At 43.7% G+C, this 144,179-nt stretch overlaps 1 protein-coding gene across 4 annotated transcripts; it reads right to left on the bottom strand.

Moving 5' to 3' along the window:
* Positions 1 to 66,180: 66,180 nt before the first annotated feature.
* HIC2 (HIC ZBTB transcriptional repressor 2) lies at positions 66,181 to 141,959 on the bottom strand. Of its 4 annotated transcripts, XM_055706219.1 has the most exons (5): positions 141,551 to 141,959; positions 100,387 to 100,456; positions 75,135 to 75,278; positions 73,573 to 73,705; positions 66,181 to 68,911 (listed from the first exon to the last, which is right to left on the bottom strand). In XM_055706219.1, the coding sequence occupies exon 5, from the start codon at positions 68,873 to 68,875 to the stop codon at positions 67,163 to 67,165; it is 1,713 nt and encodes a 570-aa protein (XP_055562194.1). In that variant the 5' UTR covers positions 68,876 to 68,911; positions 73,573 to 73,705; positions 75,135 to 75,278; positions 100,387 to 100,456; positions 141,551 to 141,959; the 3' UTR covers positions 66,181 to 67,162. The 4 variants fall into 4 exon arrangements, with proteins under 4 accessions (XP_055562194.1, XP_055562187.1, XP_055562199.1 ...); XM_055706212.1 differs by lacking the exon at positions 73,573 to 73,705 and having other exon boundaries at positions 141,551 to 141,958; XM_055706224.1 differs by lacking the exons at positions 73,573 to 73,705; positions 75,135 to 75,278.
* Positions 141,960 to 144,179: the final 2,220 nt, after the last annotated feature.

The raw sequence follows: 144,179 nt of genomic DNA, 5'->3' as shown, positions 1-144,179 counted from the left end.
CCTCCCACAGATTAATGTTATCAGACATGAAATGAAACAAAAAGGTGGGGGGAATGGAGGAAATAACCTCTGCTAATTACTAATAGGCAAAATGAGTAATGAGATGAAGAAATAATGTGCTATCAGATGCAATCCTGGGGTTTTTAAAACGAATTATTTCATCTTCAGTTGCATTGCTGCTATTTCCCAGGGAATAATATACAATTCCCACAAGGATATGAGGGTATAATTCAGTGGCAGCTCTGGTGAAGTTACATTCAGTTTAATGAACGTCGGTGGGAAGCTAAGATTGAATTATTGCCTGAGTGCTCTGTCAGGTTGCCTCATGTTGTTATGCAGGGTATAAAGAAAATTATTATTGACAATACTAAGGAGATTCATTTTGTCTGAGTGAAGGAGGCAAAGGAGGTGTATTGAATATGTGACGTAGTGGGAGAAGGTTAATCATGATTGTAATGTGGGATGGGGAGATCGATCATGCGTGGGTCACAGGGATGGATATTTAATGTGTGTGTGACACAGCAGGGGAAGTTTTACTGGCTAGGATGCGTGGAAGGGACAGAGTTTGAGGCAATAACAATGACTTACTGTGTGCCTAGTAAATAACAGCGTGGGGAGGATGGTATTCAGGGACCCGTGTGCCCACTAGAAGGTGCAACAGTGGGGGAGAGTGAACAGGATTTCTGGCAGTTAAGCTAAATTCAAGGCATCTCTACGTCTGCAAAGAACACCCAGGCCTCTGCAAGCTCGCAAATGGCTGTCGGCGATTTACCCAGGTGCTGCTCGTCCCCTCTTGCCATTAGGTGGCAGCATCTTGATGCGCAAAACCTGCTCCTGGAGCATTTACAGAGTCCTTTCACCCGCGGAGTCCCAGAAGCATCTCCAGAGGTTCTCTGGAGTTAGGCCTCGCATCACCTATTCACATCAAGAAATACTGTGCCCAGGTTCCCGATGGGGGTCTGGAGTGCAGAGCAGTTACAGCACGGTTATGGCCTCAAGTTGCACCAGGGGAGGTTTACGCTGGATATTAGGAAAAATTAACTTTACTGAAAGTGTCAAACGTTGGAACAGGCTGCCCAGGGAAGTGGTTGAGTCGCTGTCCCTGGAGCTATTTAAAAGACGTGTAGATGTGGCGCTTAGGCATGTGGTTTAGTGGTGGACTTGGCAGTGCTGGGTTAACAGCTGGACTTGTTGATCTTAAAGGTCTTTTCCAACCTAAATGATGCTATAGTCCTGCAAGTGAGGTGTGGCGGAACTGGAACCTAAACTTAGTTTCTTTAGGTTGCAAGTTGTGTCTTTCCTTTCTCCACGTGTTACACCTGGAGACTCCAATCACATTCTCTGGGGGGTTTGCTCACAGCTTACTGGGAGACCAGCTCAGAGCCTGGGGAGAGTGGCATTGGGACACAGTGACACATCAGCTGAAGGATGACAAAGATTCTTTGGGTATCCCTGTACTGTACAGACAGATGAACTTTGGAAGCTTTTGATATAAAGCTGGAGGGCAATGAAGAGGTTGATGGATAGTTTTCTGAACTGGCCTTGCACTGACTTTGGGCTCCATGTTCCACACTGGAATAGGCTTGCTGGCCCACAGCTGTGGTTGCACATAGCGTGAGGGAGTATTCTTGTTAATTTATCTCTCCAGTAATGAACAAACGATGCTTAGACTCATATAATGTCTCTCATTTTCTAGTCTTCTGCCTGCTGGTTCTTCTTTAAATGCCTTTACTGTTCTATTTCTTTCTTTCTTCCCTTTCTTTTTCCTAGCACACTCTGCTGCTGGACAAATTGAGCTGAAAGGGTTCTTGAAAGAGAATCAGAATTATTCTTCTGACTCAGGGCAGGCTCAGCTTTTCTGGTGCCACTCCTGGACGTGTCCAGTCTGTTCTCAGAGTTCTCCAGGGGCAGAGCTTCTGCAGCCTCCCAGACAGCCCAGTCCTATTGCTTCATTGTTCCTTACCATAAGAAATGGCTTCTTGGTGTCTTACCTGGACTGTCCGTGGTTTATCTTACATCCATTTTTCTTATGTCCACCACGGGCTTGGAGAATAGATTGCCTCCTCCCATTTACATTTCTGTGCTTGAGTACTTCTGTCCTATTTTTCTGTAGGGTGTCCGTATTCTTCAAGAGTACAAACTGAACAACTTCAATTCCTTTACTTTTTGCTTAAGCTCTCATCATTCTCACTACTGTCCTCTGGGGTCATTAGTAGAGGAGGATGAACATCAAAGTTTTGGTTAGTTAAGCTGCATTTGCATAAGAACTTGAGTAGACTCCCTGGCTCAACAGAGTAGTAGACTGACAGTCTCATCAGTCCTAGGTATTATCATCGGCAGTCTTGACTTGAATCAGAAAAGAGAGATGTGTAAAAAAATGCAGAGTAATTATGTGCAAAACTGTGCAGAATTAGCAAAACCAGTTTTTGGTAAAACCATATTTGATTATCTTTGAGATCTTCATATCTGTCAAGTTTAGTTGACATTGGCAGATGAGTTATAACTTATAAACAATATGTAGTATATGCTATTGTAGTAAATATTAATAAATCACACAATTATTAATGGAGAAACTTGCACAAACATGTACTTACATGTAGAGCAGGATTGTGTAAGACTTGTTTTCTCAGGAAAACATCCAGTAAGTAATGGATGGTTTGGAAAGAAAGATCTGAACATTTTCAAACTTCCAAGAAATGTTTGCTTAAAAATAGACATTAGAAATGCTTTAATTTTTTTTTTCTTAAATATCTTTCTTATCTTGCCTATTTCTACACAGGAAATTAATGATTTATTTTTCAGGATTGTAGGTCACAGAATTCTAATCAAGATCTCATTACACTCAGATGGTAGAGGTCATTGATTTGAGGGGTTTGTTTAATTCATCAAACTTTCCATATTGAAAAATGTAGCCTCCAATTTTGAGTACCATTAAAGGGATGTTTGCTTCTTGAGCACTGGACGAGGCGCATCTTCAGTATGGAATGGAGTCGGCACCTATTAGAAGGAAATGAATGTGTTGAAATCTAGTGCAAACTATTATAAGCAAAGCAGCTGGTGGTCTTGTTTCAGCAAATTCCATCAGCTTGCAAAATAGAAGATCTGTCCAAAAATCCTTTTTACATTTTTTCTTGCCGTTCACAAGCAACTTCAAAAGCGGATTAAATTCAGTCTCCTTGGACCTGTCCACCACATTTCACTTTCATATTTTCTTGGGAAAAAAATCCTACAGCAAAATATAGGGATGATTGTTTCATTTTCCTAGCCTGTCACTCACAGCATTTGATCTGCCTGTTCAAAGCGCAGTCAGTTGCAGCCAGCATGTTTCCATTGCAGGCAGGAGGAGTGGCCCAGTCCAGACCATCTAGAACTCTTCCAGTAGTGGGATTCAGAGGAACATAGAACACTTTGTTTCCATCTGTTGAGATGAGAAGACTGATAGGCAGAAAATAAATAAATAGGTGGAAATAAATTCTCTAATGGCCAGATCAGAAGATATTATCATAAATCATAGAATATTTTGAGTTAGAGGAAACCACTGAAGGTCATCATGTCCAATCTTCTGCTCAAATTCCTCATCAGACATATTTGAATTTTGATATCCTAGACCTCATTGTTACATTCCTGCACTGTTGGTTTTTTAAAAAAGATTTGCCAAAGTCCCATGGGTAGCTTTCTTCTGAGTGCAGTTCTGCTTAGAGCATCTTACATTCTTGATATTTCTTTTTATTGTAAATAGCAAAAGAAGAGACAGCCCTCAGCTGCAAAATTTCATCTACACTCAAGGGTCATAATCGCAGGAAAAGTCTGTGGTGAAATGTAGCTTAAGTTGAGACTATGTATCAGTAATTTAAGAGTAAAACATTGCAATATGTGTCAATCCAGAAGTGTGCTTTAAGGACTTAGGGAATTCAGGATTGAGATAAAACTTTAAAGGAATCCAGATAAATCCAGGCATGGAAAACCATCCAAAAATACCTGACTCTACCTTGTAGAGATGCAGAGTTGTTACTGTCATAGAGATGTCATAATGCTTGTGGTCAAAATTAAAGATATTAAGGCACACTATATTTTATGCATTAGAACTTTCATTTTTTTTACTAGGATCATTTGGAACATGCTGATGATAAAAGACAGGTATCACTTTTCTTAACACATCTCAATCTTAATGTTATCCCTGTCTCCAGCTGGTCTTGCAGATCTGCTCAGCCTGGAGAAAAGGCTCCTGGGAGACCTTATAGCAGCTTTTCAGTACATAAAGCAGGCTAATAAGAAAGATGAGGACAGACTTTTTAGTAGGGCCTATTGTGATAGGACAAGGGGTAATGGTTTTAAACTAAAAGAGGGTAGATTTAGATTAGGTATTAGGAAGAAATTCTTTACCGTGAAGGTGGCAAGGCACTGGCACAGGTTGCCCAGAGCAGCTGTGGGTGCCCCATCGGTGGTGGTGCTCAAGGCCAGGCTGGATGGGACTTTGAGCAGCCTGCGCTAGTGGAACTAGATGGTCTTTAAGGTCCCTTCCAGCCCAAACCATTTTATGATTCTGTGTTTACATCCTATCAAACTCAATAGGAAGGTTGTTCCTGAAAGCAGGCTTTTGCTTTTTCCTTTGTTTTGGAGGGGGGAGAAGAGGAGGAGATCTGCAGAGATGCTGCATTCAAGCTTTGTGGCATAGAAAACTGTTGCTGCATCACACCAGATACCATTTTGACTACTGCAAGGAAAGGGTGCTTGCTGAAATCTGTTACTGCCTGCTGGAGGCCATATAAATGCTAGCAAAGACAGATAAATTAGAAATATGACAACTGCATTCCTTGGCAAAAGGCTACTGTAGTTAAATGTGCAGAAGCAGTGGGCTTGGGGACTGAAAAGGGGAACCATAATGGGAAGATACAGCCTGAGAAGGTCCATTACCTTTCCTTCTAGCATCAGGCTGGCAGTGAATGAGACTTCAGTTCTCCCATGGCTGCTGCAGGGTGCTTGTTCTTTGGCTGCATTATCCCATTGCTGTGCCTAATACAGAAGGTGCTTCCTGACAGGATGCAGCACTCGTTCCCTGTTTTGCCAGAGTATCAATGAAGGCAGACTCTGTATCTCAAACTCACCTGCCCTAATTCTTATGCTTGGCACCCAAGTCTTTTTTTGTGAGAGGGAAGTACCCGCTTTGGCCTGGTGGAAAATGAAGCAGGTTAGTACAGCTTTATCTTAGGTACTGAAGGATCGAGAGAGAATCAGATGCTGTGAAGCTGCAGGAGAATTCCTTCAGCCAGAGCCCTCTGAGCAGCAGCGCACAAGACTGGCATTGGCACCATTTGATCCAAGCTTGCAGCAGGGAGTCTGTGTAAAGCCTAGAGGCAGGTGTCTCTGCTATTGCCTTGGGCTTGGCAGTCACCTCATTTCCTTGTTCAGGGGCCCAAATTTGCTAAGGGATTGGTATGGATGGGGAGTTGTGGTCATCAAAATTACTCAGGAGGTCTGCTTCCCAGCTTCTGCTTACAGCTCCCTGCCAGGGACTCCAGCTGAGCTGCTGGTGGCAGGGAATGATAAGCTGGAAGCCCAAGGTTTCCCAAGGCTCCTGCCCAGTAACTATTGTGGCAAATGAAGCCTTGTCACTGAAATCCAGTTCCAGCCTCATGTCTGGAAAGATGGCAAGGCCCTTTTGCTATGTGTGGATATCTCTCTCTCTTGTATTATCTAGTCAGCGTATTTGAGGGCTCTGTGCTTTGAATAGATTTATGTGTTTAATAATTATTAGTTTCAAAGATTTACAGTGCCCTGCTGCTGTTTCTGTGACTCTGTCTCCCCAGGGGGTTAAGAAAGTGAAAATCCTTCATCAAGGGAAAAAATTAGAAACTTTAAATCTTCCATCATGTGGAAAATAGGTTGTGGAGAGAATAAAAACGCGTTCTCTGAGTGTTGCTGTGCTAGGTGAGTGCATGGGTATGTCTTGGGGTTGCACATTACACATGTGTTTAGGGAACATGCAAAGGTCTGGGTATGTTTAAAGAGACATTTAGGCAAGTTACGAAGCCTTACAACTGTTCTGCCACTGTTCTGTTGTGCAGTGATGATTTCATAGAAGAAGCAACCCTTATCAAGAAGAAAAGGAGTGGGATTTCCAAATAAGAAGACACAGCTTCTTCTAATACAGCCTCAGTGTTTTATGTCATCTTCAAAGCTGTCTCTTGGTCTGTGCTCGTATCATCTCTGAAGCTGGCTCATGCCAGAGCAAGTCCCATTGTGTGAGCTGGCCATTTTAGTCTCCTTTTCATGTAGAGTGATTATAGTCACTATGAAAGCAAAAGGGAACACAAAAGGGGAATTTAAGAACTGAAATGCTTGTATGTGAGGCTTATTAACATACTCCTATCTGGATTTGGTGCAAAACCAATGCAGATTCATTAGATAATAATACTGGAGGCATGATGAGTTTGGAATGCAACTTACAGAAATGGAATTTAAATGACCCATTTTGAAATGAGAGGTGGATTTCAAAAGAAAAAGAAAACCACTTCGGTGAACATAGTTATTTATAATAGTGAAAAGTATTAATGAGTTTTGTGCTAATCCTGATTACCTACAAAAATTAGATGTTGTACAATAGAACTTAAGGAGAAGTTAGCATGAAACTGGAAAGTGTGTGATATTTCTGGGAAGAGAAAGTTTAGGAAAAATATATATTGTGAAAGATGAGAATTATACAGTGAAGAATTACGTTTCCAGAGTTTCCTGAGGCCCTGGCATTTCCAGGGTCCCAGAAGGATAACAGAGGTGTAGGAAGCAGCAAAGTTCCTGCCATAAAACAAGACCCAGAGTCACAGAAATAACATGGTTGCAAGGAAAATGTAAGTGAAAACACAAGGGCCTCTCTCTCTTCTGTCAAAGGGAGGTCCTCATTATGCAGAACACAAAAAAATGCTCTATAATTTGGAACGTTAATGAGTGTCAAGGACAAGAACAGCATGGTGAAATGGCAGAGCTCTGAGAGGCAAGCTAGCTTTATGTCATTTGAACATTGAACTCTGGGCACCTACTTACCCCAGATCCACAGCCTTCATCAGTTCATGAGAAGTCTGTCTTCTTCCTACCCCTGACCTGAGCAGTTCCAGTGGCCTTGGTAGGAAGAACTGAGCTGTCTGACCTGGTTTGCACACCCAGGTGTGCAGACCGCAGTCTTGCTACCAGGCTCTTACTGACATTAAGGGGTCTGTGTAACAGAAGTTTATCTTGAAATTTGGCAGCACAGAGAGGTAGATCATATTTGAGTGAAGTTGTGAAGAGTTTGCCAAAACACCCTCAGGCCCTTAGCAAATTGCAGCTTTTGAAGGACTAAGCTGCATTTTTTGCTTGTGATTTAATTTTAAGAAACCATGTAGAAAAATCCCTTTGTAATTGGCTTTGCAACCTTAGGTTGCTAATTCAGAACTGATAAGCACGGTCAAGGCAGACTCCCGGACTTTGGTTCATGGACAGCTTCCTGGAGGAGCAGATAACAAACGGCCTGCAAAACAGACCCTTTCTATGCAGGGGATCAAATATAGCATGCTTCAAAAGAACAAGTGTCAGTAACGTAGCATCTCTGCCACCTTTTTCCTGCGGTAGCAGCTTCTGGTCTGGCATGGACAAGTGCAAGGAGTGGCCAGTGTCTGGGCTGTGGTTGGCAGCTGCAGGGGCTGGGCTGGCCCACCCTGAGCACCAACAGGAAAAGAAATCCAATCCCTGCTCCTGGTGGAGATGAATCCCCCTTCCTTCTTGGACACTACAATGTGATGAGTTTACTGTGTTGAAGGTGTTTAGCAGGCTATGTACAAAGGTTTCATGTGATGCAAGTGGTTTGCAGGGTTCGGGGCTCTGTATGCTCTAGTTATAGAAGAAAGCTGCTCTTAAGTCTGATAGATGAAGAATCTGGAGGGCTGTTGCTGAACCTGGAGTAACCTGTAATCTGACTTTGGCGAGTTTGCTTTTCTACTGAAGTCGTAGCAATGGAGTCTTGCACTCAGATGATAAACTCAAAGCAAGTTGGTGCTACTGTACTGCTTAGTACCTGACATATTCTGTGCATAATTACAGAGTGACAAGCTTTCCCACACTACCAGCCTCTTGTTTCTAACTGCAGGGATATGCAGTACTGGAAAGCCCCTTTTTTTTCTTCACCAGCGTTTGCAAGTGTCAGTGCCCTATTCCCATGTGAGCTGAACCCCTTCTTAAAGGTGTTAAAATGTAACACATGCAAGGAGTGAAACATCACACCGTAGGGGTGCTTTGGCCTCAAATGGCCATTTGCTAAACTGTGTTTGTAATCCCAAGAAGAACAGGAGAAAAGGACAAATGGAGAAGAGAGGGTTTTCTATCAATGGTGGGGTGGTACATGTGTGTGGCAGTGAGAGGCGTGTGCACACAAACATGCTTTAAGGACTTCATAGTATCTGTTTGAATATTTGTATTTAGTATGTTGGAGCTAAATGTTTGTTTTCTCCTGCTGCTGTTAGCTCTACTTGCTTTTTGTGCGTATTTCATGACATTAAACATGCTTGTTGATATAAGTAGTACATAGATATTTTTATGTGCCTACCGCCTTCAAGGGACGTATGAGGACATGGGAATTTTCAGTATCCTACATAAAAATACTTGCTTCACTCTTCTTGTTTGTTTTTTTTTCTTTTCCCCTTCCTCTAAGAAGAAATAGTTTGATTTATTTTTATAAATATATATATATATATATTTATTATTCCCCCACCCCCAGTTAGTGCTTATTGGCCAGAGGTGTCTCAACCCTCTGTGGCTGTAATCTGTCCTACTTATAGTGGACATGTTCAGGAGAGCGGAGGGGCAGATGAATCGTTGTCTCACCATCCTTGCAGCCTGAGTGCTGCAGTCTGTGTCCCTGTCCTGGCTCCCAAATGAGTAGTGAACAGACTGATTTTGATTTCCAAAAGCTCCCTGTCCTTCAAAATGCTGGGAGCAGAAGAGAGGAGATAGTTCCTGACACAGTATTACTTAGGAAAAGCAGATTTTTGAGTCAGCTCCTCCTCTTTTATTTTCATACCCTTTTTGACTTTGGTCCAGAGGTGCTATATTTGTGCCAGGCACTCAGTTCGTTGGTAACCCAAGGGTGGCTTGGATCAGCCCCTCTCAGTGACAGTCTCCTGAGTGCCTGTCTTCTCATACCTTTAAAACAGAAGGCAGGAATCACATTTCTTCAGATGTGGCTGGAGGGTGATCAGGATTGTCTGTAGCTCTGGCTCAATCCTGTGTGACATGTGCAGGATGCAATCGCAGTAAGACCTGGATTGAAAAATTGGCCCTGTTGAAGTTGGTGGGATTGTTTCATTTGAGTTACTTCATTATTTAAACCTGTCTCTGGCAAATGCTGAAGATTTATAGTTGTCTTTTCAGCATATTCTTAATGCACTTGCAACACACTTGTAATAGGACTACTGTTTTGTTACCATCCTTCTATAGTCAGTAAAATTGTTCTACTTCTAAGATCACAAAAATCTATGATTTAATATTTTAGATGGATTGTATTAAAATTGGAAAGTTGCATTAAATGCATGTGGCTGCATTTATACGTTTCTGCAGGTGAAATGCAGCTTCATTCACTCAGTCCCAAATATGAACATGTAAGGAATATAAGGACAAACAATAATGTCTCCTCATAAGAATGGAGCTCTGTAGTATGTTTTTCAGCAGGCTGTGCTGACTTCAGAACAAGACAGTTGCTGTTTATGCAGAAAGTTCATTCATAGAAATGTAAAGGCACAATGAATAGCAGAGGGGAGCTGTGATAAACTATCTGTGCCACTTAGGTGCCGTTGAATGAGTTTCTGCATCTTCAGCTTGTATGAGAACCTGGGATCTCTGGCACTTGCCATTTACAGCGCCATCTTTTATGGTGACCTGGTGACTCCATGTTGGAAAAGAGCATTCAGAGGATTAAAAAGGTCTTTCTTGGCTGCTTCTACCTTTCTTTGATAGCTTTGCATAGAAAAATGTAGCTATACCTGAAGAGGATTAGCCTGCTATGTATCTGCATGGGTTATTATTCTGTCGCTCTAGATAGAGAATTGCATGCCAGCAGTTTACTGAATTCTTCTGTCAGGCAGTTGTGACTGTTAAAAAAGTAGGTCATTTGAATGTATTGCTGATAACAGTAATGGATTCACACATCAGCTGGCTGCTCCATACACATGTAACCCCTGCCCAATGTCACCTCCAGAGTGGTTCACTCCCATGCAGTGGAATATGCAGTTTTGCTAATGCACATCTGCATACTTTGCATTTCAAACTAAGGAGAGCTGAGAGCTTAGAAAACACTAGTAATAGCTATTCTCTGCAAAAAAAGGTCTCAAGCCTGGGCTCTGGTCACCAGCCATTCGGGAGGGCTGCATGGCTGGGATATGTGAAGTGGTATTAGAATTAGAACTTGCTTAAAAAGTTACGTGTTGTAGGGACGCTGTTTAAAGCAAAACCAACCAAACAAAAAACCCAACAACCCCTCTTGCCATCTTTCTGAAGTACACACAACAGAGGATACATGTTGAATAATGTCTGTGGGCTGCTCAGTCTCTGCAGCATCCGTTGGAGCATCCTTTCTGCTTTGCCAGCAGTGCTGCAGTGTGTGCTGGTGAGACGGGGTGTGTGGCTGCCACTGACACAGCTCCATGGTCAGTGTGCACCGAAGTGACTGGGATGCTCAGTGCCTATGGGGTGCAGACCCTGTAATCAACAACTTTCTAGCACTTTGTATGAGAAGCTGTTGCTTCCTACTTTCAGGATAGCTTGAAATTAACTTCTGAAGGTTGAAATCTTAAATACTATGTATTCATTCTCTGCTGTCCCCCAAACGGCCTAAAGTGATGGCAACAACCAAGAGCAGCCAGGAGCGGTGGTTACATTTGCATGTCCTCTGCAGCTGTAGTTGGGCCACAGGAAGCAGCAATAAGCCTCTGCCCTCTCCAGGCCAGCTCCTCAATAAGCAGCATTTAATTAGGGAGCAACTGCTTATGTGGTTATGCTAGCAGATCAGAAGGGCAGTGGCAGAGTTTGGGCTAGGGAATTAGCATCATCATTTGGCTGCTGCATGCAGAACAAGAGGTGTGACCAGAGACTAAGAGAGACATTTCTAGCTGCTGTAACCATCCTCTGATGAAGCAGGCTTTAGTTCCTATGGAGAGGATAGCTCCCTTGTGAAGCAAAATCCATAACCTCTACTTATCTCACCTAAGAGAGCCACAATAATTTTGTGTGCCACCCAAAATGAAATAAACTATGGAAATATTGCAGAAATCATTTGCTTTCAAACTGGAAGAAGCAAAACAAAGCAAAAGCAAGTCTTCCTAGAACCCACTTGTTCATGTAAAACACCAGGGCTGGGGTAGGTGTACTTTGAAATGCAAGTTAGGAAAGCCCAAGAGGTGAGCTAAAAACCTGCCAAAATATGGTAAAGGCACAAAACACTGAGTTAACTATCTGCTAATTGACAGTGCCATGAAAGGAAGAGAGCATTACTCAGACTGTAGAGTGTCTTTCAATTAGGGCTGGACAATACAAAATCTTGCTTGATAGTTAAAAGTAGCCTGGTTAAGGTCACACACAGCTTTTGCCTTCCCCTCCAGTTCTGCTACGATCAAGAATTATGTGTGTCTGTTAGCTACTTGAAAATATTTTATTGTTGGATTCACTTTCTTGTATAAAGATTCAGGAGTTGTTGATGGGACCAAAACCTGCCACTTTAGAGAGAATGTATCTGAAGAGTCATCAGCGATATGCTACAGCAGGCTGTTTCTGTGCATGCCTGTGATAGGAGGTTAGCTTTTCTAGTGCAGCGTAACGCAGCAAGTTGATGGAAAGCTGAGTGTGATGCAGGCTTGGCTAATTGGAGCACTCCTGGGAGGATGTGAATTGCACAGTTTCCATAATGAGTAGAGAGAAAAGATAGTTTACATCCCCTAATGTAACAGCATCAGGACAAGATTAATAGCAGAACCACAGCAGCAGTGTCTATCAGACACTTCATTATTAAAGGGACTGAGTTTTGCTAATGGTTTTTTGTTGGTGACGGGTGCTGTGAGTCAGTAGGCAAAATCCCTTCCCTGGGTCCCCCTCAACTTTTTCACCAAAGCCCAAGCTTATAATGGACACGGCACAGATTTTTTTCTGTTATGAGATGCAATTAAATTGTGGTTCATCTTCCAAACTGCACTGGAAATGGAGTCACCTGAATGCAAGATTGTCCATTGATCTTTTCATTCTGCTGTTGCTTTATACAGGGTTATCTCAGGAAAGTTAATGAAGAGTCATTAATTTGAGGTTAAGGAGATGGACTGGATTTGTGTAAACATGCCATTTTCCTTATGTTTTGATCATGCTATATACTGGCCATATCTCAGCCTAGAGAATGCTTGTGCATACAACTTGGGCAGCACAGATTTGGAAAACAGTCAGCTTTGCTGGCAGTTGTTGCCCTGGAATGGGATGGCAGAGTGTTACAAATCAACACACACACATCAGACTTGACTGGGAGGCCTTTGCTTTGAGAAATGTTGTAGGGGTAGAAACCAAAAGAGGTTATTTTGCTGTCATTTCAGATATTTATTAAGAGTACAAGCTGTGGTGGTGTTTGCAGCCAGAGAGGGAAAATACCTTTGAATCCCCACTGCTCTAGGTAAAATTGTAGAAAGTCTTGAGTTGGAACGGACTCATAAAGATCACCGAGTCCAACTCCCTGCTCTTCACAGGACTATGTAACACTAAACCAAACACCAGCACACTCCCTGCTGTCCTCAGGCTCAGGTGCTTTGGGCTACAGCTGCCAATTTGTACTGGGATGTGGCCAGGGGTTCCAGTTTGTATTGGGTTAGGGCCCAGACTGTACTGGGAGAGGGCCAAAGGGGTTCCAGTTTGTACTGAGACAGGGCCCAGTCTGTATTGAGACGAGGCCAGAAGATCCAGTTTGTACTGGGACATGGCCAGGGATCCAGTTTGTACTGGGCCTAGGCCTGTACTGTATTGGGAGGGGGTCAGGGGATCTGGTTTGTACTGGCATGGGACCCAGCCTGAACTGAAAAATGCATGCCTTTTTGCTGCTGGTTTTGGGGAATATCATGATCAGCGATGTCTTATGATCTGTGTGGGCAAAAAGGCTGTGCATTTTTCAGATAATCCTGTTTGTGGGAGGTGCCTTTTTCACACAGATACTATTCAGGTTAGCGCTAGGTTAAGTGCCTCTAATCCCAGTATGTGATAGGTAAAATCTAATCCCATACTGATGAAGTGAAAGTTTTAGTGCAAATTTAGATCAGTTTTGTATGTAAATCTGTGTCCCCTTCCTGGACAGATTTGTGTCTCTGTTGGCATGTGCACCCTCAGCTCTTGCAAGATACGGTGCCATCTGCCAAGACTGAAGACCCTCGTTGGTGCCAGAACTCTACTGTTCCCAGTGTTTGATACTGTGGTAGCACTGATGAACTTGGAAGACCCATTTTGCTCAGTCTTGTCCTCTTGTAGAGGCTTGATGTGCTTCAGTCTTGGCTTGGAATGAAGCAGGTGAATCTAAAGTACAGTAACAGTTTCTGAACAAATCCCTGTTAATACTTTTTTATTACTCAGAGAGAGTGCAATGGCAGTTCTGTGTTCTGTCTAGTTACTGAGAGGGGAAGCCTTTGAAGCCAGAATTACAAAAACCCCTGAGTCTGTCATAAACAATGTACATGCAGTCATCTGAAGAATTTTTCTCTGCAGTTATGATGCTTACACACGTATGGAGCAAAGAAAATGAGAACCTGGTGGTGCTCTGGGCATGCAGACTTATTTCCGTGTGGCAGTCCATGTGTGTATCCAAAGATGATCACTTAACCACCTGCCTGGCCTGCTCATCTGACTTTTATTTGTTTCTTACTGCAATTGCCCGGGTCATCTTAGAGTGCTTGTAAGCAGAGCACATAGCCTTCCCTTTTTTTTTTTTTTTTTTTTTTAAAAATGGAGTTAACCACAAGTCAATATTTGTATCCTTCAAGCTCAATTAAAAGCACGCAGAAAAAAGTTCATGAATAGTCTGCTTCTAATGAAGAGGCATACTTTCATAACAGACGATGTTCAAAGATACTTTTAACAACGAGACCGAAGGATTTATGAGGTAAGTATTTTAGTCATTAGAAAATTGGAATTGTTTCTTTGGAGAAAACAAACAGGCTTTGGGCTCTTCCTAAGAGCAGTATGAACTCAGCGGCTGGCAGCTAGTTAGGCCCCCTGCAGTATGAATTAATGATAAAACTGCTTTCGTTCAGAGGGGAATTTTATTGGGCAGGATGCCGGGTACCAACACAATGAGGTCTCCAGGCGCCCCTCCCTCTAGGGGTCTTCAATTACACTTCGTAATGAGCACTGTTTCATTAGTGAGGAAAGCAAAAGTCGGCACTAATTAAAATTAAATTAGGACACACTCAAGTTGTGTCACACAGTGTGCTGAGATATTAATAAAAAAGAAGCTGCCTCGAACAAGCATGGACCAAAGGGTCAAGTGATAACAATTAAAAGATTGGATGTGATGTCAATGCTGAATTTTTAACACTCCAGTTTTGGCTTTGTGTATGGAAAGATGATGTCTGGACTGGTTTCTGTAAGTTGGAAGAGGCATTGCATCTACATCTGTCAACATAATGTCTGACAGAACATTTTCCTAAAGCTTGCATACTTGCCAGAGTATTTCACAAGAACACATGCATGTACACATGTGCCTGCAATCTGGTATTCATGCGTGCTGTTGAACTGATGTGTGAAAATAAGATGTACATTTCACGTGAAAACCCTGCATAAACTCCTGCTGACATGCAAAAGGTGTCTTTCTTGAGCACTCATATAGCAAAGCAGTGTATCTGTGCTGTTACATATGTGTACCATGAGATTTGTATATATTTTTCTATGTATATATTTCACATGAAGGCAGTATCTTCTAAAAACAACTGATTTCCAGTCCCAGCTCTTGGATTCCTTCCTGGGTGCACTAGTACTTCATTCACCTTAATACCTGTGTGATGCTCTGAACAGTGAGTCTCAGACATTTTGTAGATGAGCTGCCCTTAGGTTTAGAGCATTGCTGAGCTTCCTCACTGATTCACTTTTTAAATTTTCCAGCTTTTACTTCTTTTGCTGTGCTCTGCCTCGGTGCCTTCTGCTGTTGCTCCTTGTCACCAATTGTGTAGCAATCTGCCAGGAATGCAGCGCAGGCACCCACGCTGATCTCGCTCAGAGCCAGCACAGGTCTGGCAGAGCACAGTAAGCCCAGCTCCAGTTCTCCAGCTGCATCGGTCTAAGCCTGTAGCTAATTGTTCGGACTAGTTGTTGTAAGCATTTTTGAGGAAAACTTACTGCCCTATTTAACAGTAGTGTTTAATTAAGTCGGTTCCAAAGGCATTTGCCAAAATATTAAAATATATTTGACCTTCAAAATGGATTAAATAGACATGATGTTCAGTGAGGCAAATTACAGTGAACATCTGTACATTTTGTGTTAAATATACATACGTGAAGCTTGCTGGGTTGGTGAATGGATATGGAATATTCAGCACATACAGATTGTAATCTGGAAAAGAATTTGTTCTTCTCAGTGATTTTTTTTGCATATGAGTAAATTCGTGGCCAAAGCACTTCACGCAATCTGCATCTGTTTGCCTGTGTAATAATTATTAATGCTTGCTATGGTACAGCAGTAGATCGTGCATGAGACTTGGGTGGAAAACTGAACAGAAATAGCATCCTGGTGTTACATAAGAATCCTTGGAGGTTCAGGCACCCAACCACCAGCCCACCCAAATGCCCACATCTGTATAAATGTATTTCAAAGAATGGAGTAGGCCTCATCTCTGGAACATCCATCTTTTTGTGTGTAAGTTCTCTTTCCTAAGTGTTAAGACAGTTGGTTCCTTTAAGCTTGCTGCTTGCTTAAATACATGCTGTCTTTTCTGGATGTTTCCTATTGTGGCAACTACAAAGAAAGCTCTCCATCCTGTGAGACTGTTGCTGTTTATCTGGGGTAAAATTGGCAAATATTTAAGGGCCAGCACTGAAAACTGACTGCTTGCATTTCCGTAATATGTATTTACAAGGCAGATCATGAAACCTGTAAATATGTGTTATAATAAAAACATCCCTAATGTGTAACTGAATGCTCTGCCATAACCATTCCATGCGGGCTGTTACTCGCTGAAAGGGCAATAACCTGCATTGCAATAATTTCCTAATGTCTGGCTTAACAAAGACCCTGATTTCACTAGGTCATTTATTTACAATTCCATAAATGCTGTACCTTTTCAGTACAGTCAAAACATGCATTTGTTGATCTTGTGGGCTTTTTGTTTCTTTTCTGCTTGTATTTGATTTTAATGACATACATTTATATTGTGCTTTCCATCCAGGAGGCAGAGATGTAGCTCAGATAAAATGTGTGTGACTTCACCACTTAACACAGAAGTCGCTCGGAGGTGGAGCACAGCATTCGGTGAATACTGCACACAGACCAATTTCAAGAGTTTTAAGAGGTGCTTAAAATCCCATGTCCTGCCCAGAAAATCTGAACTAACAACCCAGAGTTATTGAAAGTGAGTGTTAAATCTGCTAAGCAGAGCATTGATCATCCAGGGGAAGATGCAAAGGTAAAAGGAATCAAACAGATCACCAGAAAACATTCCTTAGCACCTTAGCTATCCTAGATTCCTCCAGTCACATGAGACCTAATTCTCACTAGCTTTGAGGCAGGACAGCCTGTGAGGCTAATGATTTTGCTGAGCTTCAAACCATATAGAAAGTTTAGCTCTTTGTAAAATTTGTACGTGATTAGAGTCAGGAACCAGCCTCAGTGCTACTCTGCTGAGTCCCAGGCTGCAGACAATGAGCATTATAAAGTAAAGATCAACAATCCTAAGCTAAAGTAGGTAGCAATAAGAAGCCACAGACCTCAGTGTGGTTGGTCACCTTAAAGGAAGTGAACTTGGAAGGTCTCAGCCTTCCAGATCCCAAAACCTGTGGAGAGACCAGGCTGGGATTGGCAATCTCGGGAGATACCAGCCAGAGAGGAGCCCAGCACTCCCAGGCAGATCATCCCATGAAGATGGCAGCATGTGGCCAAAACGGGCTGCTCGTGTTACGTGTTACATGCAGGGGATGGTCGAGATTTCAGTCTCTAGAGCAAACAGTCGGGCACTGAAGCTATAAAAAAAATAAAAGGGGGGGGGCGTGGGGTGGCGCGGGGAGGGGAGAAGAGAGCACTCTTCCCAAATACTTTTCTAGTCAGTGTTACTCTTTGTCCTTTTAGTCTGCACTCAGGAAAGGTACAAGCACGCTCACTGCGGATGAGTAAGTATGCAGTACACCAACATGCACACGCAGCACTATTATACTGGCATGCCTTATACAGGCATTTTCTTGCTAGTTCCTCTTGCCTTTCACTTAACTTGCTGGGGATTGCAAAGGAACACGCTTCTGTGTTTGCTTATATTGAATCACTGGATGATACAGATCTTTGCTCTGTTACCTAAGACTGCCTGGTCCCATTCAGGAGCAGAGCTGTTTCTTTTTGTTGTAGAGGTACTTGCTTTTGCCTGCTGCAGCCCTTTCTTAATGGTGAATGGAGAGTGAGCGTGCGTGTGTGTGTGTGTGTGTGTGTGTGTGTGTTGTGTGTGTGTGTGTGAGAGAGAGAGAGAGCTTTACAAATCCCCTTATACACACCCCTTTGGCAACCTCTTTTATGAAATTTTTATTAGTATGTTCAGCAATGTGCATGTCCTCAGGAATAACAAACAGCACAGAGAATATATAGCCACTCAAATGGTCCAGGGGCTTCAGAAGGGAGGTGAACAATGCTACTTTAAATATTGCAGGATGGTTTACAACCCTGAGGGAGGAGGTGTGGGGGAGGAGAGGGGAAGAGCAGATGGGCACAGTGTCCATTTAAGGTGGTCTGGCACAATTATTGGTCAGCAACAATGTGATTTATATTTGGAGGCTCCTTCCAGCCCCTGTTTTTCTCTTGCATTTGCATATGTGTCTGTCTTTGAAAATGTTACCTTGGATTTCAGGGCGTTCTCCAGCTAAGCTGTGCCACAGTGAGGTTTAAAGATTGACAGAACATTTTACTGATCATTTTCTTTAGACCAGATGGATGCCTGATGGCTGATGTGCCCTGTGTTGAGGGGCAGATATAGCAGGTAATGCTGCCCATCTTAGCTGCAGCAAGCCAGTCTCAAATCACAAGATGAGTGCCTGTCATGGGATCTGCTGAGCTCAAAACCTCTGGCAGGACTTGCAAAACATTCAGAAACATCACTGGCCATTGTCCCAGGCACCATATTGGCTGCAGGATGTGCTACACGGGGAATGAAAAAAGTGTGTTATTCTGGGTTTGTGGCTCCAGGAACTTTAGAACCACACAAGATTCTTGCATTGAGCAAAGGCCTCAGTGTTAGGGGGTAATCCTTACAAAGAACCTCATAATGCAAAGTTCTTAGTACGTGTGGTTTCCACCCTGGTCAGTGGGAGTTGAGGGTGCTCTTGCATCAGGGTCAGAGCTGAGGAAGTTATGCTGATTCTGATAGCCTTGGCTTGGAAAGAAATCACCAAACTGTACTGTTTGTATATCCCCAAATCATATTTGTGTGTCCCTTGCTCCTTTTAGAGTGCAGGAGCTCTGAGGCTGGTAGGCACAGACCTGTTGGTTTCCTTGGCAGAAAAGGGACCTGGCGTCTACAGCAGTATAGGTATCTGTCTACAATTAGGGCCCATTTTATCTGCTAGTTAAATTTAGCTGAATAGGACTGTATTTATGTTTGCCAATTCTCCTCCCCAAGTGACCAATTAAATCACATTAATCCCTCTACTCCTGTCTGTTCTTCCGCTAAAATCCATGTCTTCCTGTAACTTGCTTCTCATAATCAGCCTATATGCCTGTGCTCCCATCTGAGATAGAGGACATTGAGCCTGGTGGACAGCAAATAGAGTGTATAGACTAGTGACAGGTACGTCTTCTTGGTTTCAGTTTCACTCACTCTGTGATCCCTTGAGAGGCCTCTGACTTTTTACCTCAGTTTCCCCATCTACAAAATTGTTGACTGCATTGCAAGGCTTAATGCAGTAAGGTCATTGAGGGAGCTGATTTATATAAAGGCTAATGAAGAGCATTTAAACTCACATGAACCTGGATATTGATAACAAAATTAGCCTTGTTCCCCTGGTTTACTACCAACAGTGGTATCAAACTCCATAGTAAACTAAAACTGCCTGTGTGAGAGTTCTAGTTTATCTGTTCACACTAGAATTCTTCTATTGTCATAGCAGCATGGTGCAATATCACAGAAGAGCATTAGAGATGAGCTGTTTTCTTTACTTCTGGGTCTTCAGGCATGTGTTTTGTGTATGGAGAGACAGGCAATGATCCCTTAGTGGCATGTGGAAGGACCAGTATTTGTATTTCCTTGAGTGCGAGATGTTAATACATTATTAACTGTTCAGCTTTTCATGATGCTACAAGAATAATACAAAAGGAACGTTGTATCATGCTGAACAGATACTATGAACTCTTTAGGGCAGGAACCATCGCTTTTTGTAATGTATGCACTGTCTCTAGCATGATAAGCAGTGTGTCCCTGAGATTATTAAACATTCCATCAGGAAATGTCATTATTGTCACCACAGACTTGTCTGTGTGATGAGATTTGCAAAGAACGGTCTGATATTTTAGGGATATACATGCAAAATATTCAACAGTTGGCTGTCTGCTGCTTGGAAACCCAATTTCGTCCTTTACGTCTTGACTTGCTTCAGCTGTTCGGGGGTCCTGAGGTCTGTGACAAGAAGGGCTGTATGACAACCTTACTCATTTTTCTGATGTCTGGAGTGTACAGACACAATTAATCCAATGGAGCTTAAGGATATGGCCAGGCATGTACAGTATCCAGCCACTAGAGTAGTCAAAAATGGGTGTGACCCAACAGGAGGCTGGAAAACCGCCTGACACACTTGGCAAGTGATGTAATGCTCCATTCTCAGGAGGAAACTCTTTACTGAACCCCTCTAGCAATGAACTTTTGGCCTGAAGCTGGAGTTTGGATTGCACAAGCTCAATAAATGTGTAATTATAAATACCAGAGACACACCAAGCCCCCCCCCCGCCCCCCCCCCCCCCCCCCCCCCCCCCCCCACAAGTAGGACCTGTTTCAGGAGCCAGGAAGGAGCAAATATCTAGGCAGTGAACCCACTGCAGGAGCCAGCTGCTCTGAAGGAGAGCAGCCTCTGCTCAGGGTGTGGGGCCCTGCAGGAGATGGCTCCTGCCCAAGAAAGTGTCATCGGTCATCCTGGGCATCATGGCAGCCAATCAAGCCAGAAAAGCCATCAAACTTTCAGTCTCCTCCTCAGGTCTTGCTGCTTTGAATTGGCTGCTTGACAAGTGTGTGGTAATTCTGCTTTTACCTGAAGTCATTGCCTAATTTAGAGTTTGTTTGCAGCTTTGCCATTTAGGAGCCAGAACTGGATGGGAAGCCCACGGCTATTGGGCTTTCTCTGATGTGGGAGATGGTATCATGCAGAGGGGGAGAATCTCAACTTTCATAAAACATCAGTCTCCAATCTTTTTTTTTTTTTTTCCTTCCTCTCTCCTTAAATTAGAGTGACTACAATGTAATGCAGAGATATCAGAACCACTTTGATGGTAGAAATCTACCTGCAGCAGCTTGAAGCTCAGCATTGGTAGACCTACCCTGCTCCTCTCGCTCCAAAGGAAAATGTGGAGTTCGTGGTCCAATGACACTTCCACACCTGTAATACAGTGCTTTGAATGGCAGCAGCAAGCAATAGGAGGGTCACTCAGGCATGAATGCTTACTAGGCAATTTCAGGGCAAACAGTGTTTATGGTAAGTGTAAGCTAAGTGTGTATGTGCCCACCAGTTCCAAAAATTTCTTATGACTTGAACTATCAGTGTTTCACAGACATCTGTGCTGAGTGGGGTGAGGCTGGGATGGATGAAAATTGTTTTCATCTTCATTTCAGCTATGACAGTGTGAGGTGGTAGAGGAAGAGTCATCACTGCTCTTGAGAAGTTGGAGATGTTGGTGTTGTGGGGTTAACCAAAACCATGTTAACTGTTGTTCTGCCTGCATGTAAGATTTCTGCACAAACCTCGGCTAGGTTGCATGATGGCTTGCTGAGCCTTTCATGTGTAGGGTGGATCCAGTACTGAAATAAGCAGATGAAAAGGCAGTTGAACAAGGGGTTAGGATGGGAACCAAGAGGTGGCATATTCAGTCTTTTCTATAGGCCAGGAGGACCTGTCCAGCCTGCTCATTGCAATTATTTTATTACTCAACACCATTTTTAAAAGTGTGCAGTACATCTAACAAAACATTAAAATTAACCGTCACTGAACAAAATCAGGCAGGGGCAAAAGCCAAAGAATTGTTACTCTTAACACTGAGTTGGAGAGTGGAAAAAAGTATCCTCATCCTAAAGCCTTTGGAGCAATCACCCCAAAGCCATGGTGCACTGTGCAGCAACACTGCATTTGGAAGGCAGCATGGTCAAGTAGAAGGTGTGTGCACAAGTGTGTTTGTGCACACACACATACATTTCAGCGTTAGCAAATGGAAGTGTTTTCATTTCTACTTGAATATGGATTTATCTTCCTGCTTTAACATACCTACCACATAACTGTTTCAAAGCTATACAACCCATCACAGTTACGAAGCACTGTTAGTAACAACTGCCAGCCAGGGCACCTTAAAGATGATCTTAGGTGGGCAGCTTTATCATGACTCTGTAAAGTTTCTTGCCATATTTCTTGAAGCTCCAAAGGACACTGGAAGAGGTTGTGGAATAGTCTGAACTTTCCTCCACAGGACATGGCAGATCATAGTACAGCTACGATGCTTCATGCTATTACAGTAGGAACAGCAGTGTAGTTCTATTTTAGAGCTTCACTTAAGTGTGTTCTTCAGATGTATACATATTAAACAAATCATTTGTAACCAAATAATTTGTCACTGCACGTGTGCAGTTTGCTTATTTTGCTAATCCTATAAGGGAAAATCAAACTTTTTTGTGACCACTTTACCATGTTGTTTTATAACCTTCCCAACATTCTTTTCCTTCAGATTCTGTAAAGTGCTTCCCTTTGCCAGGCTTTTCCCTTTTTCTCTTTGAAGACTGCTGGTTGTATAACCTTCTGTTCCCTTTTGTTCTGCATGTGGACTTCAATTTGTTTTGGCACTTTCTGCAATTGTGAAACTTGAAATTAAGCTAAGATTTTTATATATGCTAAATTAGTTGCATTAGTTCAGCATAATATTTGTTTTAGCTGTAATCATAGTACAGTATTACAATATCAAGGTAATTATAGTTTATTACGGGTATTATTGCAGTTAGTAAACAATGCTATCCGGTGTAATTGTTTTATCAATATGACTGTTTCAAGGATCTACCAGTGTTTGTACTAGAAAACTAGATTTCAAGGGTTTATAATTCGTTCATTATATATTGCCTGAAGGGAGAACTTAACATAGTATGTACCAATATTGGGGAAATCCCTGTTCTCTTTGTATTATCCACTGGATTGAGGCCTATCATGCTTGGAGGAAGATCTAACCTGCTAGAGCTACAGCTGTGGAGGCTTATCTTTATGGTTAGGAATCCATGCCAATCCTTACAACTGAAGGTAGATACTTACTTTCTTTAGCTTCTAATAAACACACCTTCTTTTTCTTCTTGATCTGCTATCCAGTTCATTCATTTTACACTTTCAGAGGAAGGGAGTGACGGAGAAAGAGGGAAATATTTATAAGGGAGAAATTTGTTTCCCAGTCAGCAAAGAGATGAGGGTAAGAAATTCCTGGAGATGAAGTTCCAGTCCCAAACTGCTAGCTGCTCCCTAACACTCAGTGTTTATTCCTTATTTTCCAGAGGGAGGGAGGTTTGATGCACTAGAATTAGTCATACTCCCGTCTCCCTAACCCTAGGGTGTGTTCTGGGGAGCCTTCTCCTGCCTTAACCCTGAGGAATCTAAATGGTGTGTCTGTAGGAGATTTCTTTAGTTTTCTTTTCAAAGATTGTCCCCTAGAAGACTATCGTTTTCTCCTTCTTTGTAGACCCTGTTCTCATTTTAGTTAAGCGTGAGGCTATCTATATTAACATCAATCTTTGCCCCTTGATAAGGGACCCCAAACCCCACTGTTCCTTTCTTGATGCCTGTCAGCATCATGATATCAGATACAGGTTTGGAGTATTTGAGTAATGGATGCATATGTGTATTTATTTATTACTGATTAAATCCTTACAAAGAACCAAATGCAAACATGAGAATAGATGGTGAGTCATAGAGAACACATAGAGGAAGAGCAATGATATTCCTGATGCAAGGTGCTGATGTTGGTGTTGTGAATGCCCTGATTCAGAGGCAGCATGCTGCATGCACGGAGCAGCTCTGTGCTGGAAGTTCCCATTGGTCTAGGGAGGTAGTGTGTCCAAGTGGCTGCTATGATGCATTTGTACAGATGCACCAGAGGTGAGGTTTGAGATCCACTGGATCTGTGAATTAGCAGTGGTATGTCCTGCAGACATTTAAGATAGTAATAATAATGTTGATACTTAGCAGAGTTCAAAGTGGAAGAATTTCAGGGAGATCTGCTATAAATTGCCTATGCTATGTATTGTGTATGTGCGTTCACATGCAGGTATAGGTAAGCCTGACAGTGCAAATCCAGGCACAAACACTAGAGCCATACCTTTTGCTGTACTCTAAAGAGGAGCACAAGAACGAGCTTCCAGAATGGGAGCAAAACAAATGAACTTTCTGGCCCGTGGTGGACCCTGGGAGAAGCAAGCTCTGCAACTCCTTGCAAGTGTGGGAGTCATGAGGGCCGTATGCGTAGGGGTGAGTTGAAACCAACTCTTCCCGGGTTGATTCAGGGGAATCTTCTCATGACTCTCACCCATCCTCCCTTCCCACAGGTTCCATGTGGGGGGTGAAACGCAGTTTTGCAATCAGAACATTGTCAAATTAGTAGTAATTGGCAATTCAATAAAAAATCTGCAATAATAGGAACAAGTGCTAGGGGGAGCAGAAGAGCTGTTGGTAGGACACCCATCATTTAAACAGTAGGTGTTGCTGGTGGCTTGCTGCAGTGGTTACTAAAAGTCTTTGAATCTATAAAACATAGAACTAGATGCATTTAAAAGAGAGATGAATGTGTTTTAAAGCTTCCTGGGTGATTGACCTTATCTCCTAGAATTCTACCTAATCAGTTGTACTTACCTTCAATTATAATAGACTCTGCTCTTGTGTAGCCCTGGTCTCTCTGTAGGAAGCAACACAGTGTAACGGATTAACTTGGAGAGTTATTCACTCTCTAGTCTAATGCAGCTGCCTCTTGGGTGAAATACAAAAGTTAGTTAACCAACAAGACTTCACAGCAGAGTTTGGGAGGGACACGAAATGCTGAGATTTTACATCAGCTGCCACAGTGAAATCTGGAATAATTCTGTCAGCTGTCAATGGAATTGTTTGATTTATATCCATATACAAAATCTAGCCTTAAAAATGTCTCCAGTAGAAACTGCTTCAAAATGTTAGCAATAATTTGGCCAGAAAATGGGGTCTAAGGCAATTTCTGCTGGAAATGCAGTTCACAGATGTATTTAAGCCAGCTGCATCCACTGGCTTGGGTTCCCATATGTATCTCTGGGTTGCACTCGCAGGAGAGAAGACAGTATGCATATAAGCAATATTACTACACTGAAAAGCATTATGGAACTCAAAAGCTGACAGGACAAAGCCTTCCTGTCTCATCCCAACATCATGTGAGACTTGCATGTACTCACCCAAGAGGCATTCTCCTTTGCTGGTCTGGCTGGTTTTACCACAATACGGTTATGATACTTGCAATTTGATTATGGTGCAAGTGGGAGATTATTAAGGATTTAAGTTTCCTGTGGTATAATTTTATGATTCCATGTGCAGAACTACTCTGATATTACTAGAACTGTCTACAGAAAAGACATTTTAATATAAAAATTTTGGTGGCACTTGGTTTTTCTTCTTTAGGGAAGGTTCTTTCTACTGCAGTCCACCATCAGTTTGTTGCCTAGGGCCTTGCGGAAGAGCAGTACCAGGTCTGTGCATTTGTCTGGAAGTTAATTCTTCTTCATTCTGCCAGGTGCCTTTTCTCTTTCAAACTGCTCTCAGTATCATCTACCTTTTTCTTCTCTTGCCTTCTGTGTGCTAATATCTACCTGTTGCTTCAATAGTCACTGCCATGTTGATAGTACTTTGTAGATTTGTCTTCATGTGAGTATTTATTGTGTTGCAAAGTGCTCTGCATAGCAATAGAGCATTCATTCATTAGTGGATGTATAAGGTACCTCTTTGGTGACATGCTAAAAGGACAGTGCTGATCTGTAAGCAAAGCCGCTCCACTCAAACGTTGAAGCTGGACAAATGCAGACCAATGTATGGCAAAAATAAAACCCATTAGATAAATCTTCCCTCAATAAGAAGTTTACTCTGGCAAAGTGAAGACTGAGATAAATTCTATAAGTAAACCAGCACAGGAGGAAAAGGGGAGGTAAATGCCAGGGAGAGAGAACAACTGCCTAAACTAAAGGCAACAGTGGCATAGAACACATGGTATAATCTAGCCAGAAGTAACTTTAGGCCAGTAATTAGAAGGTTCCTAACCATCAGGGGAGAGAGATTCTGGAGCAGACTCCCAGCAAAAAGTGATGCTTTTTGCTGTTTTGGTTTGTGTTTGTTGGTTGTTTTTTCCCCTCCTTGCTGTGAGCTGAGTTTAAGACAGAACTCAATAAGCTGGTGTGAGGAGTTATATCATCTGATATACTGGCAGTGTTTGCACATGTCCTTCCTCCTGTGTGCCCCTGTAGCTCTCAGCGAGCAGAAGGGATGGGGGAAGAGAACAGCATGTAAGTAAACGTCAGCATCTACACAGTGTGAGTTCATCTAGAGTATTTTCATCCTTCCCATGCTTGGGATGATGGGAAAGGAAATAGTAGCCAAGGGCTCTCTTGCGTCCTTGTGGCAGAATCAGTCAGTCCCAGAACAGTGTTTCCTGATGTAAAGGCCTGAAGATAGAAGGCAGGAAAACTCACCCTGGGGAGTCTGTCCCCCCTACAAAGGATTGCAGAGTGGTCCTCCCTAGCACTGGAGAAGACAGGCCTGGACCAGAACATCAGATCTAAACAGATCTTGCAGCCTGTCAACTCCAAATCTGAGGTCTGTAGCATGAGCCTATCTCCAATGAAATCTCATTGAATCTGACTCCCTTCTGCTGCTAATGTACAAGCAGATGCGTATTCTCACACCCACTGCTCACCTGTGATTCTGTTTTTCTCTTTAGTAATTGTGCAAGTCACCTGATAATTCAGCTGAAAGCCCTTACGAGACATTACATAATGTCCTTGGAGAAACCCTGTCTGCTTTAACATTGGATAGATTATTATGTAAAACTTTCTCTTTTTCTCAGTTGTTTGTTTTTGGGTGTGGAGTCAGGCTGGATTTCCACTTGGCTGAATCTAAAAGGTTTCGAGTTTACGCTGGATTGCTCCACTATTTTATTAATCTCTGGAGACTGTGCTGGAATTGGGCTTAGCATCACAAGTGAAATGAGTTTGGCAGGGCTCTCTGGAGTCTAGGCAGCACACCTGGCCATGATCTGAAGTGTGATTCAGCTGAAGTGGTAACACTTACTCAAGAAAGCCCCCAGCTCTAATGTGATGATTTAATTAGCATCACTGGACCAGCTCCATGGGATAAAACCTTCTCCCAATACTCCCTCAGGACTGCAGAGCTTTCTATATGTACAAGTAATGCTGGAGGAATCATGCATTGCTTGCAGACAAGGGCAGGAGAGCTGTGGGCAGGCCTCTGTTGAGCAGGATGAGTACAAAGAGGCAGATCCCAGCTTCTACTGAAACCTTTGCCTGTGGCTTCTCTTCCTTAGGTGGCTGTTGAAGGCTTGAACAGAAGGACTGGCTTGCTTGCTCTTGCCTTTTTTTGCTCAAGACCCTGAGGCTCTGCCTGCTCTGATGCATTGGCCTGTGGGTGACATCGCTCCCATGGAGGTCTGAAGGAAGGTTAGAAGTTAAAGAGAGCAGCGAGGTACCCAGCTGTCCCTCAGCATCCTGCTTCTGTCTGTGTCTCGAAAAATCTCCATCCCTGGCTGCTAGGGTGGAGGGGAGCAAGGAGACCTCTGCTAGCAGTCTGCCCCGCTGAAGCAGTAGCAGACAAGTGACCAGGTGTTAACAGCCATTGTCACCACCACATCATTGTGTGAGTGCTGGAGGAGCTGATTGATTTCAACAGATCTCTAGCCCTCATCTGCATTCTCGTACCAGCATCCTGTCCACTGTCCTGCCTGGCATCTGCTGCAGCATAGTTCATCATCTGCTCCAGCAGAGAGATGAGGAGCTTCTCAGGGCTTTGGTTTAGGTACCATTTTCTTAAGGGAGTGGATAGGAGAGTGGGAGTGAGAGCCTTGAGGTGTTCCTGGGCAGAAGACATGCTGAGGGACTCTGCTCCCTGAGTACCCCCCGGCAGGTTGCCCCATGCAGGGGAAGGGGAAACTGTGCACCACAGCTCAGGTCAATAGATCTCATCGAGAACTGGTTTCCTTTCTGTCCAGAAGTTCTGAATGGAAATATATTCTCTGAAACAATACTTTTGGCCGGATATTTCAAAGCAGAATGAAAAATTTTGTTTCAGATCAAAGTGTTCTCTTTGAACTGAGATTTTGAGAGAACTTTTTCTCCTTGAAAACTGAGATTAAAGAAAGTCATCAACTGCAGAGGAATTTCGGTTGAGGAATCTATCAAAAAGTGCAAAATACTAGTTAAAAAAATTCCTGTATTGAAAAGGAGAAAAACCCCAATGATTTTTAACAGCTATGTTTTTCAAAGGGAAATTTTTCCATTCAGAAAAATATCAAACAGCTCTATCAAAATGATGTTTCCTTCTGCTTCTTTACTTCTCTTTTTTTCCCCCCTTATTTGGGGCATCCTGGAAAAACTGGGAATCCAGAAAGTCTTTTTTTCCCCAAAGGTTTGCAAACCTCCTTGATGAACAAGTTTCAGGCTTGTCATGAAACCTGAACCCAAGGAAGGTTTCCTGGCTTCAGCTTTCAGTCTGATGTTGCACATGGCTCTGGCTCAGAGGTTTGCTTTAGTATTGGAGTAGGGATGGGAAATCCACTTGTGCAGAGGAAAAAAGGATGGAAAGTGTATGGGCTGCAGTGTGGAAAATCCAGCTGCAGGGCAGCCTCTCTGTCCCTGCTCCTAAACCCCAGACTGGTGTTATGCTGCAGTTCTCACCAGCTTTGGCAGCTGAGCTGGATTGCTGTGGACCACCTTAAATGTTTTCCATGCCAGCTGAGCACAGAAAGCTGCTGAAATGGGTCTCTGCTGTGTAGTGCGCACTCTCTCTTAGCAATGCCCTCATGGTGACTCAGTCCCATTCCCCGCTTCTTTTAACCCACAGCAGGTCAAGAGTTTAACAAAGTGACTGGGGCTGGGAGCCAAGTCCCCAGAGTTGCAATCTGCAGCCAGCATGCCAGCATCTGGAAAGCGTTTGTGACCAATAAAAAATGAATGTGCAGACTCCGCCAAAGCAGCAATCATTTGGCATCTCAAGCCCAGATCTTTACAAGATGATTCTTCTGAGGCTTGGAAAGGCTTGCCTTAGTGTTTTCTAATAAAAACAGTTCTGGGCTGGGCCAATAGTCGGGTGAATAGTGCTATGCGTCGCCACATGGGAGACAGCCAGCCGGGAATGGGAAGACGTTGCTGGAGTCTAACCTCTTAGGCTGGCTGGGGCTAGATGCCTCATGTCAGTAATGCTCTGGCTCAGGCTAGGGGCAGAGCACTGTGGGTGCTACAACAGCTGCCATTCAGAACACACTCTGACCTTGGGCCATTTTATCTGGTGCCACAGGACTCCTGGGGAAGGGCACATGGAGCAGTGGAGGGTAGAGAATACCCTACTATTAGGGCAAGAAGGTCTTGGTCAGTTTGACAAGAGTTTCCTTACACTAAATGGATATCCCCATAGATAAAGCAGTTTCCAGTATTCAGCAGTCACTTTTCCAGCTGGTGCCGTTTAAACACGCCAGGCTGTCTCTGCAGGGTACAGTACCATTCCCCTTTTTGTCAGTTCCTGACTGCAAGAGATCAGTGGGATTGTAGGGAGCTGCTCCTGGGCCTTCTCATGTACAGGTGTAACAGCATAGGTCCATGTCCAGCCTTGAAATAGACCAAAGAGAAGAGGTTTGATGTATGTATGGGCTTGGTACCTTAGAGTGGTACAGGCCTGCTAGGGGCATTCAAAACAGAGGAAAGAGAAGCATAACATGTGAATGCTACCATTGATAGTCCTTGCCAGCAGCTAGCTCATATTGCCATTGTCGAGCGCATTCAAAAGTCCTTCCTGTTGCTTCCAAGCTCTGTCCCCAAGGACATGTTGAACTCGGGCACCCTGCTCCTCCTTGCAATGCTTGCTGGGATGGGTTTGTCCATATGCATGTTCCTTCCCTCAGCTGGATTCCTTCCTTTCCATTGCTTTATCTCTCTTCTCAGGAGTGACCATGACTGGCAGTCATGCAAAAGCCTCTAGGGCTGTTTGGACTCCACCACCACATACCCTGAATTCCACTGTGAGGAAACAAACACAAATGAGTGAAATCTTAGTAATTGTCTTGCAAGTTGCCAGAATATTTTTTACTGGAGCTAGATGGATGTTGTTCCTATGGTGTCACCCTTCTGACCGCAGAATCAGCACAGTGCCATGGCTAAAGCACTGCAGCTGGGGCACAAGAAACCCCACAGCTAAACTCCTGTCTTAACTCTGAAGACAGTGGAAAGAAACTCACAGTTGGTTGTTCCCCTGATTCTGAGCGTGATTTGCAGAGGGACTGCCACCACAGAAGAGGAAACTGGCATCTAAACAGTGGGATTAAAGCACAGATCCAATCCAGATGTGCCAGCTTCCTGCATTTGATCTTGCCTTTGAAGGGCATCAAAACTGATGATTGGGAGGATGTGAGGAGGATGAGGAATCCTGTAAGTGAAGGAATCTTATTTTATTCGTTTACATTTCAAACTGTGGATATTTGAAGTGAGGTCCTCTGGGACTGCCAGAGCTGTGCATAACTGCCATTTTATTAAATCTGGTTTTGACTGAGCACCATTTGTTCTCAACTTGGTCCTGCTTGCAGTAGGAAAATGAGACTCGAGTTAGACAGTGTCAGCTACTGCACGTCACTGTGCTTTTCCATGTGTTCACAAAGGGTAGGTTAGGGTGGCTGCGCCAGGGTAGGTAAAAACAGCATCATTTGAAATGTTACTGCTTTGGGTCAACCTACAGTACTGCTAAAATCCCCCCTTGTGTTGCTAGTCTTGGCAGGATTAATAAAACAAAACCAACCTTACCCCCCCAACATCTTTTGCTTTGAGTTTGTGTCACACATGCAAAATGCCTTCAAAGAAAACTGCCAAATCTACTTTATTTGCCCTGGTTTGGAAACTTGAGGTTGGGCAAAGTTGGCTTTAAAAGTTGAGTGACTCTTGGCCAAAACCAGCCTGAGTTCAGATCTTAGAACAAAGAGAAATCCAGATACATATTTAGTTTTGCTTCAGGACATTTCTTGGAACCATAAAGTTACTGTCACTTACTCCTGTAGTCAGTTTAAAATCAGTCCTTGGGATATGGCTGGTTCATATCAGCTGTGTTCTCCAGAAATGCCAATTCTTTTTCCTTTTGTTACTTTTAATGCTTCTTTTTTTTTTTTTTTGGGGGGGGGGGGGGGGGAGGGTGAGAGGTGCCTTATTAGCCTTAATAAAAGGTGTTTTAGAGCTTGCAAAATACATCTTATTACTACTCAGCACTTTCCATGCATCCCTGAACACTGCTTCTTTTTCCTCTTGATGGAGACGGCCCAGTCTCTTTGCTTCTCTCGTCCATGCAGCAGTTTCCTCACAGCATTAAAAATGTTCCACTTCTTACAGATGCTTAAATATGCTGTACTGGGCTTGATTAACCCTAAGGGTACTTCTGCACTGACAGGGCCTGTTGAACCTCCCAATGATAAGAAGTTGCTTTGTAAACCCTGCCACTGGAAGGCAGTGGGTTGCTAGGCAGGCAGATCCATAACAAAAGAGCAAGGAGTGGCATGTCCTGGGCACCTGAAAAGTGCAGCTACCCTTGGTTTGGATGCTGCATCTGTAGGATGGCAGCTGGAAGGCTGGAGATTAAGACAGGTCACAGTCTAGAAAGTGGGATGCAGGATAGCTGTGTGGTAATGCAGAACATACATCTCCGGAGGTAGGTACTGTGCATTCTGGTGAGCAACAAGCAGATAGTGTGCATACATCACAAGGTGCCAGTGAGATGTGAATGAGGCAGCTCTTGTGACGATCTTGGGGCTGTTCTGATTTCTGGTGGCTTAAGATCATTAACTCTTTTGGACACAGCAGGCTGCTGTCTGAGTGATCACAGAATACTGCTGTTTATCCTTCAACGTGTTCAAATACTGTTGCATTTTATCTAAGCATTCTCCATGGCTGTTGGAGTTTTCTTCTTCCCTGCCTCTGACAGTGAAGGGTTAAATCCCATTTTGCCCATGTGCCTGACGATGAACTGTGAATATGCAGCTAGGACCTGTTTTCACGCATATGTCCTTTTGTATAATCCAATCTTCTTCTCCACTGTGGCACAGACCTGGAGGCTCTTCTGCAGCCTAGTATGGTAGGTCTGCTGCCATCGGATAAGAAGCAGTAGGTTGATTTACATAATCACATATGCAAATAAGCCAAATCGGGGGTCCTTTCATTCAGCTTTGGTTTTAAGGGGACTCTGTCCATGGGATGAGAGTGAAAGGATTTGAAAGGGTGGTTTTCTTCTGTTGAGCTCTTGTGAAACAGAGCGCACCCTCAGAAAAGTGCCGCTGTTACCAGACATGTACAGCCCAATGGGCATAAATGATTAATTGTGCAAAAACACCTGATAACCCATCCCATGCAAATGCACCCTTACCCTCTAGGCCAGTATCATCTGTTCCTTCTACTAGAAGTGTGGACTGCATCCTTATGCAGGAAATGAAAGAAACTCCATCTCCGAGGAACAAAGGGAATTCATCTCTTCATCTGGTGGAACATTTAAAAGATGTTAAGAGCAGCAACAGTCTCACACCTGTGGCATAACAGATGAGTGCTGGTAGAGACACGTGGGGAGGTCATTTCAATGTGTGCCCTTAAAAAAACTACAGAGAATAAATCAGAGCACGGCAGTGTCTGTCAGCACTCTGAACGAGGAAGGACTCCAAACATTTGTGCTTCTGCTTGCTTCAGTTTCTTATAGTCCTATGTATTACCCCCATCCTGCAGGGATGCTGGCCAGCCTGGTGCAGGCTTCTGGAAAGCTCCCAAAGCACCACAAGAGAATGGTATGAGCCATCCATGAAAAACTCATGGACCGGTTCAGTGGTCTTGTTTCCAGCAGTGACACTTGTAGGGGTTCCCAAGGAAAACTCCAAAATGAATGAGGCTAACGAGGTACCTGTTAAGGCAGTACCTGTTCTTGACTGGTGAGGATGGGACAGGTACCAGCAGCATCACACATTTTAGCCTGGCTAATGGAGCGCTCTAAAGATCTAATGAATAAATGATCGAAAGATGCTATCTTTAATCAAATTCCTTTAATCCTTTTAAAAAACACCCAAATTAGTAAGCTATTCAGCTCTCTCTTGCAACAGCGGGACTACAGGTAAATTGGATGTGTTAATTAAACATTGAATAAAAAATAATGATCTTTTGTCAATTTTAAGTGCTTTGCCTTTAGAATTCCACTGACTTTAAAGGAATGTGTATCTTGCTGGGCTGTTCTCCCTGAATGATCAACTCTTCCCTGGACATACATGGAACTTTCCAATTTGCTTTAAAGCTTTAGATGAGAGAAAATATAGTCAGGTGCCCTAGCTAAATGCCACAGATTAAGGAAAAAAAGCAAACCCAAGAGATGCAGTATCTGGGTGCTTGTGACTCTTTTGTCCATTGCAAATTCTGATGGCATGAAGCATAACAGTGGGCATTCAGAGGTTGGTAAAGCCGTGGCTTTAGCTTTAGGCAGTCTCCTCAGTGAGGGAAAAATATTTTGATCTAAGTCTGCTAAGCAGCTTCATTATCCTGGACTTTACAGCTGAAGCCTTGAGGCAGCTCTCTGGGTACACTGCAGTGGCCCTTGTCATACCCTCCCACCCAGAGGCTGGCAGAGCTCTGTCAATAGCTCCGGCCACAATCGACTATGCCAAGGGCAGGCAGAGGGAACGAAAAAATGCTGGGTGGATTGCTTTGGTGGTATTAGGAGATTCCCTCTGACATCTAGTTAAGTCATCTCTGCAGTCTCTTTACCCCTGGAGCAACACAAAGTTGCCATAGATAGGATCAGAGCTGGCTCATTAGGAGTCTGTTCCTGCCCAATGCTGCCATCCTTGCTCACTCCATTGCGCCCCACAGGTCTGGCAGTTCTTCTAAAACTGTATCTACTGCAGAGGACCACCAGCATCATCTACACTAGCAGGACATTTCAAAAGAGCAAAGAGCCAAAGATCTTGTGGCTCTTCTAAGAATTAACAGTACTGAAGAGGCATACACCTTCTCTGCATTCCTTAGAACACTGTTGGCACAGATACTAATGAAGCTGTGTCACTGTGATGCTCGTACAGCAACAGTGTTGAGGGTTTCCTGTGTTCTCTGAGGCTTACTCCCAAAATGAAGCTGAGCACAGTGTTACTTCTAGGAAGCAGTGCTACTCTTAGCACTTGATGTGAGTTCAGGCTCTGATGCCCAAGAGATTGGTCCTTACTACTAAAATGTGTTGAATTTGTATAGCATTTTCCAGCACCAGTGCATGCTGGGTAGAACCAGTTAAGTCAGCCAGTGCTCTGCTTGAATTGGTGCAGCACGGAGAAGAAACTAGTACGATCTCTTCTTGACTACAAGTGGATAAACTCAGGTAGTAGCTACTGCAGCCACAGCCTTTCTTCAGTGAGCCTGTTAGCAGCCAGGGCAGGAAGAGTAGGGGATTAAGGGAGTAGTGGTGGCTTTTTTCCTAGAAAGGTGAGCTTTTGAAAGTTAAGCTGAGTTTGCATGTGAGGCAGAAACTGGGTATGCCTGACACAGCCTCTCCTGTGGTCTCATGGAGAGCCTGGGTCTGGAAAGCTGGGGCTGCAGCAGCTTTTAAAAGTGCTCATCCATGTAATTTGATTCTGGTTTTTGCTTCTACAGTCAGTAAGGACGTCTTTGCCATCTCTTGATCCTTATCCCAATGATAAGCCTGAGCTGGACCGCAGGTGTCACTCAGCATCCAGTTTCTCAGTTCTGACTGACTCCACGTTGGGTGGGATGGGAGGCACATTGACCAGCTCTGCTTTTACATGCAGAAGTGTTTGCCATAGCAGAGAATCTTGCAAGTGTGAGTGTGTGTATTTATAGGGAGGCAGATGTAAACCACATTTGTCCTGTGTTTCTGGCAAAGAGAGAGCGTGAAATATTTGTGACCCGAGTCATTGGCTTTCCTGCCATTTGTATAAAAATTTCCAGATGTGATTGTTGATGCTTCACCTGGGACCAATTAAAGAAAGAAGGAATATCCAGAACCAACTGTGCTTATGTGGATATTGACTTGTTTGTGTGTGTGCGTGCATGTGCGCATCTCTGTTGCAATGTGTATGTTTTAAAGTAAAACAGAATTTCAGTTCAAAGAACTTGTGTTCTCTCCTTCTGAGGTCTTCCCTTTGTCTGTGCTGTCCTCCCCTTCTCAGATTATCCCTGTCCCACAAACCAGGATCAGTTTGGATTTTTTAGACACTTTCTCTCCTCGTATTCGTCCTCACACTATTTCTGTTATACCTCCCAAGAGCTGCTTGTGGCTCACCTTGATCATGGTGCTCTTTGATGCAGGCACAGTGAGTTTCCTGGGGAAGGTTCCTGGATGCTATAAACTTCTAGAAAGACAGTGTGAAATCCCTAGTTAACACAACAGCGACTAACCAAAACAGGGTCCAGCACAACATTTGAACTGCTCATCACCAAGTGAGCCCAGTTCTCTGGTCTGTCTCCTGCCCCTGCTTTTCTCACCTATTACACCAGCTGTCAGTCTGCTGGGTCCGTATTGGACTGTGCCTGGAGATTAAACTCCCGGGTCTCCCTTTCCAAGCTGTGTCCACAAAAACTTTCTCCTGATCACCCATTTTGTCTCCCATTTTCTTCACTTTGTTAATGACCAGAAACTTCTATCCCTCTTCCTTTTCTGTGGAGTTGCTCTGTACATTTTTTTGTCCCTCCCCATAGTTCTCCCTGTGTGTATTTAGCAAGCTGCCTTAGTCATACTCAGCTGGAAACCAAATCTGAAGTAATCCAATCTTCTTTCCTTCTTTTATTGTTGTTTTTGCAAGGGGAGTTCAAACAAACAAACACCCCCCCAACATCTGGTGCCTTTCAGGAGCCTTAAACTCATGGCCAGAATGAGTATGTGGAAGGAAGGACAGGATGGGAATCCAGCTAGCTTGCAAAAACTAGGCATGGACCCAAAGACAGACTTATTCTAATTTAAAGTAACCAAGAACAAAATTTGTACGTTTCTGCTTATCAGCCATCCCTTTAGCCACGATCAAAACCATTTTCTGTACTTCTCTCCATCCCTGCTGAAGTCACTTACTTTGCTGTGTGGGCACAAGGCCCTCCCTGTGCAGGCATTTATTCTGAAAGGGGAAGAATGCAGGATCCTGTCTGCAGCATGATTCTTTGGACAAAAGGTCTGGAACCAGAACTGTTGCTGGGGGCTGTTCCTGTGCAACTTCAAACCTGGTGTGGCAAATACCAGGTCCAAAGTGAACTTTGCTTTCTTCTGTCTCATTTTTTAGCATTCCCCAAGTGGATTTGGATGTGTTTATGCTTCTTTTCAACACAGAGGATAATTAAAATACAATTATGAATATATTGTATGTTTTACACAGTTACTTGTTCATTAACAAGATGCTTCCAGGGTAGTTCTGGTTTAACACTAGACCTTCAGCTAGGATTTTATTCCTCTAGCAACAGATATTCATAGCTGGACTAGAATTGACAGTCTTATTAGGTGACATGTTAAAACAGGACTGCAACTCCTGTAGATTTATCTTTTCTGTTTCTGTTGGGTAGAGAGATACACATGCTCTAACCATCTGATTACAGTCTTTGTAAAATGGTTATTTTTGTTTCCATGGAATTTAGTGAAGGGAAATTATTCAGCATACTGTTATGCCCTGGAAAACTTCTTTAACAGTTAAAATTGTTCTGCTTAATTTTTTATGATTTCAAAAGGCACAAACATGTTCAGAAAATAAGGACATGGCTGTTATTTGCACAGTGAAGCTTTTAGGTGTCCATATGTATATGAAATGGTATTGTTCTCTTCTCAGAGTTCTAGCCTGACATGGGTGTAAACCTCTCAGATCACCCATAGCTTTATGTTGGTATCACCAACCCTTGACACAGAGAACCTTCGGCAGTATGGATAGGTGTATTTTAACTCCATTGCAACATTGCGGGTGTCGGGTGGGCCAGCTGCCTCTTATTGAGTTCTCACTCTCCTTCTGTGTTGCAAGCAAGTAAGAAAATAAATGCAGTGCCATAATATTGCCCTATCTGCTCTGTTTCCTTGCAAACATACCACACTGCGCTATGGAGTGTGCTACACACAGCTAGTCCCAGAAAGGAAGGGTAAAGATAAACTGAAGCAGTGAGTTTAGCAATGCATCAGCCAGGTTACCTCAGCTTCCTGCATAGTGCCAAAATGTCCCCGAGTTGGCCCTTTGATGCATGGCCTCTTTGTCTTTAACCCTAGGAAGACCAGAGCGGTGGTTTTCACCCTTCCACATGCTATGAGCCATAGCTTCTCAAAGGAGGGGGTGGGCCAGCAGTGCCCAAAGGGCAAGTGTGGGAGGAATGAGGGTGGGCAGCTGGAAGCCAGGGGGATGGGACACCAGCTGCTCTCGGTGCAGAGAGTACTGTGATGGCCCCAGGGCAGCGCAGGAAGACTGGGGTTAGAGGAAAGCTGTCTAAAAAGATCAAATGGAAGATAGAAGTGGATGCAGAAGATTCATGGCTATATTAGAGCAGAAGAGCAGAGTACTAATATACTGGTGGCATGATCAGGTATCTGGCAGCGTTTGTTTGCAGCAAGGCCAAGCTGTATATTCTGCTGCAGAAATGATTCCTTGCTTTGCAGGGGAATTTCTGCCAAATCCCTTCCTCTTCTGGCTCCCAGGTCTGGGTGTCTTGCTCAATTCGTGGGGCTTCCAACCAGTTTCCTGGCCGCTGCAGACTAAGGTGGTGCCAGTACTTCTAAAAACAGCCTGTGCTTTCTCCTCCTCCTCTTCACTTTGGTGAATTCTTGCCTCCTCCCTTTCAAGCAATGCTTATTCAGCTTTCCTTGCTAGATTCTTGCCTGCTTTGGAGCATACTGAGCTCTGACCTGAGGAGTGGAATAGGTAATGCAGGAGGGGCAATTTTAGGAAATATTCAGCCTTCCCTGCTATTACAAGACAGGTCTGACTACTTTGAGCTGCTTTCTGCCTTCAGCACTTGCTTGTGTGTCCCAGCAATGCTTAAATGAACTCTTAAAGCTTTGTTTGGTTTTTTTTTTCTTCTATCAGAAGGGAACCTTGTATTGTTAGATCAGGCCCAGTTACTTTAATGAACACTGGGCTATGCTTTAAACTGTAAGGACTAGGGGACAAGGGCTGCCCCGTGATGGGTGCTAGTATGGAGGGTGTTGGGGAAAGGGAACCTCAGTCGTGGCTGCAAGCGGGGAGGGACTCCTGCCCCACTACAGCAGGGCCACGGGCTGCCTCTCCCCCTGCATGAGCAGAGAAGGTCGTGGGGGCCTTCCAGGCTGGTGGGAGGACGGGGGCTCACTTCACCCTCCCAGGGGCTGGCCGGACTGTGGGCTACTGCACGCCTGACCAGAGGCGGGTGACAGCCAGCAGCTGAGCTGAGGGGCAGGCTGCCATAGGAGGCAGGGATGGTGCAGTGGGGCTGGCATGAGCTCTGCCAGCAAGGCAGCGCTCTGTGGGTCGGGGGGAGGCCTGTGGGTGAGGCAGAGAGGCGGGGGGTGGGTGGGGGTGGGGATGGGGGGGGGGGTGGGGATGGGGGGGGGGGGTGTGCCTAAGGCAAGTGGCTGTCTGCGTTGTCTTGCATGTCAGACTTGATTAGATTTGGCTGGCGTTGGGGTGAAGGCCTCCACGCTGCGAGGGGTGGGGTCTGGCTGGAGGGGCAGAGCCAGGCCCTCCTTCTTTTATGCGCTGCTGAAAAGTGGCCTTTGTTGTGGGGTTTGCAGGCTTTGTCCCCTCCTGGAAGCAGTGCCCCTCTCTCTGGGCTTCAGCCCCCAAGAGAGGTGAGCAACCCTGTTTTTTTGTGTCAGATCTGAGCTCTGCCTTGTGCCTGTGCTTGGGTGTTGCACTGATCCCCCGGGGGTCGAGAGAAGCATTTTTTCCTGCTAGTTTGGAATTGTTAATTTGAAACTGCATTTGGCAAGGATCCAGCAAGGTGTTAAGCTACTTTCAGTCGGGACTTCCCCCCAGGTCCCTCCCCTGTTTCTTCAACCCTTTGTGAAAGGTTTAGAAGAACAACTGGAGATAGAAACTCAAATAAAATCTGCTGTTCCAGGCCTTTCTGCAAACATGTCCCCCTCAGCCTGGGTGATCATCAGTCAGCAATTTCTTATAGGGGTTTCCATCTTAAGGTTTTGTTGTGATAGTATTGATTTTGAGCAACATAACAGACTGGGAGTAAGCAGCCCTTAGTTGACTTTATGGACCCCTGAGTTCAAGGCTGGATTATTGTCTAGCCCCTACAAACTGCATACCAAAATCTTCCTGTGTCAGAGAGCTGCGAGATGTATACCCCACAAACTAGAGAGCTCAGCAGATGGGAAGGCAAAAGGTGAGTGTTCCAGGAAGAATTTTTATACCATGGACCCCAGGGGTCTTGCCTCTCTGCTATGGGATAGAGCTAGACTGAAGGTGCAGCTGTGTCTGAGGGCAGTGCAGTGGTATTGCTGCACTGCTTCCCAACACTGAGGGCTTGGGTTGTCCAGCAGTCCCTGTACCACCATGGCTCCCTTGCTGTAGGTCATCTGAACTACATGTGAACTGCTTTTGAGGTACATGCTGCTCAGCATAAGTTCATCTGCTTATGCTCCATTGTGAAGTAGGTACTTTATTTTCAAAGCTGTGTAAAAGATACACCCTGTCAGGTCACTTTCTGAACATAACCTGCATGGTGGCTAACCAAGCACTGGGTTGCAAGGCTGAAGCAGGGAATGCTTCCTAAGGCTCCTGATGCTGCCCATCTGCACTTCCCAGGGCAGTGTCAGAGGAGCTGCTGCAGCCTCTGCAGAGGAGTGGGTAGGTTGCTGTCTTCTTGTGTGTTGCACCTGCAACACGTTGGTCCCTATGCTGTGCTCTTCAAAGGCTTTTCATTTTAGCTTGTTCAAGGCCAGGCCGCAGAAGGGCAGTGACAGTTGGTTTTATGATATTTACTACATGTTTTCATTGCTTTGGTTAAAATAATTGTCAGAGTACAGTAGCTGAAGTGCTGGCTATCTGTCTTTAGGCAATGGATCTTTAATATGACCTGTCCCTCCTATGATGCTTTTGGGAATGTGGGAATGATGATTGACCTAGTGATTTCTTCTCAGCAAACTAATGCTCTCATTGCCCTGGGCATGCATAAAGGTTTGGCACTGCAGGGGTTAAATAGCTTGAGAAGGGTGGAGGATTCTTCAGCCAAACCCAAACTGATTGCACCTGGTTTGCTCAACCTGTGTGTAAATGACACCATGGTCTTCCCACCCCCACCCCAGCAAATGCCACAGGGGCTGCCAAGGTATACGTGCAGGTAGGGCTGTGGGAGCAGGTGTGGGGCCTGCAGCGGTAGGAGGCTTCTTGCCCTGGCCAGGGGAGCAGCTGTGCCAGTCACATGCGCACAGGAGCCTTGTAAGCTGTAATCACCATAAGCCACTGAAATGACAGGGAGCCGAAGTAAAAAAGTCCCCTTTGTTAAAATTTGCAGCCTCCTGTTAAACGTACATGTCAGGTACTGACAGGGCATAGTAGGGCCTGTTCCTCTTGAGCAGGAAAAGTGCAGATTTCAGTAAGCTTGGGTCAGGCAGCCTGCTCAGCCGTGGGTGGTTCTGACTGCTCTGTCTTTGTGCACTGCACATGGCTTGAAGTTCCCAGCCAGGCTGGTCTATAGCAAGACCCACTCCTGTCTTTGCTTATTGTCTCCTGGGGACAGTGCTGGCTGAACTTGTAGAAGATTTGGAAGCGAAGAGGTTGCTCACGCATGTGAGCATTGGTTTGATGCCCTTGGGGAGCATGAAGGGTTTGGGGCTGTAGGCTCAGGACTTGGAATTTAGTCTTTGGGAATTTAGAGGAATTTAATCTTAGGGAATTGCTAAGGAGTCAATGAGTCCCTTATAGGAAACTGGTCTGGAAGCGTGTTCTGGGAAACTATGCTTCTTTTAGTGTTGCTGCCTTGTGCAGCTCTGAAAATGATTACTATTATGCAGTAGAGAGGGTGAAATTACTCACATTTATTCTCTTTTCCCCCACCCTGACTCCAGGCTGGGCCAGTCCTTACTTTTCCAGTCCACACACATAAAGACAATTGTCACTGGGTCATCCTGCTCTGCAGTAGCCCATGCTTTTTTACACATCAGCCAAGATATTGTTCGTTTCTCGCTTCTGTGTCCACCATTAATACCTAGCATAAATCTGTGGGTGTAAACGATGCCACTCTGCTGATTTCAGTAAAGTTCTACCCACCTCCAGTGCAGGGAGTTTGGCCCAGAGCTCCTGAAGGCTGACCTGCATATGGGTTTTCTTTGGCATTGTATAAAGGCTCTGAGGTGAGTGGTTAGGGCTGGGGAGATTCCATGTTGTGGCCCAGCTGGCGTGTGCAGCCACAAATAATAATTAATTGGCTCTTTAAGAAGTCTTGCAAACTTTTTTTTGTCTGTCTGTCTTAAGCTCCTTTTAATTAACTTCAGTCATGTCCCAACACATCATCTTGGCTGAATCATAGACCTCACTGTGCCAGTTTTTCACATTCCTGAAATACACAGGCCGCCAGTGTTGTGAATGCAGCTTGGAGGCAGCAGCTCAGAGGAAGTTGGGCAGCTCTCCTGGAACTCTGAAATTTTCAGGAACTGATGTGACATCGAGAGGCTAAGCAGACCAGACTTTTTGCTTCAGACTCCTGTGCTGTCCAATTCCCAACAGTGTTGCTGTCTTGCACTTTACCAACTGACTCAAGGAGCAGCAATTGTAGCAGGCACCTGTGTACAAGCATCTTTGTTCCTTCAGAAAGCACCTTTATTCGGGTTACAGTGCTTGGGGCATACAGCCTTTTTTTTTCCCCATTCAAGAGCTTGTTTCTTTGTCAGGCTTCTTATTGCAAAGGGTCAGCTTTCAAGATCCTAGGGCATGTTAACAAGATACTCAGGCATACTTAGTCACCAAACAAAGTCTGTGTGGCAACAGGACAGACTTTAGTGTCTCTTCACTAGAAAGCTTCAAGCCTTCTGAAGACCATTTCCTTCTTTAGAGGAATTTGGGGTTCAGCAGTGTCTCTATTGCATTATAACCTGGCTGTGCTCTCACCAGTGCTGGTGGAAGTAATCCAAATGTTTCTATTGACTCAAAGGTATATCAACACTTGTTGTCCCATGGTCTATGTGTTTTGACAGTGACTGGTGACTTCTGCATTTGGTAACTCAGAATCAATTTTAGCACCCCATTTAACAATATGTTTAATTTACTGAAAAAAAGGAAGGTCTTACTGTAATCTCTTGGTACTTGTTCAAGAGTGCAGCTTTGATAATGGACTTGTCCAACTATGGGGAAAAAAAAAAGAAGTGTTCAGCAGTAAAAAGCTGAAGCTCAGTAAGTTTAGGTGGGAAAGAGGGTGCAGCATTATAATCGTGAGGATCTTAACCATTTGAATAACCTACCATTGTATTCTTCATTACTAACAGTTTTGAAAATCAAGTTTGGAAGTAATCTCCAAAAGAAATTAGATATATATTTTTTAAGGAATTTATTCAGGATACTTCTGTGCTCCATGCTGAGGAATAAAGGATTGCAATTTACCTTCTGCCCTTAATGAGACAGGAAACGGGCATGGTGATAGCAGCTTCAGGTGTTGTGCCCCCAGGCTGCAGGTGAAGAGCCATGAGCTGCCCAGAAAACTTTTTGGGTAATGCTCCTGTTTCCATAGCAGCTTCAGGATTGACCACTCCAGAGATTGCTGCTGTGACACAGACAGTAGTGGCATGTTGGATTGTTATGGTGGTGAATTTTGAATAGGTGCGAGGAAAACATGTGGGATAGCTGAGAAAAAGCAAAAAGTGCCTCAGCCTTTTGGGAAAAGGATAGGTAAAACAGGCAAGGTAATTACAAGCAAGCACCAGGTTGGAGCATGGGAGCAATGCCTGGATTGCTGGGGGCTGTACAGAAGCGCTAAAGTCATAGGCACATTGCAAATGGGTAAGAAGCAGGAGCAGCATTTGATAATGAGCAAGAGACTAAAACAAAACCACCACTCACAAAGAATGCCTCATCGTTCACATGGAACTCAAGCTAATTCCTTCTGCATCTGATACAGGACTGACACTTGCTGTGTGTACAGGATCTGACCTTGCTGCACCAGTCACTGATGTGGTGTAGAAGAGAAAACTTGAAGAAGTCAAATAGCAAAATATACTGACAGTGAAACAGAGAGAGAAAACTTCATGAACTGTTAGGGGGGACACTCAACTCTATTGCCTGTTCAGGAATTAGGCGTCTGCTGAGACACAAAGGATTTGGGTCTTTGTAGTTCCAGCCTTAAGGAAAGACCAGGTATGCTACAGTGGGTAAGTTATGGGATATATTTCCTCTGACATACTTTAGTTCTACATATCTTTAAGGAGCATGTTAATCACTGCTTCCCAGTGTCCCAGGGAGAACACTGCCATGGATCTGGTTGTTTTCAGACGACGTTCACTCCAGGTGCACAGAAAACTGCAACCTAGAGTGGGCTGGACCCCAAAAGGGGCATTTCAGAAGGCTGGCATGCCAAAATTGCATGGCTGTAACAAAAGTGATTAAAAAAACCCCAACCTGTCATGGATGTTATGATGGCATATTTCCTGAAATTCTTCCTCTTGTGAATAGTAAACACTGGTTTCTAAAGCACTTACTGGGCACCTGTCCTGGAAGAAGTGCTTGAACAGCAAAATTGAAGTGTGGTGTCATAGTGAGAAGGCCAGACTTGGCCTTGAGCCACTGACAGCTTGTTTAATTCGCTGAGTGAGGTGCAGGAGGGGAAAAGGAAAACTGAGTCACTGGTTGTTAGAAATGAAGCAAACAACTCTCAGGACCTGCTCAGAAACATCCATTGGTAGGTAGCATGCCTTTTCTCTGAGTACAGGCAAGGCTTCAGAAGATCACCGAGGAGTGTGCTTAAAACAAATTATACGGTGATGTAACATTTTCATCAATTAATTTCTTTCAACAGACCACTTTTACCTAGAAAAACTATGATTCTTCATGTGTTGATAGTAAGACTGTTTGTGCTGAGGATCTGGTGTCATACATATGTTTATAAGCGAAAATATATGCATGTTTGTAGCAGATTTTACACTAACTCATCACTGCTTTTTCTAAGTGGTGCTGCCTTTTGCAAGTGAAGGAGTTAATATAGCTCTCTCTCACACCAGATGAACACCCCATGACTCTCACTGATGCAGGAAGAGAAAAAGATCCTTGTATAAAAGTTTGGGATTACATAATGTGAAAAGTAGTGGTAGGGAAAAAAGAAATCATCTCAGATAGCAGCACTCAAAACTGTGGTCTGCTGACTAGCCACTAGTTTGCTGTCAGAGAGCTGACAGGGCAGCTACAGGCTCGCTGACCTCTTCCAGCAAACCACTTCCATAAAATAGTTATTAGCTTTGCTTCCCTGTGTTCCCCATGGCTGTAGCTCCCATAGGGATTCCCCAGCACTGTGTGTATATGATGTGACTCACAGCACAGAAAAGGCTGGAAAGCTCTGCTTTCCAGTGTTATGCTGTCTGCTTCCATCTCGGAAGGGTGGTTCTCATATGCTCTGCATGGTTGTGTACCAGGTGTTTTCAGCCTACGTTTCCAGTTCCAATGGACTTCAAAAGAGGAAGATACTCCCATTAATGTTTTGCATGATAACGAGTTAGGCAAGCATCATTTTTGGATGCAGTTGATGGAAGACTGGTTACTGCCAGTGCCAAGTGGGCGTCTTAGTTGAGACTATCAAATGATGTCTGTTGTATTAAATGCTTTGTTGGATTTCCTGCTTGGAAAGTGATGCATGTGCCAGGCAGACAGTTTTCTATTTTGGCATTAAAGCAATCTTGGCACCCAGTGCAAACTGTTTACTTTAAAAACTTAATTTTAAATATAGTTTTGGAACACATTTGGAAATGTCTGCAAATCAACAGTAACAGGAGACTAGAGCATCATTTCCTTAAGTCCTGTGTCCTTTTGAAATACCTTAATCTGCGTTGCTTTATGTGAGCCACTTCTGATTTGTGCATGATTTATTCAGGCATTGTCTCTTGCTGAATTGGAAGGTAGCTGGAAGACAGGTAGGAACTGAGACGACAAAAGAACATAAAGCACAGTAACATTTAAAGTCCTTTTAGTAGTGTTTAACCGTTTCTTGTGATATGCCACTGGTGGAAGGGGAACATATTCCATATTGTTGAGTAGTCAACAGAAATAGCCTGTCTTAGGATCTCGAAGGGCATTCTCCAGTCTACTGCAAAGCCAGTGGACATGCTGACATGCAGTGCCATTAATTTCCACCTAGCAGAAAGTGCCAAGCATGACGCCAGAATACAAAACACTTCATTCATCAAAGCTGTAAGTAAGAAACTCTGTGTTTTTGGTTTTAGAAGTAACTTTTGTACATTTATGACTTTTTCCACATTAAACATCATTTATGGTTTGGAAATTGTTCAGGCAAGAGGTATGTGGTTTCTGCTCCCGAATATCAGCAGCAGTTTTGCTAGGTTCAGTCTCTATTTTATGTTGACATTTTTTTGGCTTTTCATTTATCTTTTGGGTGGACTTGTTTGTAGCAAGCTGCCTCAAGGAGAACCCATAACCTGCTTCCTTGATGAAGACTAAATGATCCACTTAAGGTGAAGAAGATGACATTGGTATAGTGAATTTGGGTTCAGAGTCAGACTTTTGCAAAGTACCTGGTGAAGAAATACCTCTTCTGGGATGTTCCCTCATCAGAGCAATTGCTGGAACAAACTGAGAAATGGGAATTTCACACCTGGACTCTGAGACATGAGTTGATAGGTTTTTCCATAGGCAGTGTGAGAAATTATGGAGTAGCTGTTGAATTTTAAGTTAATTCTATTTGTCCTGAATAAATGGTAAAGGGCTGATGCAAGATCTTGGTTTATGATCTAGGAAATCAATTTTTAAAATTTTACTGAGATTTCAAGGGCCTGCTTTTGCAGGCCTTTCTATGCATTAAGTGCCACATTTCAAGTGAGAGTGGATGGAATTACATAAGTATGTTCTCTGTATGTATTGAAGCACAGGAAACTGTTAGGGGTTGGATATGCTTTTATTCCGGCAGCATTTTGGATTCTAGTGCTAATTCTTTAGCTGAGCAGGCAGGACAGGATTTAGAAACGAGTGCCAGTTTTTGCCTTTCTATATTCGGTGCTTTGTCTAAGAAGAGCAATGTTTCTTTCCCCTGGCTAAACACTCTGTGAGGGCCCAGTTCTACTCCATGCTAAGTCCAGTTACTCCACTGACTTGCTCATGATAAATGCTGTGGGGTGTCTGAATGCAGTGACAGGTACTGCAGTACACAAACTTTGGAGGTGCTAAAAGCACTGAGTCAATGCCTTTGTGTTTCTGGGGTTTGTTAGAATGTAAAAATTGCCACACTGGGCAACATCAGTTGGCTGGCTCTACCAGCTAAGGGTTTTGTCTCTGGCAGTGGTATCAGGAGATACTATTTAGAGGCAGCTTTCAAGCCTGGCCGCTGTTGGGACTACATTCACCTTAGACTCCCCAGATGCTGACTCTCATTTGTCCTGAGGAGTGCCTGTTGTCCTCTCCCCAGAATCTCTGCTCTGGAGCTCTGTGCTCCACTTGCCCCTGAGGACTAGAGACCCCTTTTCTGCAAGGAGACCAGTGCCGTTCTGTGGGATTCATTCTGTGAAACCGGCAGTGCAGAAGGAATCCCTGCCATCTTTCCTGAGGTGTGCTACCAAGAAAAATAGCACTGAATAGAGGTCTTACTTTATTTCCCTGCTCCTGCCTGAATAAGGAATTAATAAAGACATGTCCCGTGATGTGTTAGGGGAGTTTCTTTCACTCTTTGGCCCTTTGCTTCATGGCCCAGCCTCTTTTTGTGCTGAGTGCCTCTATCTATCTCTTCTCTCATGCAGTGATCTTTGAGACTGAAGTTTGCAAAAGTTCCCTCCAGTGATATCCCATGTAAAGTTGTCTGGAGCATGGCAAACGATGCCTAGCACCTCTGGAGTTTGGGATAGAAACCTGCTTGGAGGGGAATGGTGGTGTTGCTGTCATTTTACATTTCTTTCCCCTTTAATGTTTGGTTATATGCCTCCATTATCTGACCCTGTTTATCCCATTTGTCTGTGTTGGGCGAACAGCAAGCACTAAATTTCAAGGACAGAATAAAATTTTTTTTAATTTTGTTTCTGTCACTTGCCTGAACTTTTTGTGTGTGTCTACTTTGTATCCCAGCTGCTTCTTGCAAGTCAAACCTGCCTCTGTTTCTAAATCCAGGTTCTCCTTCCTGGTGTCCTGTATTAGGGGCCTGGAGCATTTATCTTTCACCTCCCATAGCAGAACAGCCGGTAACAGCAGGGTTTCATTCCCATCTTCCCCGGGTCAGGACCACAAACCTACGCCTGGTGGTGCAAGCTCTCCTAGCTCAGTCTGCAGCTTGATTTGTGACGGTTTCCCAATAATGGGAAGAGATGATGAAAGCAAAGAAAGACATGCAGATGGGGAAAGATATCTCAGGGCTGCCAGGGCAGCTGTTCGAGATCTCTGAATCAGATGGAGACAGAACTCCACCACCCTCAGCTTCCCCACCCTCAAACAAGCCATCTCCCATGTGCAAAGCAAAACCAGCCCCACCCCTGCCGTGCCACTTTAGCTAATGGCCTAGTTAATAGATGGCAAATTCCAGGGGTAATCCTGTCAAAGCCTTCCTGACATCCCCATTGATAATACTAACCACAAAGTGCCCTCCTGCTCATCTGATTAATACCAGAAGAATTCTACTTGGTTAGATCATTACTGAGGGGAAACATAGGAAAGACAAATATTCCAGGGAAAAATCAGACTTTAGACAAGGGGGAAAGTCGCAAGTGTCCACGGTTTGTAAATTTTTTCACCTGTAGGAGAGGGAAAGGTTTGTAATGATCTTCTGTTCCCCAGCAGGCCTTGCAAGAGTATGCATGTCCCAGCCTTTCTTCTTTGCCTGTAACTCATTCATACCATGTTGATATGAGCAGCTATAAGCCAAGCAAGTGCATACATCTTTGAAGGGTTGGAGACTTTGAATGTAAAGTCCCAAGGGCAGAGACCCATGTAATTGTTTCCTCGAAAAGTCTGGCAGGGTGAAATTAGCGCAATTTGGGATCTTGACACACCACTGAGAGGGGAGGGAGGAGCAGCGTTTCTTTATCTCCACCCTACTGTACTCCTTCGCTGGAAAAGCCAGGATAGTAGTTCAGAGGCTGAGTAAGAAATCCAGTGTTTTGGGAAAGATACTGGGCTGATGCTCTCTTATCCTTTCCTACCCTTTCCAGAGCTGTGGTTCTTAGCTATCTGATGTTGAGATAAGTGACAGCTATTCGTGCTTTTCAGGCTGCCTGCAGATTCAGGGAAGCATCACAAGATTCCTTAAACGTGGGCTTTCAAGTATTTATCACCCTTCAGGCTTCTAGACATGGTGGTGGTGGCTTTTTTAATGAATGTCAAGATTGCAATACAGAAGATGAGTAGAGCAGTTCTTCATCCCTGTCTTCTGATACTGACTTTGATACCTATGCTGCCTGCATCCTTGTTTCTTCGACATTGTGAAGTACAAGGTTTGGTCATGTAAATATGATCATAACAGGAGGAAACACACACTTGGACGTGCCTGAGTGGTTGTTAGCTGTGTGTGTCACCCTGGCAGCTCCCTAAAACTCGAATCTGCTTTATTGACCAGAGGAAGTATTAACAGGGAAAAGACATGTGGAGGAGAGAAAAAAGCAGGGTTTTGGAGTTGGATATGATTAGCTGATGTGTGTAAATACTTGATGGGAGGGAATAAAGAGGACAGAGCCAGACTCTTCTTAATGATTTCTACTGTAAGGGTGTTTGAATGTAGGAACAGGTTGCACAGAGAGGCTGTGGAGACCCCATCCTCAGAGATAATTCAAACCCCAATGGACATGTCCTGGGCAACCTGCTCTAGTTGACTCTGCCTTGAGCAAGGCGGTTGGACTAGATGATCTCTAGAGGTGGCTCCAACCTCAGTGATCCTGTGATTCTGTAACTACACTTGCAAAATACCTGTTAGAGGGTAGTTGTGATAAGGAGGCTAGGGAGGTGAAACTAGGTTCAGAAGTTCTCACAGATCCCTGGAAATATCCCAGTTAAAAACAGCTCTCCATATTTTGTTTTAAAGTTGTTTTTTTCCAGGCTGTGCTGGAACATAGCCTGCAAACTATTGATAATCACAACTGGGGGAAGGGACGAACTGTAATACCACAGCAACACCAGTGGAAAGAAGAAATTTTTAAGCTGGCTAAATGATTTGAGACAGCCTGGCATGTAGCTACGCTTCAGTCCCTGACCCTAAAGTGTGAGGCTATGCCATTCTCTGCTAAAATAGCAAGCTTGGCATTTGCCCTAAGGTATGAAAAGAGGATCTAGGAAGTCTAGAAGAAGAGCCTGAGGCTCTTAAACGAGAAGAATGAAGGACAAATGCGATAACATCATGATGAAGTAAAGGGCTAGAGGGCCAATACAAGTAATATAAGGAAAATGGGTATAATTTGTTCTCCATATCCAGGGCATATAGGACAAAATGTCAAGGTTTTTAACTACAGCAGGACATAAGGAAAAAACCTTTATAGCAGTAAAGCTAATGAAGCCCTGGAATAAAGTGCAAAGGTGGCTGTGGGGTCTGTGAAGGAAATATTTAAAACTCAGTATAAAAAATTCAGTCAAGGGTGGCAGGCTGAGCTAACACGCCTTGGAGCAAGTAGGTGGATGGACCAGAGGGCCCCTTTCTGTCCTCAGTTTCTGTGATACCCTGGACAGTGGGAGCTAATTGCAGCTGAGAGTTTGCCTGTAGGAAAAGGCTCCTCTTACTTGCCCTCACTTAGATTCTAACTCACAGGGGAAAGCAACAGAGGTGCATTTTACCCCATGATTTTCTGATGCTTGGACCTCCTCAGAACATGAGATGCACCATGTTGTGTGGCTTTTCACATTTGATGATGTCACCAAGTTCAGAGTTAGTCCTGGGTCCAGCTCCCCTCTGCAGAGAAGCTCAGTACCAGAATTGGCCTTTTTGTTGTGCTGAATGCTGGCTGTTCTCCGCTGTTCTCCCTCCCAGTCAATAGCCTTTCTAGGAGACCTGTGCACTGAGTAGTTTAAAGCCCAGCAATCATATAACTTGCTGCCAGTGTCAGCATGTGTAAAAACATTGTTTACACTATGGTGGCTCCTAACATGGAGTAATTCCTTAGGAGGAAGAGTGTGGTTGAAAGGCAAGCGATCCACCTGGAGTGAGAGAAGCAACCACTGCCTGTTAACTGATCTTGTGGGAGGAGGGGAAATAAGTTGATAAAAATAATAAGATTGTAACACAGAATAATTTGGGCAACAATTCCTGTACAAGAAACATCTCTAATCCAGTGAAGGGCTTTCAATCCTGATCTGACACATCTACAGGGAATTCTCCACCAAATATATCTTATTCCCCTCCTATTTGTGCCCTCCCACACCCTGCTCCAGACCACAGATAACATTTTTATGCATGCTCTGAGTAAGCATGAGAGACTGGATCCCACTGGTAAAGCAGGCAGTTGGGGGGACGAAGTTACTTGCTTTGAAATGTCTTCTCCAGAACCTTCCTGGCTTCAGAATCAGCACTGGGAATTCACTGGCAGCTGAGCAGGGATTTTCAGGCTTTCACTAGGTTCTAAGTGGGGAAGCTGAAATCCCTGAGGAAAAGAAGTGTCCAAGTCCCTCTAAGGCTCCAGGTCATAGTACCTTTTCAGACCATCTCCCATTTGTCCCTTCAGTGGAAGGTACTGGCCTCAGCCATCTTCTGCTTTTTGCAGTCTGTGCTTTAGAGGGGGCTTCTCAAGCATGGGTTAGCATCACGCTGCCCTGAAGAGTCAAAACCCTGTAACGTGCTGAAAGAACAGACTCTCCAGTCCTGGCATTTCTTTCTTTATATTCCAGCCCACAACCATTCCCTTTCTGAGAAACCTAACCACTTTGTCTCCTTTGTTCCCTCCCTCTCAGCTCCCTGGACACGTCTACTGCCATGAGATGTCTCAGCCAAGGATTTTGAGCCAAGATATGAGGGAAATGGTTTAACCAGATGTGTGCCCATGCCTGCGACACTGAACTTTGAGATGCTGATATTTAAAAAGCTTGCCATCTCCCCTGTCTCCCAACAGCAAGGTGAGTAATGGGTGGGACAGCAGCATATCCAGAAAAACACCTCTTTTTCAAGAGGAAGGAGACGAGGTTATAATTCGACTGTAAAAATTTGCTCCAGGCTGAAAACTTGGCAAACAAAAGCTTAGCTTAGGAGTGATTTAAAAGGAAACAACAAAAAAGCATAAAATAAATCAGGGCAGTCATTTTGGGTGGAGATGAGGGTCCCGAGCTTGAAGATCATTCTTTAGTGGGGGAGGAGAAGGAACAGCTCAAGGCAGAATTGCATTTGGCTCTTAGCCCTGCTATAACTAAGCCTTTCAAAGCCAGGAGAATAAACTGAGTACATGTCCAGTCCCTGGCCTCTCCCTTACCCATTTGTCAGACGAAAGCAAGGCCCTATGTACTCTTTAAACCAGAGTGGATGCAGATGTGGTGGCATTAGCTGAATTTCTCCTATTGCCACTTTCTAAATACAGATTTCCCTGTACCTTAAATTGTAAAAGCACATGAAGTCATTGAGGCTCAGCTTGCCTAAGAGACAAAGAGGGACATCTGTAGCTTTCAGCATTAGGGATCTCCTCAGGCCCTCTCTTCCTCGGTGCCATAGCACTCCTGCTGCTCAGGTTCTGTGCCCTGCTTCTGCCTTCAGCAATGTGCAGTGCCACTTCTTAACAAGCTGAAGAGATGAACAAGAAGATGGCCGTTCCTTGCAGCCCTTACATGGGCTGAGTCCTCCGCAGTCCCAGGCTCACAAAGCTGAGGAAGAGGAAGGAGAGCTGGCTGGCTGCGTAGCAGCAAAGAGCACAAACACAGGACGTGCCTCTAGAGGGAATTCTTTTTCAGACCATTACCTAATGTGCATGGCACATGTGGTTGGCAGTACAGTTGGCACATGCCTTGGGTAACAAAAACAAGGCCCAGCCAGTTACAATGTCTTTTGTCATCTCTGGACCCCCTCGCCACTCCAGCCCGTATGCCCATGCATAAATACGTTGCAGTCTCCCTTTGTAGTGCTGTCACTGTGTGATTTTCCTGATGGCCTGGAGCCTCCACACGTCAAGTTAAGAAGGAAAGTATAATGCTGGCATTTTAGACAAACGCCTCAGCCTACTGAATTACCTATCCAATTGGATATATGGAAAAAGATTTCACAGTGAGAGTGGGCTAAGCACTGGAACAGGTGCTCCAGCAAGTGTATGAAAGCTCCATCTTTGGAGATTGTCAGAACTCAGTTGGATAAGGCCTAGAGCAACCTGACATAGTTTTGCTAACTCTCTTTATTCCTATGCACACTTCTAAAACAGCCATCCCCTCAGGTGGATAATGGAGGGCTTTGGCTGTAGCAGGTACCAAGGAACAAAAGGCTAAATGAATGATCAAAGGCTTGTAGATGTAAAGGACCCTTTCAGAAATGTTCCCTCTCACTGCATGATTAATACATGTTCAGTTCCATCAGCTTAAGTGACAGGGACAGTTGTGGTTTAGATGGGATGTTGCCTAATTCTGCTCAGAACAGGCCTCCTTTGAAGAGCAGCACAGCTTAAACCTTTCTGGCTTTTGTAACAGGCTTCATACTTTACTCGCACATATTTTTGTATGTGTTCACAGATCCTCCCTTCAAGCACCTCAAGGCGCTCTGAAGTACTAGTGCTCTCCAGCAGCAGACAGTGCCAGGCTTTGCTTCATATGAAAGAAATGCACTTTAATTCTATCCTTTCTCCAGGATTAATGAGGCAGGTAGAACCAGCCAATACAGAAATTTTTGGGACTAGGTCTATTTGTTAAGAAGGCTTGAAGAAGCTTTGCTTTGTCTGGCACTGTTGTTCTTGCAGTGTTAAGAGATCTCTTACCTATATTGATATACTGCATAATTTGAGATCAGGTGGTCAAAAGCATCACCTTTCTGAATATCTCAGTGGGGTCAACCCTACTGAGGTATTGAGGAAGATAGTTTAAGAGATCTTTTAAAGGGAAAGAATCCTTGACTTTTAGTCTGCTCTTAGATTTCAGTGCTGACGCTTTCACGTATTGTCATTTCTAGGGAAGACTGAAGCCACTGAGCATTGAATCCAGCTCATCTTCTAGCTCCCCAAGTGCAGCAAAACTAATTAGCAAGGACTAATCTTCTACAGCTCCTCTCAAGCATTGGAATTTCCAGGTGTATATGTTCTCAGGGCACTAGGAGCTCCAGGAAAGCTGCTTTTTAAAAGGTATGTCATCTCTTGTTTAGACTAAAAAAACTGAAAAGGGAAAAAAGAAATGAAAAAAAAATTACCTTTGGTATCAAAACAAAGGAAGTCTTTTTTTTCCACTATGCTTCTTTAACTGTGCCTTGTGCAAAAGAAAATGAAACTGCAAAGATGACTTAACAAAATAGGTATGAAGGTAACGACAAGGTACTGGCATTGGAGATAAGGTTAAATCAGAGCCCAGCAGAAAGAACATGGCAGTGGAAGAGGTTTAACAAGTTCATTTTATGTGCCACTGTGTCATGCTTCCCTTTGTTGCTTAAGAATGTTGCTTCACTGGTTCCTAGGGTGTGAAAGGGCCATGCTGCTGGGAGGATGTGCCCCACAGACCATGCATGAGCTGCTGTTGGGCTACCTGACACTGACAGAAAGGGTGATCAGCCTGAAAATTGTTGTTTTACTTGTATTACAGTTTTGCTATGGACCAGGAACTGGTCTGGACTTTGTGGACAGAGGTCTTCTGTAGTTTGATAGTTTGCAGAAAAGTACTGTGCAGGGCAAACGTGTAATGAGAGTAGGCAGGCACTTCAATCAAATCAAGGGAAGTAGTATATATATGTATATAATAATGGAAGTATATATATGTAGAGAGTATTCGCAGTGGTCAGGAGGTCTGGAAGATACCCACTTTGCAAGGAGTTCAGTAGATTAAGCTAAACGCTCTCTAAGATAATGGAGATCCCACTCACATTTGCTGCCTTCAAAGGAAAGAGGCAGGACAAAGTGCTCACAGACTGTACTGTGTGTTCACATATAAAACGAAGCACAAGAGGAGCTTGACAGACCTTATCAGGAAGGGTAGAGTGCACTGTGAGTGAGTGGCAAAAGCCCTGGCACATATACAGCTCACTGCTGTGATCAGAGGCTTGAAGCCAGGGTAGGTCAGAGTTTACACCAAGGACTGACATCTCTCCCTCTTGCCAGTGTTTGTACACATCTTAAACTGCTATTGCACACCTTGGTGTGAGTGACACGCTCTGTGTGGAAGAGACCTGAGACTGGAAGAGCAGGCTACATCTGTCTGTTGGGCAGGACCACAATGCATTGCTAGAGACATCCAAGCCTGCTTGCTTTCCTTCCACTCTTCCAGTTCCCACCTGCACCCTCAGCCCTGAAACAAAGATTTGCACTAAAACCAAAGAAGTAGTTATAGCAGAAGATTCCCTAGTTGCTGCCTCCATGTCAACTGCTGCTGCTGCAGACTGTGGCTTGTGTGATGACAGCAATGATTCAATTAAGTGATTTTTGAATCCTTCTTATGTCAGTAAGTCTTTTGTGTGGACACTCTTAAACCAGTTAGAGTGGTCAGGAACTGATCAAGTGTGAATTTGTAAAAGAAAATAATGTGAAAGTCTGCTTCCCTTCTCTTTTTCTGTCTGTTGCCTCTACCTAGATATACAGGCAGGCAGTTTGATAATGGGTGCCCAGCTAGTTTTTAGCTCTGCTGCTCTGGGAAAAAAAAGAGAAAAAGTGATCAGTGCCTCTGCCATTTGTTCTGCCCTTGGTGATCTCAAAGCCAGCTGCTGAGCACATCTTTGTGAGCTCCAGGGTTGTTCATCGTAACTGCCCCTTCTACCCATTCCAGCCTTAAAGACACTTTATAGGCCTCTGCTGTAAAGGACCGCGCTTCACATGTAAAGGACTCAGACAAGCCAAGGTATGACTGCTGTAAGAGCTGTAACTCAGACCTTTTTGCACACATATTATTTTTAGTTAATATAGATGGTGTTAACATTAATGCCTTAACCCTTGAGGAAGCTAGCTAATTTCCAGGTCGAAATGACCAGGGAGCTGGCTAATTTCCAATGTTTTGGGGAGAGAGCCAAGAAGCGTAATGACAGGGTATTTCTGGCTGCTGGTGTTCTTGAGTGGAGCATATCCAGGTCTGTGCTTCATCCTGGGCTTCCACCCACTGTCTGCCACCCTACCATCCTCTGCTTGTGCCGTAGGCTAAGTGTCTTTAATGGCAAGGCTACAAGTTACCAAGCCACAGCTGCGTGTTGTGATACTGTCAACCAAAACATCTAGAAGAGGACAAGCTGGCAGCTTATTAACCTAGCCATACAAGGCTGGTGGCTTAAGAAGAGACAGACACCTTGGTCTAGCAATTTTGCGTGATGTAGCAAAAAAGTGGTACCATGACCCATGCAGTCACTGTTGTTACTGAAATGTGGATCTAACCAGGAAAAGGCTGTGGCAATCAGGCAAAAGAGGAAAAGAGAGGGGAGGGATTTCAAACACTAAGGCCCAGAGAATGAAAACCCTGCGTTCGTGCTTGCGTCAGTAGCCTGTCTGTGTGCTGACCCCAGGCTCACCTGAGCCTTGGCAAAGCTCCCTTTTGTTCTGTGTTGGCGTTCAGAATCCAGAATTATCCCACAGCCACTTTGTGACCTGTTCCACCCAGACAGCCTGCCCATGATTGCTTCATAAAGCAAGACCCAGGAATCAAAAACAGGGCATGTTTCCTGAGCAGAGATGGAAAACAGCTGTGCTGGAAAACAGGAGGGGTTTGCTGGCTGAGTAGTGGAAAATACAGATCAAGGCCTGGTTGTGCAATCTTCCCTGGCTGGCCTTTGGCTGCTATTGTGGCAAGGGGACCAGCTGGAGTTGGCAGGAGGCTGCTGCTGGGCAATGGAGGTGGGAAGAGCCTCTGGTGACAAGGCTAGAAACCCAGAGCTTAGTTCTGCATGTTTTGCAGATGCCTGGGAGGCTGATAAGTGACATCTGGTGATGCTGCCCTCTCCACTGTCCTGTGGTCAGATCTGTCCAGCCAGTCCCAGATGGCATTTGAATGGCCAGGCCCGTTGCTGTAAAGGCACACAGATTTGTAGGGCTACAGAGAAGTAGCATCTGCCCAGGTGTGGAGCTTGATTCCTGCCTAGTGCTCATAAAGTGCTAACTGTGCGGCCACAGCCAGGGGATGTGGTTATGTAGTCTGGCCAGGTTCCTGCGTCTGAATCCTCAGCGTCCGTACCAGGGGATAGGTGCGCACCAAACAACCAGACAGTGCACACACATGCTGTGCAGGGAGCCTGACCAAAAATTCTTAGAGCTAGCTTCTGCTCTGCCGCTACTGTCCTACAAAATCAAGGGAAGGCTATGTCATGTTTTTACTAGCCTTAAGTGCTGCCTGCTTCAAGTCAGGCTTCTGGAAGTGTTGTTGATTTTTATCAAATTCAAAATCTGTAACCAAAAGTAAACGAACCTGCTGAGTCTGAATCCAGAGGCAAGGGATGCAGGATTCTGTCTGTTTTTAAAAAAATCTGATTATTATGTACAAGGAGAGGATGGACAAGATCAAAGAGGGAGAATTAGGCCTTTGCTTCAGAGTCAGATTATCCAAAAAATTACCCTTTCCTGCTGCAAGAGCCCCACAACATCTGTCCTCTCCCAGTGCTCTCTGTAACTAAGCAAGAAACTAAGGTAAGGGGCAAAATGGTGAGAGGGCAGAAAGCATGAAAGTAGGCAGGACCATCAGTCATGTCCTAGGCTGATACATACCAGCTACACTGGCCTCTCTTCTGAGCACCTGCAACAGCAGAAGACAGTATGATGAATGTTTTTCACGCTATAGTATTGGAGCTATGGATGCACTGTAATTGCAGGAAGATTGTGCTTCTTTACAACGGGCTCAACCTACCGAGCTGAAACATATGGATTCAGACCTTGCTCTGCAGCAGTTTCCAATAGTGTTCATCACTAAGACAGCACAACTGCCGAGAAAAAAAGCCAACCCAAAACCAATCACTGCTACAGAGCCCATGGAGGGAAAGAAGGAGGATGTGGTGTGGTGACCTGTAGGAGGGAGGAAACAGCAGAACTGAGGCAAGAGCTGTGCCTAGGGTAGTTGTAGAGGAAAGCAATTTTGGTCCAAATAGTAAACTTCAGAGTATTTTTGGCTCTTTATGCAAGGTCTTGTAATCCAGGTACCTCGAGGTGAGGGGTAGGATGGGTGTTGGCTTCAGATGCTGGAAGAACACAGCCTTAATGAAATTAACACCAAGAAACAGTAGTGTTACCAGAAGCACACTGTGACCAGAGGTAAACAGTAATGTGCGGTGGTAGATGAAAGCAGCATTACATTTGCAGTCCAAGGGCTAGGCTCCCAACTGGATGCAACTATTGCATTATTTGTGGTTTAGGTAGTTTGCTTCCTGCCATAAAGAATCCCATTGTCCTGAGTTGGGAGCTAAGACTGTATATATACAACATGAAAGGAGCAAAAGATTTAATGACTCTGCTGATAGCAGCCAGCCTTTCCTGTGGGAACCCCTTCAGTTGGATTATCAAGGTGCAGCTTACAGGGGGCTGCAGGAGGTGGCTCTCACTGTGCAAGAAAAGAACAAGACAGTGAGTTTTGCTAAGGCAAATGCACTAGCTTTAGCTGTTAGTGATTTAAGCCAGGTCACACTAAACTTGGTTCATAGCAGGCTTTGCACAAGTGTATTCAAAATCAATTTGTTTAAACCTGGGCAACTTTGTAGTGCATCCAGACAAACAACACCCAGAGGGATACACAAAATTAATAGTTGGTAACAGTTTCAGCGTTCTTAGAGCTGTTGAAAATTTACCATGACTTGCAGATAAAACCTCCAGCGCTTCAAAGTTTATTTCCAATACAGAACAGGATGAATGCATATTTTAGAAATAATTTGAAAAGTGAAGTGCTAGTCTTTTGGCTTTTACTGACCTGAAATTATTCTTTTTCTTAAAAAAATGTCCTTTTAACTTCTGAATGTGATACTAGTCATCAGAGATCTTATGAAACAAACAAACATTCTGCATCTGCATCTACTCAGCAGGTTCCAAATGGGACCTCAACAGTGGCTGAAACAAAATTTCATTTAAAAAATAATTGTAAGTTTTGTTCCCATAGAAAAGTTCCAATTTTGATGACATTATATTTCCTGCAGAAAAGCAAAAACCAAACCTGTCATTCGAAGGTTTGACCCGATGTCTGTTTGCTCTTCAAGAGGGAGAAGGGTAGTGGAGAGAAAGCAAGTGTGGGTTTGGGAGAAAAGGCCTACCAATAAATGGGGGCAGTGAAAGCAGAGGGAAGAAAGTACAAATTCCCAGGCATTCCAGACATATCTGGTATCCTTTACATCCTGCGCTCTGCACTTCAGTTGTACATATTTCAGTGTTCCACCACAGAGGCAGCTGCATTTCAGTTGTGAGTTATTATATGAAGAGTTTTGTATAGTTGTCACGGGATCTTATGAGATTAAAAGGAGCTGACCACGGCAAAGAAAGTAAAATAGAACATGCAATCTATTAACTATGCTGGAAACCACTTATGCCACAGAGAAATTGGTGCCAGGAAGCAACAACTTCCCGAAAAAATTAGAAATGAAGAGAAAAAAAGGAAAAGTCAAGTCCCTGGTAGCTGGGAGAAGAATACAGGCTCATTACCACATCTGAGCTGTTGAAAAACAGCCTCTGGTTTTCTGTAGCTCTTCATCTGTTTTTCTGTTCATTTTTGTCCTTCTCTTTAACCTTGCTGGGTAAAACACATCTCCAAGGACAAATAAAAATGATTTTCTTACCAGTGCTGCTGACTTTGCAACCTGTCAGAAAACTGACTAAACTTGAAGCTTGTTCAGTCAGTCACTTTAAAATATAGTCAGCATTGTGTTTAAAAAAAAAAGGGGGGGGGGGGGGGAGAAGAAAAAAAATGTATATTAATTCAATGCCGGGGTTACTCTGCTGCATATTAAGGCATTCAGACAGGCTCTGGAAGAAATGGCAAAAGTGAGGTGATGAGTAGTGTGACAAAGTGTTGCAAAATACTAGCCTTGGCTCTTGCATTATGGTGAAGATGCTTGATTTGTCTGCATTAAATAGGTATCCTTATTGAGGGATCGTTAGAGCCAAAAGCTGGCCTAGGAACCAGAAAACATCGTTAAGAACTCAGGCCAAAGAAATGCTAATTAATTTTACTAGGGTCACACTTAACCTGCCCAAGGAAATATGTCTGGATCGTGAAATTTGAGAGGTTGAAATCTGTGGTGGGTGCTTTTGTCATTACTTACAGACATCTTCCCTGGAAGCATTTCTCCTTTCTACCTGCACCACAGGTGGATGGAGAACCATAAATTCTTTTAGGAAACTTCTGCCTCAGCTGCTTCTCCACTCCTCAGAGATGTGCCCGGGGAGTTAGACTTAGAGCCCAAATAGACTGAAGGGATTTTCAGATCAGCAGGTCCATCTACCATCTACTGTCTGTGACAAACACTGTTTTCAAAGTGTGGTTGGGACAAAGCAGGGGTAACTTTTCAAAAACAGCCTCAACTTGCTCAGGGTCACAACAAAAAAGGTGAAATTACGATTCCTCCTTTCTGCATTGCCTGCACATTTTCTGTATGCCAGCCTGGCCCATGCGATTACTCCTTTCTTATGTTCTCAGTGTCATATTTTTGGCTTATGAGCAAAGTGCATAGGTGCATACAATGAGAAGCTGTGTGTGGCTCTTTGGACTACGTATGTGTGTGGCTCTGCTTTGTGAAGTAGCTGGTTTGGATCCCTGGGCAAGGATTAATAAGGGAGGAGAGAACATGGAGAGAGTGAGCTATAGGGACTGGGTGAATTCTAGAGCAAAAGATGTAATTTTTCAATCAAGCTTTTAATGAAAAGATCATAAAATAACAGTTTTTCATCACTGTACATTAAGACTGCAAATTTCTGAATGCTGAGATCATATTATAATTTCTGTATCTTTTTATATGACACTTGAGTTGAAGCCACAACTATATGTGGCTCTGACCTGAATTCAAGCTCTTGAAGGAAATGAACAGAACATTGCAGCAGGAATGTCGGCCTTTCCCTTGCCTTTCCCTCCTCTCCCCCTCCCCAGGAAACATCCAGGGCTCCTAGACTGACTGATAGTTAAGGCTTAAAACTAAAAAAATAAAAATAAAAATAAAGGACAGAGATGCAACATCCCTTTTTCAGTTGTAATTAAAATATAAAATAAAATAGGGGGAAACAGCCAGCCAGCCAGAACAAGGTCCTCTCCTCATAGAAAAGTAATCCCCAGCTGGTCAAAACTCCAGTGGAAGTTAGAGCAATAGTTGTGCTAGGTGCTTCAATTGATAACTTTTGAATGAGAAAGTTTAAAAAACATCCCACTCCTTAGGGAGAGCAAGCCTATGAAGTGTATCCCCTAACTGCCAACAAGTATAGCGTGAAGTATTTCGATTTAGACCTTCCCTACTGCATCCTGCAGGGCCTGCTCTGTTCAGAAAACACTGATCCACTAATACCTGTGTTCAACAGTGGGCTTCAAAAGGCTTAGGAAAATGGGAGAAGAAGGGGAAGAGGAGGATGGTGATAGGAGACAACTGAATTGAAAAAACTAGCTCTAAACTTATGTTCCGGTAGTTTTGAGTCCAGTTAGTTAAAATAAATAGCAATTCTGTTGTGGCACAGAGATGAACCACGGCTGAAACAAAGAAGCTTTCCTGACTAGGAGGTCCAGCTAGGAGCCTTACAGCAGAGCTGGAACTGCCTCGCAAGGGATCCCAAATCTTTTCTTTTTATAGGAAAGCAGCACATTTAGTGAGTCTAATGGGAAATCATCAAAGGTGAAATTTCTAACCCTACTCTGAAAAAAAATGCAAAATACGAGTGGAAAGGGACTGAGAATCAGCTACTGCTTGCTTCCTACACTAAAATCAGGGCAGTAAAGTACCATGGGACTTAAACATTGCAACAAGCTACTTTGAGCTACTGAAAGCAAACCCCAATTTTTATTTTTTAAAGAATATGGCCAGTTCTGGAGTGCAAGAGTAAGCTTATGAAAAGAAAAGGTTTTACAATAAATAGAGAGACTTTGCTGATGTTGAGCAAATCCTTAAGTTTAAACAAAAACTAAGAAAAAAATGCTAGAACTCTTATTTAATTATTCCAGAATTACAGTTCAGAGCTAATTTAGATTTTAAACTCTTGCTCAAACAGATGTTTATTCAAACATGCCATCTCAGTGATGAGTATTTCCACTTTCTGGCAGAGCTAGACATTTGCTATCAACCCATTTAAAGTGTAGGGAGGTTTTGTCTCTCTGTTTTTCATTTGCTTTTCCCTTAACTCCACCACAGCTGATTGGAAAAGTTTCTGAATTTGGCAAATATCCAGAAATCAACAAACATCCTTCATGATAATTTTTAAGGGTGGAGCAGATCCATAACTACTGATTCCACCAATAGTGGGACCAAGAGGCTTTGTGAAGTACGGCTTTTCCTGGGGACTCTTAACCATCTTACGCTATAGGGAATCCGATGCTTCAGTATAGTTTGCGAGGCCCATAACAAGATGGCACAGAGGCTGTTGGGTTTGGCACGAAGCTTCCTCTAGCTGTCTTAGGCATCGACTCCCCACTTTTGAGATCCTTATTACTATCACAGTAAACAGCAAGTGAGGGATGGGGGGGGGGCTTCAGTAAAGGAGCTTGTCTCAGTCACAAGCCACAATTGGAAGCACACAGCCTTTCCTCAGATGACTTTTACCTTCTCCAGATTTTGCCAGCAGTCATCTCAGAATTCATTTTGTTTCACTGAGTGCACTGGATGTTTCCCTGGTCAAGACCCATACTCCTGCTTTTCAGAACTGAAGTGACACGGTAAAATACTGCTAACCCAGACTTTGAACCTGCACTGCTTGAAAACAATGCTTTCCACACACACGAGAGAGGAAAAAAAACAAAAACCAAAACAGGAATCTTAAAAGAGTGACACTGTAAATGGAAACATTTAAATACAGCAAAACATAAATTCCTCTTCTATGCAAAGCTACAAAAGTCCAGTCTTTGTATTGTCTTCACAGGTTATGGTTTATGGCTATGCTGAGAGTCTCTGAGATTCTTTTTTTTTTAATATATTTTTTTCATTTTTTTGAAATCCTGTAGAGAAGACCCTGCGGACACATCTTTGTGTTTGCAACTTTCTGAATTACATTGCAAAACTGTGCATACAGAATCTGAGAAATAAATACATTCATTACTGCACATACATATTGATACAAAAACAACACTGTCAAATAGTGTTTGCACCATCTTTGTTAGATATTAAGACCAGGCAAAATTAATATTTCATTTTCCATCAGCCCCCCCTCAAATGTTTGAGGTGGCTTTGGTGTAGAAGGTAAAAGCTACAAAGGATCAAGACTAATGATGGGGAGCTTTTTTTAAAAACTTTTTTTTTTTTTTTTTTTGGCTTCAGCAGTATTTCAGCAAACCATGATCATTGGTCACTTTTAAACTGTTTAACATGCAAATCAAGCTTAGGTTTCCACCTAAAAAACCTTAGGAGTTTTGGTTGGGCTCTTTGCGCCTGACTGTAAGGTCTGGAGTGAATCAATCCAGCTGTTTAATTAAAAGGTGGCTCAGATGGTCCGAACAGGCAGCTCAGGCCCCAGCACGACTCTGAGCAGGAAGCAGCTGGGTGCCCGAGCTCTCGTCCTCGTGCCAGACCATTAAAGCTACCCAAGTCACCGCAGGGAGATCAGCCACCTCTGCCACAGCCCCTGCCCAGCACAGAGGGGCGGTTCAGAGTTGTGCGTACTCTTCCACGTCAGCAGCCTCAAAGCCTCACAGAAGCTGCATGTCAATAGCTCTTTGGTGTCTTCTGTGATCTTTGTGGCTTCTGCCAACTCCCCCAAATGCACAGAGCTGGGTTTTTGGGTTTTTTGCCAGAAATTTGTTTTTGGAGGTTTTGCAGTAAAGGATTGGAAAACAGCTCAGCCCAGCTCCCCATGGCTAACATTAAGGAGATGTGCTGGGTACAGCAGCTCCCACCATCTTATGACAACATCCTTCTCTATCTCTAGAGCTTCTTGCATCTCTCTTTACCCTCTTGGTACCCTCAGACTCCTCTGAGGAAGAGGTAGGCTGGAATGCCTCCACAATAGTGCCTGGGTCTCACTCCCAGCAACATCTCTCATGAGTTGAAGACAAAAAAAAAAAATACCTACGAGCCATATTTCTAATTGCCCTCCCTCTCCTCGCCCTCCCCGAGCAGTGCTGGAATGCAGGCTGGGACACAGACCTCCCCTTGCAAGCTGGGGAACACTGTGCAGCCTTCAGAGACAAACCAATGGAAAAAGCAAAGATTAATTTTGACTGGCCCCTAGATCTGTTGAGGTCTGAAACTGTAAAAGTTTATGTAAACAATGAGATAAATATATTAGTACTTTTCTGAGCCAAGTGAGGTTCCATACTCATTCAAATGTGCTTTGGTTTAAAAAATAGTTTTGTGAATTTGGGTATGAGCTTCTTTATTCTTTTATACAACTTTTGCTATTTTATCTTTTTTCTCCTGTTATTCCGAAAACATTCTGGAACTAAGTGACTAAAGCATATACTTAAGCTGCCTGGCCTCTTTTTTTTTTCTTTTTGTTTTTTTGTTTGTTTTTAAATTGTTTTATTCCTCTTGAGGCTCTTTGTGTATTTAAAAAAAAATTAAAATAAAATAAAAAAAACAAAAATGCAGCTCCCTCCCCCCCACCCTAAAACTCTTAAAATCTTAAATATGAAACTAGTGTTTTGCTTTCTCATTAAAATACAGAAAAATGTTTGATACAATACTATGTCGTACAAATGCAGTTGAGTGTTTAGGCCCCAAGCAGGCCTGAAACAGTCCCTGAAGTTTTGAGTATTATTAGTTATTCATTATTACTGTCACAATTTGGAAAATGTTGTTTATACTCAATCTATGGAACACAACTTTACACAGCTACTTGAAAAAAGAACAAAATTTTCTTTTGTACAATACTCTTGCTGTACACAGACTTTATGTCGTATTGTTTAAGTGCTGGGGAGGGGATAAAGTAAAAAAAAAAAGATGCTCCAAAAAATTTTTTTTTAAAATAGCATTGGGTTGTGAAACTTGAATATGATTCCCAAGGCTTAAGAAACAAATGAAGAGGGGGCCTGGGGAGGGCAGAGGCTACATCACCCACACACATGCTTGTAAAGATGGAGTTAAGTGAGGGGGAACAGGTTATCTGCCTTTGGCTGCTCTGTGGCTTGGCTCGGTAGGTCACAGCTCGAGCTGCTGTCCCAAGGGGTGGGTGCTGCAGGGACACCCGCCTGCCACCCCTGTCACTGGCCATGTGCCGCAACGGTGGCAGACCCCTCTAGGCAAACTGCAGGGCCACAAGTGAATTGGGGAAAACCCACACCGGGGGACAGGGCTCATCCCTGGCCATGCCCTTCTCACTAAGGGAGATAAAAATTGTTTTGAAAATCTGGACGTGATGGGTTCTTAGCCAGCCGGCAGCAAGGGGAGCCTGCTCTGGCCTCAGCCTAAGCCAGCATGGGATTCAGCTCAGCTTCAGGATGGCTGGAGGGAAGATAAAGGCAGGGTGAAAGTACCTGGGAACCAATCTTGCACAGCTGTCCCTGGGCCCTGCTGAGACTTGCTCTGAGAAAAAAAGTAGATGGCAAGGCCTTCCCTGTCCTCCCCAAAGACTATTTTGGGGATGTTCTTGGGGGGTTTGGCAAGGAATCAAGGAGAGAAGAATTCAAAATATATTCAAAATGTGGAAGTGCTAAAGATACTAAAACCCCACCTAACCCCCAAAAGAAAACAGCGCATCTCAGCACAATGAGAAAAAAATGAAAATCCATGCTCTCCTCTCAAGCTCCACAGCATCCGGGAGCAAGCAGACAATGGCACTGGGAGAAGCGCGCAGGAGCGCGGTGGGCGAGAGGGGCGAGCGTGTTCCCTGTACATGACACCAGGCCAAGGCTCAGCGCCTTTGGGTTGTCTATTGCTTGGAGCCTGGATTCCAGTTTCCTCAGTTCATTCAATTGACCCAAAAACTTCTCATGGACTAGTCTACCTAAACAAAAACAAACAAAAAATAAAAACCACAAAAAAACAACAAAACCCAAACAAAACAAACAAAAAAACCCCAATAGAAAATGAAGCTTATATTTCTTTGTTTTAGTCAAACATGCTCACTTTCTTCTTTTTTTTTTTTTTCTTTTTTCTTTTTGGTCAAAACTTTAAAAAATTGGTTTTGTTTTTTTAAAAAAGACAAAACGTGAGGTTTGGTAAACCTTACGCATCAAGACTATACTGGTTTGAGTGGAAAAAACAAAACAAACAAACAAAAAAAAATTAAAAAACACAAGTGTAAACCTTACTCAATTCAGAAGGGATGATTCTACTGGCTGTGAATTTTTACCACCACAGTCACGGGAGGCTTGAAATAAGCCATAGCTTTCCACAAGGTCACGCCAACAAAGTCAAGGGGGCCAAGAATTGGTGGGCTAAGTTCTCTGTCTTCTCTCCTAAACCAATAGCAGCTGTTGGCTGTGATGTCTTATGCAGATGTTGCAAGAACATTTTGTTTCTTTTTCTTTTCATTTTTCTTTTTTTTTTTTTGTGTGCGTGTGTTAAATTGTCTAAAAGGGAGGATATGAAACACTTTGGTTTTCTTTTTCCTCCTCTCCCCCACCTTATTGCACTCTGGATTCTAGTAAATTATAGGCTGCTATGCCCTCACCCTCTGTCCTGCCAGGTGTTTACAGACTGACCCAGATGTGCTGGGGGAGCGGAAGATGAGGGGGACATTTTCCCCTCCCCATAGTATCCAGATTTAATAAACAAAGCTGGAAAGGGCCCAAAAAGCTCAGAGACGTTTTCTTCTTTTATCTAAAAGTGACTACAAACAGCCAAGAGACTGCGAATGAGCCAGTCCAAGCTGCCAGCACAGCCTCTGGCTCAGTGTATTTTTTGCTTTGTCTTTGGCCAAGCTTTGCTTTAACATTTCTCTAGCTGACTTTTAATGGAAGGACGGGGTGGTAAAAATCCCTTAACTTTAATTTAGCTTCTACTTTTATACATTTAATTACTTACAATAAGAGAAAAAGAATGCCTAATCTTTCACTAACCATCTTATTGTTCTCATGAATTCAAGAGGTAGCAAAGGTAACAAGTCTGTCCACACAGACTCACTCTTTAGTGAGGGAGGAAAGCTAAAAACATACACACACACAAAAAATAAAATAAAAAATAATAAAAAAGTACCTAAGGAACTTGTAGCAAGTCCAGCCTACATCAAACCCCCTCCCCACCCACCCACCCTAGAATTAACCTCAGACCTTCCAGTTCAAACATTCACATAAACGTTACAATGGTTTTTCCTTTAATAAAACAAGTACCTCTAAGCAAAGAATATTCATACGAAACTACTAGAAAAGTAAAGACGACCCCCTGCTCACTGAAAGAAATTCCCAGGGCATCCAGTCCCTGTTCAGTCATGGGTAAGGCAGAAGAGGTTTGTGTGTTTTGTGGAAAAGGTGGCTTGTGGTTACGTGTGCCAAGGATAAAGATCAAAACCAAAACAGGGAGGGATGGTGAGGAAGGCATCGCCATTCCTTTAAGTGAAGTACTCGGGCTGGTGCACACCAGGTAGACTGCTATCCCCACCATCGCCAGCCCAGGGGAGGGTGATGGGTTCCACCACTGCTATGGCTTTCCCACAGTATCTGAGGGGGCTGCCAACCCTGTGACATGGTCCACAGACAGAGCTTCTGGCTTGTGAATGTAATGCTATGTTATTTCACAGCTACTCAGGCCACTGAAAAGGTGTACTTTATTTTCTTTTTAATGGCAAGAAATGCCCCTACTAATCTGGTTTCAAGAGAGGAGACAAGTAGCATGATAGTAACACAAAAGAAAGAGGCAGGGAGGGAGGAGCCAGCAGGGGCTGAAAGTTCCCCACAGTCCCCCTACCTGCTCCAGATAATCAATATGGCAATGACATCAATGTGCACAAAAAGAGGTGGCATTTCTTGCCAGATCACCAAGATTTGGAGGGAAAGTTGGACTAAATGCATCAGCTTGGCTGTGGACCTTTCTTTTTAAAAAAAAAGGGAAAAAAGGAACTTTTTTTTTTTAAAATGTTAAAGCTACATTTGTTTAGGCCTCCCATGACTGAACAGAGTATGGGGAGTTGCCCCCTTTTTTGTTTGTTTTTTTCTTTTTTCTTTTTTTTTTTTTTAAGCAGCAAGTCTACAGAAAGGTAAATCACTGCGGATGGGCTCGAAGCTCATTCTGGAGTCTTTGGCTTATGTGGGAGAGGTATGCATTCGCAGGTGGCTGATCAGATTGCGCTGCTGGGTGAATTTCCCACCACACAGTTGACATTCGTAAGGTTTTTCTCCTGAGTGGACACGCATATGCTCTGTCAGTCGGTACTGCCGGGTAAAGCGCATCCCGCATTCCTCGCAAGCAAAGGGCTTGAGCCCCAAGTGGCTGCGCATGTGCCGTGTCATGGTGCCCCGCTGCGTGAACATCTTGCCACAGATGTTGCAAGGGAAGGGCCGCGTCAGCCAATGAGTCTTCTCATGCTGCCGCAGCGTGGCTGGATCCTTGTAGCTCTTCTCACACACCGAACACTTGAAGGGCCGGGACTCCGTGCCGTAGGACTGGTTGGGGTTGGATAAATCCTCGGCTTCATCCTTGCCGCCATATGTGCCTTCCTCCTTGATGTAAAGGTCTTCCTCAGTGTGCGTCTCCACATGGGCATTGAGCTGCTCAGAGCTGGGGAAACCTTTGCCACAGGGGATACAGACATACAGGTTGTCACCATAGGCCACTGGCTCAAATCCCTCCTGCCGGTAGACATAGTTGGCACTAGTGTGCCCGCCGCTCTCGCTCTCACTCTGGCCGCTGTCATCGCTGTTCTCCTTACCATTTTCCACCTCCTCCTTACACGGGTAGGGTAGGTCTGCGCCATAGGCCCCGGCCAGACTCCGCTCCACAGACTTGGACAAGGGCCCCAGCAGGATACCATTGGGCAGCCCTTCACCCTCGTCCCTGTCTTTGCCCCCCTCCTTTCGGTCAAAGGCATTGTCTTTCTTGATCCACTCCTTCTTGCGGGACGAGTGGCGGAGGCCCTTGCGCTGGCTGCTCTCTGTCAGTGAGTGGTGGCACTCTTCGCTCAGATCCATCTCCATGGGGTCACTGCTGTCTGCCATGCTGTGGGGGGCTCCGACTCCAGACTCGTCGAACGATGAGGCACTGTTGGCTGCGGGGGCTGAGGCAGATTGGGGAGAGCCATGCTGGCTTTCGCTGTGCTGCGTGTCATCGTGGGAGGCTGCAACAGGGAGCGACGGGCTTTTTTTGGACAGGTCGAGGCCTAGCTCCTGGTCGCCGGTGCTCCCATTTGCACTGCTGCCCCCACCGCCGTTCTTACTGGCTCCCCTGCTTAAGGAGTGACAGTTCTCTTGGTTGGAGCTGCTGATGAAGACCTCGTCATCAGAGAGCTTTCCCTTTGATAGCTCCTTTGAATGTGAGCCCTTCAACCCCTCGTTTGACCCTGAATAGCGAGCTTGGATGACCGAAGCAGTGGAAAGTCTCTGACTCCTGGCAGATCTCCCAACACCAAGGCCACCGGCCTTGCCAGCAAAGGACTTGCCATTCCGCTTCAGCTTCTTTCTACAGAGAGCTGCCAGGTCGTGCAGTTGGAGGTAGCTTGCTGCGGTGAGGAGAGCATTAAAGTTCTGTTCACCGGGCTGGTCAGTCGTTAAGAGCTTACCAGTATAAATAAAGTCCAAGATCTGCCGGAACACGGTGGGGTTCACCATGTCCGTGTCTAAGTTAATCAGGTTGTCATGCAGGACAAGGGATTTGAAATACATGCTGCTGGCTGCCAGGATGTTCTTATGGGCACGAAACAGGGCATTTTCTACCACGATGATAACATCACAGAGGAAACCTTTGGCTCGTTGCTGGTTCAGCTGCAGTAGCAGTTGTTTGGCATGATTTGGCAGTTCCATCTCCACCTTCTCTTCCTTTCACCTTCACCTTACCACCTGCAAAACAGGAGGACGAGAGGTGTGAACCTGCTGTTTCCACTTGAACAAGTCTATATTTAATAGACTGGCTGTACACAGTGCAGTCTGTATTAGGCTTGACGCTGACTAAGGAGCTCTGCGTACATTCAACCCTGCAAGCTGTGATCCTGCTTGGAATACAGTCTTCTAGAAGTATTCCTCATGCTAAGATTTGATTCCAGCCTTTCAAAAATCAGATTTGTAAGTATCTTTTTATAAAAGCAATCATAGTTTGCCTGGAAATACTATTCAGAAGTTACCAGCAGGAAAAAAATAGTTAGGCACAGGGGAAAGCTGTTTCCCTCTCCTGACATAAGTCTGAAAAGGAGGATGAAGAGCAAGAAAAAAAAAAAAGGAAGAATAAAGAAGCATCTACTTCACTTCCATTTGCATATCTGAGCATGTAAAATAATTAGCATAAGCTGCATCTTCCCTGCTTTAACATGTAGTTTTGTTTCTTGGCTCTTACATGTTGAAATGTTATAACACCCAGCTGCTCTGGGGTTGAGAAAATTACACGTAGCAACTAAATCCATTGAAATTGAATTGATCACACTGAGGTGTGAACGGGAAATCTCCTTAAGAGTAGGAAAGGCTGCTTTACAAACCACCCCCTTGGCAATGTCGCTGTCCCAATCCATTGACATGAAGGGCTAGAATCAACCCTGAACTGGCTGAAAGTCAGGATGTTGAGCTAGCTAAATGCCACCAAATGTCTTCACCAATCTGAAACTGTTTTCTTAAATTAATTCTTTAGTTTTGAAGGAATTTTTTTAAAACTAATAGACTCAGGTAATCTGTCTCAAGTCACTGTCTCTCTACCCTGAAGTACTAGGAAGAAAGGAAGATTGTGGTTACCTCTTTGTAGTTCATGTATTTCAAAACCAGTATTCATGACTTATTTTAGTTTAGATATTTATATTGGCTTTCCGGTAGCATGGATTGTAGGAAATACCTAGTTTGAGGCATATCAGAACTAATTGCAATTGAAAGTTTGGTAGATGCAATACATAAAGACCAGAATTTAAATCTGGGGCTACATTCAGGAATACAAGATCAACTTTTAAACTTTTTTTCTTGAGTTTTTTGTTTGAAAGTGCCAACTATTACTTGTAATGGGCATTTATCTGTTGAAGTTGGTTTAAAATAGTTTCTAATGTTCAAATTTGAAATTACATACCAAACATGTAACAGTCACCTTTAGCCCTTCCACTTCCTTACTTCCTTTCCCACTTCATCGTATTATTGAGAGATTTCTCTTTTTGAAGAAGGAGCAGGCCATAAGGTCATAGAAATGAAGAGCTTAAGTTTTCTCTTAAAATCATCATCAGTTAACGTTTTTATTGCTTGTGAGTCCCATTACAACGTTCTGTCCCATCAAATTTCTGATGATGAAGCATTAGACTGCATTATCTTCCCTCTGTGTCAAGTATGTGTACACAAGAAAAAGAAATAAGGAGTGATACTGTCAATATTAAAAATAGCCTCCCTCAGACCTGATTCTCACTAATTGGTGATAAATAGATTAAATTTGGCAGAAAGGTAGTGAACTTACATCATCCATTTCTGCGCAACAAAAAGATTTTGCTTTATGAAAAAAGCTATCAAGAAGCAAATGAATGCAATTTTTCTTGCAATTTTGCTGCCTGACTAGCCTCATACATAATACTTCTACCAACAGATCTGCCAGGCAAGTGCCTCCCTTCTTCTACAGGACACATTTCTTCACTTGGTTAGCTAGTCAGCATGGTACTTTGTTATGCATTTGGTAGAATTTTGTGACCCCCATTCAGTGCTCCAACACCTAATTAAGCATCCACACAGATCTCAGTGGCTCGTCACCTTGACCCACAGCTAAAATGGCTGCTCTGATTTTTCTGTTCTGTATTGTTTCAGCAATGGATGGGAACCCAAGATGACAGTGGTTTCACCACTGTGCCTTTGTGCACATGAGTATTGTTCCCAGAGGTGACTGGCTTTAGAAAGGGTGGCAACCAGAAGGAGGGAATACAGGTTTGCCATGGTGCTAGCCAGTTATTTCTTCTCGATCTATAGTCTTTCTGTCATAGAAACTCACCCTTCAGCATCACAAAAACATGGTAAGAGACAGGGATTACCACCACTGAACAGTGTTGAGCACTTTAAAAACAAGTTTTGCTGTAATTAGTTACATCAGAGTTGCAGCACACAGGCAATGTGTCTGGTTCTAGTGGCTTGCTTCCAGAATTGCTGATTAAGAGGAAGAAGCAACAGCACAGAGGCACCAAATACCCACTTTTATCTAGCCAGGCCAGTAAAAGCACTTACTTCTGGGTCACCGAGATATATTGATAGGAGAGGACAAAAACATGGCTTGCAACATAACACAGCATCTATATATATAATACATCCTGCTCAAGAATAGCAAGAAGCAGACTACTACTACACTATTTTCACTACAAACATAATGGTGCTTTTCCATGCATAACCTGCAAAATCTCTGGATATGTTTTTAAGTGTTCCATAAAGGACAAATATGGGAAAGGAAAGGAAACAGCACAGCCAATATTTTTTTTGCCTAAACAGACTAAAAAAGTATGTTACTAAAGTAAAAGCAAGCTTATTTCCCATTCATGTGGCACTTGAGGCAGAGGTCTAGAAATCTCTGTATATGTGTTTGTCTAAGCCTTTGCAAAGAGTCAAGGTTTGCAGCAGCTATCAATAGGAAATATTTTTAGATTTTTACTTTTTTGTTTTGTTTTTACTTTTTTTTTTTTTCTTCTTTCTACCTTAAGTGATATTGAAACCAGGTAATGAGCCTGCAGGGAAAGCCCTGGAAACAGAGGTAGAATTATAGTTTTGCTTTTTACTGGCATTCATGAGGAAGATAATGTTGTTATTAAAACCTCAGTATGTTCTGCAGCATAAAAATTAGCATAGTACAAGTTATTTGAATTACCTCTATTTATCTCATATGTCAAATTTTACAGAAGTATTCACATTCAATAGGATTTAAGTATGAGGTGTAGGTTATTACCTTTAGTAGAATTTAAAAGCAGTGGTCAGGTTTAAGCACTATAACGCTGCCTATCAAATTTGAATTTGTTAGCTGAAGTCTTAACATGGATTTAGCAACCCCAACAAAATGTAGGCAGCAAAACTTTCAGCCAGGTTTAGAGCCCCATGTTTAAAATTCTGCCAGAACTGCCCACAGAGGGCTTTTACCAGGACAGCACCATGGGTCAGAGAACACACCTTTGACTGACGTACCTTTGTTGACAAAAGCTTTATAGCATCAACCTGGTTTGTTTATCTTGTGCAGTCCTGAACAAAAATAAATCCATTGCAGGTATTATCCAGAGCTGACCAGTTACAAACCCTTCTTTAGCAGTGATGCATTTCAGAGGTGAGGGAAGAGGGGAGTGTTGGAAATCTTGTTAGCAAAAGAGAAGCAGGCATTATTCCTTAATCTATAACATTCCTAAGATCTCATTTCTAGCTGAAAGCATGGGACCAAAGACGAACTATGAGATTAAGTCCAGTATAAAAGTTAGCACATCTTCCCAAACAAATGGTAGATGCTGCCTTACAAGGCTTTGCTATCCTTTAGTTTGCAGAGGCTGGCTCTAACAAACCCTAAACATTTGGATAGCATCATGAGCAGCAATAACAACAACAAAAGCCCCCAAAAGCTCTGAAAAATCACAGTGGTTTATATTTCTTGTATCTCAGTATAATTTGTAAGAACCCTTCATTTTCTGTTTTCTGCAAAAAGAGAAGAAACATATTCCCAGTTCAGAGGAGCCCTGGCTCAGAAAAGGCTCAGATGCATTTCTAATTAAAAAAAAAACAAACACAAACAACAACAAACCCCAGACCTCAAGAATATGTAGATGTCTCAATAGGGTCACAGTCTTTTATCATTGAATTTGGTGTGCAAAATTTAACTCCTTTGCATTTAAAACAGAATAACAGAAGGGCTTGGACAAATAGCATTAGTCTTTTTTCAGATTCAGTTACTTCCTAGTCATTCAAGACATAGTTTTTAGAGCAGTGAACCTGCTTAAACATTCCTGTGCAAGCAGAGAATGAAGCAAGACTGAAGCTCTCTGCTACCTCCACCATATCCATGACACCAAGACACAGCGCATGCAAAGACATGAAAAATACAGGGCACAAATCACAGAATACAGTGATGCTGCAAGCAGATGCCACACATCAAACAAAGCTTTGCAAGCTAAAAGCCAATAGCATCTTCATAAGCAGTATTGCCCAAGGAGCTGGCTAACAGTTAGCTGCTGTGCCAGCCTGGGGCACACTGTGAAGATTGTGCAGAACACACAGACTGCTGCAGGAGCTGTGCTACTCTCACTACAAAGCAGAAAAAATGAAGTTTTTTCTCAATTTCCACAAAGACTCTGGATATCACAGAAAATTAGATTGCCAAAGTACAGGAGAAGAGGAATCCCTTCACCCCTTTTAAATAGTATAAAATCTACATATTCACTAAAAAGAATCAGTTCTGTAATGTCACTAAATCTCTTCATCAACATAATTGCTGAATGAATTCTACTAAATGTGCTATCTTAGCAACCTCTGGCAGGAGATGCTATTTGATTTCATCTCTGAGTTATAGATTGCAGCATATGAATATTGTTTACCTTTTAAGAAGCAACACCAGTGAAGCAAAGAATCAATCAAAAACAGATCTAAGGAATCACTCATTTCACGTAGAGGATTTGTGGATGGATGAGAAGGCTAGACACCGAGCACCTGAACAGTGAACTAACAGTACTGCAGATAAAAACCAACAAACAGATTAGATGTGATGTATCAAATTAGATGCTGTTAAAGTGTTAGCCTAACATGTTTTAATACACCTAGGAAAAGATAGTGGCCTGCTTTACTTATTTCTCCACCTTCCCAAGCAGTTGAGCTGCACCAAGCAGACACTGCAGCAGTGAGCGTAAGGAAGAACAAGACAAAATTATTTAGTTTCCTACATTGCTCTTCCCCACCAATTTACTTCTGACATTAAAAATGCTGTGTCCAGCTGCTACTGGTTCTGGGTGAAACTGACACAGATGACTTCTGCACCCCTCAGTTTCAGATAAACTAACTTTTTTAGAGCACTTGACAACCTCACCGGGAAGAGAGCTTTCCTGTTGCTCACTGGCTCATCTGATCTTCCTCTCCTTGCATCCCAACAGAACCTATTTCCAGGACTTTCCCAAAGCATCAGTGAAGTGGGCTTTCATGGCCACTAACCTTCCCCCCAGGAGCTGCAGTTGGCAGGTCATTAGCCCGTGCCTTTTAAAGGTATTCAAATTCCAGAGTAGCAGAGGCATAGGGAGGAATGCAGGAACTGCTTTAGCCCAAGTGGTGCCCCAGCCCCTGTGAGCAGGCAGACAGCAGAACTCAGAAGAGGCAAGTACATGCGTTTTCATCATTGGCAGTGGAGCAGTAAAAGCTCTGTGAGGTGGGCTCAAGTAGAAAACAGGATGCATCGCCCTTGTTTTTCTCACAGGAATATCTCTCACTTCAAAATAGGTAAGACCAACATGTCAGGTTACTTGGGGAGAGGTCTGCAGAGCTGGGGAAGGGAGAGAAAGCAACATGCAGGACAGAGCAGGATGTGCAGCTGATGTTGCAGGTGTGGACATGGAAAGGAGGTGGATGGAGGATCATTTCGCAGAGGCTACCACATCAGCAAACTTAAAGTGGCCCTTGTTTAGTTTGTTACATTCCAATTAGTGCCAGGCAGAACTGCCCTCCCAGCTCCCTGAAGCAGCTCTTGCAGGACTCCCGCAGAAACAGCATAGCTTTGCTTATGGACACAAGCACCTGTTCGGTACCTCTGTGCGGCAACGTTTGGATATTAGGTACATGGGCAATACATGCTCAACTGCTTACCAGCTCCTGGCCCAAAAAGGAGAGAAGAAAAAGAATGAGATGATTTCCCAATCCCTTCTCCTTCCTGTTCTAGAATAACAAGGAGGGCCTGACATAGCTAGGTCCTTCTCTACTGCATGGCAAACTGCCCAGGGAAGGGGAATCTTCATGGGTGAAAAGGGTAGGGGCCCTGGGTGCCTGAAAGCACTAACATCAGGAGAGCAAAGTGATTTCCAGGTAGTGCAAGGCTGCAGCAAAGCAGGAACACCTTGCTATACAAGCTGAGACTATGAGCAGTAGAATGCAGATTAACCACTTGGTTGCCGCTTACCATGCCAGGTACATTGGGCTAAAGGCACCTCCATCCAGTGCTGCCCGACGTGCCAGGTACATCCCATGATGTTCCATTGAAATCACAACAGGCCATCAATAGAACGTGGCTGCACAGATGCAGAATGGAGAACCAGCAGGGACGCTGTTAAATGCAATTAAAAAACTGCAATCAAAATTGAAACGTACATTTTAAAACGGCCACCTGCCTTAAATATGTAACTACTAGAACAACCTCCCCTCCACCCATCTCCCCGGAGCTGCTGAACTGCGACGGAAACAGAGCAGAAGGCCTCTGCAAGTTTCTTGATGATTCTCTCTGACCACCTCCATTCAGGACTCCAACAGCACTGAGGTTCGAACCAGTCCATACATATCCAAGAACAGCAGATCCCAGGATGACTGCACCAGCTTCCTTCGGCCCAGAAATTCAGGCAACTAAATATCACCATTTGGAAATGCCTCTATGAGGAGAAAAGCCTGGCGCCAGAGCTTCATGATCTCATTCCCCACACAGCACAGGCAATAGAAGAAACACTTAAATGCTAATCCTCTGTCCCCCTTCCCAAGCCTTTGAAATCCAGCTCTTCTTAGAGGTGTTACGGCATCAAGTAAAAAGGCTGGGCCCTTTGCCTTTTGTTACCTGTGGTGCAAGATGGGAAAAGAAAATACTGTATACCCTCTCCTATTTATAATGATGCTTCACTGATAATTTAATCTAGGTTCCTGGAGATTGAAGATCAAGTTGATTCAGGGTGAACTGCAGCTAGTACAAGAGTCACAGAACTTAAGATCTGTAATTCCACCCTTCCCTGCCCGAAGGAAAAAGCAACAATATCTTTTGAATGTCAGGGAAAGGCACTCAGCTTGTCAAACCTAGGGTACACTCTGCAGTGCCTATCCTCCTTCCTCCAGAGTTCGTGTGATCAGATCCGGCGGGATTATCAAGGAAGATAGTACAAGGGTAGATGCTAAGCATAAGACCTTCTCTACAAGTGGTGATGCTGCCTCAGTGGAAAAAAAAAACACCACAAAACCAAACAAAAAAAACCCACCCAAAACACCACAAAAAACCCCACCCCAGAACAGACTAAACCTACAGCCTTACAGGGATTTCAACCAGGTTTTAAGACCCTCATAAGTGAAGAAACTTGTGCATAGCTTTTGCTGCATTGATGGCTGCATATCTCCAGCTGTGCTGCCAGACATAGAAATCTTACATTTTAAAAGTTAGAAAAATATTATCATTTTAACCTTAAAAGATAAAAGGCCAAATGAAAAAGACTTAGAATAATTAACGTAGTTGGATGAGGGAGAACACAAAGGAGGACACTGGCCTAGTAAATATAAAGGTCTTCATGAAAAGAGCACTGAATGTAAGGAGATAGTTCGTTCTTCCTGGTCATCTGCTGGGCTCAGGCCTAGGACAGTGTTCCCATCATTCCCACCTGCATTCTTACCCCCACAGTTCTGTAACTAAATCCCTTTCACACTGAACTAATAGGTCTTTTGTATTCAGATCGCCCTGTTTTGACTGCTATAGACTGAAGATTTTTAAATCTTGTCAATACAATGAAGAAATGAAATGTAAGCAAGTGTTTGCTTACTGACCTGGGTATGCTGAGCCAAGAGCATTTGCTGAACTAGCCTGAACAGACCACTGCCAGCATGAACAGGCCAACCCACATTTAAATAGTGTGCAGCTTTAAGCGTAATGGGCCAGATCCCCAGGGATTTGGAGCTTCCCCCTCTCCAAGAGATCACACACTCTAGGACTGCATATGAGCAACATACTACTGGCTGCATCTGCCAGCATCAGGGCTCTGCTAAACACTCAGCAACACTCGGCTTCAGGAAGGCTGAATGCTCTATAAAGGTATTTCTTGGACAGCAGCTCAAATGCAGATTTACACCCAGATTACAGCAATTTTGCTACTGTGAAGCAAGAAGCAGTTCTCCATAGTTTTATTTCCCCTCTAGGGCAGAGATTAGCAGAGAACTGCTTAAAACAAAGGTGTTTCCTACTGTTAGAACATCGCACTGCAGTCAGAAATGAAGCTTCCTGCCAATTCCTAAGCACAGAGCCCTCTTATATTATACATTTATTTTCAGTGCTGACATGAAGGAGCATAAGACTACCTAAACCTTTTAGTGGGAGGAGAAGAGAGGCACGGACATTGCAGATCTTGTCGAGCAGAGCCAGGCACTAAAAATTCCTGCATATCTGCAGAGCACAGTTGATCTCAGGAACACAGTAGTGGCACAGAACAAATAAAGCCTCAGAAGCCAGTGAGCAGCAATTGATGTTGGGCTCTTCTGCAGCCCTTCAACAACTGAGCAAGCTCAGTTCCAACCGTATCTGCATTGCAAGTAGTAAAGGCAGCTCTGATATCCCATGCTAATCTAATGACTTGTTATTGCACTAAAATACCACATGTTCAGCAGAGTAGCTCAGCCCACACAGGAGGAAGGACACCCTCTACCCATCCACCAGTTAAGGCCCCTTTGGTACACAAATTTCCTGTTTCCCAGCTACCTTTCCGCCTTGATGTACAGATTTGTCCCTTTACAGTGCAAGAATGTAGGACATGACTAAAGGATTGTGGCTACCTCCCAGCTAATCCTAGAGAGTGTTAGGCAAGATCAACAACCCTATGAGTTACACCAAACGAGAAGATGCTTCTGGTCCTAAAAGCTTGGGCCCTGTCCTTCAGTATGGTAGGCCACAGTTGGCAGGGGGTGCACAGGGTGGCAGCTTCATGCTGAGCATTGCTCAGGGGGTGAGAGCACGCAGCACGGTGGAGAAGGAACATCAGAGAAAAAGGAACATCATGATCCTTTTCCAGCTGGGACTGTCTTATAGCACCCTCCCAGTTGCAGCACTGCTTTAGGGCTCTGAGTACACAGGTACAAGCTGATAACTGCGTTGTGAAACACAGCAATACTGGAGCAAATGCATGGCCCTTTCAAATGTCCCTGCATCTAGGGAGGGATCTCCAGGACAGGGATGAGGCCAGCAGCTGGGAGCGTTAAATCTGCCAGCGACTGTGACTCAGACCCTTGGTTACAGCACTTGTTAGAGCAAACAAGGCCTCAGAGAACTGGGAGAAATGAGAGAGGTTTGATAAAGATCCTCCCAATCTGCCTGCTTATTTTTGTTTCTTGTGTGGACTCAGCAAACTTTTCTGCAGAGAGCAGCAGTCTCCACAGGAGTGTCTGCATACAGAATGCTGCTAATATCATGAGCTTGCTGCAATAGTTAATACTGAGCTCCATGCTGAAGGGTGCTGGAAGGACATGGTAGTAACAGCCTTGGACCAAAGTGTCATCTCTCTCACTGCATGCCAGATACCAGTGAGCACAGAAACAAATTTTTCTGTCTCATTTTCTTCTACAAGACCAAATCTCATCCCTTTATCTCACCTGTACCTACAGATGCAGCAGCAACAGCTCTCAACATAAATAAACAATGCCTTAAATACAGCACCTTTTGCCCTTTATCCACCATTTTCTCCACCCCCACCCCCACCCCCCCCAAGAACTGACCATGCACTCAGCCCTGTATTCTCAGGGAAATCTTTGTCTCTGACTTCACTGAAGTGAAGCTTATTCAAGCAAACTTCTGTTTAAGAGAAGTTTGGTCCTGGCAGTATCAAGACTGTACTACCTGCCAAACGTCCCTCATCAAATCAAATCAAATTCTTAACTGATCACCCTGAACCCTTAATTTGGTTCTTTGCAACCACCAAAAATAGTTTCTGCAGCTCTGAGCCTGGCAAATGAGAAGATGCCAGAAAGCCACTATTGCTTGTAAAAGCAGAAGGCCTAACAGACTCAAAGTTTTGCAAACTGTCTGCATTGCATCTAAAACTACCCAAGCTGAAGATAATCTAAGGGGAAAGCAGGGTTTACTCATTTTCAAAATTCTTTGTTTCCTCAGCTGCCTCTCATCAACCACTACTTCTCATTTTGACTGTTTTATTCCTCTGTCTTCTTCACTTGAGACTTCACTTCCTTTATGCTCAGCTCACAGGCTGCAAGGAGATCACTTTACATACGATTCCAAAGTCCACCTCTTCCCAGCAAGGCTTCCATCCTGACATCCTTATCCTGCAGCATAGCCCAACAGTGGTCCAGGCCCGCAGATCTCTCCTGTGCATTTGGCCAGCCTTCTCTGTCAGTTTCTCAGCTTTGGGGATTACAGCCTCAGGCACCAGAGGCAGCCCAGCAAGGTCAGGGAGTGTTGAAAACTTTGCTACAATCCAAAGCACAGGTTCTTCTTCCTTTCCTTCCCTATACACTATTCTTGTCAGGGTTAAGGATTTTCTGGCAGTCCTCAAAACACACAAATTATAGGCTCTTGTGATGATTCAAAAACATCTCTCCATTTTTAAAAAAGTGGAAGGGGAAGAAAGAGCAAGGCAGAGAGGAAGGTACTTTTGCCCAAGATTTGGTTTTGAAAAGAGGATTGGCAGCCTGTGCACATGCTTTACCCTGTAATCTGAAAGCTCCTCAGGATAGGACCCCTAGAAGCATTTTATACTGAACCATATACCCACCCCAGAGCAAAAGTACCAGCGGCTCCCCACATCCATTCTAGTCTGCTCAGCTTCTCCTAAATCAACACTGCCAGAAGGCAAGACAGCACTGTAACAAATTAGCACCACTCACAATTTGTTGAAGTTGCTGTTCCATTGTTTGTTTATTTAAAACACGCGCGCACTTACACACACACACACACACACACACACACACCCCAAGCTTGCTCTCTGCTGCCATCACCCAGACTCCAGATTTGTAGTCTCGGAGAGGCAAGCAAACGCGATGGATTAAACCCGTGCAGAGCAACAGCCACTGCACTGGGACTCTGCATTTTGCTCTTTCACTACAAGCAGAACAGAAGAATGCACACACCGTTCCAGTCTGGAAGATCAAGGTGTCAAAAATCCTTATTTTGGCACTTGACAAGGGAAGTGTTGTTAAGAAAAAGGAAGAGCCACAGGCTTGAAAGGACCCAGCACTAATAAAACTCTTAGTGCTAATGTTATTTATGAACATCCAAGGGAAGATCTGCACCCCTTATCAGCCCACAAGATGATAAGACCTTTAAAATAGGAAACATGTCTTATTTCATAAAGGACTGTATAAGTTCCCAAAGTACAGTATTAGTGGTAATAAATTATTGTCAAAGTCCAGCAAAGAGGTGGCTACAAAACCTGAAAAAGTACCACTGCTCCCATTTCATTCTGAGCTCTGGTTGACCAGTTGTTCTGACTTTGTTTACTCTTATGCACCAGTCTGTTTTTACTTTAAGAGATTATTTGGGAAATGTGCTATGCTTTTATTTACACTGGAGAAATTAATGTTTTATCATGAGGTGATCACGACAAGGGTGATGTTAAAGAGCTGTAGTAGATTCTTATCCTTCCACTAAATACATGCTGGAAAATTAAACTGTATCAGTGTGCCAGCAGATTCCTTTACACAGCATTTCTGTCTGTAGGTACGTCCTGCACACAGAGCACCCTGCGATCTGAGTAGTTGCTCACCAGCTCATCATGTAGCCTATAAAGACAGCTTCTTTTTGATTTCTCTTGGTTCATATGACATTAAGCTTTGGGCTACTGCAGGCATATTTTAAAGGGCAGTAAGGTCAGCATCATCACTTCAAACCCTTATGTGCTTTCATTTAGTTGTTTTTTTTTGGTTTGGGTTTTTTGGGTTTTTTTTCATTTTAGAGAAGTTTTTCTGGTTTATGAATGCTCTAGATATTTATGTATTCTGGCTGCTGTATCACATACTGCTAACAGGTAGCTACATCATCCAAAGCATCTCTGCTGGCCTGGGTTGAGCATAGTTTTGGTTTCTGGACAGGTGAACACTAGATACCACAGTAACCTCCACCAGTTTAACAACAGTTAAGAAAATGACTAGATTTTATACACAGATTGAGACCTTTGCATGGAATTCTGCAGACAATTCCAATTTTATTCTTTGGATAACCCATGGTTTATCAAGTGTTTAAATACTTAAGCTTAACTATTTCAAAACCTACTCACTTTACATTTGTCACCAAAGTCAATTGCTAAGCAATTTGTGCATTTATTTCATGTCAGAAAAAAGCCTCAAAGAGTACAGAAGAATGGATCACCCTTCTTTCAGCATTATTAAAAGCATCTCATTGGTAATTATTCTCCTTAAGATAGGTGTGGGAGAGTGAAAAGCTGGAGCAGATTCTATTTATAGAAGATAACCTTGGGAAAAACAGGAGGTACCAGAGAAACAGGCATGATATTGTGACAGTACTGAACTAGCAGAAGACACAGGTGTACCAGGTATCTGTGCCAGAGAGCTCTGAGAACACAAATGTGGCTGGCCACACCTCCTGCAAGATTTAGGCTTGGCTGGCAGGTTTCATAGGCACTCAGATGAGAATTCACAGAGGCAATTCGCATATTTAAAAGCTTGAGCAAGAGTTAAAATAAACCAAAAACACACTAAAAGACTATTTTAAAAGCTTCCTGGATCACTTTCCGTAGAGCTCTCCCCTCTCAGCAAGGAAAGTGTTTAAACAAAAAAAGCAAAAAAATCCCAAACAGAACCAAAACAGCCAGAGAGACTGAAACCTCTGTCACACAGATGAAACAATTCAGCAGTTTTATAGCTACATAAATAGGATCTGAATCTGGCCAGAGGAGTAATACATGTACAAACTACTGCTAACAGCCACAACAAACATTGATACTACACCTTAGACTGGACGGAAAAAGTAAAATTCTTATATCCTTACAACTTCTAACAGAGCCTACTGATAGAACAGCATCAAGAGACTCCCAGAGGATGTAAAAAGAGTATATTTTGTGAGGATATATCTGGATTAAAACATCTCTCTTGGCATTGTGCATTCCCAACACCTGTATCTAGTACCTAGCTGCTTTCAGTCCCTGGCCCACATTATTCAGCCACACACAGTTCTGTCACGGAGAAAGGCTGAATAAGTTGTAGCATTGTTACGCCACAGTGCAGGTGCTCCAAAGCACACGTATCCTGAGGCTCACAAACCTAAGAAGACATATGCCTCATCAGCCACAGGGATATCCTGATGCCATCCAGCTTTCTCTGGCCCATCAAGTCAGTCCATCTAGGGTTAATCTAATCTATTCTCCAGATGTTTTCTTGGCAGCCACCTCACTTAAAGAATATGTTTTAACATCAGGAAAACCACCCCAAAATCCAAAACAAGTCAGCTCCTATAAAGGGACAAGAAGGATGCCACCTATGCCACTTATTCAGGCATGATGTATCCTCCATCACGGATGCTAACATGGCTTTCACACACCTTGTTTCTCTGCTATCTCTGTGTAAGAAGCCTGACAATAATCCCAAATCCCCAGACCCTTCCAGGACCAGTCATTGCACACACAGACTCATTCCAGACAATTGAAGTCTTTTAACAGGGTATGTAACGTAAAAGCCCATTTAATCTTGTGCAGGCAAGAAATAGCAGGGACCTGCCTGTAGAAAAATTAAAAATTATATAGTAATTCATCAAATTGATTTAATACAGTCAGCTGCATGCAAGAATGCTGGCCCAGGCAGAGATAGTCCCAATAGTATGCATTTGCTTACAAACAGGCAAGGTGCTTTGGCACAGCTACTGCATCCTTTGAAAAAGTTGGTTTTGACATGTTGGGAGAGGACTTGGATTTACCAGCTGCTCTCTTAAGTAGGAGGCAATCAGTGAACACACCCAAAACCTGCAGCAGACACCACTCTAAAATTTGTCTTCATTATGTTCTAATTTTCACACAACTTTCTATTATTTATAATAGCCAGCAAAAAGTGCTGATAAATATTTTTGCATTTCTAAACAGCAACAACCAAAAAAAAAAGAAAAGAAAAGGTCAGGAAAGAACAAATTATGCGTAACAGCACTTTCTCCAGCAGTAGCCGTAGAGAATGTTAGGTCAGAGTTTACTGCTCACATTTTCCCTGTTATTCTTGAGCCAATCAATCAAATATGGGTGTCAGATTTGGAGGGTTTCAAAACAAAAGGTGTGTTGGAAAGGGGATTATTGTGGGTTTTCTTTTTCAAAGAGTTATTCATAACAAAATAGCAAAGCTGGTGAGAAAATAAATTCTGCTTTCCTGTCTTGCAAATACTATTTCTTCCTTTGAGAAGAGACTGGGTCACAGAGATACGCAAAGCTTCAGACAGGACTAACAACTGTGCTGACATTTACTGAAGTGCCCAAAATACTGACTGATAAGTTTGGGTCTTTCAATGGGATGAACGGCACAGTAGAAATTCTTAGTCATGGTAACTTTCTTCATGCGTATTTTTTTATTATTATTTGTATAAAACTTTTATAGTGAAAGACAAAAATATGGTTATTAGATGATACATAAAGTACACTAGGACTTCAGAAAGGAGTCCAAACTCCGACCATCTCTCATGTGAAAGAAAGGAAGATTATTGCAATCCACATTTCTTTACCTTAACTTCTATCTTCATAGGCAGTGTGAAAAAGCTTTTTTGTTCATTTGGGTTTTAATTGATCATATCATTTAAAGGACTTAATGAAGAAACTAAAAATCTGCAGAACGGTTTGTTGGGGGGGGGGGGGGGCGGGGATTAGAAAGATAAGAGCCTCAAAAACAACCCAACCCCATCCAAACACAGGGTTTATTCCTCTGCTGCACATAGAATTGTGGAATCATTTAGGTTGGAAAAGACATTTAAGATACAGTCCAGCTGTTAGCCCAGCACTGCCAAGTCCACCACTAAACCACGTCCCTAAGTGCCACATGTACATGTCTTTTAAATACCTCCAGGGATGGTGACTCAACCACTTCCCTGCGCAGCCTGTTCCAGAGCTTGACAGCCCTTTCAGTGAAGAAATTTTTCCTAATATCCAGTGGCACAGCTTGAGGCCATTTTCTCTTGTCCTATCACTTGTTACTTGGGAGAAGAGACCCACCCTCACCTGCCCACAACCTCCTTTCAGGCAGCTGTAGAAGGTGATAAGGTCCCCCCTGAGCCTCCTTTTCTCCAGGCTGAACAACCCCAGTTCCCTCAGCTGCTCCTCATAAGACCTGTGCTCCAGATACTTCCCCAACTCCATTGGCCGTCTCTGGACACGCTCCAGCACCTCTGTGTCCCTCTTGCAGCGAGGGGCCCAAAACTGACCACAGGATTTGAGACGCGGCCTCACCAGTGCCAAGTACAGGGGGATGATCACTTCCCTAGTCCTGCTGGCCACACTGTTTCTGATACAAGCCAGGATACTATTGATTTACCTTTTTGGCCACCTGGGCACACTGCTGGCTCATGTTCAGCCAGCTGTTGACCAGCACCCCCAGGTGCTTTCCCGCCAGGCAGTTTTCTAGCCACTCTTCCCCAAGCCCATAGCTTTGCATGGGGCTGTTGTGACCCAAGTGCTGGACCTGGCACTCAGCCTTGTAAGACCTCATACAGTTGGCCTCAGCCCATCGGTCCAGCCTGCCCAGATCTCTCTGTAGAGCCTTCTACCCTCAAGTATATCAACACTCCTGCCCAGCTTGGCATCCTCTGCAAACTCACTGAGTATACACTTGATCCCCTTGTCCAGACCACTGAGAAAGACATGCACACTAATGCCATTTTGCCTCCCCATGAGAGAAACAAATCCAAAAGATTTGGCATAAAAGGCCTGGAAGACACTGCACTCAGTTGGACACATGGTATGGTGGTGCTGGGAAGCAAAGAGGCAGCTGAAATTATATGTGAATAACAACAACATTCATAGAAGTTCCCCTTGGATACATGTCAGCATATGGGCATGATGTATTGAGACTGAGTATTTGCATTTCACAGTCAGATGCCAAGATATCAAAGCTGGCATGCTAAGGTCTTCTGACATTCCTTGAAGGGAGTCTCCAGCCATCTACACTGCATGTGTACAAAGTTGTTCTGCTCGCAAGGTCTCTTTCTCTCTCTCATAGCACATGCATTTTTTATTTTTTAAAATATGTGATCTAGGTTAGTGCTCATGGAAGTAAAGCATTAACAGCCACAGCATAGCACAGGCAGCTGGGCAAGCTCTGCTGATAGATGCCTGCCAACACAATCAACTCCAAATTAATCCTGCACTGTGCTCCCACCCACACACAGCAAGCAGGTAGTGCTATGGTGCCAACTTCTTCAGTCAGCATGTAGGAGCAGAGAAGTGCCATGTTACTACCTCGTCTTCCAAAGGCCACAGTGGAGCATTTTGGTATTTGCATACAATAGGCCCATAGACACCTAAACAATTAGAGTGCAGGCCTGAATCCTCTGCCAGACATTTTTTTTAAAATAAGATGTGGCATTCCTACATCACTGCCCTCTACAACACTTCAGTGCTTTTATGTTCCTCTTTTTTTAAAGCCAGCATTAACCTTGCCAGTGGTACATCATATCCCATTATTTTCCCAGCTGAAAAAAAAAAACCAACCCCTAACAAAAAACCCCCACCAAACCACCAAAAACAAAACAGAAAAACAAACCACAGAGAAATAGATCCATCACTACTGATGGTGAGGCATCATGATCTGTTTTACCCCATCCAAGCCCATCACTGTAAAGGTTAGGTCTTGCCCTTTTCCTGCATTAGCCCTGGTCTGGCTCAGCGTTAGTCTCATAGTCTTTGGGATAGTGCAACAGAGCAGGCAGGGAAGTACAGCCAAGGACCAGAAACACTCAGAGCTGACTGTAAGACAAATCCCATGTGTCAGAGGTTACAGTAGCAATTGAGGATTGTGCTTCAAACTCCAAAACACCCTCTAGTACCCAGAAAGGCTGCTGGCAAGAGGCGAAAGATGGTGGTGAGACAGATAAACAGTGAAGAAAAGAAATTTCCTGCAAATTATTGCTGACCCTGCGTGGTGCATGTGCAGTGAAAAGATGGAGCAGAGCAGCACTCGGACCAGGAGGAGTTTCTCTTCCATAGAGGGAGGGACAGAAGGGAATACTCCTTCCTGCCTTTGGGCCTGAAATTACCTTCTCTGATACCCTAGTTTACATCGTCAGAAGCGAAATCAATGCCTAACTACACAAGATGTTTCCATTTTGTGATGATCTTGATTTCTAGAAGCTTAACAGTTGTCAACCCTCTCTTGGAATCTTGTAGCAGCCCAGCAAGAATGAAGGTTTAGAGGTTCTCCCCAAAAGTCCCCAAAACACATCAGAAACTGGAATCTGCTGCAGGGCTGTAGTAGTACATTGTCTCAGCAGATTCAGTGGGTAACGAGGTCTTCTGAAACAAAGTGTAGTAAGTTTCTGCCTGGACTTGCCAAAAGACCTTAATGCAAATACAACTCCAGGAAAATTAGGGTGGACTCTAGTGGCTGCCTCCCCCTCAGGGTTGTTTTTTGTTGGTTTTTTTTCCTTTTTTTTTTTTTTTTTTCTTTTCTTCAATCATGAAGAAAATTCATTACAGTTGCATTTAAACTGAGGTTGTGATTTAATTTTTCCAAAGCAGGCAGGGCAGGTTTGAAAGCCTGATATATCAGAGTTTATGTGCTTCCTGAAGAACTAGGGTAGCTGCAGAGCCTCCCCCAAGGGGTGCCTGGTTAGTCCCCTCGCCTCCTTGACACAGTTGCTGTCACACAGGCCACCAGATTCCTGGCAAGTCAAGCAGGCTTGCTTCTTACAACCAAGCACCCCCACATTCAAACATGCCAGTACTTTCCTTGAAGGTATTTACAGTTTACTTTTAGTGCTACTTTAAGTTCAAAGGGGCTAGTAAAGCCCCATTAAGCCATTTACATCAAACTGGTTAGTTAATTATCCTGTTGCAAGCTTTAAATTAGCAATTTATAACCCCTTCCCTAGAGATGCTAGTATTTGGAAACAACTCAGCCGGGACATTTTGCAGGGTGCAGTTAAGGAACAAAAAAATCTCACTAAATCCAACCACCGCCCCCACAAAAAATCCCCTAGAATAAATCTCTTCAGTTTTTAGTTGGACATTGATTAACTCTGGGAGAATCCAGTAGACATGGGGGTGTGAGAGCCCACCATTACCAGCTGGTGAGAATAGTGAGATCACATCTACTTTAGGCCCTGTCTGTGCAGCAAAGTACGGTCATGTAGAAATGTAGATAGAAAGCTAGCCTGGGAGGCACCACCACTAGATGAGGATGATGTTTTCCTTACAATGAGGTATTCTGCTTCTTAATACCATAATCAAAGGTATTTTCACGTTCATATGTACAAAAATATGTCTGCCCACAAGGAAAAAAACCAATTTGAGGCTTTGGGGCTGGTCAAGCTGTGAATGTCAGCATAGAGGGACTAAAGAGGACCATGGGTTTTGGTCAGCACCTCTGCAGGCGAGGAGCCACCACTTGCCACACTGCAGCCATCCTTCATGATAGGATTACAAGATTCAGATTTATACCCCCTTGCATAAGGGTCAGTGACCTGCTCACAGTGAGCCTACCCCATGGCCAGGTGAGGCTGGAGCCGAGGAGTCTCCATTCCCAGGATCTGCTTCCCTGCCAACACCATTTCATTTCTGCGAAGGAGAATCTGTTGTCCCCTCAGGGTCTGGTTATTCCAGTCCACCGCACTCAGAATTCAGAGCTATATAGAAGGGAATAATAACCACCTTCCCCCCCAAGATGCCTAACTGCCCAAACTAACCAGGTCCTAGAGTAAAACATGCCTCTCACCCTCTCTTCCTTATTTCCACCAGCCATTATTAGTTCTACAAACAACAATTGCCATACTGGATGTTTATTGGAAGATTCTGTTTAAAATAAAGATGGGAGGAAAAGACTGTCCAGTTGCTACTATTTTCACACAATGATCTATCAGGTACAGGAGAAATCTTGGCCCCAGTCCTGGAAGCTGTCCTAAACCAACAAGCACTAAAACCTCATGAAGAACAGGAATCCATGGAAAGAAAGGACATGTGGAGTGAGACCAAGGCAAATAGGAGATTCCACATTAACATCAAAAAAAAAGGCACATAAAGAAGTTTGAGAGAAAATTTCCATTCTAATTGAAAGACAAGACAGATCGAATCAAGTCATATGACAGACCCTGCAATTTTTTTTCCTTCATCTTAATACATCCCCTTTGAAATGGCAAAAAAAACCCAAAACAAAAAACATCTGCCAAGTGTCAGATTAACTAAAAAAAAATATACAAATCTAAGCAAGTTAATTTCTTCATACTGTACAACCATGAGGTTTATTTTGCATTTGCTTGATTTTTCTTCTGTATGGAAAGTAACCATTTAACAACAATTTTTGGCATGGGGGCAGATTGGAAGGAGAGCAGGAAAGACACTCAGACTTCAAACCAAAGGGACAAAATATTTTTGTACAAAATTTTGCAAGATGATATCACTTTTAGGTGATTTACCACTCCAAATTGCAAGACAAAGGCCTTATAATGAAAACACAGGTAAACACAACATAAAATCTGAATTATCTAAAGGACTGAAAAACCCAGCCCCACACATAGATGACATTCTGCAAATTCTCTGCCCTTTCTTGGGAGCAGTTACACCCAAACCATCAGTCAACCTAGAAGCTGTTCTCTCCTGCTGATCACTCTGGAATCACACACCAAGGTAAAAAAAAGTTCAAATGCAAACACTAGCCTGGCCTTTGAAACAGTCCAGTGCTAACAGGCTGCAGGATTGTTTAATATTAGGGAATTATAAAATAATGTGACAATGGGGAGAAGGAAGAAAGCAAAGCCCTGCTGTGGATGAAATTAAAGTCTTCCCTGCTCCACCAAAACCTTCCATTTCCAAGGCATGCAATACCCAGGCCTGTGCCTAGAACAGGTGTGTCTCCTTAAATACCTCACATGTCACACTTGTGTCTCATGGATACAGTCCTGCGGGATTATATTAGTACCAGCGCATACCAGCTGTAGCTACCCCCAGCGGTATCCTGTAACTCCTTGCACGGGGGGAGCTGCTCTCCATAGCACGCAGAGCCCCTTGCCACATTACTTTCTAGAGACAGACAGCGACCCTGCGACTGCAGCTTCAGAGCATTTGTGTTCTGGGGGTCGAACCAGTTCAGGGACAAGCAAAAGACCTCCACCAAGAGCAGGAACAAGGCACTGCCAAGAGAAAGTGAACAGCAGGGTCAAAGGGTTAAGGCCCTAAAAACAAGGAAGATGACATATCAGGGGGCTCCACATATTCTTTTTGTTCCTTCCTCTGCACTTATTACCAGCAAATTCTCAACTGATTTGTGCCAAATAGGCACTCTGAAGATCTCCCTCAAATAAAAAAAGATGCACGGCTAACACAGCAAAGTCCACTCAGCCATTCCCAAGCAGAAAATGCTGACAGGGCACAAGGCAAATATGGCTAGTGCAGGATGAAGGAAGGACAAAGGAGAGCGAGCCTCATACATCTCTTAAGTCAGTGCAGGAAGAGACACCCCTTGGCAATTTCAACCTAATTCTTCACTAAGCCTTGGAGGATACTAGCTGCTAGCCTAAGCAGCTGAAAGAGCCAACAGAATTTTTTTTTAGGGCAACAAATGCATTAATGGCATTTTTTGTGTCATATCTTCATGACTGACACAGATAATAAAGAGAGGAGCTACTTGGCAGAGCTATAGTCTGCATCACTATACAGAAGTATTCTTCAGCATGAAGAACTGCCCCCTGCCACCTATCTCATGAAAAGCACATTGTAGTACTTAACAAGGAGCCAGAGCACCAAGGGATATGAGAAGCTGCTGACCAGCATGCGCGAGCTCGGAGGTGGAGAACCACAAGGCCCTGTAGGATCCTCATGTCTTATTCCTCCTTAATAGCACAAGTGCCTTCATTTTCCAGCAAGCAATTCTTTCAACAGCTTTTAGGAGAGGGAGTACACGAGTGAGAATGCATGCACCAGTCTTGATGAAAAGTCTAATTTATGAGGAACTACCACATCCATAAGTTATTCCACTGGTTAATTAATTCATATTTCCAGGTTTGAGCATACATCAGGTTTGTCTGCTCATCCCTACGGTAAATAGCTCCAGGCATCACAAGCAGCCACCAGGGATGAAGGCAGCACCAAGCTAAACGTTCTTCTGAAGTGGTGTAGGTCTTTTTACAGCCCGCCTCTGCTTTATAATCCCTCAAGGGCTGGGTGATACAGTGGATTCAACGAACCCAATTCATCCGTCCAGCACAAGTGGGAAGCAAAGGGAAATTCTCCCATACTCCACATCCCAGTCATCTGTTTATCTCACTGGCCATCTCTGTTCAGATGAATCCAGAATAAGGCCATTACATGACAGTTCATTCTCCCATAACCAAGATTTAGCATCTTTTGTGTTTTCTTTACTCTTTGCCAGCCACAGTGTTAGTGACTTCCTGGCCAGTTAGCAGCCAGCCTGGTAAGAGCACTGAACTTTACACATTTGTCATGAGATCTTAGAATGTACACTGTCACATCCTTCTGGAGCAACATGAAACCAAATCACAAGAGCAGGTCTGTGTTCCCAACAGACAAATGGAGGCCCAGCTGTATTTTATAACTGCAATATACAGGATGTGCACTTCCAGAAACCTTGACACTTAGTGACACATCTGATGCAGAAGCAATTATTTAAGAAGTCATTTAAGGAAAATCCCCACATTTAGTACAGAAGTGCAATTATTCATTTCATTTTTCCACAAAAAAAAAATTCAGACTTTGGGAAAACCAGGCCATCTTATGAGCAACCTCTCTGTCAGACAGAGCTGTGTTCCCACAAGGAGATAGCAGTGCACACGTTTTCTTTGAAGACTCAGAAAGTCTGAATTTCTAGGTAAGAACAAAACAAAGTAGCTGATTTCAAGCAGGAGTAGTTGAGAACAGCTGTCCAGGAGCCTCCATACAGGTCTCCATACAAATGCTCGACTCCTACTCTTGTCAGTACTTGCAAGTGTTTAATCCAACTGGGGTTCTTTAACCTCCAGCTATTTTGTGACATGTCTGTCTTGGGGCATAAAATCCTGGAGAGCGTCCCCTTAAATCAAATGCATTCATTATACAATTGAAGGAGTTTTATAGGGGAAAATGGCAAAAATCCTGCTGTCATTAAGAATAAAAATAGTGATCTAGTGCATAGCAATGATTAGCCAGATAGCTATCCTTTTTTACTTGGAACCAGACTCCTAATTCAGGTGTTTTTTTCTTAAAATAATATATAAACAAATTATTGGAAAGTTTTACGCAATTTTAAGCAGTGGAATTTCAGAGTTCAATTGCAAGCTATTTCACTATTGGACTGTCTGCCTCTAAGGTCATAATTAATTTTAATTTTTGGAAGTTGCAGTACAAAAATATGTGACCAGGAGTAAAATAAGAAAAAACTCTTTAGGACACACTTGTAGTTTGTATCAAACATACAGGAGACAGGAAAATAGGAGGCCAGGTGCACTCATCTTCAGAGTCAGCTCACACACCTTGAGAAGTATGTAAAACATGACAAATTCACAATTCAATTTCCCATTTAAATTTTGGGGGAGGATAATGGAGATGAGAGACAGAGGAAGGGGAGGGAAAAGACCAAGTGTTACGTTAGTGACTTGGTACATGAACATACAGAGGGAGTTCCCTTTATCTGTGTATCACATCATAGCAAATACAGGAAAAGCCATGGCAATGCCATGCCAGCAGCTAAATGAGCTTTTACTTATTTATTTATTCAGATAGCATCCAATAGTAGAGGAAGGGTGGATTTAAATCAAAGTCATTTAAAGCTACCAATTTTAATCTTGTTTTACATTTGAGCTCTAGTTATTTTCATAAAGGATGATCAGTGGCTGGTAACTACTAAGCCATACTGATTTGCAACTAAATATAGTCTGCTCTCAATTTGGTATTAGTTTTTGCTAACTGGAGAGCTGCACTATCTCTAGTTGAAAGATTTATTCTTTTTTACAGGTATTTATTCAGCTGACTTTTTTTCCTCCTTTTCTTATTTTAGTAAAAACCCTGTAACTTTTATTAGACATTTTCTTTTTCTCATTTTAATCATACTGCCTGAAAATTCAGAAAGTAACCATCCATCAAGCATTTTCTGACTTTGTTTTCTTATCTTTTCATAAACTTTTCAGTCCAAACACGCTGAACATTTAAAACAAACAATTAAATAATCAGCTAAAGCTCAGTTCTCTTTATAACTGAATTTTCATTGCCTTGTCCTTTAAAATCTAGAGTTCCCAGATAATTACCTCCTGTTATATCTAGTTCTTATTCACCAGGTTAGAAAAGGAAAGCAAGGATCCTAGGTTGCTTAAGCTTTCACTATTTTCTCAACTGAAATCCTTTACTGCATTAAACAAACCAAAAATAATTTTTTTTTTTTAATTGGCAAAAAAGGCCTGAAGGTCTCCCTGCAAAAGCAGGTACATCTGCCAAAAGCCCAGTACTTTCTTACAAACTCTTGTTCCTCATGCTTAGGGACAGACTGTACGCAGTTGAGCGTTCTGTCTTTCCTTCAGCCTTTGGCAGAAGACAAGCAGCGCCTGAGTACAGACAGGCCTAAACTCACCAAGATGTATGACAATTGTTTAAGGCAGCTATTGTAATTTCAAGGAAGTATTTTTTCTTAGGTATTATAAAGATTGTTCAATTCAGTAGCTTTTAGCCACTAGATCTACAGCGCACTTGACTTCCGCTCAATATCCCACAAAATCCTAACATAAAGACTGCTAAAACACAAATGGGAATAAGCAACAACAGGGAAAAAGAAACGCTCGCACACCATGAAAGCAAGAGGTACAGCAATTCCCTACAATATGCATTTTGCTTCTTTTTCTGTGGCATACATACTGAGATGCTGTGATTGGATATTTCTCTTAAATTACTAAACAAAATATGGCCAGACACACATTCCCCCACCCCGCCCAAACCTTAATACACATGCTACACTACATGTAAAAAGATAAAGTTGGGTGGGGTTTTTTTTCTTTTTTTGCTATCAGGAAGATGACAGAGGAACAAGACACCTTCACCTGATCAGACACAATGTTAGGTGAAAAATGCAGAAGGTCATGAAACCTTCCCATGCTACTTCCAAATTCATGTTTGTCTTCACAATCTGTGACATTTCTCAAACCATTTCTGCAGTAGGTTCCTTATTTGTTTATTCCTTCCCAAGGTAGCACTTATATTTATAAAATTCACACCTTAATTTCTAGCACAGACCTAGCTGCCTGTCAAGCTTAGGAAATCTGAAATGAAGTTTTCCTTTTTGCCTGCTGGGGCTAAGGCCTGGGCAAACTAGCTACTGCTTCTAGAGCTTCCACAGAAGGCCCATGTCGTTTCCTTAAAGCAAACACTTCATTAAGTGATGAGGCACAGCTATGAGCTCACATGCATCTTTCTTGTAATAATGTGTGTACACTTACATGAAAGAGTAGAAAGGAGTAAAAAGTCAATACATTTACTGCATCCCTGCGGCTGCATGAACGTCAAAGCAAAATGAACCATTTGTTCTTAAAGTCAGGAGACACTCAGCCTGCAAGGAGATCTGCCTAACAGTTTTCAGTATGTGAAATAAACATAAATTTCACACTATTGTCCAATGGTTGCTACTAGGCTAACGGTGACTCATATTGCCACCGACAGAACACACCACAGTTACATTTAGAGCAAAACCAGTTGCAATTCAGCCAATCTTGCAGCAGTCTTAACCAGGAGAGGTGCATCACACATGTAGCTACTGGTTTCTAAATGGTGGAGGATCCTGTTCAAGCTCATCCGTGACCGCAGGTCAACCATTCAGTAATCTGACTGATGTGATTACAGCAGGAGTAGTAGTGTATTAGACACTGTCCTGGCCCCATATCATGCTGGCCAACCCTCATATATGTATTGGATGTTGAGAGAATCTCCCTGGATAATTTACTAGTATTGATGGATTTCAAGCTGTGGCTAGGTAGCAAACATGCAGAATTAATTGTTCTATTCTTACAGGTTTTGGGAAAAAAAAAAAACCCCAAACAATCTGAATGTGTTGAAAAGATAAAGCTAATAAAACCTCTTTGCTCCTTGCTACAAACATCAGTTTTGCTGGTGTGAGGGGAGAAGCAAGCAGGGGGAGTAAAACTACACATCCCTTCTTTAAAAGGAAGATGACTTGGTACCTCAGAAATACTAGTGAGAACACTATTCCCCTTACCTAATAAAGCTCCTTGTCCAGTATTAAAGTAATCTTTCAGTAGCATTTCAGCCACCTCAAAGGGCAATTTAAAAAATAATGTAGGGGTTTGATGTTTAAACAAGCCTTTCCAGCAATTACTTGTTAATAGCATCCAGAGGCTCCAAGTAAGAAGCAGGACCCATCATCCCAAGCAATTTATAGTAGCAATATGTAGAGTGAGGCAGAGGAATGGAAGAAAAATGCTGGGGGCAGAGAGAGGGGGGAGGGTTAAAAACCACAAGTAAGATTGCTAAGTAAGTCCAACATCTAAAAACTGGAATAAAGGCCAATGCCATGCAGCAAAGCCCTCTGGAAATACAAACTGTTACCAAAAAAAAAAAAAGTCATTACTCCCTTGTTTGCCCCATCAGATCAGACCCAGCAGCTTTCCTGCAGCCTGCACAGGAAAGCTCCAGCCTTCAGCCTTTTGCTACCCCTTTGGCAGCTTTGTGCCAGGCAATGACGGCTGACAGATGCAAACTCATTTGCCTCAGGGCTGCCTGGCATATGAACTCAGAAGGGCTCTGAGCTGGAAAAGAAATTTCCCAAGAGAAGAAAGACACTCTTACTGTTTTGCCTAGAAAAGCCTCTTGTATCCCTCCTTCAGAGAGCTGAGCTGCGTTGTTTGTAAGGTGCATTATTCACACTCATGCTGCAGACCGTACTCCTCCTCAGGGCAGGGGAATGCCACGCTGCAGCAAGCTTGCTTGCTCCCAGGTTCATGTGGAAGCAATCCAAGCTACTCAGCTCCTGACAGCTCTCCAACTGTTCTTCCACGCTGTACTGCTTTACGTTACATTGCTTTCCCTGCCAGGAGGCACTGCTGTATTACAGTACAATCGTCTAGCAATATGTAAAACTGATTTTTTCACCTCCCAAATACCAACTGACTGGTGCCACAGCAGTCACAACTATGTCACTGCTTGTGTGCATATACAAGAGATTTAAATATCTTCCCCTTTCTTCAGCCTCCTTCCCAACTTGCTGCTTCTTCCCTCCCTATCGTGCTCCCCAGTCCTTTCTGCGGAGGGCAGCCATCCTCAGACCAAGGTGTCACTACTACCCGAGTTCAAATGCCTAAGCCAGCTCATTAGGTGCATTATCAGGCAAACCGGGTGACTGGAGCACCAAACACAGAAAGTGAGAAAAGTAACTAGAAACACTGTAGTGACTCACAGCTTCATTAACAAGCTCAGTTTTTTGTTAAGTCAGAATTTTAATGAAGAAAACAGGCTACAGAGGCATTTTATAACACACACATTTTAGAGCTGTTAGGAGGCATTCAGCTCCTAATTCTCTTCATTTCAGTGAGTTACTCGTGGGCTGCAAGGCAAAACTAGTTCCCTGCACTGCAGTGTAGCTAGTTTCCTTTCTAGTTTTGAACTATGAAAAGAGCTGTTTTATAAGAGCAAAGGTCTAGCTCGGTCTGTTCTTCAGGAGTAGCCAGAACAAGCCCCCCCACCCCTGCCCCAGAAGGCATCAAGAGGAGGGGTGGGGAAAGAAAAGCAGTAAAATAGAGTGCAGGCAGTCTTTTCCCTTCTTGTACCCTGTGCAGTTGTTAAGATCACCTGATCCAGAGGCTGCATCCAGGCCATCACTTTTAATAAGAACTTATCTGTCTTTCATCGATTTTTCAATCTGTTTAGACTTCTGCTATCCATAACACCCTTTGGCAACGAGTTTCACATGGTAACTGTTGCTTGACAGAGTGCCTCCTCTTTGCCTGCTTTGAATCAATTTAGTTAACATCAGAACCATGAAGAATCACTCCCTACTCCCCTTCCCAACCCCATTCATGATAGTATTAAACATTTGCATTTTCTGTAATAAGTCATCTCTATGGCAAAGAGAGAAATCATGCCCACTGACTTGAGACCCATCTTTGATGGTCTTCTCTGCACCTGCTCTAGCTCTCTACTACCTTTGGGAGGTGATAATCAGAACTGCATAGTGTGTAAGATACTGGCATACCATGAATTTACATAGCAGCATACTGATGGTTTCTGTTTGGTTTACCAGCTTGGGTAAACATCCAGAGAGTTTGTCCATTCTTCAGGGGCAGCGTTTCCTCCCAGTTGGCAATTAGTCTCTCGGCAAGAACTTTTTGGGGGCTTGCTTCAGACAGTGTTCTTAAGTAGTCTGCTGAGGTGACAGGTGAAATTTTTCATCTCCCAGCAACTGCTGCCACAGATCTCTCAACTTTTTTACCCAGTTCAAACTAGTCAAACTTTCAGCTTTCAAATCCCTGCTGTTTTCCCCCCCTCAAAGTCTTCACAAAAGCACAGCAGTTTGCAGCTGCTCGGAGCTCACAGCTACCTCCTTTCACCTGTGCACCCAGTGACAAGTTCCACAAGCCAGAGAAGCACAGAGGACACAGTTCTCCCCAACACGCAGGGGGAAGCATTGCTGCATTAAAATCTATACAACCAAGAAAGCTTTCTTAAGCTTACCCCAGCACATATCCCAGTCTTAAGAAATTTCCAAGGCATCCCCATATAATGACTGACTGTCCTGAAGGACCAGTCAGACTTGGCACTGTGATGCACAATTCACTACTCTGCTTTGTAGGCCCCTACTAATCCCAAGAGACATGCCTCACCAAATACAGCTGCTCCATATAATTGCTTGGCTTATCTCCCCTGCCTTAGCTGAGCTACCATGGTTCTGAAAGCCCTCAAAATTAATGATAGATATGTTTGCAGATTAAAATCTATATACCTATGTAGTGCTATGTGCATCACTTGTTCATAACAGCACTGGCAGTCACAGTGCTCAGCTGTAGTTTCTCTGCTTCTTAGTGGCAGCTCAAATACTGCCAAATTAGCAAACGCTGGGAGAAACATCAGAGCAGTTTGACCCCAGTTTCAGAATTTGTGGGAGGCAGTTGTAATGCACCATGAGAAAGATAACACAAAAAGTTATTAGCTGAGACGCTGCATCTCAACATACCTGACCAGAAAGCTGAGCAGCTATTTTGAGCACAGACTCCTGTGAACATGCGGTTAACAAAACTACCTCAAGACAGCTTCACAAAATAATAGCACAGACATTTTACTTCCACAGTTACAAACCTCTGAATTTGAATGAGCAAACTACAGAAATAACAATCTTTGTACATTAACAAAACTCTACTACTATCTATGAGCATAAGATAGCATGCAAAAGCCAGGCAAATAATGTCATCCAGTTCAGCATATTGAAATTTAAACCTTCCTTCTGGATATTTCATTTTCCAAACATTTTGCATACACTGCCTGCAAAAATAACACTGGGTGTGTTAAGTGCTGGGGAGAAGTGACCCTTTCCTTCTGTTTCCTAAGGAAACTAGTGTAGGATAGAACATCACTTTTACTCAGTAGGATGAGAAATTCCACCAAATCCCTTGCTGGAGCTCTGACATAAAGGCAATTCAGAAAGTCAGCCAGAGACCTGCCCACACCCATCACCATTAGCTTCCAAGACTGGAATGAGAAAAAGTTGCATTTAAGTTTTGCACTCAGCCTTGGATGTTAGTCACCTCAATTTTCTCTTTTGAAATATACACACAATACATATACACACACCCTCCACATATTTATACACACACACATATAAAAATCACTTCTGGTATTTCATCCGAAATCCCCACTCTGACAGTTTTTGAAGTGCTAAATCCAATAGATGGCTTCCCCAGTTAAGTTACCCCTTGTATTATAAAATGCTGCCATCCGGTGAGGGATTGGAACCAGCTGGGAGTTTGAATACAGAAAACACAACAGTCTGCTTACAATGAGCAGAAAAGTTATCATTGCGAAGCAGTTTACAAAGAGAGTCTTAAACACTATTACAAGAAAGTGGCAGTCTGTTCAGGGCTACACTAGGCAGGCAAAAAAGGTTGAGTCACAGGCCTAGTTACTTGCTGCTCTCCAGGAAGATGTGCACAGACGGGTGAGGAAGCACTTAGTATCTCCTGTATCTCCTGTGCCACACTGGACTCCTGTCCAGGCCTTGAGCTGCCAAAAGTCAGCACATACTGTTTGCTCACATCCCCTTTCTTTAGTAACCAGTTGAGAACGGTCCTTAGCTTTAGCATGAGCCAAGAAATTTTTTTCTTAGTCTAAAAAGATATAGCTCTAGCTTGGCTGGTTTCAGGGAAGATTTAGCTGAGAAGAATGAGGATGCCCTCCTTGAGATAGATATTCTGGCCTCTTGTGGGCATATCCCAGCAGGACAGGACTTGATAATTGAGTTATTGCAGAAAACGCATTTAAGCTCAGTCCTGTCAATATGGCCCTCTCCCAGTTGAGACCAGAGGAGCTCTGTTCATCTGGCATCTTCCACATTTATCCTGCCATTGTTCCAGAAACAGAAGTATTACTGGTGAGGAAAAGTTACCCATAGTAAGGGAGTGGGCTCTTCTGAGCCACAGAAAGGGGACAATGGGTGAATTTACTTTGCAATTTGAGAAGAGTACTGCTCACTATCTAGGACATTTGCATAAAACAGCTTCCTCAGCTCTTGGTTTAATGAATAAAGCAACCAGATCTTTCAATGCATATTGCAAATAACCACAAAGATTCGCCATCTGAAACTGCTATACGTGGCGCTCTCTCCATACCCACTGTCTACAAGTAAACATTTCTCAAGTGATCATGTGGAAGAGCTGGAAGCGGGCAGAGCTCAATGCCTGGCCAAGCTGACTCTTCAAGGAAATGGGACAACACAATGCTGAAGGTCTTGGAGATACTCTGCTGTGGCTTCACTATGTTCAGTTTCTCCTCAATCAAGTATTCTTAAGAATTTCTAGCAAGCTAGTAATGTTTCTGCTATCAAATTTCTTGATACCTACTTGGGAGAAAATTTAGCTCGATACATGAACATTTGTGTGGCATATTTCTTTGTGCTGTGAAAAAAGTCAAGTGAAGAGCTGAAGAAACTTGCCCAAAGTCAAAACAGCACCTACAGAGCTGAGGGGGGACCCCCATTCTCACTCCCTTGATTCCTTGTCATTTTGCAACTAAAGAAATGCATAGCCAACAGGCAGTTAGATGAATGACAAACCTGCACAGTGATCGGGCTTCAACCACTTGAGCTAAAGCTGCTTCTTAAAGTCAACAGACTGGCATGCCCCGAGAGCCACCTAGCAGGCATACACGGGTGAGACACTGTGCCCCATGATCTATCCATGGGGTTAGGCAGAAAGTAGCATCCAAGGTACCTGTCATGGCAATATCTAAATGTAAGTATCAGAGCACTTTACAGACAAAAAGGTCTTTCCCCCAGGCTGTTTAAAATTTGCATGTTCCTGTGTAGCACTGAAGATAGCAGCAATGGTGATTCATTAAGATAATGATTTAAGTAGGAGGCTTAGGAAAGTCAGGGTGGATTAACATCCAAAGGGCTGCAGTTGGAGCTTCTGCACTCCAGGCTGCCACCTTCCCTTTTAAGGGAAGGGACGAATTCCAAAAGTCAGGAGAACTATGAATTAACAACTACTATGCCACAACTACAGTGCAGTAAAGCACATGAGCACCATCTCTACTCCAGCTCATCCTCCTTGGCAAGGTCAAGTACACAATTTTATGCTGCAGGAAAGTTTTCATGGCATTATAAATTATTGCCTTTTCCTGTATTTGATTAGTTTGTTAGTGTAGGTTCTCAAAAAAAGATTGTGCAAATTTCTTTGAAACCAATTTCCTGTCCACCTTAAAAACAAAGTTTTCCTTTGACCAGTTGTCTTTTTATGCTATTGAATAATCACATGGGTTTGATAAATTGATTGCTCCTACATAATAATGTAAATATACACATTGGAAAAAAGCACACAAGTCCTTTCCACACCCCAACATTTAATCAAATTGTAATCAGTTACGAGTTGAAACATGCATTGTCTGTAACACGAGGTTAACGCTCAGACAGTAACAGGCAGCTCATACTATCCCTGCTCAGAGAGAGGCATTTGTACAGTGGTTCTGATGTAATACTTCCAGTTGCCTTCAAGAGAGATGCACAGGCAACCAATGTTGCTATTCTTCCACTCACTCACAATAGTTGCAATAGGGCATCCCAGTGTATATTGCCCCACTCACCGCTAGCTGTGCTTGGTCTGAACGTCTTCTAGGCACTCTATCCCATGCTGATTCAGTACAGAATAGCTTCCTAGAATACAATTATAGAAAGAGTAAGGGTTTGTCTTAAAAAGGGATTATTCCAGAACAGCTATTCCTTATTAACTATTCCAAATCACCTCTTAGTTAAGATGATGAAGTTAATTGGGAATAGCTCTTCCGCTCAGATTTGTAACTTACCTTGGTCTGAATCCGTGACCCTGTTTACATGAGCCCTTAGTATCGCATCATACAATCATAGCCACGGCTTTGCCAATAAAAATAGACTCAAGAGTTGCAACGAAAGTAGAGCTGCTACATGGACACATCTCACTTGACTGTTGTAGTGTTGGGCAGATAACAATATCAAGAAATACGTAAAAAAAATAGCTGTTCCTTTAACATTAGATCTCATCAGTACTGCAAGTGACATTTTGTACTTTACAAGTCTCTGGATCTGGTTTGTTCAAACTTTGTCTATTCCTTAGATATATAGTGACCTTAACAGCAGGGAAATTTCGAGTTCTGTAGCTTCTTTGTTTATTAAGTTCCTAGCTTGCAAGATTTCTCATCCAAGAAGGGCTGAGAAAGTACCTGGCACATCTTGGATGCTTATTGAATACATTAAATAAATCAAACGTTTTATGATAAAATTCCACTCCCCCACACCAAACAGATGTAGGTGCAAGTCAAAGAAGCTTGAAAAATTGCACTAAAATTGATTTTGCTCCAGTTTTCCCCAAAGGAAAAAATTTGTGTGTGGGTTGAGACAAAAACGTGGAAAATTTCAGCTATCATGAACAACTGAAAAGAGAAATGGGGGAAAGACAGAAGCCAAAACTGAACTTCACATTCAGACTGTGTAATTTATATTCTCTACTGTGTTCTGTATTATAGGCATTCCTGGACTTATATGTCAAATGAAAGCCTTTTTTCTAGAAATGTGATGAGCCCAAGAAAAAGTGCCAGATATCTTAATGCAGAAGTCTCGTTGCCTTTTCAAGAGGGAATCACAAACCATAGAAAAGGTTCTTTCAGATTCTGAGAGGCTAGAAAACATAGGACCCAACATAGCAGGGGATGTCTGTCACAAAACTGGGGGGCTAGTTACTTACAGACACTTGTCAAGTCCTGCAGCACAAAAATCTTGAACACTTACAAGTTAAAACACATACAAAGCCATCACACGTTGCATGTGTTGTAGGAAGCAAAGAGAAACAAAATGTACTATGTCAAGGTTGCTTCTAGACTGTTAAGAGTATAACTTGATTTGGTGCGCCTGACTGTTAAACATCACCATCTGCATGGTTTTCCATGCCTGGGGTCTGTGCCCAGGCAGCTGGGTTCTGGTGCGGGGCATAGGGCAGAAAGTTCCAGTGGACATAGCTCAGTCATTTCCAAGGACAACACTGGCATCTTGGGGGAGCGCTCTTGACAAAGACAGCACAGAACTCAGTATTTCAGGGCAGTATTCAACTGCCAGACCCACAAGACCATTTCTAGTCCCCGCAACTCCTTACTCATACCACACCACCCACATTCACACTGACAAAGCTGGTCCATCCTGTACACGGAGTGAATCAGGGATCCTGTGTCAAAAAATGGCAGGTAATCCAGCCTGCCATTACTTGATCACAGTATCTGCGTAACTATCAGTCTCCCTTTGCATACAGGCAATCTTAGTCCACGTATGTATTATTTTATAAGCAACTTTTATGGGTTCTTTTCTCCATAGGGGAGAAAGTTGAGAGACATGATAGAAGGGGGAAGGGGCAGTTATAAATATATGCAAGTCAAATGGGGAGGGGGGGAAAAGAAAAAAAGAAACTGAAACCACTTCCAGTTTCTCTCTCCAACAAATTCCATACTCTCATGGTCTCTGGCACCACTTCATAGTAACCCCAAAAGATGTTCACCTACCTGTTCCCACAGCAATAGGAAACAAACAGTAAAACAGGAACAAAGAACCTCCCACCTCAGATGACCAATATAATCCCACAGCAGCACATCATGAAGGGAAAACTTTATCATTAAAGCAAACACACATGCACACACAGACAGCTCTACTGCTGTGCCCTATTAGCATCCTCCCCATTTTCTATACGCAGCTAATATCAAGAGATTTATATTCAGGCCAAAAGCTCATGCTGGCAGGAGAGGAAAGTACTTGGGAGAAGAGAGCGGGGGCAGAGGGGGAAAAAGCCTACAGTTTCTTGGCTTGTGATCAGCAGGCTGGATGCATTCTGTGGAACTAGGCCAAAGCATTAGTTATTATATTCAAGAGAACATCTGAATCCCAGCTCAAGGGAGCCGAGTTTGCGGCTCTCATTTATGCTGTATATCAATTGAATATCAAACCACATTTTCCGCCTTCTGAATAATAAAGCTTAATAGTTTGGGACTCCCATATGGTCTATTGTTAAAATATTTCCAAACACTGGCTGCTGTTTTATTTCTGAAGGGAAGATTTCTCTTTCCTCTTCAAGCTTTACTTGTTTAAAAGGTGCTTGTAGAAAAAACTAAATATATTCACCTTTTAAATATTTCCAGATTTTAAGAAGGGGTGAAAAATTAGGGGATAAGGAAAAGCAAATACATTTTGAAATTGGCTTTTTTTTTTTTTTTAAAAATGTCACATGCAAATGTTTGTTCCAGGCAGAAGCAGCTGGTGCCACCGGGCTCTGCTGTTCAGAACAGGGGGTGCAGAAGCTTTCAGAAACCATGAGCTACTCTAACAAAGAAGGACCACACAGACTCAAACCATTCACAAAAGGACCCAGGCCGATTATTTGACTATTACTTACAAGTAAGCTTGGCCAGTAACGCAGGCAATAAATACTGGAGAAACCTGTTCTGTGCACAACCCGGGTTTGTCTTTTCACAAGTCCTGCTCTCTAATTAGCTACTCATTCCTGGAGGGCATTGCTGATGGATGGAGTATATCAGTTTGGTATATTTTTTAAAAAGTTAAGAAACTTGTTAAATAATAGAAGCATCAGCATAATAAACACTCTGTGGTATGTTATGAACAGCCCCTAGTGCTCCTTCCCAGTCACACCAGAAAAAAAAGAGTATTCCTGTTAATTCTGCTTTGCAGAAAAAGACTTAGTGGCAGAGATATTCTCTTAGCTTGCAAGGGCTGCAGTGCCCTGCTCAGAGCCCAGCTGAGAATTGGAGAATGCTCATCTTTTGGTCCTGCATTCACCCCCATTCGATTAGCACGGAAGGACTCAACTGCAGAAGGAGCAGAAGTGAAACCATGCAGCACTCCTAGTTGTGCACTGCTGTGAACCTCCAGCTCCACCTCACCCACCCTATGAAGCACTTCAAGCTCTCTCTGACAGGAGCTCTCAGTGCAGCACCAGCTTGCATGTCTGCCAGTCACTAAGCAAAGCAGAAGGTGCCGAGCTAGGCATGGCCAACAGCATAACACAGCACAAAAATGTAGCAGTTCCTACAGCCCAGGAAGCCAAGAAGGAACTTCTGCTCTCTCCTTACTCTTCTGGTTGAGCTGTCATCGCTGCTTCTCATTCCTGTCTCCTACTTCCCTCCTTCTGCCTGTGTGTTCCCCTCCCCTCCATCACCTATCTGCCCCACCATCACTGCTCTGCTCCATTTTACAGGTCTCCAGAGTCAGCTGTCCTAACCCTGAAACTGGTTGCTCCTACTCATCAGCTGCCTCCTCCCCAGAAAGGAAGAAATTCCAGTAATTCAACATTCGATGTCATCCCAATTCAGGGAGAAAAACTGAAATTCGAGACCTTTTGTAGAACGGAAGTTCACAAGTTTAAAAAAAAACACAACAACCCAAACCCCACCTATTTGTGAACACCAGTGCATTTTGTGTCATTTGAAGAGGAATATTTTTACATTACTGAAACCAAAGTTGGTTCATTTTGGTTTGGTGACCTGACCCGAGAAATTTTGTTCTGAGTCAGTACACCATTGAACTGCTTTTATTCCCACAATGTTGCATTGCCTCAGACACTGTAGTTTGGCAGCCTGATAACCCTGCTCTCACTTCTGGGTCAGACTCCCTGCCTGGAAGGCAGTTCCCATAGCACACACCGAGGTGTCCCATGGCACAGCAGGATCTCCGAGAGAGCTATTATGCCATATGGGAAGGCCAGGGCTCTTGGAGTCCAGCAGAAGAGGACAAGTACATCAGACAACAGCTCTCTGACCAGCCGAGGACTACTTGGAATCCAATGCAGTGTTTTGAACCAGTTCCGAGTGAAGCCTTTCAGGCTAATTAAAGCAAAACAAAGAGATATTCCCATTCAGGTAGTATAGACAGGTCAATATAACATATCCAGTAAAAAACTAGTTTATTAATATTACTGGTGATCAGAAGTCTAGAATTAGGCTTTTCTAGACACACACACACAATTTATTTTTCCCTGAAAAAGTCACTTCAAAGAAAAACTCACTCCTACTGACCACAGCAGCGTTCTTACAAACCATCTTAAAAACAACACAGTGAGCAAAGCTCACGCTTATGGAAATTTCCCCACCAGGGAACTCAAATCATAGCAATATTAGCACCCCTCTGCCTCCTACACAGCTCCTGTTGTGACCCAAGGACTGTAAGACCAAGTTCATCAACCAAGTATAATGACTAATTTAGAGTCTGACAAGTACTGAACTAGAGATTTTGTAACAGATGTCTGAATGGTCAATCCCTTGCTGCTTCTAGCTGAGGCATGGGCACGGCTTTTAGGATAGTTGGATAGAAACAAATGCTGGTGGAGCTGCTGAAGGCTCCAAGGTCTGCCCCAAACATTAGGGGAGCTGCCAACTCATGCTCAACAAACAGCTTTAAAAACAAGTGGAGAGAGCTCAGTGGGAGGACCAGTATGTATTCACAGAAAGCTAATAGTTTTCCTGTAGGGTCTATAATGCTTCTCTTGTAATGTGTGTTCTTACCCCTAGGTCTGTGTATCTGAGAGAAGGTAGAGTGCATGTGCATATATGGTTTTGATTTACTTTAGAAAAAAAGAGAAAAAGGAGAGACACTTAGCCTGTAGTTTCAGTGTTGGAAACTGCAATAAACCTCTCTTTTTAAACCCTATAACCTTGTGACTGTTTTATAGTTATAAGGAATCATAACCAGAGAAAGATTTAGCCTAACAGTGATCTGCCCTCAAAGACATTAACCTGTCACATCTAATAGAAGGGGAATAAGGAGACGAACCTTCCCTCTAAGTAATTCAAACAGATGGCGTATGGCTTTGGTGGGAACTTACTGTAAGTTGCCCCTATGACAGGGGTAAATTTGGCAATGCTGCATACCCAAAGATGCTGTTTACAAGTCAGTGTGAAAAATATCTCTGCGATTTCCTTGTATTTTAAAACCTGAATTCTCAATGATCATATCTCACTGCTTTTGTGGTTGACACATCCAACCAGCTTTCCACCCACTTTTTCACCTCCTTTATGCCAGTAAGATCGAGCCTTTCTTTTGTTTCCAATTTCTTCATCTTCACAATGCAATTTTTTACCTTTGAGGGATCAGCAGAAGATAATCAAGTACATTGTGCCAATATGTTAAAGCACAGTTTTCTATGAATATTTCAAATATATCTTTGTTTGTCTGGGCTTCTAGTAGCTTCTTTTTTACCCCATAAAACGCACAAAGGTCTTCATGTTAGTTTCTCTTTTCTTTTGTTCTCCATGCCTTATATGGGAAATAAAGGGTTTATTTTCTGTCCTTCTCTCTTCTTCCCCCAAACCTCAATCCCCAACTTCTCTTTTCTAGTTTTATCACAAGTTCTCTCCCTCCTTTTATCCACCATGTTTCTCCATACTCAGAGTAAAAAAGCATTTCTGGATCGCCTTGCTCTGGGTTCCTTCCTCTCCTCCAGAGAAGCAACACATGGCTCCTGGGACACTTTGCTCTGTTTCCTCTCTTGGAGGAAAGCCAAAGCTTACTCAACTCTTTTCCTCAGGTCTGCCACTCAGCCCACTAACCTATCCCCATTTCCCACCCACAATGAACAAGCCATAAGGTTTCCAAACTCGTCTGGAGAGCTTAATCCTAAATTCAGCTCGTTGTCCTATAAGAGAACAGACATGAAACCAGTATCAATGCTTAAGAGTTCTCATGATATCTCAAAGCAGGTGAAGACCATTATTGTCAGATTCCTAGCACGCAACAAGGCTGATAGAGAGCACTGAAAGATGTGGGCCAGCAAGAGACCAAATCCACATGCAGTGGCAGCCCAGGAGAGCATACTGAATTCAGAGGAGCAGTAAACTTGGACACTGTTTTTTCAGACCGGTCAGGGGAGGATTGGTATTAGAGGACCAGAGGGTAATCCCCTGATTACCCTTCAGCATGCTCACAGGGAGCAAATGTCACTTTGCATGGTGAAGCATGCCAGCCAGGGAGCATGCTTTATGTTTCACGTTAATAAGTATTAGCATGGAACCCAGCTTCCTTCCCCTCCCTATTTTTGATATAATTAAGGACTAGAATGAACATTTCATTTCAGTCTACAACAGCAGCACACCACAGCACTTCAGAATAACAGGAGAGAATGAAGAAAAAAAAAATAATCCAGGTGGTAGACACTTACTGCTCTGGCCACTGCACGAGATGAAGGCTTGAGTGCACATTTTTGCCTGATTGCATAGCTGTCTCTGCTACCCATCTAATCTGCTTAGAAAACTGGTTTTGAAGGATATGGTTCAGACATACCACTCACATGGGGAGGGGGGGGGGTGATGAGGAAGGGGGGGGGGGAAAAGTGCTGCAGCTGCAAAAGATAAAACAGAGACAACTAATTTTCTCAGAGGTTGCAACACAACCTCTCCCCCTCCTCCACATGCAGTCACTGCACTGGCAGGATAAGCTGGAGATTCTCCAGCGTAAGCAAGAAGGTACAATAAGGTGTGCAGGCCCTTCTCCACCCCCATACCCACAGCCCTTGGGGGTACCACAGAAAGCAAAGGCTGACAGCCCAGCCGCTCAAAGGGAGGCGGTGACATTCCTCCGCCTGCTCATTTCAATTGTGTTACCATTTTTCAGAGGGGGACGTGAGAAACGCACGTTGCTAGATGTTATACTGAGACAATAATGAGCATAAGGGAGTTGCAGACTCTGTTGTACCAATTGGTGGCTGGGTTCTGAACTCTCATTGTGTGATCCGATTTCTCCTGTCATCCAAGCCATTTTGCAAACTCCAAGCACACGTTCATTTAAGCCATGTGTCCTGAAGTCTAAACAGCTGAAGGGGATGGGAGGGGTAGGGAGAGAGGAGAACCACTGGATTTCTGGTGACAGTGTCTAAAATACACATTTGCACAAGGAAGTCTCACTTTAGATAGTCACTTAGCAAAACAACTACAGCTGCTGACAGGCAAGAGGTACAGTTTCAAGTGACCATCAGGCGTAAAATAGGCCAAATAAATTACTGCAGTCTAAAGGGAGTGGGGGTGTGTGCTCCCACAAATATAACAGAGATAACAAACTGATTAACAATGGGTGACCCAATGTCAAGATTAGCAGACCCAGTTCTCATTTCAGTTACACCGTAGCAATGACATTACCTAAGATCTAGCAGAAGCGAAACTGAAATCAGAGTCCGACCCAGGATGTCAGGGAGGCAGCTGCTTTAGTTTTTTATGCTTAGAATTTCAGCCCAGTTTGCTTTGTTTCAGGAGTCTAAGCTGTCTTTGGCAGAAGGGCTAGCAGCCCTTGCCAGCTGCCACGTGATCTGCAAGGATGTTTTCTAAGTGGAATTGTGTTGGGGTTTTTGTTTTGTTTTGAGGTGGGATTGAGGGAGAGGAGGTGGGGGTTGTTTTTGATGAAGACAGACAGCACAAGAAGTATATTGGCATTTTTTGTCCCTTTTCTCAAAGGTATTTTTTCCTTTATTTCCATTCCCTGCCCATATATACACTTACTCTCTCCTTTGTCCTCTCCTACACATAGACCCACCGGTTCCTTGAAAGTATCAAGAATGCCAGTTCTGGTCTTTGTGCAGTCTTTAAGGGGACATTGTGTGAGTGCTTACTCCCTAACTGAAGTAAAATACAAGGGTTTTTTACATGTATATGAATAATCTTTAAGCTTTCCAAATATTAATTGCTTACAGAAATTAAACATCTGCTAACAATAAACTCCCCATACAAATGAGATAGCAAGGGAAAGTGTTTTACTCAGACTGAAACTAATTGCTAAGAATACCATTTTCTTGTCTTTTACAATGGCATTATCAAAATATTTCAGTCCTTTCTTTCATGACAGAAAGGAAAATGTCCAATTTCCATCTCCAACTCAACTTTCACGGTCCCGCAAAACCAAGTGAGAAACTGGTGACGGTGACTAGCCACAAAATATCCTCAGGGCAGAGACTGACTTTATGGGTTGCAGAGTCCCCCTTCACACCTTCCCTCCCCCCACTGCCCACAGTCCCCCAGGAGTCTGCCCAATTTTCACAAGTATTGCACTACAGACTACATCTGACTCTGGCAGCTAGGTACTGCAAGTGCAAAGAGCAGCCAAAGCGCTAATAACGTAAGAATCCTTAGAGTAGCCTATGCCAGGGGGAAAGGGGCCACCAACCGAATTTGTGTCACACAAGGAAATTAGCTGGTTGGGTAAAAGCCTCTATATGGCTGCCTGGGAATATAGAGCTAAAAGGGCTTTTCCTGGTTCGAGAACTGCAGATCTCCTCCAGCTTCTCATTTCACCCTGTGCAACTTGGTGCAGAAACATAAAGGAAGAATTCCAACATTCCACGCTATTTTATTATACAGGAGAAGCAACTAGTCTTCTGCATGAGTATTTTTTCTTAATTCAAGAATCTCAAAGCACTTAGCTACAGTACTTGCCCTCTATCCACTTAAGGGATGAAAGGCCAGGCCTAGCTCGCTCAAGGTCAAATAGCAAGTTCAGCAGCAAAAGATGACTAGTACTCAGTTGCATCCAAATCCCATTCAACTGTTCTAGTCATTAGATTGAAGAGACGTTAAACACCCTCATGACATCAAAAATGAGTAATGCCCTCCCAGGCCAGCCTGTGATAAAGAACTGAGAACTCACACATCTCCCTCTGCCTCCCACTCCTCTATTCCCACTCCATTATTGTTTCAGAGCCCACGTGATGAGCTTTTCCTAATCAGCAATTAAATAGTTAATGCTTACATTACAGCAGATGGAACAGGAGTTGCTGCAGGGAAGGTATGCAGAGGAGAGGAGAAAAGAGACAGCAAGAAGGAAAAAGCAGGCAAAGAAACAATCCTGTAGGAAAGCAGTTTTCCCACTAAAAGGAGTGATTAGTTGACGAGACAAAGTAACCCTTAAGACTTTGTCTAGACTAGGATAAAATGCTATATTGTTGAAGGCGTTTGAGAGGCATAGCATAGGTAAGGCTCATGGCCCTTGAGCATGTGGCAGCCAAGGTAGAGACTAATTAGGACATGTTCACTAACAACGTCTTAATGCTCCACTTTTAAATCCTTGCCCAAGAACTCAAGACTATGCAAAGCAAAGGTCTCTGATGCTGTCCTAATGATTATAAAAGCAAAGCTATGACGCAGCGCAAAGAAATCAGAATGTCAAGGAATTACTGAAGTCTCACATCCAGCATTTTTCATACGCTCATGGAATGCCTGTGAACATTTGCATCTTAAAACATTCACCAGCCTTTTACTGGACAACCTGTTATGATATTTCTCCTTTAAAAAGCTAATCAAAGCTCCCACTGCCAATAGGAAAAGAAACCACACACTAACAGCCTACACTCTTGTGATACTTCTCCTTTTGCTTCAGTGTTTGCTCAAGCAGATTTGGGAGGGAGGGGGTGAGGGGAAAAGAAGAGAGGACTAGAAAGTGTGCCCAGGGCCTTAGCAATACCATCATTTTGATAACCCATTACCAGATTTGTAATTAAAACCAAGTCCCACCTCACTAGGGCAGCCAGATGCATCCGCAGAGAACTCGTTCAGAGAGTTGTTACAATAAATACCAGGAGAATTACGAATGTTGCAGCTTCTTCTTAACCCTTCCAGCAGTATTTCAGGAACCGCCTGTCAGTGTGAAAGACTGATAGTTTTTCTTTCAGCTTGTTGCAGGCTCTAGGTGTGCCCCTAACCAAATAGGCTTACCACTTAAAAGCTTAATTGCACCTGTGGCTTAAACCTTATCCCAGACAGCACTCAGGAGCATTTGGATTTGGGTGTTTCAGGTGTGGGACTGGGGCCTGTGCTCACAAACAGAGCTAGGCAAGTCAGTGTAGGAGCCCCTAGTAAAAGCACTCGGTGCATCAGGGAGCAAGGGATGAGGAAGAAAGAAGTGCTTTTTCCATTTTGATCACATTTAACTGTAGTTATGTTTCCACGCTTGGGTTTGAGTAATGTCCACCTCCTTGTTTGTGACTGAGGGCAGGTTTCACAGTCTCAGATTTCTTTTCCACAACAAAAAGATCAAAGTTTGAGCCACTTGTGCAACTTAGGTGTTTACAGTGAACTGGTCTAATCGCATGGCAAGCCCTCCCTCCCGTTATCAGTCTCACACTGAGCCAAGCTCCTTCATTCCATATGCACCAGGAAAGAGCCCATGTCTGGCATGGATTATAAGCCACCATCCCTTCTGTCTACTCTTACATGGGAACTGAAATACAGGGTGCTAGGGAGGGGTTTAACGCATTCAAGTAAAGATTCATTCAGGGTCTTCTCTGCAGGGTTGAGAAGCTGTTTCCAGGTTTCATTTCTAAAGAGGCTTTCTACAAAGCAAACACTCTGTGAAGAACCACAATGAAAGAGTAGGTTCCCTTCACTCATCTCCTCAGGATTGCCCAGGTAGTACAGGCTCATAGTGCATCTTATTGCCAAAGCAAACCTGTGCTGCCTTTTCAAAAGTTACTGATGAAGAAAAGATAAAGAAATATGGCATAATAAGAGTCCATCCAGGCAAGCTTCCATGTCCCTAATCTCGTTCTGTCTCATGCAAGGACACACAAATTTGCTGGGTCTCAGTTTTGTAAGCTATGAAATGGAGCTAAATTTTAGGGGTTTGTGAAATTGTTTTAATTAATAATTGCAAAGTGCACATCTTCACATGGAAGGTATCATATAAATATTAATGAGCTCTGACTACTGGCAGTGTGTGTGTCTCTTAGGAATTGTAAGCACCATGGATGGATCAAAGAGGACGTGTAGCTTGAAGATACAGTGGTGGGAGTTGGCTCTGTGTTTAACTATATTTTAAAGTAGATCCTCAAGACTGTGGTGGATATTCCCTATCAAGTTACAGCAGCTTTCAATTAAAATTACATTTCATCCTTAGGCAAAATTCCACAGTATACCTTTTAATATTAGCAGGGCACATTTTCAGTCATGTAGATATTCCTTCTACATACAGGCATTACTAAATCTCTGTAAATAGGGGTCAAACCAACTGGGAAATAGGGGGTTTACCTTCATTTTTATCTAAATAAATGCCCCTTACCTAGTTACATTACCAAAAGCTTCCTGCTCTACTGGCGATGCTGTGACAAGAAGTAGGATGAGGACATGGCAGCTGGTTGCTCCGCAGTGTTCATAGATCAGGCTGGCAATGCTTTGGACGTGGAGCTGTCTTCTGAACGAACACGGCAGCAAAGGCGGCCTGGTGGAGGTGCCACTTCTGTTTTCCTCAGCAGCCACCTCCAGTATAAGCAGCACAACACATGGCTACAGCCAGGCTCCGGGGGGTCCGAGCCCCGGGTCGGGCTCTGGGTGGCTGTGCTGGGGGCTCTGGGTGGCTGTGCTGGGGCAGCAGGAGGGCAGCATGGCCATGTGCTGCCAGAGCCCAGAGCCGCTGCCCCGCTGGGCAGGCACGCCGGGGAGGAGGCCTGCAGCCGCCTCAGGAATGCGGGATGGCCGCAGGCCTCAGGAGTGTTTTCCAAAGAGGTACTTACATTTGTTTCTCTTAGGGTACAGCAAACCTGTGCTTTTTTGTTGTTGGGGGTGGCGGAGGGGAATGAGGAAGCATTGCTTTTTTGGGGGAGTTTAAAAAACATTAGAAGACAACAGGGAGCAGGGACCAAAGATCTTTCTTTCCCTGAGGAAAATTTAGTCTCACCGGCTGCTGCCTTACCTCTCTCAAGCTGTAAGACCCTATGGCCAGCTTTCTGCCCACTTCTCAGCAGGCAGGGCTTCGTAGGTGCTTTGTGAGCCTGACACATGGCCAGCCAGGGGGTCTTCAGCAACCTGCCTCCTTCATGGGGGCTGCGTCCTCAACAGTCAGAGCAACTGCCCTCTGTCCTGCTCACCCCAGGCACATCTCCATAAGCTCTGCCCTCTGCAGTTGCTGCTAAGGCAGTGCTGTATCTGCCTCTGGTTTTGTTTACACTGGGGCAACTGGGACTGATCGCTTAATGCTGGTAGCAAGAACAAAAATCAAATAGTATAGACACACTCGGAGTGGTTGTCATTGTGTCCCTGATCTTCTTGGTGGGAGTGCAGCAGAGGTGGCATTAAGAATCCTTACCACTTCGTTGGCAAAAGAGGGAGAAATGTGGAAGATGCTCAGGACAGACGACATGATAGTGAGACAAAGAAAATGCCCCAGAAATTAATTTCTTCCTGAGGTGCCAGTAAAATATGGGATGTTCCCACATACAGTGAGTGGTGGCCAAAACAACGATCTAATAACTTGGATCTACTTGCTGTGTTGTGTGCTAAAAGATGAGACAGCAAACATAACTGTGTTTTGATACTAAATAACAAATGTATGGCCACAGTGCCAACAATTTTTAGGCAAGGAACCATGAACCCAAACCAGAGGGATGGGAGGTTAATTTCTTCCCTCAGCCACACCAGGGAATTTTACACCTCTCTATGAATAATGTTTTCATAGCAAAGCCAGACATCAGTCCTAGCAAATACCTCTCTGTAAACTCTAGCCCAAAAGAATCACTTTGGAAAAGGTCATACCACCTCCTGTTCCCAGAATTAAGTTAATTAGCACTTGTCCCTCTCTGTATAAGGTCAGGGATCCTCCCACAAAGGAGGTATACAACGAGATTGTTAAAAGATGTACATATGCCCTCTTAAGCAAACAGGCTTCTTTGTAGTATCTCTAAGATTCCCTCTGGTCATCCCTGTAGAAGAACTCGCAACTGGAAGGGAAGCAGACTGGGAGATTAGTGTAACCAGTGCTTTGCCAGGTATGAGGAGCACACTGTAGGTCAATAGGCATGCTGGTATTTTAGTACTAGGTAGCAATCTCTCACCATCTGGATGACTTTTATCAGGTTCAGCATCAGCCTTTCCTGCAGAATGAAATATTTGAACTATGGAAATGTTTTCTTATTTAATTTGAAAGATTTGCAGTGCATTTTCCCCTCTGACACACTTTGTTTCTTCTTATTCCATCTAGGCACTTGTGCTATATATATTATTGAAGTATTTTACTTCCCCTCCATGTGACCAGCTACGTGCATTGACAGAAAGTAAATCCAGGTGAGTAACTGCTATCAGTTATGTCTGGGTGCAACTGAAGTATGATCAGCAGTGGAGGTCAACACACTGTTCTTTCTGTCCACAAAGAAGTTACACAGTTCACTTACTGAAAGAAGGAAAAAATAGAGTAGTTCTTGGGCACAGAAACATTGTCACAGGTTGCCTGCCACAGTACCTACTGCTGGTTTACAACAGTAGTTTAAAAACAGAAACCCAAACTCAAGTGTTTAATTACAGACATGTCCATCCTAATCTAACTCTAACATACATAGCATAAACTATGTAGGATGCTAAACCCTACCTCTTCAGCCAGGAGGCTTTCTGACAGACAGCCATGATGCTTGCTCTGAACACAGCCTCAAACCTGCTAAGCAAGAAAGGACTACACCAAGGAGGACAGGCTCCAGTTCCTGGGACAGAACACTGCTTCACAGGCCCATGAAAAAGGGTCCAGAGACTATGTGTGTCAACTCCCTAAACCACAAACCACAGCTAGCCCTTCCTCTGAGGCACTTGCATGCTGCTCCTTGCAAAGCTGGAGCAAGATATTTTGGCATCCAGATCGCTGCCTTTGGGGGCCCACCCATCCCTTTTGGTCTCTTTCCATTTCTTATCGGAGACTTGCAGCCCCTCTCCCTGGGCAGCAGCAGAAGCTGGGGCATATGTGCCTCCATGTTTGGCACCCTTCTGTTTCACCATCACCCTGTTCTTCTGACCCAGGGTGCAGCTTACCCACCCTGCTGTATTCTCTGATACCAAGAGTGGGGTGATATGTAGAGAATCACATGGAAGAGATGTGAAGCTGACAACTGGCATTTGAAACAGAATGGGAATTCAGGGTGCACTTGGCATTTCAGCTTTAAATTTTAAAATAAACAAGGCAAAACTGAACTGTATCAAAGGCAAATGGCTTATGGGCAGCTCAGACTTGTCCTAGACTTTCAAGCCAGTCATTTCCCATAAATACTCATAATTTTAAACATAAGAAAGGGGGAGAGGAGACAAAACAAACTGAGTCAACTGCTTACTGCCTTTCTGATTCAGAGTCCTCAGCAGATGTAAGACAGAAAATTATTCTAGGAAAAAGTTCCTTTTTATGCATCTGGGCCAGCCCCCAAAATTTTTACCAGAGGGGAAGAAGAGGGCAAGAACTAAACTGCGAACTTGTCCGCACCCTATCAGGAATTCACCCATTTTTCACCTCCCACAGGTATCATTAACATGCTACTGAGAGCAGAAAAAAAAGCAGCTAAGATCAAACACAAGCTAGTAACAAAGCTCTTCCTCTTGTCATCCCTGCGATGGGCCAGAATTTCTGGCTGAAGCTGGTCTTTTCCTGAAAGGCTGGGTTAGTTCAGAGTCCCTTCTTTTAAAAGAAGTGCCACACTATGAACGTGCTACAGCTGCGACACAGAAAGTGCAGGAGGCAGGAAGTCTGACGTTCACACCAACCTCAGCCCCTTCACTCACACCTCTTTTCAAATAGCTTTAGCACATGGAGCCCATATTTTCACATTCTCAGAACTAGCTTTATCTATCACATTGCAAGTTTAAGAGATTTTTTTTAAGTTGTACAAGTCCCTCTTTCCACATTCAAAGACCCGCTCCACTGAGAAGAAACTTTTAAATTGTTTTTATAAACTGTTCTCCTCTCTGATTTGTGCAATAAGTTGCTACACTCCCTTTTTATATAATATATATAATTTAAAAAAAACTAAAATACAGATTGAAATACCATACCAACTGTTGTCACAGTCCAAAAATGTCCGGATTTTCAAACTTAAGTCCACCCCTGTGTAAAAGGGCCACACACATGTAGGTGTCAATCAGACTTGGTGGCAAAACAGAGGGACCCAGGCTGAGATTTCAGAATGGCACAGACTTTCCTGGACAGAAAGAAAGTGCCAGTCCTCACCCATCTGGAATAATTTCTGCATTTTTCAATGCAGACTTTTGGAATTTGGCCTCAAGATGCCAGGTGCTTGATTTCTGCATCTCCTGCTTTGCAGTGTTTGGTGATAGAAGCAGAAAGAGAGGGAAATAAAGAAAAATGTATTATTTACAAGGCTACACCATAATTACACCTAATAATACCATTGTGACTGTTTTTGCAGGCAACTCAAGAGGTCTGTTCTGTGCCCAGAAATTCTATAGCTGATCCTGTGCATTTTTATTCCATTCTTTTAAAACAACATTATCTCCCTTCCCCTCCTCTCAGCACCAGGATTAAAATAAAATAACAAAGTATTTGTGGGAAGTGGCAAACAAATGGGTAGTAAAGCCTGGAGACTGCCTGGCAGCAGAAAGCCACATGCAGAAATTAGCTATGGCAAGTAACTGAGGACAACAAAACCCAGCATTGTCCAGTGTTTGGACACTCAGCAAAAGACTGATGATTGAGTGGAAAGAGCCAACCCCGCATGATACTGCAAGGTCTCAAGTACTATTTTGAATCAGGTAAACTAATATCTCCTGTACCTGTTCCAAACCACACAGTAATATATGGTCTCTGTTTCTACAAAGTCTGCTGGCTGCCCTCTTCGAAGTAGCATCTGTCTTGAGGAAGACCTTGTATTTTCTCTTGGTCTCTGAAAAAGGATCCCAAACAAGTGGCAGGGACACATGGTTTTGGAAGCCCTTGCATGTTTATCTTTACTGATAAGCCTGCAATCTTTGCTGCAAGCACATCAGCATGTGTCTGCAGCAAAACCTTATTCCAGTCAATGCCTTCCTTGGAACAGGCTTCCTCAGAATTGGGCGATGCATTTAACCCCTTAGCAGGCAATCTAAAGAGGCCTTGTTGTAGAAGACTTATTTTTCCTGCTCAAAGATGCATTGTTTTCATACATCTTTAAAAAACAAGCAAGTAAGCCAACCCTGCTTTGAGACGGCAGCAGTACAGATTATATACCTATGCAGACAGTATCAGGGGAATTTATCTTAAGAGAATTCCTTCTCCCCAAACTGCCTCTGCTTCTCTGCTCATCAAAAGTATTGTCCATTTAAATTAAAAGGATGCAGCTAACTAAATTGCAGGTTGAATACATGAAAATTCATTAAAAGGACTTGTTGAAATTATTCTGTCTAATTGATTTGAGACTTTCAGCAGGAGCTATTTGGATTCCTAGAACTGGAGAATCATAATTCTAAGACATCTGATCCTTTTCTAGTAGGTTAACTAAACCTGCTCATGCAGCTTTGTTAATACTTGAATCCTCAGTTCACACACACACATGCATGCCAAGGGCAAATATCCAGAAAGTCACTAGGGATCTCCCAAAGCTGACATGCCAAGAGCTTGGACAGCCTGAAAATTACAAACAAGTGGCTTTGTCTGACAGCAGGTTCCATTTTTTCCCTCCCACTTGCTCTTTCCCCATCTCCTTCCTACACCCCTGAGTCAACCTTCACCAGGCGAGTTTCAGTTAAGCATGTGCTTTGCCAGAGGTGTTTTTAAATTATGTTTTTAATAGTTTATTTATAGTACACACGCACAGTGCATGATGCTTTCAGGGCTTCTGGAGACTTCAGCATGTCACGCATGACTTTGCCAGGTGGAAGGAACATGAATTCATCAACTGACCCATAGAAAACCACCTCCCCTGTGTCTATGGAGTAAAAGGAAAAGTATCTCCTACCCATTCTTCATAACATCCATGATCAACATACTGGAAATTCTAACTGAAAAATTTTAGAGGAAGCCAGATGATCCCCTCCAGCTGATCTTTTGGCAAAACCAGCAGCCCATGAGACAATGCAGCTATGTACAATTTCCCAGTAGGACAAGGGTTAGAAAACAGTCTAATAAACTGAACTGGGTGAAACTTGCAGGCAAAGTGCACATGGTCCAGCACTCTGGCAAGCAGTAAGTTTCATTAAGCTGTGTTTGTCCTAAATGGTTATACTTGACCCATGTGACCGGTTTCTCCTTTCATAAGAAAAGTGTAATATGACCACAAGATCAACTCCAAGCAGAAAAGCATGTATTTCTAGGAGCAAATCTCTGAGCTCAAGTTCTGACCCTAAAAGACAGTCGTGCTGATGGTTTGGCTTTCCCATCTATATGCAACAGAAGCTAGGTTTAACTGCACAAACCTTTGCTGTCGTAGAGAGATCCCACATTCTGCTTCCTGCTCTGTATCAGGCCTGGGCAGTGAACATCCACTGGACAGGTCTTTCAAATCAAAGGGTATGTTCATGGCTGGTTTTAGGATGAGTTTAACTTTCCCTGTTCTGAAATGATGCAAGTTGCTGAAATATTGTTTCCTCAGCTGCACAGAAAATAAAACCAGAGCAAGTTACTCAGAGACCTCAATATTAGGAGGTGGCACAGAGGCGTTCTGAGAGGAGAAGAAAAGGATGTGGTAGACAATTTGCTAATGCCCAGAAACTCTCTCTCTGAAAAAGCTAGCTGCACGCCAGAATGCCTCAGGATAGGGCTGAGTCCATTGCTCTTTCCACAAGAGCAGCTTTTTCTAAATAAAGAGGTCTTTACATGCAGGACTTGGGAAACTTAATTCAGATTAACTAAAGTTGTGAATTTAAAGTGAATTAGCTAAACCACATTATATCTCTGTACAGACACACTTATTCAGTATTAAAAAGAACTTTAATTTGGTTTATCTCATTTTACTGAATTAAGAGCATTTTAATTCTAAGAATGCCCATGTAGGGATTAGTGGGTTGAACAAAGGATGAATTTACATGCTGTGCTGGAGTTGAATGTGGCATAGGAAGCCTCTCCACTTCCATGCTAAACTTCATTTCCCTCCCCACTTAAAAATAAGCTAACTAAAATTATAAATGCAATTTTTCTAATTATCCATACCTACAAATCTCAAGCTGCATTAAAAAAAACCTACCTCTGGTTCTGCATTTGCCTTTTGTTTCAATCTGCCATAGCATATGTGGTTTGAAAATGAAAATACCAGAAGGAGAAAGGACATTGATATCACAAAAAATGGGAGAAGACAACCGCACACAGGAAATATTCGTGACATTACTTCACATACAGAAAAGATAGATACCACATTCCAGCCACATCTGTGCAACAGTCTGCTTCTGAACCTGGATCTAGATTCGGCCTCCACCATTTCCATGAGCTACTAATCTGACCACCTAACAGAGGGGATAGTTGGCAAGTTTTAGAAGTGAGATTGTTGTGCTGTTCATAAGTAGCTGGGTCTGTTTCCAGCTTACCTAAGCAGTACAGACCTCTTACAGCTTCATCAAGGGCCATACAACACCACAGCATAGCTGCTTGCATGGACACAACATTTTTTGGTCAAAAGACTTCAGCAAAAATCATTTCACAGAGGAGAAATGGCAAGTAATGGTAGATTTCAAGCTGTCATTTAGGAAAAGAGAGTTAACCCCTCTGCCTCAGTTTACCTAGGATTGCTGGGAGAGCTTGTGGCAAATCAGAACCATAGGCTATAGAAGTCCAGCTAGCACAGGGGAGACTGACCAGCTGCTGGAAGTTAGAGCAGCCTGGTAACTGTGGTTACTGAGTAGGCTGAACCCAGAAGATCTTCCCCCACGGAATACGTGCTACTTTCCATGCCACCCCTTTTTGAGTAGGAGAGGAAGGAAAAAAAGGATAAAGAATTTTTATTATAGATATTAAGTAAACAACACTCTGGCTCCAATGCAGTCTTCCATGAGAAGGAAAACCAACTTCTCAAGCAAGTCGAGATTGTTAAACAGGAGACAGATGAAAGCATTGCCTCAGAATGCAGGGAAATCCCAGGCCGGCTGGTTGGGAAAGAATTAGCAATACATAATTAAAAAAGCACTCTCCCCTTCCTCGTCCCTGAGGTGAACACAGGTCCTGCATAATATTGACTTCTGCATCAGCACCAGAGAATGAAGCTATCGCTTGAGGTCTTTCTCATTTCTAGCCAGACCTCTCTCCCTCTTGCTTTCGGTTGCTGGAGGCTATTTCACACCAGTTACCAGCAATGTTCCTATGCAGCAGGACACACTGTTCATATGTGCAGCTTGTGATTAAAGATTTAGCCACTGGAGAACAGCAGGAGGGAGGGAACTAGACAGGAGTTCTTATCTTGACTCGCAATAGAAGTTCAGTGGTCCCTTACTGGTGGCCTTGATTGAGCACCAGTGGAGCCAGCCCTCCTGGTCTTCTGTTTAGAAGGGAGGAGTAGGGAAGAGGACGGATCACACTTCATAGGACAGAGTAAATCCTGACATTCGGTAATACCACCTGGAACACAATCTCTCAGGATCCTCTCCAGGAAGAGCTACTGAAAGACCAGGAACACCTGCTATATTCATCAGGCCTAACACACAGGGAAGACGGGAGACACAGCACGAAGCTGTGTACAGCGCAGTAAGACTTCTGCATATGTAGAGGGAGAAGGGACTGAGAGCAGAGGATAGAGGTATGCAAAATGGAACACTACCGAAAAAGCACACAGGCAAACACAGTTTATGCCTTTAGCAGAAGAGACAGGGGCTGCTGACAACAGGCAATCGAGAAAAGCCAGCAGACAATCAAAACTAGCAAACAAAATAAATAGAAGATGTGAATGACAGCTACCCAGAGTGATCGCTGGCCTACAGGCAGTGGTATCAGTGACACACTATGGAGCAACATCACACCTTGCTATCCCTGTCCCTCCAAAAGTTCGAGACTGGGAATCACTCAGAGATGGTGCGCAGTAGTGCAGCTGACCTGTGGAGTTCCTTGGTTCCCAATGCAAGAGGTAGGGAGTCAGCCAGAATGTCTGAAGTGCAGGTATGTCGTATATGATAGAGAATACCCAGCTACACAGAACAGTTGTATAAAGGCTAGAAACTCTCACCTCAGGGCATAAGCCAACCACTAACTTCCTCTATGGGCAAGTTATTCCATAGTTTGTTTTAGGAGTTCTTGTACCTTTCCCTCAAGCATCTGGTGTTTGCCTGTCTTGGAAAAAGGATGCCAGACTAGACAGACAGAACATGGCTTCGTTCTGGTATGGCAATTACTGCATTCCACCCTGGAAGGGGGAGAACACACTGGGGAAAGCAAGGAATGTTAGATGGCAAGTTCCAATAACACACAGCCCCATTAAATAGCTTTCTCTCTCCATCTGGCCCTGCGCAGTCATGGCAGCAGAGCACCAGAAGTGCACAGCAGCATAACTTGGCCCTTTTCATTCTCAGAGAGTCCTGTGTTCCACTGCAGAATTTTGGAGCAAAGCTGAGCAGGGCTTGGCTCTCACCCTGGAAGTCCTCAGCATGCAAGAAGCAGGATGGTCCCGTGCAAGTAAATGTGTTAGAAGACCAGGGGACAGAGCAGATTGCAGTCTGCAGCCCAAGTTAATACAAAATGCAGTATTTTAGAAAAAACAGATCTCATTAGATGCAATAGTCCCTCAGCATCAGGCTAAATCAGTCATTGTCCTGTAGGATCTGTGCCTCTAGAGCTAAAAAAGAAGCAAAACACATCAAAGTTCACCTATAAAACCAGTTTCCTGCAACCTTTGAGTAAGTTAACCCACTTGCACCAGAATAGTAAATACCTCTATCAGCCTGTGAACTAAGGCCTGGAATATTGTTTATACTTGAAATGGGCATCTGGCAAGGTCTCTTTCTTCCTTCTCTGGAGCCAGAAGGCTCCCAGGCTCCTCAAAACAACTGTAATCTCGGGAAACTTAGACCTGCCTTTCTACCTAAAAATTCTTCTCTCTGTTGACTTCAGCTCTGTGCCAATTCAGCCTTCAGTTCCAGGTCTCCCGGTCTGCGTGTCAGCAGAAATTGCTAGTAGATATCTGTCCAAATGAGCTGCCCAGGCACTATCTCACTTGTGACCTGCTTCATGGATACCCTCTTGAAAGCAGCTGCCGGTGCTGATGCTGCTTTTATCCACTGGAGCCCTCATTTCCTTACTGCCCATCTGCTGCAGGGGAGGCAGAGCCACACAGACAAGACACAAATAACTGACAGGGAAGACCTCACCACACCGAACAATAAAAGCCAGGAAATCCAAAGCCTACACCTACCTAATGAATTTGGTTTTTAAAAGCAGAAGAAGAATGTGGATAAGCGAACACGGATACAGTTGAATGACTTATCTAAATTTAGACAAGCGGTATCTAAATAATGCTATTTTAACTTATTACTGTAACAAATACAAGAATTGATTTAATAACCTAATGTTGTTTTTGGACAGTAGAGGTCTGCATCAATGGACCAAGACACTAATTATATTATCTTATCAAATCAGTGTATAATAATAGAACTTCTCTATGCATTGATGGAACTAGGCTTAGCTCTGCATCAGAAAACAATCCCTGAAAGACAGAGAATGAGACAGTGTTTAGCAGGAATTCCTTGTGACTGGGTGCATAGCCATTATTTTCTTTCCTTTTCAAAATATTACTAAGTATTATCTTTAAGGTATTACATGACAAGAAATTTCCTCTCATAATCTTTTATTGCTTGTTATTTAACCTCCCTCTATCTTTCTGAGAGGTAGTCAATATAATTCTACAAAAGACTTAAGTAAAAGGGAAGAACTACTGGTGCATATGCAGATCCATTCATTGTAAGCCTACAATAAAGCTTTTTCCATCAAGGTACAAGCAAAATGACTTGCTGACATTAACTGGCAAGTACTTTGCATTCATATGGTATCTTTCATCTACAGACTTCAAAGCATCTGACAGGAGGCAGGCAGGCGTTGTTTCTTCATCATCTGTCCAAGGAAGAAGCTGAAGCACAAAGTGGCAAGGTCTCCCAGAGAAGGTAAAACCATTAGCAGAAATCTAAATTAACCAATTCCCAGTCCTTAAAAATGAACTACTTTGTTGCCAGGACGAATTGCACGTGCACCAGAGGGCAGAACCACCACTCACCGACACCCTTCTGAGAATTGCTAGGGATTCCTTAAGAATTTAAATTTCATTCATGAGAAACTAAATAAACACGGAACACAAGAATACTCTTCTACACACAGGGAAATGATGGGGATCTGAAACCAATCCAAATCTTAAGTTGTGTAGTGCTCAGAGGAGGAGCACTCCTTGAGTGAACCTGCAGAAGCACAGGTCTTCATTCATGAGGAGAGGAAGGGAAATCCTGCTACATAATCTAGCAAGTGTTTAAATAAACCTGTTCAGATGAAGATCTCTCCTCTCTGGAGAAAAACTAGGACTGTAAGAAAGGTTATGGAAATAAGTTTTAAAATCCCATCTTAAAGAAAGTAAGCCTTGTTTCAGCTCTTCACCTTATTCTTATAGCTGAAGAAATGCTGACTGCCTGGAGCACTCAAATGGCCAGCAGAAACTCCTTTTAAACATAAATGGGGGAAAAGATCCCTGCACAGTGCTATTCTAAAAGAAGTGTATGGATTCCTGTAAGTTTGAAAACAACAAACAAAAGATGATACTGAGGCAATCTCTGGAGCAAACGGTCTTTTAGCATTGGTCAGACAGACTGCAATAGAAATATTTAAAAATGCACTAGTCTAGTTATGAGATCTCTCATGGCCTGTGGAGGGGGATAATATTAGAGGCCACTAAATCCTAAAGTTTATTTTTCTTAAAGTTTTCACTTCAAATAAAGCTTTGTTTTAAAATGTATGGGGCCAACTGTTAGAGCATTGAGGTCCTGGTTATTAGCCAGCTAGAGCCCATGAATTATGTTTAGTGAGAAGTTTATTGGCTCAGTAAACACCATTCCAGTTCCCCTCACCCCTGAGCTGTGGAAGCCAAACCAAGAGATATTCAATGCCATGTTACCTCTAGCACCAGAGCAACCATTATCTGATTACAGGCATTTTATTTTTTGTAAGGAATTTTCTATTGCATCATTTAATACACGGAAGTCTTTAAATTTACCGAGGCAACACACAAAGAGTAAGTAACTGTTTGGTCCTGTTTACCATCTTCTGGAGCAGGAATATTTATTTATTTCCATTTCGTAGCTTTCATAGTCCAAGCACTGCAGAAATGCAAGCCCTTAAACTCTTAGTAAGGCAGGCGCCTGGCAAGGAATTTGAATCACTAGCAACGTTAGAGTGAGCAACCACAGGAGCTTTCTGATAAAACCTCCCTCTGGAGCTAAGGCAGAGTACAGGGCAGTAAGAAGTTGTGTTTGTTTCTTCTTAATGCCATTTCATCTCAAGGAGACTTATAAAAATAGGGTCCATTCTGTGTTCTGAGGGCAGGTGGCCAGAAGTCAGACTTAGTCCAGTTGGACTTGGATATCGCTCTTTTTAAGATACACAGTCAAGAACAATTTACACCATTATGACCCGATGGGAGAGCCAGCTACAGCTCAGGCACAGTCCCGGTAAGATGCACATGCACGCCCAAAATGGAGCTGGGGCAGACTAATGTGGCATTAGCACTGCCTAACCTTGCACCCCTTTGTGCACAGCACCAGGAACCCAGAGACCGAAACAGAAGGTAGGCATCTCCAGAACTAGCTAGACTGACATATAGCTGTGCAAATCCAGAAGCAACTTCTACTTGTGTGGCTGGCTTTGTCCTGGGCACAAAGCTGTTTTATCTGGTTACCTTTCACTGCCATGAGCTAAAGCCTCACATACAGAGAGTAAGCAATGATCAGTCAGTGTGCAGTAACTTGTTTGCATGCTTGTTGTTCCAGTTCTCTGGAATAGCTAAAATACACCAGAAGACGGTACAGGGACTGTGTCAGTCCTTGAGGCAAGGAAAGTTAATTTAATTGGACGAGTAAGGATGCAAAAAAAGACTGCTGTAATAATAGTAGTCTGTTCTGGTAGCAAAGTGAACTGGAACTGAAGGAATTTAGGTTCTCCTCCTAGTTCTCTCCATCTGTCACATCACCTTGGCATCTTGTCATGTCTCTTGCTTCCTTTCTCACCTTTTGCCTATACTGTCCATTTAGACTGTGACATTCTCCAGGAAGAGATTATGCTTGTACAGCGCCCAGTGACAGCCTTAGGGCTCTGCAGTCCCTAAGCCAAACAGTGCTTTTATATAAAGACTTTGCTGTAGACCAATTTACGTAACACCAACTATGAAATCTCATGTTCTCATGTAAATGCTTTCTCTGATGTCCTGAGAGTCACGATGCCAGAATCTGTCCATATGACAAGGAAGAACCTTGGCAGTACAGATCCTTAATGTCCAACCTACCCCACAAGGACATGCCAAGGCCATATCATCACACCCATAACGAAGCACCTCTAGGGAGCAGGCACAGTTAAAATCTTTCCACCCCCAGTAGTGGTGAAAGACAAGATACCCTTCTCTTTAAACTTAACCCTCTCCCTTCCAAAGAATGCCTGGAATTTCTACTATTTCCCAGCAGAGACTGGAAGGCAAAGACTTGGCATGGGGCAAGACAGATAAGAGCAGTTGCCTTCTCTAGGTTTTGTTAACTCTGCATAATTGCTTAGGGCATGTGATGGTTAGAGAGAGACACACACATCTGTCAGAGACAGGCTACAAATCACTGGTATAATACCAAGCAAACAAAATCTAGTTTACAATGTGGCTGTGGTATATAAAACACCTCTGTAAAACTACAGTATAATTCAACTGCTGCAGGTTTAATTTACAAAGTAATGATATAGTTTTCCCTCTCAAAGACTGCCATTTAGGATCACTAAGATGCTGAATAAAGTCTTTGCTGTCTTCTGGGACACATGGTGAAGATTGATTGTTGTTGGAAGCTTCTCTAAGTAAGCCACATTTAAATACCATGTTTTGCAAAAGGGCCCATATTGTCTTGCATGTGAATTCAAGTTCCTTTACCAGTTTAAAATCTGGGTCAGAGCAATTTGCTTACATTTGGAGTCCTTTTCCAAAATTAATGGTATGTGGGATTTAGAGTTGTAGATACAAGACAACCGGATAAACTGCTGTTATCTGCTCTGCATCATGCACATACCATCTACAGTTTTCCTGCTAAGCTTTGTTCACATGTACAACCCACTTCTTTAGCAGTTGCACATTCAGCATACTAATGATATTATTCTTGGCCATCCTGTTAAACTCACAGTATAAGTTAAATGCACAGTAGGGGGCCCTGCTGGATTCTCAACAGTGTTTAGATGGCTACAGATTATAGCTGGCCAAGGGTGGAAGTTTTGATAAGCAGCCATGAAGTTGAGAGCTTTTCTATTCAAATAGGATGGTGACTAGTGCTGACTCTATCTCTGTCCCTTCTCTGGTGACAACTAGTTTACCCAAATGTACTATGCTTAGGGCTGCATCAGACCACCACTTGGAAGCTCCAGTTAGTACTACATACAGCTGCCAAATTGCTTAGCTAAATTTCACACAGGGATCACACAGAACAACTATGATGGTTGATGTTTGTTCCACATTGCCATTCAAGGAGGTACTTTTGGATTACTAATAACTTGTATGACTTGGGTGCTGGCTATTTCAGAGATTATTTCATTGTACCTTGACAGGCAGTTGTTAGTTGGATCCTAAGCCCTCAGCACACATGTTTAAGTCTCTCTGATCTGGAAATTTGGGTGGCGTAATATCTGCTCAGGAGTCCCACCCAGAGCTAGGATCCTGCCCAAATTTATTTTGGTGCTTCTTGAAAGACGAGAGACAGAAAGGAAGGAAATAAGAAAGAAGGCCAAAACCACAAAACAAATTTGCAAGTTAAACATACTGACAGAACTGACCTGCAAAGTGCAAAACAATAACAGAGAATTATGATATCCACATTTTCTCATAGTATTCCTCCAGGTACAGAATATCATATTTTCTTAATACAAGCTACTTTGGAGCGGCAATCAATGAAAGACATTAAGTACAATAAAAATACTGGGTTTAGGATAAAAATGTGGTTCCTACCTATGGGCTTGTAAAGGAAAACTCAGCAGTCTTAACTTCTTGTAGGTAAATTCTGAATTTTCATCCCCTTGTTCATAAGCCAGGCAGAATAAAAATATCCACCTACACTAAACCAAAGGGAGCCACTTGTAACCCAGACACAACCACAACAGACATTCTCAACAGTCCTTGGCTTAATGGAACACTGCTTTGTGGTTATACCCACCACTAGGATTTCGTCTTGCAAGTTCTAGCACATTAAATTTATTCCAGGTCATACATCAAATATAATATTAAAATTTAAGATGGCATTTGAGATTGAGACTTTCTTTTGCAGTGCAAGTAGAAAGAACACAGTTAGGACTGCGGGTGCATGAGCATATTAATACATAAACACAAACCTGTAGCCATCATTCAAGAAAAACAATTGGTCTTTAAGAGGGGAAAAAAGTTGTAAAAAGAATCAATTCCATTAAATAGCTCTATAAATCAATTCCACCAAAAAATCAATGGGAAACTACATCCACAAGGTGCCAAGTAACTCCTACGCATCAGGTGCAACTGTCCGTGACAGTGGCGGTGGCCATGCAGCAGCTCTGCCTGCCATGGATTCAGACAGCCGAGGGCTGGGACAAGAACCCCTGCAGTGCCCACGCTGCCCTGCAGCTGCCTCCTGCAGCACTTTCTGCCCCACTCGTTCAGGGTGAGCTGCAGGCTGAGGCCTCGGACGGAAGCAACATCACTCACTTACAAGGCTTGCATATCTGTATGACGGAGACAAAACCAGGAGCAGACTCACGCCGCTCCTCGCACAGACCCTTGCCCCCAGACTCAGAGGTGGGCAGTCCCTCTGAAAAGACAGCAGAGGAAAACTGATGTTACTTGTTCATCCCAGGCATCCCATATGCCCAGGTCTGAAACAAAGCGTGGGTTTGGGATTTTCCGGCAGGCTTTGTGTCATCACACACATCAAGTGTCCCCAAAGGGGAGCTGACTGATGCACAGACATGGGGAAGGTGGCAGAGGAACATTCAGGATGTGGGGCCCGACAGCCACCTGCATGCAGTAAGTCACATACTGGTTAAACAAATAACTTGTTTAAGCATAGGTTCATGAGTTCCATATTGTGTCAGTCTTGACTGTTCAGTGACTCCCCAGTGACTGTGCCAGGCCACTCTCCTCTCACTTTCAAAGTGCAGCTCAGTTGCATTTTCACATTTATGGGCTATGGATGCCCCTTCAATGACTGGAGAAACCCTTGGGGCTTTCATTTTCTGCTGGCAGCTCTCACGTGACTTTAGAAACAAACTCCCTGGGGCTTTTGTTCTGTGTGGCAGAGCAGAGAGGGCACGGAAAATTCTGGCTTTGTTAAAACCTGCAGAAAAATTCATGTCCTGTGTCTTCCCCTTCATGTGCTCCACGTGTGCTGTCATGTCTCTGGGCCTATTATAGACACACGCTATTTAAGAAATTCAGACATAGCATTTTTGCAATGGAAAAACTTGAAGAGTTGGCCTCTGCTATTCAGCACTAGCTACCAAAACCCATTTTTTCCTGTTGTGACTGAATGCCAAACGTAACTGAGTTCAGTTATTCCACACAGGAACACTCATGTCTGGTATTATTCACATATATTTAAAGTAGAGAAAGAGTGCATGTGTGTGTATATAATAAATAATGATCAGTTTAATGAGAAGGCTCAAGACTGTCCATGGCAGGGAACAAGACTACTGCTTCTGTCCAAGGCTCTGCAAGCCAGCTGCAGGAGGGATCTGATCTGCACATTGCATCTTAGCTGTTGAGCCTGCTTTTAGCAATGAGCACCCTCAACCTACTGATTTCAATAGGATTTGAGACCATTTGATATCAAACCTTCCCTCAGTCACAAGTTTGCCCTAGACATAAGGGCATGCAGTTCTGGAAAGCAAGACTTTGACATAGGCTGGAGGTTTGAGGTCAAGAACAAATGGGAATTGTACAACCAGAGGCTTCAATCTGACCACTGGTATCTAGCAAGACAAAGCAGCAACACATTCAAGTTTGCCTCTTTTGCAATATTCCTTAGAACTTTATCATATGACTCTGCTGCTCCAGAAGAGTTAATCGAACTTTAAAAAGTGTACTGAGGGAAGTGGAAGGACATCATCAGTAGAACAGCCAGAAGATTTTCCTGCTAGTCACAGCAAACATTCCTCATTTTCCCTGTCCCTAAAAGCATCTGCAATGATACTTATTTACTGGGATACCAGTTTCATACAAATCAGAAAAAAAAAAATCGTGCCAAGTGGCCTCCAGATATTGTAATAGGAAGGATGTTTGCAGAGAGTTTTGAAACACAGGATCTTATTTTAAAGAGAGTCTTCATGCACAAACAGATGCTACACCACTTGCATGGATGTAACCCTAGGCTATCTGGTGACTCTCTGAAGTTCTGGAGTAGCTTACCATGAAGAAATTACTGTTTCATTTACAAAGGACAGCCCAAAACATGGTGCAAAGTTTGTGTGGAGAGAGACAGAGAAAACAGATAGGAATAGGCACAGCCCAGAGAATGAAGAGATTACAGTGATACGGCAAATATGTAGAAATTGTTGGAAAAAGCAAATATGTGCACAACTAGGGATTCTGGAGGAAGCAAAGAATCCAACAGGTTAGACAACCAAAGCATAAATCGAAATAAGCAGATACTGTGGACTAAGAGTTGAAGCCAGCACAGGGATCTGAAGTGTCAACTTGCATTTATAGAACTATCATGGTTAAAATCATACAGCAAATTGCGTAATAGACAAATGAGATGAACTGAAAGATTAGTCTATGGAAATAGACTCAGACAGAGGATGGTAAGGAATATTTTTTTTTTAATCCTGCTCCTAAACTCTTCTGTACTCAAGGAAAAAATCTTAAATCCCATTTCCTGCCACTATAAGGCTAAAAAGTTAACACCATATTTCATAGCGGTTAACATGAAAGAGGATTACTGTGCTGACTTGTTCTTAAGGAGCAAATACATTCTAAAACCTAGATTGGGAAGGAGGTAGATTTCTTTCTGCTAAATCCTCTGACAAGAAGCAGGAGGGTTAAACCATATTTTTCTCTTAAGACTTCTGGGGATGAACAGAACTAAAAGCCTGTTGCCCTCAGTAGAATTGATGTACTCTTCCAGTCAGACTTTTTTTGTTCAGTCATTCACTGCAGAGACTGACTTCATATGAATAATGGTGCTTTTCTTTCCTACTCAGATGAAGTGCTTACACTCTTTTCAATGAAAGCAAAATAAATTATTTGTTTCTCTCTTAAACATTAAGTTTTTAAAATAAGCCAGAAAGGTGTTATGAAGAAGATCCAATGACCCGTCAGAAGAAATAACTTTTTAATGCCAGCCGACCAACTGCCTCTTAAGAAAAAGAAAGATTCAGCTCCCTGCCCAAGCAGGTATCCCAGCCAGAGCCTTCTCCGACACGGCAGTACTGCAGTCTGGGACTTCACTTTGGCAAAGCCTTTTACAGGGAGAGCACCTAGGCAGTGAGCGTGTGACACACATCCTGTGAGACTCGCAATGTCTTGCCTGTTTTCTCCTGAGCCTCTGAGCTGTGACCTCAAAGCGAATGAATCTGAGAAGAAAATACATTAATCAGGCATTCACTCAGGATTTTTAAACGAGGGATCTGAATCAGCTCTATTGCCTCCCACTTCTTTCCTGATACAATTAGTCAGCATCTGCCCTGGCAGCCAGCCCGCTGCCTCTCGGAGGGGGGGGACAGGCAGCTGCAACTCCCTTGCCCGCTGCCCACTTCCTGACAGGCTGCAGAAAAGTGGGGAACAGCTTACTGAAATCTGCCTGGTGAAGGTTAGCATCCCTTCCCTACGCTCAGGGGAATGAGAGCTTGGAACTGCCACCACATACAGCCGCTTTGATTCCCTGCTCCAGCCCAAGCGCAGGTTCAGACGTGTCCCAGCCACACCTCTCCCCACCTTGGGCCAAGGCCATGCCAGCTTCACACACCTGTTGGAGGCTTCCCCACATTTTAAGGGAATCCCCAGAAGGGGATGTGCAGGTGCTCCGCTGCCTTCAAAGAGTTCAGGCAACAAATCAGCCTGGGAAATTGGACCCACAGTATTCAATGTGGCCCTCTGACCTTTTCCAAAATGTTCTCAGCCCACCAGGCTGGCAGGACTGAACTTAATAGCTAAGCGTTTTGAAAGAAGCATGTACTTTTAAAATCCAGTTGAATTTTTGCTAGGGAAACTTTACAAAGACACCACTAGTGTATCCACAGGAGTTTTGCAATTCTAGGTTACAGGTGATTACAGCAAATAAACAGGCATGCAAGTCAGGGTCGGAAGTGGGCTTTTACTTAAACCCTGCCTCACCAGGCACTTGAAAAATAAATAAAACCCCCAAGCAGTTCTCTTTTACCCAACAACTATAAGACTCCAGCCCCACTCCTCAGGCCAGATTGTGCAAGCTCTTGCTCCAGCAGTCACACCGAGTTCAAGCAAAATGCCTGAGTAAGCATTTGCAGAATCTGACCCCCCCCCCAGTCAGTTATCTGTACTGCACCTATTTGTGCCTTGCATTGCAAGCTCCTTAGCCAGGGACATGGTCTGGAAGTATATTGTCAGCTGCAATGTGCTTTATCTCCATTTATGGCATTAAATCTAATTTTTGGTGCCAAGTGCAGCATTACCCTTACAATGACATCTATTAGAGACAGTTTCCCCTGAAGACTGTGATCTGACCAACAGCCAGTTTGCGCTGTTCGTTTTTTTATTTTATTGCAAAACCACCATGTTCATACTACCTCTCCGCTTCTTTAATTTCAAGCATTTTGTTAAAAAATAGTAAGACAGTCACTGAATTATGGAAATACCACACCCTGGCATTACACTGACTTCACTCAAGATGTGCCATCCTTTCTTCCTTGAAGATTTAAAAAACTGGGAACTCAAAACAAAATTAAAGCAATAAGCGTGACTAATTAGTCTCCAGTAATGTGTAAGTTTAGCAGAGGCAGCCTTGCTTTCCCCATGCCAGTGCAAGCATTCCTGATGGGCACCCGGCCCCTTCCCCCTCCCAAGGCACAGGAGAGGGAGGGGTGGGACAGCAGCATGGCACAGCATGGAGCAGTTCTTATGGAAAAAAAATCTGCAAGTTCCCCTGAAACGCTGCATCCTGCATGCCATAAAGGACAGCTGCTACCTTCTCACTTACAAAAACGTGACCCCAGCCAGTCAATCTACAGAGCTAACGCTGTCAGATACCCTCCCACTCACCACTTCTGATGGTCAGAGCCATTGTAATGAAGCAGCTTCCCCTCCACCTCCAAAGGGGATGAGCTTTGCTTTTGCTCCAGGCAGGTTTAGAGGGGGTGCTTTGGGGTGGTTTGGGGTTGATTTTTTTGCTTTCCAGTGAGGGTACAACCCAAGCTGTTTTACACAAACACAGAGGTAGCATGGGTTCATGTGTAACCACGGAGGAAGCAAGCACAAATAGGCAAATATTCTGAATAATGTCAGAGTAAATGCACATGGAAACTTGCTTGGACTCACCTGGACTCCTTTCCCCCTTTCTTGTCCAACCAGTTCATGGATGAGGAACATCCCAAGCCTCTGGCATGTGGTATTAGATGCTCTGGGTATTAAGTAGAAAACTACTGATAAGTCTTTTGAAATGGTACAGCTGGCATCGTGTAGCCCACGTCCCACTTCATATGAACTCTCAAAATTTGGAAGGGAGAGGGAGATTTTGTTTATTTATTACAAGTGAAGGAGAGAAACTGGGGTGCTTAATCAGTCATTTGCGTCTACTGGGAGTGGAAGCTGGTTTGTCTGGCTATGACCATGGCTTCTGTTCTGTTAGGGAAGAACCCTTGTGCAGCTTTCGGAAAGTCATATAAACATCTCAACAAAGGTTACATGCAGATGCCAGAGACAGCTATAAATCACAGATTACTAATAATGAAAGCATTTTGAGATCCCTGGGTGGAAAAGATCTCTTTGCTGGATAGGCAAATATTTTAATTCCATACTCCAGTGATCACTGTCCCAGCAGAACCCTTAAAATGTTTTTTCCTTCCATGACTGTCCCCTGTTGTTAGTTACATCTCCATGCAGCTTTTAAATAACAGCACGATTTCCAATACTGCAGCACTATCAAATGTACTAGTTTTCTCAGCATTTGGTTCCACGTACAAAATACTGAATTATTAGTACAGCATTCCACTTAAAATCCTCTAGCACAATTAACAGGGTGAAATATTAGATAATAGTGGCTACTGCTGCTGTTTACTGTTCATTAAATGCTAATGGGAATTCAGCTCATCTTCAAAATATCATGCCCTCACACAGGTAGAGATAGAAGGGTACAGACAGATTAAACTATTTTTCCAGAATCAAACAACAAATCAGCGGCAAACAAATTCTTATACTCAACTTCTTGTTTTACCACCGAAACGGAGATTGCCAGAATGAAGATAATGGCTTATAGTCCTCTCTCCTCACTCAGATCCCTTTTTCCCTCATTCAGGAGCTAAGAAGTAGCACTACAGCAATTAAACCCACCGCTTACAGGTAGCAGCCAGGAACTGGGAGACCCAGTGCAACTGGGATAAACCAGCTGACCGTAACTACTAAAAAGAGGTCCACACTTGGGGAAATACTCAAGGCATTCCTTCTCCAGGGGCACCACCCATAATAACAGGCCAGCAGTCTCAAACACCTCTGCATCTTGGATGGATATGCAGAACCGCATACATTAAACTACTTTTCTTGGAGTTCACTTAAGAATGCTGCCAGCTTGTAAACAGCAGAGTCGGTTTTGCTGCCAACACAATTTTTTACCTAGAGCAAACGGAAGTGCTTTTCCAAGAATTTCCAAGACTGTTGCGTCATGCGGTACGCTGGCACTGTACCATGCAGCCCAGGGAGGAAAGACAAAAAAATACAAGCTGCTGCTCTGCACATCCTGAAAGGGATTATTTAGAGGAATTTATTTATTCCCAGGAAGAGCCTAGCAGTCCAAAACAGACCTTCAAAAAAACCCCAGTGTTCACTGCAGGGGAATATAGTCTCATTAATATTTTCAATTAATATTTTCAATGCTGTAGCAAAAAGTGAGTAATTTTTATACCGTGCATATTTCAATTTGCATTACAATTTCGAGAGCCTTGTTTGATAAAGTACAGTGGAGACTAAGAAATGTAACATTTCTGAAGGACTGGAAGGCAATCTTCTCTATTCTTCCTCCCCCCCCCCCGTGGGTTTTGCATAATACTAAAGTGTTAGTCCTTTGGTGACTTTACCATTTCGAAGCTTTATTAGAAGTATGTGTATGATGACAGCATTTACAGTCCCTTGGTAAGGTCAGGGTCCCATTGTGCAAACTTTTAAACATGATGAGCATTTATAAGATAAATATACAAGGCAAACCAAGGACATTGTCTTCTCCATACTTTAAAGATGAAGAAAACTTAAGTTGCTTAACTTCCTTCATGAGCATAGCATGGAAAATTTAAATCAGTGATAGAAACTGAACGCAGAGTTCCCTAGACCACAAGCTCACCCAGAAGAATTAAATGTGTGTATATATCCAAACATTGCACCAATTCCTAACAGTAAGTGTTTATAACCAAATTTTCTGGGTAAAACTTTTCAAGTTGTAAGTTACATTACTTTTAAAACATGCTCAGCCAAATGTCAGTCTGCTGACATCTGAGGAATTACGAGACAACTCTCACTCTCATGCCAAAATTCCTTTTATTCAGCATTTTGGTACTACAGTTCTGGCTATGTACACTTCACAGATGTGCACGCACATTTTATTTTTCAGTGGATCCCCTGCCATTTACAACTTTGGTAAATATTCTTTCTGCCTAGAAGGACATCCACATTTTTCTTTGAAGACTGGTCATAATCATGTCACTAATATCACATTATCAAAGAGCATTTGAACTGACTAGAAAATGAACAAAGAGCCTTTTTCAAGGACTCAAGAAGTTTGATATAAAAAGTTCCACATGAGGATCATTCTGAATACTTTATAAGGGTAAACAGAAACTAGGAATAACAAAGCACCTTACCCTTCCAGGGGTAGGGGAAACAACATTAAATAAAAACAGCACAAATTCAAGTCTTACTGCACACTGGCATAATTTCAAACCTTCTTTTAAATAGGTCTTGTTTAAAAAAGGTCGGTCTTCGATTGTGTGTGTTTCTAGTGAAGTTTTGAGGAAAGTCAATCCCTGAACAGAGAAAGCCACTTCTTTATTGTTTCATCCAATCCTGGGCAGTTAACTAACCTTTCGCATCAGTAGCCTCTTGCAAAGGGACAGAGAGGATAGGTTTTTTCCATTTTAGTTCAAAAACTAGTTCTTTCAGACTGCAGAAAGCAACTGAGATTTGAGGAGGGGCAGAAGGGCAGGAAAGCTTACTTCCCTCCAAATTAACACTAGGTGTTAGAGACTAATATCTGCTAGTTCTGAACTCATAAGAGCAGCATAATTAGAGAATAATTAATTCCCTTTTGATCAAAGAACACTTCCTTTGCTTTGCATTTAAAATGGAGCTGAATAAGAATCACAAAATAAGTCACATAGGAAGGGACCTCAGGAGGTCATCAGAAAGTATTTTGATAAGAAAATGTTTTCCAAATATTTTTATTTAGCACTTCAAAATACTTGGGTTTAGCATTTCATTGAATTTAATGCTATGTAAGAAGTTGCTTGATACATTTATCAGAAACAATAACATAGTAAATTAATTTTGTTTCTGAATGGCATGTTAAATCATAGCTTGAATGTGTTAAACTCTGTCCTCCTGCTTAACAGAAAATAATACCCAATCTACTTCAATGTAATTTTTGGTTGCACGTCAACATGTTTTAATAGGTATAAACCAGTGAGATCCAGTCTTTCCACTGGAGACTAACTACCACACAGACAAACAAGCAAGCTTTAAAACAAGGTTTCTTGTCGGCTGATTTAAATTCTCAGCTAAAATTGGCAATGCAAATTACTCTATTCTGTTCTTTATCGAACAAGAGAAAAGATTTCCAAACTGTCAAACTGGCTGGTGGCATCTTGACAGCAGATGGAAATGCAGTAAGCGGAGTCCTACATGGCAGTGTCTTTATGTGGCTCCTGGAAAACTGAATCCACGCACTGAATGGTTCTTTATACAACGGGAAATGAGCACACATTTAGGGGAAGGAATCTGCTGTACACCCCTGTCATCTTAAACCAGTCCAGGAATGAATGGGACTAGCCCAGCATGAAGAGCAGAGTAAGGTTGTTTACCATATGAGGCCTCTTCCCCAGTCAATCTGTCATGTATCTCTTTTTAAAAAGTCATAGCAAAAGACTGATTTGAAGACAATTTTATCTTGCATAGTGTTTGGTTTAGTGGGGGAAGGGAGCAGATAGGGCAAACGGATATATTCTTGAAAGCTACCCCCTCTTCCTTCACCCAAGAGCCTGAAGGACAGCAAATGCCTCAGGCCAGTGTACTGACACGAAATGCTTTCTACCTCCCATCCAGAACCTGGGCAAGGACAATGTTGGCAAGTTTTTCCATCCAGTATCTAAAGCTGGAAGAACAAGAGGGAGTTGTTCCTAGTTCCTACATAGATCTCTCAGAACATTTAGCAACAGAAGCAAGAAGTACACCCTGTTTTCAGGGCCATTTTTACTGGGGGAGCAGCCCCTGGTGAAAGTTGTGAACAGAAAACTCCCTGCATTTCTCTAAACTGTTCTTATTGCCAGCTGTATACTAGGACCCTTCCTCTTGAACTTAGCTGGCAGTGCACACATCTTCCACACTTTCTGCAGGAGACCTCAGCAGTTTGTCTCTTCTACATTAGCAAGAGGTCCAATGCTGAAGGAAGTTTCCCACAGTAGGTCTATTCCCAAACGCCTGCTTGAGGTTTTCAGTTTAAAAGATCGCTCTTTAGCCCCTTCAAATCCACAGTATGCACATCAGAAAATGTGATTACATATGTAATCCTGGATAAACTAGATTCCCCACCCCTTTCCATCAAGTAAAATCAGTAACTAGAATCCCTGTTTAGGATTTGTGATTACTAGGATCATCCTCCACCCTGCCCTGGTCAAACAATACGGGCTCTAGGAAAGCATGAGAGCCATCATTTCAATAATGCAAAACCCTGTTGCTTCCACTCCAGAACAGCTGACTTGAAGTGCATGCTAGACTGTGCTTATTAACAAAATGAGAAATCTGATATATAGAAAGAAAACACTATGCGAGGATTAATCCTGGATTGCAGTTTGTGGCCAGCACTGGGCCATCATCCAAACACATATGAAAAAGAACAAAATTTCTCCCACCTGTCACTTACAGCAGGTACAGCTATTGCACTGTTGTAGTCTCCTCCTTACAGCTATTGTTACAACCCATTTTATATCAGCTTAAAATTCAGGACTGACCTCACTGTTTCATTTCTTCCTTGTTTGTGGGAGCCAGCACTGCAGGGTGAATTTTCTTTCCAGGAATTACAAACAAGAAGCGTGAGTAACTTACAAGTTTGGACAGCTAGCTTGTAATACGCGTACGCTTCAAGGAAAGAAACCCAGCTCAAACTGGCATCCTGTTAGAACCTGGAGATGCTAACTGAACGAGAAAATACAATTCTCAGGAATGGTGGGGGTTTTTTACATTGTTTCTGCTGCTTTTGAGAGAAGTAAGCACACTGTCACCGCTGATTAAAAAAGACCTAAACAAACTGATGCAGTTGCTTTGCCAATGAGCTACTGCACAGCAGAGTGAAACCTCTATCGCAATGCATTGTCCTTGCTCCCAATAGTACAGCGAGATAAAAACCAATTTAAGCAGCCCTAGTGGTTTAATCACTGGTGTTCAATCCACACCAAACCAAAGGAGAAGTCATCTTTATTTTTTAAAAGATATTCTCCTGCTTATGGTTGGGTCAACGCTCTGTTGTTGCAGCCCCACAGCTGAGCTCTGTTAATTTTTCTCCAAGCCCAGCAGGGTAGGCATGTCTGCTGATGCTGAAATGGTCCCCTTTCCCATTGAGCTTTGCCTGTCACAATACAGCCAATATAATGGCTATGTCACAAATGTGATTCTGCTTTCTCCCACTCCAAGACCACATTTGCTGCTGCACTGAAATGATGCTTTGTGGCAATGTTCTTCCCCGGATGTTGTCAGAAACTGCAGTTTCATCCGTACACTTTTTCAGTCAGATTTGGTTAGGGCATGGGAAGTGTGGTTCTCTGTAGAGAAAACATGACAACCTCATCATACCAATACCTCTGCCTATCCAGCTATGGTGTGTTCATCAGACTGGATGAGAAGGTTAAATGCTGCCATCAGCACAAAGTTCTAATATGAAGGCAAATGCACCTCGGTTTTCAAACATCATCCAGTTTCCCTACATCTATCAGCAAAGAAGGTAGCGAGAGCTCAGAGAATAGCCATGTACTGTTTTCTACACAAGGTCAAAGGAATGCAAACATACAGTTTACGCTTGACAGTTCTTAATTACTGTGGACTGTAAAGATGCTAGAAAACGAGAACTCTCATTGCAAGATCTGCTGTTCACAACTTCAAATTTCATGTTGTGCCACCAATTTTGAGCTGTGGTGGCTGTTTTAGGGAGTTTCAATCCATTACACAGCCAAACTGATTAGCATTAGATTGTGTTCTAGCTGTTTTAAATGATTAATCAAAATAAATTGAACATGTACCCTCCTGGAATAAGGCCTCTCACCTTCTCTTTCTCTCCTTTCTCCCCCCTCCCTTGTCACACATTGGCTTCTGCCAAACAATTCAGCACTGACACTACCATGTATCACGTGATACCAAGTGCTTCAAGCATCTTGTGATACTTATTACTATCTACACATCCATAAGTCATTCCGCCCAGCAACGTATGTGAATACTAACATGAGCTATTTCTTTATGCATTAAAGATTTAGAGCTCTCCCAGATTCTTGGAAGAAGCTTCTCCTCCAAACACTGAAAAACCATCCCTTTTATGTATGTGCATCTCGTCTGCATTTCACATAGATTAGGAAGCATGACATAAGAAAAATCTGCTGTACCTTCGGATTCTCCCATTCCTCCTGCTCACACCCTCACAGCCACGCAAGTCTGCAGCGATTAAGCAATGGATTTTAGACGCAAAAAAGCAAGGCAAGTGTCTTGCACGGGGTTTCCTTACCCATGTTTGAATGGAAAGTAACAAATGTAAGAGGTTGCTTATTCTTAATGCTGATCTCCTCCAGAGCTAAAATGATATGTCAGTAGCAGGTGGCAAGTTTGAAGACCCCCTCTCCCCTCTTTTTTTTTTTTTTTTTTTTAAATAAATATAACAAAAGGCACACGGATCTGACCTAATGGGTCAACCATCAAAAGTTAAACTGATTTAAATAATTAGACCTAGAATGTCAGGCACCACTGCAAATAATTGCTCCTAATGCTTTTAGGATTAGATTGCTAATGAAAAGGCGCAAAAAGGAGGCCACTTGCAGTTGTGGAAATAAGTCAATTTTCTTTCCATATGTCATTTTGCCCATGTAGATTTGCTGTGAAATCCTAAGGAGTCATTTACAGCTTTCTCTCCAGAGCTGCTGTAGTATATACATACAATAGTTCTAAGTCATAAAAAAATAGTAATAAGTCATCTTGAAATACTAGTTGTTTATGCGCTGTATTTATCAAGCACAGCAAACATCTGCTCATAGTTCTGACATTTTCCAATGAAAGTGACTATTGCATATTGTTTTCCCCTTTAATTTGTGGAAAAACATGGGAGCCATTCAAATATAAACAGCATTCCGCAATAAATTTAAACCAGTTTTGGTCAAAGGACAGTTTATTAGCAGAATGTAATTTTGATGCTGCTCTTAACTGGTTTCTGGCTGCTCTCTCAGATTTATTCTAACAGCTAAGTAACATCCGGGGCGATTTCGGTAACCGTCTGCTGAAACACTCGGTTGCATATATAATTCATTAATTCGATGTAAAGGCACACATCCGCCCCGCTCGCAGATGCTGAACGCCCAGTTACCCGCCTCCCGAAGCGTCGAGGCAGCCCGAGTTTCCAAAGGCTGCGGATTTCACCGCAGAAAGTTTCGAGCCCCCAAATCCCCGTGTGTAAATAGCGCCGGCCCGAGCGGGGGGAGCAGCGGCGGGCGGCGGCGGGGCCGGGCGCGGTGGCCGGCGGCCGCCCGGGAGGAGCGCGGCTGGCGGCCGCGATAACGGGGGGCGCGGGGGGCGCGCCGGGGGCTGCCGTGCCCGCTTCCACCTGGGACCGCTGCGAGCACAAGTCAATAATTGACTTCTCCCGCCGGCCCTCGCCCCATACAAAAGGGGCCGGGAGCGGGCGGGGAGCGGGCAGGGCGCTGCGGGCACCGCAGGGGCTCCGCGGGTCGCGCTCGCCGCAGGGGGCCGCGCACGGCGCAGGGGGCCGCGCACACAGCCTCCCCCCGCCCCCACCCCCCCGCCGGCTCGGCTTGGCTTTTAAATGCAAGCAGAAAAACAAAAAAGCCCGGCTGCCCGCGCCGCCGAGCTGGCACCGGCACCCGCGCGCCTGGCGATGGGAGCCCGGCCCGGCCCCGCGGCGCCGTTCGCCCGGGACCGGGCAGCCGCGGGCAGCGACCGGCCCTCCAGCCTCCCTGAATTACAATGTTACGAGCCTCGGCAACAATATTGCCAGCCTGGACTTACAATAATTTTTTTTTAAAACCGGGTGGACAGCTCTGCGCCTGGCCGGCGGGGCCGGGGAACCGCGCGTTTCCTCCGGGGGCACAAAGCCGGGCGGGCAGGGTCCTGGAGCCCCCGGCCGCGGGAGGGTGCGCGATCTGCGCTCCGTCCGTGGCGTCCGAGACGGAGCCGTAACAAAAGCCAGAGACCCGCAGGGACGAGCAGAGCGAGCGGAGCCGGCGGGTCTTTCCCTCCGCGATCCCGAACGGCCGAGGGGGGCGGCGGGGAAGGGGGGAGCCGGGGCAAAAGTTCACCGCGGTCCCGGTAGGGCAGGGGATGCTCGTTGGGGCAGGGGCCGGCGCTGGGGTTTGGGGGATGCCGGCCTGGCTCGTCGCCTTGCAGCCCCGCGGATGGACTGCGGGGGGGAAGGAGGCGATGCGAGTCCCGGGAGCCCCTTCCCTGCCCTCTCCTCCACAATGCGGCCGGATCCCCAGCACAAACACGCCCCCGGCACCCCGAGGCTCCGCTCCCTCCTTTGGAGAGAATTAAATAAAAACCACAAAAAAAAACCCAAAATAAAATACAGCTCACTTGCAGGGGGCGAGCGGGGATGGGGAGAAGGCTCCTGCTCCAGGGCTGTCCACCCGCCCCGCCGGTCACCCCCACGCCGGCCGGCCCCGGCGGGCAGCAGCTGCGGCCCCCCGCCCCGATCCCCCCGCCGCCGGGGAAGGGGCAGCGCACACCCGTGCGCGCACACACACACACGCACACATGCACACACAAATGGCACGGGAGGAGGGGGAAAGTTTCCAGCCGCTTCACCCAAATAACCGACGTTTGCAATCACCAGACAGGCACGGTAGCGAATACACCGTACGCACGCCCCGGCCCCGAAAGCAACGGGGCAGCGCGCCGGGAGAGCGAGGGGAGGGGGCCCGGGGCACGCAGAGAGGGGGGCAAGAGGGAAAAGCAAATGATCTCTATTTTTTCCAATGGAACTACCGCCGGTGCCGGGCACGGCTGCTGCAGGGCAGGAAACAAGGGGACACCCCCGCCACCCCGGCGACTCTCCCGAGTGGACCCTTGCAGATGGGCAAATAACCGGGGCTGCAAATAAAGAGCGGGGGAGTGGGGCTGGGCTGCACCGCGGAGCCCGGCAGCGCCCGGCCGCCCGAGCGGGACGCGCGGCCCCGCGCCCCCACCCGCGCCCCGCTCCGCGTTACCTTCTTATTGCATCTGGAGCAGCAGCTTTTCTTCCCCTTCCCCTCTCCTCCTCCTCCTCCTCTCCCTCTCCTGTCCTCTCGGTTTATACCAGCCTGTTCCTCATCTCACAGCCTTCCTCCCAGCGCCATCTTGCAAGCTTGTGACGTTGGGAGCCGCTCACCCCTGACCCACATTTGAATAGAAGCCAAAATGAAAAAAAGGAGAGGAGAGAGCGAGGGAGAGAGGAGAGAAAGAGGGGGAAGAAGAAGAAGAAAGAGCGGAACAAGGAGAGGCAGGGAAAGCAGCAGCAAAGCAAGTGCTGTGCCAGTGTGGAACAGCATCGGCTCCCGCTCCCTTGCCAGCTAGTTAGTAATAAGCAATTTCCTGCTTTTGCAATAAATGTTGCCGCGGCGGGGCTGGGAGAGGGACGGGGAGCCGGGTCATTCCCACCGAGGGACCAGGGCTTCCCCCACCCCAGCCCGCCCCCCCTTCCCTGCCACTCACACCCCGAAAGCCAGCCCGGAGCCCGACCACTACCTCCCGGCGACCCAAATACTGCTGCTCCCTCTCAGGTTGCGAGCAATGAAAAAGGCATTTGTTAAGATTATTTCTCCCATCCCTGATGAGGTCTCAAGTGTGTTAAGAGAAATTATATGGATTATAGCTTGTACATGTATTAGAGTCTGAAATGAGCTTTATACAGAAGTCAAGGAAACATCCTCACATGTAATGCAATTTGCATATTAGCTTTTTATCACTCGTGTCCATTTGTTAAGGACTGACAGTGCGTTTTGCACCATCCAAGGCACAGATGAAGACATGGCCTTTGCGCCCACAGAACCTGTAGAAATCTGAACTTTTGTTTTGTGCTCTTTTTTTTAGTTGTTTACCTATTGGAGGTATATTGAAGGGAAAAGTTACTTGTGTTTTGCATCCCTGGTTCTGCAAAGACTTTCATGCCTGCTTGACTTTAAGCACATCAGTAATCACACTGAGCAAGCAAGGACTATCCAGATGCTTATACTAAGCATGTGCACAGCCTGCAAGCTCAAGCTATTATTTTGTACAATGTTAAGTGAATTGATATCATCTTAATTTTACTGACCATTGTCGCAAAGTACAGCTGTGCAGAAATCTGAATTATACCTTTGTAGTACTTTCTCCCTTCAGTAGCTAATTAATCTGTAATAACAGGAGCAATGCATATAGAACATTTTTATTGTGACTGGGCACAGGAGTTCTTCCACTATCCCATGTAGGAATCACTGGATTAGCTGCAAGTGTGTGCGATGACATTTTCTTTTCTTCCATGCCCTCACAGCCACCTCTAAGCAAAACTCTCTGTAGCCTGAGCAAGGTGATTCATTAGTGCAGCCGAGCCTACCATTTAACACATCTCTAAGAATTCCCTAATAGCCTCAACACCAGCGACTCTCTCAGCCACTTCCTGTGCAGATCCCCCCAGTTTGCATGTGCTTCAGCTGGGTCCCAGCTGCAGCCTAAGCTCTCCTTCCCTGATGATACAGATATTTTCTAGTTGCTCATCCAGAGTTCAAAGTTTTTGCAGGAGACGGTTTCTTCAGCCCTACCAAAGTGGCTTGAGAAGCAAATAAAGATAAGGCAAATCACAACAGCCATATCAGAAAGGTCTGGACTGGTGGTTTGTTCACAGTACACCCAATAAAGAGCAGAACACTTTAACAGTGGTGAGAACAGCAAACCTGACTGTCAGCACAAGACCCAGTGAAGTAGATAAGGATCAATTCAAGACTCTTCCCCCACAGGGAAAGTTAATTTAAGATTGGTGGTGCTGCTCTTAGCAGTATTTTAAAGCTAAGTGGCCTTGCAAAGAGCCAGGGAGGTGCGGGTAGCCATTTGCTTCATGCTGTGCCAGAGGAATTGGTAGGCAAATATGCAGAAGTTCTTGTGCTATGTTATCTAAACAAGGGGGAAATGCATCACAGTTATTTCAGGCAAGTTTAGACATTTGGGTTTGGTAAGACCCACTTTTGTGAGTCTCTGTGTGGCATCTCAAGACCTCAACAATGCCACCGTCTGCCCTCAATCTTCCTTCCTTCCGCTGAAGCTTACCACCCAGGAACAGCCAGCAGCACGGTCTGTGTGCCCCTGCCAGTTCACAGACCAACATCTTAGTTCAAACCCACTTTCGTCAGACATTCAAATAAAGGCGCCAGGCTTTGCGCAGGAACGGCTTGAGGCACAAGCATTTCAGCCTGTCTGCCAACTTCGCTAGGCAGGGGATAACTTTTGAGAATGAAGGGAGTGAAGAAGGCGGGGAGAAGGGGAGAAACATCCTAAAATACCACCACAAGATTTAGTCTGCAAAAACTTTACTTGCTTTTGAGTCTTCTCTGGGTTTGGCGATGATCAGTTCCAAGCGTTCCTGAGGAAATGGAGAGAGAGACTTGTTTTCAGTGCAGGGGAGACAAAAAAAGATAGAAATTAGGTGTCTGGCACCTAGAAATGATATGGTAGGATGCAGCACTGCATTCAGCTTCATGTATACGTGATAATTATAAGGTTGAAAAAGAATTAATGAGAAAGCTAGACCTGGTGCTGTCACTAGAACCATGGACATCTGTGGAGAATCTGATGAGCCAAGTAGAAGTATGACCACACCTACCTGGA

The sequence above is a fragment of the Falco cherrug genome, chromosome 1 (genome assembly GCF_023634085.1).
Source record: "Falco cherrug isolate bFalChe1 chromosome 1, bFalChe1.pri, whole genome shotgun sequence".
NCBI lineage: Eukaryota > Metazoa > Chordata > Aves > Falconiformes > Falconidae > Falco > Falco cherrug.
The sequence above is the reverse complement of the archived record's forward strand: the minus strand, read 5'-3'. Positions and strand labels throughout refer to the sequence as shown.

Excerpts from the sequence above, each read along its gene's own strand:
- HIC2 (XM_055706219.1), bottom strand. The coding sequence starts at position 68,875 with ATGGAACTGCCAAATCATGCCAAACAACTGCTACTGCAGCTGAACCAG.